The sequence below is a fragment of the Balaenoptera musculus genome, chromosome 3, assembly GCF_009873245.2.
Source record: "Balaenoptera musculus isolate JJ_BM4_2016_0621 chromosome 3, mBalMus1.pri.v3, whole genome shotgun sequence".
Lineage (NCBI taxonomy): Eukaryota > Metazoa > Chordata > Mammalia > Artiodactyla > Balaenopteridae > Balaenoptera > Balaenoptera musculus.
In genome coordinates this window covers 32,944,958-33,089,136 of record NC_045787.1, presented here as the reverse complement: position 1 = coordinate 33,089,136, position 144,179 = coordinate 32,944,958, and the positions used below count along the sequence as shown (strand labels likewise).

Below are 144,179 nucleotides of genomic sequence, written 5' to 3'. Positions count from 1 at the left end.
ATATTAACTTTTCAAATTGATAATATATCCCCTTCTCCTCCCTTTCCATGAACACATCTCAGTTCATAGATGCTTAGACATTTTTTTCACAATGATTTTTCCTTCTCTGGGACCTGCTCCCTCTGCAGATAATAATCGGTAAGAATGGGCTCTTTACAGTAATGCAATCCCCCACTTGACCATAAGTGAACTCCTGACCAAGCTGGCTACTCATATTCTCTCCTCTGGGAATTAAGAATTGGGACTGCCAATCCGTCCTTACCTTTGAGTGAATTGTAGCATATGAAGTCAGCTGTGGAATGCTGTCTTCTCCTTCATAGACTACACACAGGGGAAGCCAGTCAGTGGAGGTATGAGAATGTATATGGTAGGCAAAGAGAAGTGGAAATGTACACTGGGTTTATGGCTGCTATTGATTGTCTCATCCCATTATATGCAGTGTCCTTTAAGTAGCCATTGTTTCTGTTACTTGTAGCCCAAAGAGTCAAACTTCCCTTCTTCCAAGAGTGTGAAATAATGAAAGTGTATCCTTTGGTACCATCTCAAGACATTGATTCTTTGTTAAGGGTAACTGGCCCCTCAAAGCATCCCTTCTCTGGGAAAATGATAGATAACCAGGAGAAAAATATCTGTGTATTGAAACTCCAGGTGTTCCCCAATTTCCTGTAAAATTTGAAGTGACCCAATCTTTCTATACCTGTCTACTCTGTTGTAAAATTATTCTAGGAGACTAAGATGCTGTCACTGAGACCCAGAGTAGCAGAAATTACATAAGCCCATGACAGGACTCCTCACTGTTTGCTCCCTACATAACTTTCTTTCTAGATTGCAGTTGTTATTCAGTCAAAAATTCTTAAAAATTTAATGTTATTAAATTGAATAAAGTTTATTTCAATACTATGTTATGATTGTCTCACTAAAGGGAAGTTCTTAACCTTCATACTGAGCTAAAATATGCAGTGATAATCTCTGATCCATCAGACAATGATCAAAATAATTCTAAAGGTGTGGTGAATAGAGTAATCAAGGTTGTCTGCCCTTGGTAGATATACAATGAGGCTGAAGATATAATCTATAAGTAATATCTTAATTAAACTTAAGAAGTTGAGGCTAATAAGAAAAAATGAAATAATGCCATTTACAGCAACATGGATGGACCTAGAGATTCTCATACTAAGTGAAGTAAGCCAGACATGTGAAATCACATGATATTGTTTGTATGTAGAATATAAAAAAAGGATACAAATGAACTTATTTTAAAAACTGAATTAGATTCACAGTCATAGAAAACAAACTTATGGTTACCAAAGGGGAAGGGAGGGGAGGGATAAATTAGGAGTTTGGGATTAAAATATACACACTACTATATATAAAATAGATAACCGACAAGGACCTACTGTACAGCACAGAGAACTCTACTCAATATCTTGTAATAACCTATAATGGAAAAGAATCTGAAAAAGAATATATATATATATATATATATATATACATTTACACACACACATATATATATCTGAATCACTTTGCTGGAGTTCGCTTGAAACTAACACAACATTGTAAATCAACTATATTTCAATAAAAATTTTTTAAAAAGAAATTGAGGCTATAAAGTTAAGTACTTTTTCAGAAACTATTTTACTGGCTGAGAGAAAGACAAAAATCATAAGGCTATTCTTTCTATTTTATGTAATATAGACAGAGACTTACTCTCATACATCAAGCATCCCTAGAAACATTTGCCAAATAAAGCCAACTGTGTGAAATTTGCCCATATTGCAACTTTTAAGGGTGATGGTGGGGGGTGTCTATACTTAGATAACTAAAAATGTTATAAAATCCTTAATCACACATTGCCTTTGGGCATAATCATCAATTATATTTTTTCACTTCTGCATACAATGTATTTTCACAAGTCTAAAATGCCATCAAGAAGCACATCAATTTAATTACAGCTTTGAAGAAACAACAACAATGTATTTTTAAAACACACACTTTTTGTTGTTGTTGTTAAAGATAATAACACAGATTATCTGTACAATTACAATTACATTCTGTTTGGGGCCAAGAAGGAGTAACAGGGACTCTGTGAGACAACAAAAAAAACAGACAAACTAAATAAAACGATAGCCCTTCAGACATTGGATCCCAGGCAGGGTAGGACAGTGATTACTGAGAGAGGGAAAATAAATGAGGTGGGCCCAGTTTACAGCCGGGATAAAAATTTCTGGCCTGGGAAAGAGAGGAAAACTCAAGTGAAGACTGGCAGTCTCCCAGGGCTGAGGAAACAGAGTTGGGAATCCAGAGATATCAAGCCAGCTGGAGTTCACCGGGCCTTGTACTGATGAGGAGAGACCGGCACAGGGGGAGAGGAGTCTGAGAGGGTAACCAGCAGAGGGCCCTCCTCTAGTCTGTGGCTGAGTATTGATCAGCTCACGTATGTGAGGGAACCATCCGAGGCCAAACAAAGAACCACTAAGAGGATTGGAGGGGACAACCCACAGACCTCACACAGGCTGGATGTGTGTGTATTCCTACGAACCACAGAGGAAAAACCCAAGCACAAGATAATGAAAAAAAAAACAACACTACACCAAGGCTCTTTTTTTGTTTGTTTTGTTTTGTTTTTTGTTTTTTGAATTTTATTTATTTATTATACAGCAGATTCTTATTACTTATCTATTTTATACATATTAGTGTATATATGTCAATCCCAAACTCCCAATTCATCCCACCCCCCCACCCCCCCACCACTTTCCCCCCTTGGTGTCCATACGTTTGTTCTCTACATCTGTGTCTCTATTTCTGCCTTGCAAACCAATTCATCTGTACCATTTTTCTAGATTCCACATATATGTGTTAATATATGATATTTGCTTTTCTCTTTCTGACTTACTTCACTCTGTATGACAGTCTCTAGGTCCATCCACGTCTCTACAAATGTCCCAATTTTGTTCCCTTTTACAGCTGAGTAATATTCCATCATATATATGTACCACTTCTTCTTTATCCATTTGTCTGTCATTGGGCATATAGGTTGCTTCCATGACATGGCTATTGTAAATAGTGCTGCAATGAACATTGGGGTGCATGTGTCTTTTTGAATTATGGTTTTCTCCTGGTATATGCCCAGTAGTGGAATTGCTGGGTCCTATGGTAATCCTATTTTTAGTTCTTTATGGAACCTCCATACTGTTCTCCATAGTGGCTGTATCAATTTACATTCCCACCAACAGTGCAAGAGGGTTCCCTTTTCTCCACACCCTAACGTTTGTTGTTTGTAGATTTTCTGATGATGCCCATTCTAACCGGTCTGAGGTGACACCTTATTGTAGTTTTGATTTGCATTTCTCTAATAATTAGTGATGTTGAGCAACTTATCATGTATCTCTTGGCCATCTGTATGTCTTCTTTGGAGAAATGTCTACTTAGGTCTTCTGCCCATTTTTGGATTAGGTTGTTTGTTTCTTTAATATTGAGCTGCATGAGCTGTTTATATATTTTGGAGATTAATCCTGGTCTGTTGATTCATTTGCAAATATTTCCTCCCATTCTGAGGGTTGTCATCTCATCTTGTTTATAGTTTCTTTTGCTGTGCAAAAGCTTTTAAGTTTCATTAGCTCCCATTTGTTTATTTTTGTTTTTATTTCCATTACTCTGGGAGGTGGGTTGAAAAAGATCTTGCTGTGATTTATGTCAAAGAGTGTTCTTGTTATGTTTTCCTCTAAGAGTTTTATACTGTCCGGTCATACATTTAGGTCTCTAATCCATTTTGAGTTTATTTTTGTGTATGGTGTTAGGGAGTGTTCTAATTTCATTCTTTTACATGTAACTGTCCAGTTTTCCCAGCACCACTTATTGAAGAGACTGTCTTTTCTCCATCATATATCCTTGTCTCCTTTGTCATAGATTAGTTGACCATAGGTGCGTGGGTTACCAAGGCTGTTTATTATCACCTACTTAAAACAATTACATATTAGTCTCTGCATATAATTATGTTTCCATCCATGGTCATGCCTTTTTCCCATTCTAGAATCCCAGCCAAAGCAAGTTAACACACTCTTTTTTTTAAATCTATTTACTCATTTATTTATTTCATTCATTTATTTGACAAATATTTATTGAGTGTTCTTTTAGATACTGGGAATAACAATAAACCACAGACATTGTCTCTATCTGCATGGATTTTACAAAAGCACTTGGTTTTCCTTGTTTGTTTTCTTAAAATTTTTATTTGAGTATAATTGATTAACAATGTTGTGTTAGCTTCAGGTGTAGAGCAAAATAAATCAGTTATACATATATACATATATATATATCCACTCTTTTTTTAGATTCTTTTCCTATATAGGCCATTACAGAGTATCGAGTAGGGTTCCCTGTGCTATACAGTAGGTCCTTATCGTTATCTATTTTATATATAGTAGAACACACTCCTTTAAATATCTTATGCTTGTGCTTTCCAATAATTTAGGATGTCCATTTATAACATATAAAAGAAGACCAAGTTTGAAAGTCAACACAGAATATTTTAAAACCACCTTTAAATGATCTTAGGTATCTGTATATATATATTACCTTAACAAATGTCTTTGCAAACACACAGGTGGCCCAGACATCTAGAAAAGGCTGGCACACTATAAAATATTTTGCCTTAAGGTATGGATTAAACATCCAGCCTCTCTGCTTCAATTTGATGCTTTTAGACAGTCTGTTTATTCCCCAAGCTCTCCTCCCTTAGAACAGATTTACGCTTTACTCCATGTTTCTAAGCACAGGTGAAACTTACATCTCCCATATCCAGCCTCACTCTAGCGACTCCAGCTCAGGTAAGAGCCCTAAGCCACCTAATATCCCAGAAGGAAAGGAAGGCACACACAGGGTAGCCTGTCCTACCTTGCAGCTTCAAGAAGAACATTTGCAAAAATAGTTCTATTTTTTATTCATCTAAGCATTTATTTGTCAATATTTTAGATCCCTATAATCAGAAATATTTACTTATTTGGGAATTTGAGAAATTCCCTCTTGTATGAATAAAGCTGAAAATCCTGGGACCTAGGTCCTTAAGTTAAAAATCATCACTGTCCCAGACTTTGCTTCTGGAGCAAAGAACACGAAGAAGAGGATGTCATGGAGAATTCTCTTTGGTCGTGGCTGCAGGATTGTTTGCAACAAGATCAAAATTTCAAGGGCAGTATGCCTGCGGAGCTAGTAACAGCAATAGCATTCAGTGTCTGATGCTGTAGTGTCCTGGCCCAACTTACTGCACCTAGTGCTTTGTAGAAAAAATGTAGTTCTGGGGATGATTTAGAGTACTGATCCAGGCTGCTCTGGGCTTGGTTGTTTAGCTTGTTCATTGGTTATTTGAGATCCTCCAGCTTTTTAAAAATAAATATATTTTGACCTAAATCAGCCATTGTTAATTTCTCTAAGAGCCCACATGTAAAAACCTGACTGACTACATAACAACCAAAACACTTATGCCAGAGGTAAGAGAATGATACATAACATGAACTCAGAGTTTGAATTAAAAATTCAGAGGTCCTAGATTTGAATCAAAGCTCTACCCACTCTAACTGGGTAAATTTGAGGCAAATAATGCATCTTCTTTGAGTCTCAAGTTCTTCAGATATAAAGAAGAAGTAAAGCATAATAGCATGATTGCAGGAATTAAATAAAATAATGAAGTAGTAAACCAGTCTAGATTAAGATCTTTAAAGGCTTTACATATTAAAAATCTTTTCACATTACATTAAAATTATTTATGGGAAGATGATATTTCTCCCTACTAGATTATAAACTGTTGTATTAGCCAGCTTACGCTGCAGCTAGAAACAAACACAAAATCTCATGGCTTACAATAACAAATATTTATTTCTCTCTCTTAAGTCTGAGCATTGACTGTGCCTTGGCTGGGTTCACCAGGGTCATCTGGCTCAGGGTCAGTAATGCTCCATGTGCTCTAGTTCTGGTGTCCAGCTAGAGGGCAGTGGTTCTCTTTGAATAATGGATGATATTTAAAGCCTGTGTACTTCAGGTCAGTTCACATTCCACTGATATGCATACACAAACTGGCCCCTGTACCTGGAGAACAGGATAAACCAAAAAATGAGGGAGGCTACCCAGATTAATAGGCAGCAGGTTTAATAAGCAAGGGAACTTACATAGGAAGCTTGTTATAGGTGGCTGCAAGATGAGTCAATCTCCACATCTGTCCACAAAAATCTTAAGAGTTTATATAAAGTCTTTCACTGCATTCAGTCACATATACCATCCAGGTGGTCTCAACAACACGTTGCTCTCTCGAGGCTGTATCTTGAAAATGGCTCCCACTGTGGGACTGGTGGGCAGAATGCACATTCCAGGGACAAAAGAGGGGGTTGAGGAGCCTCTGGTTGCCTGGATCCTGCTCATAGGTTAACTAGTGATCACATCCTCTCAATGACCTCCTCCAACAACTGTCCATGCCCAACATGAATGGGACGGGGAAGTACCCTCCTTAGACAAAACGGTTGAAGGGGAAAGTGGATATTTGCTGAATAATAATACAATCTACCACAGTTACCAACAAGTAGAGACAATATCTTTAATTTTTTTATCTCAGAGTCTAGGATATGACTTGACACAAATTAAATGATTCAAGAGTATTTGCTGAGTAGAGTCATGAATTCCAGGGCCATTAATGGATAGACAACAGCTCTAAAATAGTTCTTAGAAGTCACCCAATCCTTCCAGCTAATTTTAAAGAATGGGAAGGTGAGATCCATAAATTTATGTCATATATTCAAGTTTTCAGCTAGTCTTATGTCTATGTTGGTGGTTTTTCTAACAGGGAGCATAACTTCAGGTCATCCCTCTACCCCAAGCCTGGGGTGTGAGCAGGAGTGGAAATCTTCCATTCTGGAATGTATTGTTAAATAGGGAAGAATGCTAAAAAAGCCAGATCCATATATTAAATGTCCCTGTTACCATTAACTAAGAATAATTAGTCCCTGATTAAAAGCTGCTGACCACAAGATGAAAAAGAGACCAGCTCCGTACATGTAGCTGAATAAGTGCAAATCAAGAAAATAAAAACACTATCTGAAAAAATAAGCACCCTGTGTTCATAGCAGTATTATTTACAATAGCCAAGACATGGAAGCAACCTAAGTGTCCATCAATAGATGAATGGACAAAGAAGATGTATTATATACAATGAAATATTAGTCACCCATTAAAAAAAAGAAATTTTGCAATTTGCAACACCATGAATAGACCTAGAGGGTATTATGCTAAGTGAAATAAGTCAGACAGGGAAAGACAAATACTGTATGATATCACTTATACATTGAATCTAAAAAACAACACAAACAAATGAAGCAAAATGAAAAGAGACTCACAGATTAAAAAGAACAAACAGGTGGTTGCCAGAGGAGAGAGGGGTGGGAGTTGAGTTAAATAGATTAAGGAGATTAAGAGGTACCGACCTCCAGTTATAAATAAATAAGCCATGGGGATGTAATATACAGCACAAGGAATATGGTCAATAATATTGTAATAACTTTGCATGGGGACAGATGGTTACTAGACTTATTGTGGGGACAACTTCATAATGTATGCAAATGTCAAATCACTATGTAGTACACCTGAAACTAACATATCATTGTACATCAACTATATTGCATTTGAAAAAAAGAATCAGTCGATGTGATTCACCATTTTAACAGAATAAAGAAGAGAACCATATGATTATTGCATTAGATGCAGAAAAAGCATCTAAAAACAAGTCAACATTAATTCATATTAAAAACTCTCAGAAAAATAAGAATAGAAGGTAATATCCTCAACCTTTCTGTGTTTGCACTGATTGAATGTTGGCAATACTAACCAAAATTTAGTATATAGAAGAAGATAAGATTTGGAGTGAAAAATCATTTGTTTGATTTTGAATACATCTGGTTTGAAGCGCTCTGATTTGGGGGACATCTAAGAAGAGATTCCAAGGGGACAGTTGGTTGATAGTTCTGGAGGTTATAGACAGGTATGAATAGAATGATAATGCAGGAGTCATGGCTGGCAGGAGGTTATTGAAGTGATAGTTACAGATACAGTTGCACAGAGGCTTCATAGCATGGTGTTTATGAGCATGTGCTTTGAGATCTCACTGCTTGAGTTATACCTACCCTTTAGCATTATGATTCTGGGTAAGAAATTCAACTTCTCACTTTACTTCTTTAAAATTGGGATGCTGGTATACCAACCATCATCATACATCTACTTGATGGTACACTACAAGGATGTTATGAGAATTAAGGGAATTTTATGTGTAAAATATTTAGAAAATGGCCTGGCATATATTGTACTAACTTCATAATTTTATAATTTAAAAATTTCTACAAATTTTAGTTTTTGCTGTTACTGCTGTTATTTTGAGAGAAAGAAAATAGAGGGAAAATATGGAGAGGATCTGAAACCAAGTTCTTTGATTTAGAACTTTCATATTTACAACATTGTGCATCTTTATGATAAAACTCTGCTTGTTTTTTATATGTTGAGTTCAAAAGTATCTTTTCTACAGTTTTTACTCCCCCACCATTTTAGATTGTGTTCTCTCAGGAGCAGATCCAGAGATGAGTTGAGTGCATGTAATTTACTTGGGAGGTGATCCCAAGAAACATTGGTAGGGCAGTTGGGAATGAGACGGGGAAAAGAATTAAGCCTATATCATGTGGATTATCACCCTGGTTAGCAGGGTAGACAAATGTGACTTAATTCCACCTTGGATCTCTAGGAGACAATGTGGAACACATCTCAGAATTATTCCAACTGACAGTAGAGAAAGTGAGAAATATCTTTCCATCAACTCCCCAACTGTCCAAGGTAGAGGGCTACTCTAGCAGCATTAACTTTCTGGCATTTCTGACTTGCTTTTTGCATAAGCTAAGATTTTTCCCAGGGTCAGTAAAGAGCCCTCAGGCAGAAAGTAGCAGAGAATTCATTAAGCAGGGTTTGGTGTGCAGAGATGAGCTAAAGGGATATGGCAAGTCCCCCATAGCTATTGCTACACCTACACTCCAGATAGGAAATATACTAAGTAATAAATGTTCTAATTCTAAATAATAATGGTCTAATAATAATGGCCTAATGGAAACTAGTCCTGTTTTTCCCAAAAGAGCTTTATAAATCAAAAAGAAGTTTTAAAAAATATATATAGGAACTAAATTCAAGAAATTTTACTTTGAAAGCCTAATGCATTGTTATGAAGCACTATACAAGCTTAAAAGGGCCAAGGACAAGAATTTTTTTAACATAACGGATCACCAAGCGAAGTTATTTGTAATGCCTGTAATGCTACAAAATAGGAGAAAAACAATGCACCCATAAATCGTAAGATGTGTCAACATAAAAGCCATTCCATCCATATATTTTTTAAAATGACATTTATTCTAGTTGTTTGCCTGAAGCGTGAGTAGCTTCCTATTACATCACTCGCTGACACATCGTACTCAAAGATGAGTCCTTCGTATGCTGTAGGTAAAATATGTCCCACTTTAAACAAGCCCTCTTATGGCCTTAACACTTTCATTATCTGCTGTCCTTAATAAAACCAGGCTCTCTCCTGAACTTTCCCTGGCTGTAGCTGCTACTCACCAAGTTTCCCAGAAGGTCAGAAAATAGAAGTTAGTGTTCTTCTCCCTCTCCTGAATTCCTGACCCGCTCCCTTCTTCTTCCAGATCATAACTCTTGCTCTTCTTGTAAAATTCTATCTTCTTCTGTGGATTAATTCAACCTCCAATCCCATTATTTCATTTTTAAGTTACTCCTTTTCTCACTTCCTAAGGGAAACCTCCCTGATTCTCTCTGCCCCTGCACTGTCTCCCTGTACTTCTCCTTCATTACACTGTTAGTGATTGTTATTAAAATTCCAAATGTATCTATACAAATTAACTGTCAGTACTTAAGATGGCTAAGTTCTAGAAATTTACATTTTTTAAATTTGATTTTCATGATGACTAAATTTATTCCAAGTTTTCAAATGACGAAAGTGAGGCTTGATAAGGTTAAATAATTTGCCAGTATCACACAATTAGAAAGCCTTGAACTAGTCCAGTATCAAACCCAAGTAGCATAACTCCAGAACTTGCTCTTCCACTTTACTCCTCCACTGCCTCTACAGTATTTTGGTTTTTTTCATTATTGTTTACTATTTATCTTCTTGAAAGAGTCTGAGCTTTGTGAAAGAAGGTATCATATCTACATTGCCACATAGGTAGGTTCTAGACCCATGCTTGACACAAACAGGTGTCTGATTTATATTTGCTGAATAAATGAATGAATAAACCAGTCAATATCTAATCCTGTATGGTAAAACAACTTAAGGGATGGTTAATAGGTTGGTGATGGGTCAGTAGTTTTATTTTCCTATGATAAAAATCAAGCATATTGACCAAAATGGAACCACAAAAATAAACTAGTTAGTAGTAATTTATAGCACATAATGTTTCTAGATTTTTCTTTGTAAAAGTTTCCTTTGCATGTAAATACCTCAATTTAGACTGGTTAGAAGAAGGCCAGGTTCAATTAATGAAATGCCCTTAAATAAATAAAGGTTTTTCACTTAAATGTATATTGCAATAAACCAAGTCAATAAGATTTGCTTAATGGATATTTATTTATTGGTTTATTAATTTGCTTTTCCAATAATTTTGAAAATATCAATACATATGCCCAAGATTATGCTAAGTGTTATGGAGATTATAAAAGAAAGAGAAGATCTAAACTTTGTTCTTAAGTACTTTACAATTTATTTTGACATTTGTGACAAATAATGGACAGAAAAGAAAATCTCTAATCAAGTGACATTTCATATGATGCATATTATAATGTTTTAGATATTCCGAGTGGGACTTCTTCCTGAGGCCTGGGGAAGTCAGGAGAGTTTAGAGGAAGAGGTGACTTTAGCTGAGAGAATATAGGCTTTTCATGAGTAGAGATAAGGGAATTTTGGGAGAAGGACAGGGAAGGCTAGAGAAATGAGTGACAAGTAGGGAATGAATACAACAGAAAGGCAAGTTGCTTGCCATAAAAAACGGCTTGTGACAGGAAAGAATTACAATGCTCTGTTAAAAACAACAAACTGGCTGGTGGAAGACGGTGACTGCCACGCTGAGCATTTGGACTAATGCAAGAGCTGATAGAGAGCCGTTGCGGACTAAGAGCAGGGTGATAAATGGAGGTCACTAGGAAGATCACACAAGCATTATTTTTAGCAGGATGAAGGAACAGCAGAGGCTGAAGAGAGAGAGAACAGCTAGGAGGCTACCATAGTTATTTAAACAGCTAGGAGGCTACCATAGTTATTTAAACAGTTAAGAGAGGAGGAATCCGAAGGAATAAAGAGATATGAGTCACCATGAGGGCAGAATTGAAAGAGCCTGTTGACTGACTGGACATGTGGATCTAGGGAAAGGAAGAAATAAATGGTTACATCAAAGTTGTAAGCCAAGAGAACTGGAACAATTCTGGCACCCTGTTAGATAGGGAAGAATTAGTTGTGAAATCAGATGGTGGGGAAAAAAAGGAGAATAAGAAGTTCAGATTTAGACACACTGCTCTGGAGGTGACTGAAAGCATAAACCTGGGATTTTTCAAGGCTTTTACAAACACGAGACAGAAATGTAATGGGAAATCTTGGCCAGAAATTTATTTGGAAATGAAACAAAATTTACAAATTATTATTTCAAATACATAATTTGTACAGAGATTTTTGAGGAATGACTTAATGGAAACATTCTCCTTACAAACAGGTGCTGACTATAGAGGAATTGAAATTTACCTGCTAGAACTCAGATATACCTCAAAAATGTAACTTTATTTTCTATGAGTTCTTCTTGCTTTCCTGCCCCTAATTCAATGACTAAAGAAAAATATCTTGAACTTTCCTATTAATATTATTATTTGAGCTAAATATTCAGTAGCTCAAAATGTAAACTCCCTATCAAGACTGTTTTTGCTCCCCAAACAAGCTATGGCTCCCCATAGCCCCATAGGTCTTCTATTCTACCTTCTCCATTTCAAGGTCCATCCAAATACTCATAGAGGTGGTAGGGTGGTGCCACTGATCCAGAAACTGCCATTTCACATCATGCTGGCTGCATATGATATGCTTTGTCCTAGTGAGTTACTAAGCATCCTCAACAGGTATTCATCTTCAACCAGTCTTTCCTTCTGGTCTTTTGAGGCTTTATGTTAACAACCATTATGAAATACGTGTTCCTGTCATAGCATCTAGTAAAGGCCCCTTCTGTTCTATCAGTTTTCTCAACATTTCCTTGTCACACTATCTGGTCACACAGGAGCTTATGGATACCACAAATAGGCTTCACGCAATTGAGAAAATTAGCCCTGGTCTATTCAATTCCTCTAAGAACATTGCGGCTTTTATGCTGCCAACCATATTGTCCATGACACCATTCTGAATTCAGGGCTTCCCTGAAAGATTCGTATAATCTCTTCAGAATCCAGGAAATCGGCGTTCAAGACCTGATATTTTTGGATTCCCCAAAATTTATTTGGATATGTTTTGCTGTCCCCCAGGGTCTCAGTTTTGGGAGAGAGAAAGTGTAGCCAAGATCCAGATGGTATACTGGAGCCAGCTTATACCAGCTCATGAAAGCTGACCATTATATTTTCAGGGATGTTGCCAGCCAGCTGTTAAACACAGACAACATTTTTAATTAAATTATTGAACTTACATTTAAATTAATTACATTAAGAACAAAGGTAATAAATACTCCAACTCATCATGTCCTAATAATTTTCATACATTTTTTCTAGTTTTATTAGTATTTTTCTAATAAAATAGACTTTACTAATATCTATGTCCTTGAAGTTATTTATGTGTAATGTATCTTTCCAACTCTCCACTCAGTGACTTCAGATTGGTGGCTTGAAATTGTCCATAATGTATTTACACAACAGAAATTGGCAAATACTATGGTAAACATTTACCAACATGTTTGCTCATTGCTCTTGACTCACCTCTTGCCCATTATGTCCTTGAATTCTTCATCTCTTCTCTTTCCAGTGGTCTTAGGGTTTTATTCCTTTTGCTTCATGTGTGAAAGGCCTGCCTTTGTATTCTCTTCTTTTTCTGGGTTAAAAAATGTGATGATGACAGTTATTATTTATTTAAAAAGAAAGGCAGCAGAGGACCTGGACTTTCAAAAACATTATCCTCATTGTGTGACTACTAACTTGCTTTGCAAGCCCTATCTTCATAATGAAAAAAAGGACAAATCTCAGCCAAGACTCCAAATCATTCCAAACTTCAAACTAACAGAGTTCCATTGGTAAAGATTTATTACAGCAACAAGCAGGAATAAATTGTATACTTACATTCTGAATAATTCACAATTGCAAATGTGCCTCCATATTTTACCACCTTGGCATTTTTGGTTCCTCATAACTTTCTTAGTTTCTTATGGTAGGCTAGCCGATTTGATTTAACTAGTAATTCATGAACATGACTAATTGTGTTCCCTTGGCATCTTTACCAAATAGAATCACCTTAGAACAGCAATCTCAAAGCAGTGGATTTTCTGTGTTTCTGTTTCCAAAAATGGAACAGAGAAGGTAAGAGATAGCTTCATTAGTCAACAATAATTATTTACAAAATTGGAGAAACCACAGACTAACGAATGTTACAGATTCTTCCAGCTCCTACCCTCAATCTTAGTCCAATTAAGTTCTAGACTAAATCTCTATTTTCTCACTCCGTTGATTAAATGGCCACTTTGCCAGAGAGAATTTAAAAGAACAAGCTTTTGGTAAATATATTTATGCCAAATTCTCTGATGACATGATCCCAGTTCCCTGAGTTATGCAACATTTTATAAGCCAAAGAAACAGAATAACAAAGTTTCATTCATGGGAAAATGCTAGAATTTTCCCCTGAACACAATGGCAAAGTGGAATTTCTATTATTGAGACAGTACAAAGAATCTAGTTACTTTGGAGGATATCAATATCAATACCTTGCAATTATATAGTGATTTCTACTTTATCCTTTAAAAATCTAACCCCCCCAAAATTTTTTTTACATTTAAAAAGAGAAAAAGGGAGCTTCAAGATGGCGGAAGAGTAAGATGCGGAGATCACCTTCCTCCCCACAAATACATCAGAAATACATCTACATGTGGAACAACTCCTACAGAACACCTACTGAACGCTGGCAGAAGGCCTCAGACCTCCCAAAAGGCAAGAAACTCCCCACATACCTGGGTAGGGCAAAAGAAAAAAGAAAAAACAGAGGCAAAAGAATAGGGACGGGACCCGCACCAATGGGAGGGAGCTGTGAAGGAGGAAAAGTTTCCACACAATAGGAAGCCCCTTTGCAGGCGGAGACTGCGGGTGGCGGAGGGGGGAGCTTCAGGGCCGCGGAGGAGAGCGCAGCAACAGGGGTGCGGAGGGCAGAGTGGAGAGATTCCCGCACAGAGGCTCGGCGCCGAGCAGCACTCACCAGCCCGAGAGGCTTGTCTGCTCACCCGCCGGGGCGGGCGGGGCTGGGAGCTGAGGCTCGGGCTTCGGAGGTCGGATCGCAGGGAGAGGACTGGGGTTGGCGGTGTGAACACAGCCTGAAGGGGCTAGTGCGCCACAGCTGGCCGGGAGGGAGTCCGGGAAAAAGTCTGGAGCTGCCGAAGAGGCAAGAGACTTTTTCTTGTCTCTTTGTTTCCTGGTGCGCGAGGAGAGGGGATTAAGAGCGCCGTTTAAAGGAGCTCCAGAGACGGGCGTGAGCCGTGGCTATCAGCGCGGACCCCAGAGACAGGCATGAGGCGCTAAGGCTGCTGCTGCAGCCACCAAGAAGCCTGTGTGCAAGCACAGGTCACTCTCCACACCGCCCCTCCCGGGAGCCCGTGCAGGGACAACTTCCCCAGGGGAATGCATGGCGCGCCTCAGGCTATTGCAACGTCACGCCGGCCTCTGCCGCCGCAGGCTTGCCCCGCATCCGTACCCTTCCCTCCCCGCGGCCTGAGTGAGCCAGAGCCCCCGAAGCAGCTGCTACTTTAACCCCGTCCTGCCTGAGCGAAGAACAGGCGCCCTCAGGTGACCTACACGCAGAGGCGGGTCCAAATCCAAAGCTGAACCCCGGGAGCTGTGTGAACAAAGAAGAGAAAGGGAAATCTCTCCCAGCAGCCTCAGGAGCAGCGGATTAAATCTCCACAATCAACTTGATGTACCCTGCATCTGCGGAATACCTGAACAGACAACGATTCATCCCAAACTGAGGCGGTGGACTTTGGGAGCAAAGATATATATATTTTTTTCACTTTTCCTCTTTTTATGAGTGTGTATGCTTCTGTGTGTGATTTTGTCTGTATAGCTTTGCTTTTACCATTTGTCCTAGGGTTCTGTCTGTCCTTTTTTTTTTTTTTTTTTTACTTAAAAAATATTTTTTTCTTAATAATTATTTTTTATTTTAATAACTTTATTTTGTTTTACTTTATTTTACCTTCTTTCTTTCTTTCTTTCCTTCTTTTTCTCCCTTTTATTCTGAGCCGTGTGGAGGACAGGCTCTTGGTGCTCCAGCCAGGCATCAGGGCTGTGCCTCTGAGGTGGGAGAGCCAAGTTCAGGACACTGGTCCACAAGAGACCTCCCAGCTCCACATAATATCAAATGATGAAAATCTCCCAGAGATCTCCATCTCAACACCAAGACCCAGCTCCACTCAAAAACCAGTAAGCTAAAGTGCAGGATACCCTATGCCAAACAACTAGCAAGACAGGAACACAACCTCATCCATTAGCACAGAGGCTGCCTAAAATCATAATAAGGCCACAGACACCCCAAAACACACCACCAAATGTGGACCTGCCCACCAGAAAGACAAGATCCAGCCTCATCCTCCAAAACACAGACACTACTCCCCTCCACCAGGAAGCCTACACAACCCACTGAACCAACATTAGCCACTGGGGACAGACACCAAAAACAATGGGAACTACAAACCTGCAGCCTGTGAAACGGAGACTCCAAACACAGTAAGTTAAGCAAAATGAGAAGACAGAGAAACACACAGCAGATGAAGGAGCAAGGCAAAAACCCACCAGACCTAACAAATGAACAGTAAATAGGAGTCTACCTGAAAAATAATTCAGAATAATGACAGTAAAGATGATCCAAAATCTTGGAAACAGATTGGAGGAAATACAAGAAACGTTTAACCAGGACCTAGAAGAACTAAAGAGCAAACAAACAGTGATGAACAACACAATAAATGAAATTATAAATTCTCTAGAAGGGATCAATAGCAGAATAACTGAGGCAGAAGAACGGATAAGTGACCTGGAAGATAAAATAGTGGAAATAACTACTGCAGAGCAGAATAAAGAAAAAAGAATGAAAAGAATTGAGGACAGTCTGAGAGACCTCTGGGACAACATTAAATGCACCAACATTCGAATCATAGGGGTCCCAGAAGAAGAGGAGAAAAAGAAAAGGACAGAGAAAATATTTGAAGAGATTATAGTTGAAAACTTCCCTAATATGGGAAAGGAAATATTTAATCAAGTCCAGGAAGCACAGAGAGTCCCATACAGGATAAATCCAAGGAGAAACATGCCAAGACACATATTAATCAAAGTATAAAAATTAAGTGCAAAGAACAAATATTAAAAGCAGCAAGGGAAAAACAACAATTAACACATAAGGGAATCCCCATAAGGTTAACAGCTGATCCCTAAGCAGAAACTCTGCAAGCCAGAAGGGAGTGGCAGGCCATATTTAAAGTGATGAAAGAGAAAAACCTACAACCAGGATTACTCTACCCAGCAAGAATCTCATTCAGATTTGATGGAGAAATTAAAAGCTTTACAGACAAGCAAAAACTAAGAAAATTCAGCACACCAAACCAGCTTTACAACAAATGCTAAAGGAACTTCTCTAGGCAGGAAACACAAGAGAAGGAAAAGACCTACAATAACAAACCCAAAACAATTAAGAAAATGGTAATAGGAACATACATATCGATAATTACCTTAAATGTAAATGGATTAAATGCTCCAAACAAAAGACATAGACTGGCTGAATAGATACAAAAACAAGACCCGTATATATGCTGTCTACAGGAGACCCACTTCAGACCTAGAGACACATACAGACTGAAAGTGAGGGAATGGAAAAAGATATTCCATGCAAATGGAAATCAAAAGAAAGCTGGAGTAGCAATTCTCATATCAGACAAAATAGACTTTAAAACAAAGACTATTACAAGAGACAAAGAAGGACACTACATAATGATCAAGGGATCAATCCAAGAAGAAGATAGAAAAATTGTAAATATTTATGCACCCAACATAGAAGCACCTCAATACATAAGGAAAATACTAACAGCCATAAAAGGAGAAATTGACAGTAACACAATCATAGTAGGGAACTTTAACACCCCACTTTCACCAATGGACAGATCATCCAAAATGAAAATAAATAAGGAAACACAAGCTTTAAATGATACATTAAACAAGATGGACTTAATTGATATTTGTAGGACATTCCATCCAAAAACAACAGAATACACATTCTTTTCAAGTGCTCATGGAACATTCTCCAGGATAGATCATATCTTGGGTCATAAATCAAACCTTGGGAAATTTAAGAAAATTGAAATCGTGTCAAGAATCTTTTCCGACCACAACGCTTTGACACTACATATCAATTACAGGAAAAAATCTGTAAGAAATACAAACACATGGAGCCTAAACAACGCACTACTTAATAACCAAGAGATCACTGAAGAAATCAAAGGTGAAATCAAAAAATACCTAGAAACAAATGACAATGAAAACACTACTACCCAAAACCTATGGGATGCAGCAAAAACAGTTCTAAGAGGGAAGTTTATAGCTATACAAGCCTACATTAAGAAACAAGAAACATCTCAAATAAAAAACCTAACCTTACACCTAAAGCAATTAGAGAAAGAAGAACCAAAAAAGCCCAAAGTTAGCAAAAGGAAAGAAATCATAAAGATCAGATCAGAAATAAATGAAAAAGAAATGAAGGAAACGATAGCAAAGATCAATAAAACTAAAAGCTGGTTCTTTGAAAAGATAAACAAAATTGATAAACCATTAGCCAGACTTATCAAGAAAAAAAGGGAGAAGACTCAAATCAGTAGAATTAGAAATGAAAAAGGAGAAGTAACAACTGACACTGCAGAAATACAAAGGATCATGAGAGATTACTGCAAGCAACCTTATGCCAATAAAATGGAAAACCTAGAAGAAGTGGACAAATTCTTAGAAATGCACAACCTTCCGAGACTGAACCAGGAAGAAATAGAAAATATGAACAGATCAATCACAAGCACTGAAATTGAAACTGTGATTAAAAATCTTCCAACAAACAAGAGCCCAGGAACAGATGGCTTCACAGGTGAATTCTATCAAACATTTAGAGAAAAACTAACACCTATCCTTCTCAAACTCTTCCAAAATATAGCAGAGGGAGGAACACTCCCAAACTCATTCTATGAGGCCACCATCACTCTGATACCAAAACCAGAAAAAGATGTCACAAAGAAAGAAAACTACAGGCCAATATCACTGATGAACATAAATGCAAAAATTCTCGACGAAATACTAGCAAACAGAATCCAACAGCACATTAAAAGGATCATACACTATGATCAAGTGGGATTTATCCCAGGAATGCAAGGATTCTTCAATATATGCAAATCAATCAACATGATACACCATATTAACAAATTGAAGGAGAAAAACCATATGATCATCTAATAGATGCAGAAAAAGTTTTTGACAAAATTCAACACCCATTTATGATAAAAACCCTCCAGAAAGTAGACATAGAGGGAACTTTCCTCAACATAATAAAGGTCATATATGACAAAACCACAGCCAACATCGTTCTCAATGGTGAAAAACTGAAACCATTTCCACTAATATCAGGAACAAGACAAGGTTGCCCACTCTCACTACTATTACTCAACATGGTTTTGGAAGTTTTAGCCCCAGCATTCAGAGAAGAAAAAGAAATAAAAGGAATCCAAATTGGAAAAGAAGAAGTAAAGCTGTCACTGTTTGCAGGTGACATGATACTATACATAGAGAATCCTAAAGATGCTACCTGAAAACTACTAGAGCTAATCATTGAATTTGGTAAAGTAGCAGGATGCAAAATTAATGCACAGAAATCTCTTGCATTCCTATACACTAATGATGAAAAATCTGAAAGTGAAGTTAAGAAAACACTCCCATTTACCATTGCAACAAAAAGAATAAAATGTCTAGGAATAAACCTACCTAAGGAGACAAAAGACCTGTATGCAGAAAATTATAAGACACTGATGAAAGAAATTAAAGATGATACAAATAGATGGAGAGATATACCATGTTCTTGGATTGGAAGAATCAACATTTTGAAAATGACTCTACTACCTAAAGCAATCTACAGATTCAATGCAATCCCTATCAAACTACCACTGGAATTTTTCACAGATCTAGAACAAAAATTTTCACAATTTGTATGGAAACACAAAAGACCCCGAATAGCCAAAGCAATCTTGAGAAAGAAAAACGCAGCTGGAGGAATCAGGATCCCTGACTTCAGACTATACTACAAAGCTACAGTAATCAAGACAGTATGGTAATGGCACAAAAGCAGAAATATAGATCAATCGAACAGGATAGAGAGCCCAGAGATATGCCCAGGCACATATCATCACCTTATCTTTGATAAAAGAGGCAAGAATATACAGTGGAGAAAAGACAGCCTCTTCAATAAGCGGTGCTGGGAAAACTGGACAGCTACATGTAAAAGATTCAAATTAGAACACTCCCTAACATCATACACAAAAATAAACTCAAAATGGATTAAAGACCTAAATGTAAGGCCAGACACTATCAAACTCTTAGAGGAAAACATAGGCAGAACACTGTATGACATAAATCACAGCAAGATCCTTTTTGACCCACCTTCTAGAGAAATGGAAATAAAAACAAAAATAAACAAATGGGACCTAATGAAACTTAAAAGCTTTTGCACAGCAAAGGAAAACATAAACAAGATGAAAAGACAACCCTCAGAGCAGGAGAAAATGTTTGCAAATGAACCAACTGACAAAGGATTAATCTCCAAAATATACAAGCAACTCATGCAGCTCAATATCAAAAAAACAAACAATCCAATCGAAAAATGGGCAGAAGGCCTAAACAGACTTTTCTCCAAAGAAGATATACAGATTTCCAACAAACACGTTAAAGAATGCTCAACATCATTAATCATTAGAGAAATGTAAATCAAAACTACAAGGAGATATCATCTCACACCAGTCAGAATGGCCATCATCAAAAAATCTACAAACAATAAATGCTGGAGAGGGTGTGGAGAAAAGGGAACCCTCATGCACTGTTGGTGGGAATGTAAATTGATACAGCCACTATGGAGAACAATATGGAGGTTCTTTAAAAAACTAAAAATAGAACTACCATACAACCCAGCAATCCCACTACTGGGCATATACCCTGAGAAAACCATAATTCAAAAAGAGTCATGTACCACAATGTTCATTGCAGCCCTATTTACAATAACCAGGACATGGAAGCAACCTAAGTGTCCATTGACAGATGAATGGATAAAGAAGATGTGGCATATATATACAATGAAATATTACTCAACCATAAAAAGGAACGAAACTGAGTTATTTGTAGTGAGGTGGATGGACCTAGAGACTGTCATACAGAGTGAAGTAAGTCATAAAGAGAAAAACAAATACTTTATGCTAACACATATATATGGAATCTTAAAAAAAAGAAAAGAAAATGGTCAGAAGAACCTAGGGGCAAGATGGGAATAAATATGCAGACCTACTAGAGAATGGACTTGAGGATACGGGGAGGGTGAAGGGTAAGCTGGGACAAAGTGAGAGAGTGGCATGGACATATATACACTACCAAACATAAAATAGATAGCTAGTGGGAAACAGCTGCATAGCACAGGGAGATCAGCTTGGTGCTTTGTGACCACCTAGAGGGGTGGGATAGGGAGTGTGGGAGGGAGAGAGATGCAAGAGGGAAGAGATATGGGGACATATGTATATGTATAACTGATTCACTTTGTTATAAAGCAGAAACTGACACACCATTGTAAAGCAATTATACTCTAATAAAGATGTTAAAAAAAAATTTAAAAAGAGAAGTCAGAGTCAATAAGACCTCAATGACAGTAAATATTGATGTTCAGTAAAAACCAGTTGGCATGTCTCCTTTGCATAAACAATTTTACTCATACTCAGAACATTCTGGACTAAAATTCTGAGTCAAAAATTATTTACTGTATTTTTTTCTTTTAAAAAAAATCGAAGTGTATTTGATTTACAATGTTGTGTTAATTTCTGCTGTACAGCAAAGTGATTCTATTTACTGTATTCTTTATATTTAAATAGGTATTTCTATACGGATATTTTTAAGTATGTGTCTGGTCTAATTTATTTGGTACCAACCAGGTGCTCAAAAAAAAAAAGAAAAAGAAATATTGCAAAGTTCACCTGGGAAGAATAATACTTGTGCAAGAGCTTTCCATATTGTTCACCTAGTTTTGTAAACTCTGGCTACCAAAACTTAACTCTAATGGTTGAGCAAAATCTACCCATCCAGGTATCATACATAGCAATACTTGAGGGTTTAATTTAGTCTCAGGGATTTATCAAGAAAACAGAAATATTTGTGGCAATCACTGAAGCAATATTCGATAGTGATAATACTACCATATGCATACTATAACCAAAAGAAAACAACAAATTAATTTAGTGAAAAAATTTACTAAACTGTAAATGTATACACAGGTAAGGTTCTCATATCACCTGATGATAATCCAGCATAGCTAGAAGAAAATGATCTGATCTCACCTGGATTTTGTTGTTTCTTTCACAGTGTCCTTCTTTCAGATCTTCTAAGATGGGAGAGCTCTTTTTCCTTCTCATCCCTTATTAATAAATGCAATGATTTATTTTTGCTCATGCACTTACTTAGAAGCAACTGAGTATCACATTTCTGCTGATGTGTTTGCCTCCCTCTACAGTGCACTACAAAAAGTTAATTACCTACTTTTCTGTAACAGGAATAGCTGCATCTTGTTTTAGCTCTATGCTCTTTTCTTACATTACTGCTGTATGACACCCATTCCTCTCCCATGATGTGAATATTCTATGTGTGCAGAGCTTCTCCATCTATGATGTCAGTAGAAAGAGTTACACCTTCTTTAGAGATCTGAGGTGATCATGGATCTCTCACATCCGATAGCTCAGTTACACTTTCTGTAGACCATCCACCAAGTAACAATGGTAGCAACCGTTTAAGGCATCATTGTTTAACTACTTCATATCCAATATCTTTTATGCCACAATTTCCTTGCAGATCAGTGGTTTCATTTACTTTTGACAACTATCAGAATGAGTAGTTAGAGCAGTTATCATTTCCTTATTTAAAATGAGGAAACTTAGCTCTAAAAATGTTAATTTACATTCCCAAGGTCAAATAATTGGTGACTGAGCTGGCATTAGAAGAAAATCTTTGTATAGATGAATGTTTATGACATTGTTAAATAAATTTTAAAAGTAAAGAAAATAGAAAAATGCAGATAAAAATGATATGCATAATAGAATATTAATTTAAAATATATACATACAAAGAAATAATGCTGGTAGAGAAGCACATTTTATAAATATAAAATATCTGTTATGTTCTAGGCTGTGATAGATACTATGTTTATAGAGAGGAGCAGACATGGTCCTTACCACAGTGGAACTAATAATTCAATGAAAGAGACAAATGCTAATTAAAGAAATAAAAAATAAATCTATAATAACACACTGTGAAAAGTGTTAACAAAAAAACCAAGTGCTATGAAGAGTATCTAATTGAATATAAATAAGGGCTGATTAGACTCTGAAGAAATTCATTGAGGTTGCAAGCAGAAAGATGACTAAGAATTAACCAGGTGAAAATGTTGAATGATTTAAATTTTTTTTTTTTTTACTTTTCTGACTTTCCAAATTTCTACAAAACATGAGGGTTACTTTACCAGTTAGGAACTATGCATGTGTGACTTTTGATTCTCTCTCTGGCAGAGTACTTCCCATCAGACCAAACCTCTTTAAAAAACAACTCTAAAAGCTAAAATTAAAAAGAGGGTGAATAACCAAGGCAAGAAATACTTTAGCAATCAAGAAGCCTGAGAAAAGAAAAATCCATTGTGGTAAGACAAATTCTCTGTCACTTTTCCTTTTAAAGAATCGTCTGATATATGATATGGGCCAGAGTCCTAACAAAAAGGAGATCAGAGCTTTCTGCTGTCTCATAGTCCTAGGGAGCCCAAAGTTAGTAGGACTTCTAAGATAGCCAGAACTCAAGGGATAGGCAATGATGTTGGAATATTTTAATGCACTGCTCAGTAGTAACTTATAGAACAAGCAACCAAAATTCAGTAAAGATGTAGAAGATTTGAAAGATACTATTAATAAATTTGACCTAATTGAAATAGATAAAAGACTACAAAACTTTTCATACACATTTTTCAAGTATATGTGAAACATCTACCATATGTTGGTAAATGATCATTTATTGGGTCAAAACACAAGTCTCAACAGTTCAAAGGGATGGAAATATATAAATATATTCTCAAACAACAGTGGGACTTAGCTATGTATGTGTATTCTAAAGTGTTTGGAAACTAAGTGATACACTTCTAAATTATCTATGGATTGGAGATGTAATAAAAATGGAAATTAAAAAATATTTTAACTTGAAAAACAAATGCAACTTATCAAATCTTGTAGAATAAAGCTAAATCAATGTTTAAAGGTAAATTTAAAACCTTAAATATATGTGTTAAGGGGGAAAAGACTAAAAACAAATGATATAAGTTTATTAAAACTTTAAAAAAATTAAACCCAAATGAAATGAAATGATAAAGAGCAGAAGTTGATAAAACAGAAAACAAACATGCTAAAGAGAAAATTAATAAGACCAAAAATTGGAGCTTTGAAAAGACCAATACAATTGAGAAAACTTAATCAATACTGATATTGAGAGAGAATAAATATTAATAACAAAAATGTTAATATTAGGAATAATAAAAGACGTGATTAGAGAGCCTACAGAATCTATAATTATCATACAAGCATATTTTGAACAACTTTATGCCAAAAAATAGAAGAAAAAAAGAGAAATGAACAAATTCCTAGAAAAACAAAAACATCAAAACACAAGAAATAGGTAATCTGTACACTGTAGTCCTATTTTGATTAAACAGATTTTGTCTTTTGTTAAATTCTTTACCTCTCAAAAACTTAGGTCCATATTGGATTTACTGGCAAATATTTTTAAATAACATCAACCTTAAACTCTTTCACAATATATTTTAAAAAATAACTTGTTTAATATGGCCAACATAATCTTTTTTTTAAAATTATTATTTATTTATTTATTTATTTTTGGCTGTGTTAGGTCTTCGTTTTTCTGTGCAAGGGCTTTCTCCAGTTGCAGCAAGTGGGGGCCACTCTTCATCGCGGTGCGCGGGCCTCTCACTATTGCGGCCTCTCTTGTTGTGGAGCTCAGGCTCCAGACGCGCAGGCTCAGTAGTTGTGGCTCACAGGCCTAGTTGCTCCGTGGCATGTGGGATCTCCCCAGACCAGGGCTCAAACCCATGTCCCCTGCATCGGCAGGCAGACTCTCAACCACTGTGCCACCAGGGAAGCCCCCAACATAATCTTAATACTAACACTTGACAAATACATTGTAAGAAAGGAAAATTATAGGCCAGTCTTTCTCATGAACATAGAAACAAAAATCCTAAATACATATTAGCAAATCAAATTCAGATTATTTCCGAAATGTGCTTAGTCTCAAAATGCAATGTTGGTCTGAGATTCAGAAATCAACTGGTGTTATCTCCAGATGTGATACTCTTAGACAAACCCAAAGTGAGGAATATTCCAAAATTAGCTGGGCTTTATTCCTCAAATTTGTTAATGCCACAAATGACAATAAAAATTTAGGATCTGTTCTTGTATGAAAAAAGAAAATGATAACTACATGAAACGTGATTTGGGGCTGAATTCTGTACTGGAGTGGGAAAAAAGCAATAAAGGATAATATTGAAAGAATTAACAATATTGAAATATGCATAATGTAAACTGTTCATGCCATAAACAATATCAACAATATTAGATAGAAGTACTGTATCAGTGACTAGCTTTTCTAAATTTGATAAATGTACTTGGATCAATAGTAGACTGGATACAAACTCATAGAAGCAGAGAGTAGAATGGTGGTTGCCAGGGTCTAAGTGGAAGGGTTAATGGGGAGCTATTAGTCAAAGGGTACAAAGTGTCAGTTGTGCAAGATGAATAAATCCTAAAGATCTACTATACAGCATAGCGCTTGTAGTTAACAATACTGTATAGTATACTTAAAATTTTGTTAAGAGGGTAGATCTTATGTTGTGTTCCTGTCTTTATTAATAACAATTAATAAAGAGGGTGGAAAGAAATTTTTGGAAATGATGGATATGTTTATGTATGGCATAGATTGTGGTAATTGTGTATATTTATCTCCAAACTCATCAAGTCATATACATTAAATACATAAAACTTTTTGTGTGTCAATCACACCTCAATAAAGTGGTTTAAAAAAAAAAAAACCGAGTAGACTGGTTAAATAAACTGTGAAGTTCCTACAATGGAACTTATCTTTGTTGTCTTCTATACATCTAAGCCTAGGGCAACGCTGTTTTTATTCAAATAGACTACTTCAATTTACCTGTTAGAAAAGACTGAGCCAAATGCAATCACACAAAAGTTCAATTAGGCATATTCCATGGTGTCAAGAAAAGGTGTTTTGAGATCTCTTTTCCTGAAGGGTAGGGCTACGAAAGTATCATGTCCATGCCATCTTGAAAACTTTGCTTAGTGACCTAGCACCTGGGATTGCTCATCCACCCAGCCTATTGTGTAATTTTGTCCCCCTCTGATTTCCTTTAGTATCACTCGGGAGAAGAGCAGGAAAAGAACTTTTATTCAAGTACAATATCATTCAACCATCTAGTCATTGTAAAATAATAAAATCGTCATAGTTTTGTAACTAATTCTCTGTTACTTTCTTTGTTTTCCTGCCTCATGTAACATATATCTTCCCTGTACTCAGTGGGGTGACAGTACCTGTTAATTCCTAAATGTCAGCTATAGGAGAAACCATAAAACCCAAAACATTTATTTATTACAATAGTACCCGAGGCAAGTTCAGCTTCAGGCTGAATGCAAATGTTTCCCTTACATTCTCACAAATTGTATTCTTTATATCTGTGTTCAAAACAGATCAAAAAGCTTAATTTGCAATAGAAATTCAAATGGATTTACACAGGTTAAAGTTTCTTAAGATGGGGGAGAAGGATATGGAAAGTATCTGGTTAAATGAATATGGTTAAGAGATTAAATGTATTCCCATTTAAAAGGCTACATGAATTTCTACTGAATATAGCAATTGATCATATGGACTTACCTCATCAATTTCCCTTTATAAGAGGAAAGAAATAAAATTTTGTAAATCCAAAAGGACAGGGAGAATAGAGGAGAGCTCGGTAGACATAATATTTCAACACCTTTTGGAAAACAGAAAGCAGATGGAAGAATAATACCTGACATAGAGCAGAGGAAGCTATATGCTAAAAGACACACAGAGAAGAATACTACAGAGAAGAGAGTCAGTTTTCTGCAGAACCCTGTGGAGGCAAAGGACCTGGAGGCACCAGGTTACCTCACTCAAGATAAGTAACCATCTTACTTATCTTCTCAGCAGGACACTTTAGGCTTGGAAATACAGAAGAATGGAATGAAGAACATCAGAAATACATGAAAATTATGCTTTTTCCTTTTAATTTCTTTAAAATGCGTACAATAGTTTAAATCAGTTTTCCAACCTTTTTTCCTTATTGCCCGTTAGCAGCCTATTTAAACATTTTTTCCCTTAATTATTCCCCCTGACTCCTGCAATAAAATTTTAATAGCTAAGATATATTCTATACCTGTTTATATGTTGTATGTGTATCTGAGCTTTATGTATAAAAAGAAAAATCTAAAGTTTTTTTTGTTTAATACAGTGTTCAGAATGACTAAATTTTTTTTTTAAACATCTTTATTGGAGTATAATTGCTTTACAATGGTGTGTTAGTTTCTGCTTTATAACAAAGTGAATCAGTTATACATATACATATATTCCCATATCTTTTCCCTCTTGTGTCTCCCTCCCTCCCACCCTCCCTATCCCACCCCTCTAGGTGGTCACAAAGCACCAAACTGATCTCCCTGTGCTATGCGGCTTCTTCCCACTAGCTATTGATTTTACATTTGGTAGTGTATATATGTCCATGCCACTCTCTCACTTTGCAGAATGACTAAATTTTTAAGTTACAAGTTACACTAAAAATTAAAAAGTTACTAGCATGTAACCTAACTTTATAACTGCATGATTATTGCTAAGTAAATTTTAATGTTATTTATTTAGTTCTGTAAGTTGTATAAAATAATAGCAAATTAGCAACATATATAATACACAGGAATAAGAGCTTTTGAAACTGAATTTTTGAAAAAGGTAATATAACTTAAACATTAAATTTCTTAAAAATTATTTTAGTGAACTCAACTTTTAATTTTTACTTGATATGAGAAAATAAAGAGCTGCTAGATATTTATTTGAATATTGTTGATTTTTTTTTCTTTTTAGCCCTTGACATGATAGGTTAAATAATTTTTATAGAACTGAATAAAATAAAATGCAAAAAACACTGCCCACCTGTGAATGGCTGCAAGAAAGAAGAAATTAACACATCCCCTCCCCGACGCTGGCCTTTCCAGGAGATGTTTTGCAAGACTGATAGCCCTTTTTACTTTACTTCCTCACCACCTCTCCCTCTCTGATTCTATAAAAGAAACTGGCAACCAGACCCGGATAAGATGGTTTTTTGGGGACACTAGCCCGCCATCTTCTCGGTCTGCAGGCTTTCCGAATAAAGTCATATTACTTGCCTCAAAAAAAAAAATGCAAACAATTTTTATTTAATTCTCAGAGCCCAAGTCAAGCACAAAAACACTGAGGATCAAACAATGATTCAATGGCAGCCAATAGACACAAGAAGACCACTTCTTGCAATATGCCTTGAGATAAAGCAAACAATTGAAGAAAAGAAGCAATCTACTCACCACAGTTTCTTAGCACTGATCTTGTAAACATTTTGTGTATCTTCTTTGAACTCAATGTCAACACTGTTCATGAAACCCAACAAACCCAACAAGAGAAATTAAATTCTAAGGAATAAGGTTCTGTTGGGTAAATTTTTACAATGCCATAGACTATTGTAATAGCCAAGAATTTTTCACTACCTTCACCAACAACCAATTTTCATCCTCTTGAGAACAATGTCATTCTTGTAGTGAATGCATAGTTTAAAGCAAAAATTCTAACAGTGTATTATGGAGTTTACATGAAGACTATAGTGTAAATGCCTGGGATTGGGATAAATGCAGTCATATGGGTACTAGTACTAAGAAATACAGAGATTAGAAAACAAAACGAAAAGACAAAACAGCTTGTTGGAGAGGAAAAACTTTTCTTTACCCTTCTAGGTTATTCTGACTGTTCTGAATTCAATTGACTTTAAAAAGATTAACAGGAGAAAATCAAACAAAAGCTTAATAACATGCATACATGAGAGAGATACAGGAAAACTGAGTAACTGACCAAAATGACCAAAAGCTTCACCTTAAGAATTGAAAGTCATGGGCTTGCTCTTGAGGAGCCTGTGTTGTGGTTACGGATTCACAGGTATGGATATGGGCCACATCCCTGGGAATTAGTTGTACTATAAGTTCAGGATGTCAATTCAAAGTCTTGCATGGGTCAGGCTTGTAACATGATGGAAATTAGTTAGGGGGGAGGGAAGGGTGCTCAGTAAGTAGTGACAGAGCTGTGAGGAATGAATATATATGCCTTGCCCAATTTTTGACCCAACAAAACATGTCTGGCTGAATTTATCAAGTCCATTAATGTCCAACCTTTAGGGAATAGAGTGTTCATTATAGGAAAGTGGTTCCCATGGGATCTGGATGTTTTTATGGCCAAATTCTGTTTTTGTAAATAAAGTTTTATTCGAATACACACACACAAAACCTTCACCTTAAATAACATCTTCAGCTAAAGACAAAAATGGGTATTGAGGGCTTTCCTGGTGGTGCAGTGGTTAAGAGTCCGCCTGCCAATGCAGGGGACACGGGTTCGGACCCTGGTCTGGTAAGATCCCACATGCCGCGGAGCAACTAAGCCCATGTGCTACAACTACTGAGCCTGCGCTCTAGGGCCACAAGCCGCAACTCCTGAGCCCACAAGCCACAACTACTGAAGCCCGTGTGCCCTAGAGCCCTGCTCCGCAACAAGAGAAGCCACCGCAATGAGAAGCCCACACACCACAACAAAGAGTAGCGCCCACTCGCCACAACTAGAGAAAGCCCGCGCACAGCAACGAAGACCCAATGCAGCCAAAAATAAATAAATAAATTTATTTTTTTTAAAATGGATATTGAGGGTAGTGGTTTGGAACTTCAAAGGGGAGGAAAGCAATTCACATGAGGAAGGAAAAGCAAATGTTTGGCTAAAAAAAAATGTTTGCTTGGCCATGAAGAGATAATGGCACATTGAGTAGACTCTGCTCTCTAGGCCCTGCAGGGTCTGCCCACCACACCTAGCCCATAGTCTTTCCAGATATATCTAGTGATAGCTCTATTCTGGGAACAGGCCCTTTATCTAAAATTCTTTAGGCAATGAAAGGGAAGGTAACAAGAAAAACTTCCCGAATCTTCTGTTTCTTAAAAATAATCAACTTAAATTAATCCTCTTGCCAAAGAGACACATTTTGGGGTGGCAAATTATGCTCCTCTATAGTGCCGATTTCTTAGCGAAGTTTCACAGTCCAGGAGCTGAGTTAATAGATTGCTCCATCTCACTGAACCAGTTTCATAGTCCTGACAATAGGTTAGTCCAGTTAAATTCATTTCAGGAGGAGGTGATGCTGGTGGGCTCTCAAAGTTATGCCTACAAGATACAGGAATCAGATATTTAATAACAGACATTTCTATGGAGACCAAAAAAACAAAAAACAAAACCCCACAGATGTTAATATTCAGAGGAAATTATAAACCAGTTTCTTAGCCTAGGGGGCAGGAAGTCAAGAAGATTTCTAGATGTCAGTGTCAAAGTATCTTCTGCAGTTAGAAATGTCTCTGATGATGTCATTGAATGTTGAGATAAATTTTCTAAGTGGCTTACACAACAGGCATGAAGATTGTCTAAACATGGGCTATTGCGGTTGTCCCTCTTAAGTTTATATCAAGTTGTTCAGCTTTAGTCTGCAGGGCTTCAGGAAAAGGGCGGCTTTAGTTCTCAATGATTCAAAGCCAAAATCAGGGAAAAAACTGAAAATGTAAGTTTAGAGAGTTGTAGCCAAATATTTGAGGAAACTAGAAGAATTCAGGATCCAGTCCAGTTTACAGGTGGAAAAAAAAAAACTTAAAAATAAGTAACAGGACTAGAATCTAAGGTCCACAAGAGTGTGTTATAGTTTATATTGAAACATATTTTTTCTCTCTAAAATCACCTCATTTCTATCAAAGATAGCCAAAATAAGACTGATTTGTTTGAAAAACAAGTTTAGTTTCGTTAAACTTGGCCTTATTTACATTAAGTCCAGCAATTATAGCAATTGACCATATAGGCTCTCTTAAGTCTGTTTTTCTGAAACTTTTCATAAGGAATCTCCAGACTGAATTTTTAATAGCCTTTCAAGCTAAGAAGCCAAGGTAAATATTTCCCATCAGACTTAGCCTCTGATACCTATAAATTTGGGTGAATTCTTCCCTTCTTAAGATCCCCAAAATATCTTGAGGTTCTTATGTCCGACAGGAAGTGACCTTCATACTCACCTGGTGAGGCTTCTGGGAGCCCTGTAAGTAAGGTACCAGGCTCTTTTTCCAAGGGGTTTTATGGCTTCATAAAGTTAATCTTAGTTCCTTAAAGGTGTTTGGTTATATCTGATTCTAAGCACATTCTCAAATATGACATTCCAGTCAAAGTTTTGGTAATATAACGAATGTTTCCAATTGTGTCCTATTACAAGGAGAACAGATTTTTTAGTGAACATATGTAAATAACTATATTGCCATGAAAATCAGAACGCTTACTAAGAGTCTCCAAATTCTGGAGGGATCAGATAAGAAGAAAAAGATAAATGCTTCAATTCTGCTTACAAAAGTATAATTTACCAAATTGCTGAAATCTTAGTTAGCTTGAGAGGAAAAGTTTATTTGTAAGTGGAACAAATATTAAAATACCAGTAATACTTCAGACAAAAAGTCATAAAAATCATAATCATATTCATCAGTTCATTCAGTCCTATGTAATTAATTCTTGTTAATTTTGACCTTTTGTTAGCAGTTTTATGAAGCCATCAGGTTTTCCATTAGAGTTTTATAATTAATTACTCAGGTTAATGGTATGATCTGAAAGTTATCAGAAACCTTTCTATGAATCTTCTTGAAAATGAAGAATTTTTGCAAAAGCATCAGAGTAAAATAACTGTCTATAAATGACAAAAGACATAAAATGGCATGATTAAATATCTGATAAATTATAATGCAATTGATAAATAAATTTGGTTATTTCTGTGACACATAATATTTAAGATAACTGAAATTACGACATAAAATTTTACCAGGACACATCAGATTTTTAGGAATTTCCTATAATTTTTAGAACACATATTAATAGCATTTACCAATAAAATATAACCTAAGACGGCTTATCGTCACTTATTTGACAATGTTTCCCATATAATTCTACATGCCAAATAAGTGTAGTTAACGTCTCTCTCAGATTTTTCAGGGGCCCTCTGAAGAATCCCAAAGTTAGCTAGAGGTCAAAAGGACTTCATTTAGAATTTGTTGGGAGAAGTTTGTCAAAGATATCAAAAGGTTTTAAAACACTTAGTTAAATAAGATCATAGGTCTCTGTGAAACAATACTTAGTTACCCACTTAAAGTGACAATAAAAGATTTCAAAAGCAAATACAGAAAGTTACAACAAATTATTACTTAAAGGGTAAAGAAACTTTTACAAACTGTTCTCAAAAGCAGATCGGTTGTTCAAGAAAACCATCCTCTAACCAGAGAAAGAAAACCAAATTCTAGTTTTATGCCAGTTTACTTTTAATATTAAAATTCATTCACTTAATAAATAAATGAATAAAATTTATTTACTCAATTAAATTCAATCTAATCTTAGGCAGTACTGACCACACACAAAACTCTTTTCTCTGGGTTCCTTTTCTATAAAACTTCTTTTTTACATTCAGATTTCCTCCTATGTTCTCTCTCTCTCTCTCTCTCTTTCCCTTTCTCTCTCTCTTACATCTGTTTAGGAAAAAATTACTTCCTTTTTCCTGAACAAAATGCAGTTCCATTCTTTCTACTTTTTAAAAAATTTCCTTGCATACAAAGATGTTTTTTCCTTACTAATTTTAGTAGTTTTAATTACATATGTTAATTATAATTCTTAACCTTTAGACACCTTAATTTCTAGTGAAAACTAAGAAGTAAGCAATTGTGACTGTTATACAAGTATTTTTTGACTGACAAACTTATGACTACACTTCATAATTTCTAGAAAACATGTCCTCACAGCATAATTTTTTTTCAATGTGGTACAACATATTTACTAAAAGACCCAAATATCTTTAGCTTTTCTGTAATAAGAAAACAAAAGTAGGTAAACATAGACTGGTTTAACAATAAATGTTTCAGAATTATTATTCAGCTATAATTATCTTATTTGGAAATAATCTAGACATTCAATGAATTCCTATCATTTAAGTTAACTTAGCAAATCTCTAAAGTTTTAAGTTACCAAAAAGTATTGGAAGATATTTTTAAGTCTTATCTCACTCACCTCTATCTAAATCCCTTTTTCTCAACAATTTTGTTTAAAGTACTCATGAAAACTTCATGAAACATTAGACAAAGTCAGCCATCATGCCAAACTATTTTTCTTGCTGACAAATTTTGTAACAGATAACATGAATTTATTTGACTTTTTGTAAACCGAGATAAAATAAAAGTTTTATATTTAGTGCTGATAACTCTAAAGACATGCCTGTTTTAATTAAACTGATAACCTTAAACTTGTGTTTATTTACTAAAGATTAATCCTAGATCATGTGAACTTGAAAAATATTTGGATTATTTTCTATTATATTTTTGAGAATTTTTAGATAAGCACTTGTTTGCTTTAACCAATTAAATAGAGCTCTTTTTATCAATTAATTGTGACGATACTATCCAAAAGTGAAAAAAAAAAAAATCTATAATGTCTTTGTGGAGAAGACGTCTAAAATCTGTATTTGCCCTTGACAAACAATCTTAATTAAAGAGTCCGTAAATTAGATTTGGGTGAGGGAGACTTCCCAGCAGTTTGTACTTTGAAAAAAGCCTCTTTTCTGGGACTTCGCTGGTGGCGCAGTGGTTAAGAATCCGCCTGCCAGTGTAGGGTACACGGGTTCAAGCCCTGGTCTAGGAAGATCCCACGTGCTGCGGAGCAACTAACCCCATGAGCCACAACTACTGAGCCTGTGCTCTAGAGCCCGTGAGCTGCAACTACTGGAGCCCGTGAGCTGCAACTACTGGAGCCCGTGCTCTGCAACAAGAGAAGCCACTGCAATGAGAAACCCCCGCATCACAACGAAGAGTAGCCGCTGCTTGCCAAAACTAGGGAAAGCCCGTGCACAGCAACGAAGACCCAACGCAGCCAAAAACAAATAAGATATTATTTTAAAGCCTCTTTTCTTTTTTTAAAATTTTTTTCCTTTGCTTTCAGGTTCTACCAATTGAATTAACTGGGCTCAGTCTCAGGTGATTGTGGGTTATGTTTACATTTCTGATTTTGTAGAGGTTTGCATGACAAAGACTGTTGCTTCTGTTAGCCCTTGAATACTGGCCATCAGCTTCCATTTCACATTGTGTGGGCTCAGGCTATTGGCCCCCGTTAGCATGTTCAGTTAACATTGCCCAAAGAACAGGTTTACATGCCCTGTTTTGCAACACTAGGCAGAGGAAAGTTTCCCCAGTGAGACACAATGTCTATTCCACAATACAATCTGGTGAAACAAATGTAAACACTTTACATAAAGCCCATTCAAATACACCAGTTTTCCTACAAACTTTTACCTCTATTTCATCAACTCTTATACTTCTAACCATAGCCTCCACTAGGACCTCATCAATAAGTCTTGGTCTTGCAGTTCTGGGTAGGGGAAGCACTCCTGGCCAGATATATCATACATTTCCAGAAAACACTCAGGCAATTTTGACATAACCTCTTCAAATAACATTGCTCAAACTTTCCAACATTTACAATCCTGTCAAGCTTTGCACTTTTACATTTTCTCAATCTAATTGTAGCCCAAGTCAGGGTCCTACCAGTGGGTTTTGGTACCACAGCTTGTGGGGTTCTCACTTCAAGGAGTCTCAGAAACTTCTCTCCATCTCCCAGTCGTTTTTTCCATTTCTATGTAATATGCTTTGGGTACCCAGTGAGGCATCGAGCCAAGGGACCCTGGTCTTTTTGTCAATTTTTAATGTGATTAATTGGCTTAACTGTTGCCCCAAGTGATTATCGATCAGGTTTCTCATTGTAATTTTTTGTCTTCTGGCTTTTTAAATTTCTGCAAACTGAAGTAAATAGAGTGTAATTGTTGGGGGCCATTTAATAATGGGGGAACTGCAGGGGGTCCTTTGGCCCACTCAACTGTAGGTAGTGCTGAATTAAAAACTTTGTTTTAACCCCATCAATGTCTGTTTTATTTGTCCCATTTCTTAATAAGCATCTAAAGATTTCCACCCTGCTGGGACAAGTCCTGTGACTCTTCCCTTTCCGATTCCTCTTTGTTCCTCTTTCAATATCTGCTTTATTTACCTCATTTCTTAATAACCCTTTAAAGTTTTCTACCTTGTTGGGAAGAGTCCCTTGACTTTCCTCTTGGTTTCTTCCCATTCCATTGTTAATAAACCTAATGTTTTTACTAGTGTCTATAAGACCCGTGAGGGGAAGCCGAAACACCAAATTTGATAAGGCTTCCCAAACCATTTTTTAAGGAAGTTCTTAAGGTTAGCCATTATATTTCCTTGTATCCACATTTTAACTTGGTCTTTCCATAGGTACCAATAAAACAGCTATTTAAAATAAGAACTCTCTAAAAATTTACAAATTTAGAAGTTTTTCCAGTTTAAAAGACCCATCAACTGGCCATTGATGGGTAGGATCTCAATATTGACTCAAATCAGTAAGTCTTTTATGACTTAACCATGGATGCAGGAGGCATCCCCACAAGAGAGTTCAAAATATGCAGACCTCACAAAATCAAGAAAGCTCACTCTCAAAGACAGTCTAGGATAGCAAAGTCCTTTGTTGTATAAGCAGTAAGAAGTGCCAGCACTAAGAAAGCAGTGAAGGTTGAGACTACAAATGTCCCTTATGAACTGGGACCCCCTATGACAAACTCCCCTGAGAGTTGGCAGAGCCAGACAAAGAATGCCAGTTGCAAGCCCAGGTTGTTACCTGTGCTTCTGACCAACTAGCCATAGTTGCTTGGAATCCCAGTCTATTTGACTGACCACCAAATGCACACTGGTACATGCACCTTCCAGATGGTGGAGACCAAAAAGAATATTCTCACTGGTCATAAGGCCAAGCACTCAAGACACAGCAAAAGATAAAAGGAAAACCTAATCAGAACAAAGGTTTTCCTCCTTATGACAAATGACACAGAGAAAAGAGAGACAAAGCAAAACAGTGATATCTCTGGGAAGAAAAGGATCACCAAAGGTCGCTAAGTCCAAGGAAATAACTCCACAAATATTTTCTCCTGCTAATCTAATTTTAGAAAGAGAAAAGGCTCATTTCCAAAAGACCCTGAAGGCAGAGATCCAGGAGGTTGACTGACATGGTAAGAATTCTTACCTTCTGCTGACTTTTGTCGGTTGTTCCAGGATCGATTAGCTGCAGCGGCCTCAGGGTGAGTAGCGTCCAGCCACTGAAGTTGAATGCCGCCAGTTATGCTGTCAGAGAGGAGGAAATTTTCCTTTACCTTTCTAGTTTCTCTGTCTAAATTCTTTTAGGCTGCTAAAGGGAAAGTTAAAAAAAAACTTCCTGAATCTTCGATTGCTTAAGAATAATCAGCCTAAATTAATTCTTGTGCCAAAGAGACACATTTTGGGGTGGCAAATTTTGCTGCCTTACAAGTTCTAGTTTGAAAGTGACTGGTACTGGAGAGAAGACTGAAAACATGGGAAATGGTGAAGTACTGGCTTTGGTTTGCTGTCTTAAAACTTTTCTATTTTTTTTAACTATATAAATAGATCACTTTAATAAAATAAAGAAGATATTTTAATAAAATATTAAAACCAAACTTTCAAGAATGCTTATTAGATCATTGGTCTTTTAAAAAAAAATCTAGTTTATCAAAGGAACTCTGTTCTAATTACACTCAAAACATTAGTAAGTCTGTTTAAGGAAAAGAAACATAACAGGGACTTCCCTGGTGGCGCAGTGGTTAAGAATCCGCCTGCCAATGCAGGGGACACGGGTTCGAGCCCTGGTCTGGGAAGATCCCACATGCCGCCAAGCAACTAAGCCCGTGTGTCACAACTACAGAGCCTGCGCTCTAGAGCCTGCGAGCCACAACTACTGAGCCCACGTGCCATAGCTACTGAAGCCTGCGTGCCTAGAGCCCATGCTCCACATCAAGAGAAGCCACCGCAGTGAGAAGCCTGTGCACCACAACAAAGAGTAGCTCCCGCTCACCGCAGCTAGAGAAAGCCCACGCACAGCAACGAAGACCCAACACAGCCGAAAATAAATAAATAAATAAATAAGCATAACAGAATGATTTGGAGTGGCCATGGGAATACTGTAAGATAATAATGAACAAAGTAAAACAAGTTCTACCAAAGAACAGACAACCCCTAATTCCTTTTTCACCATATATTTGTTGCATTAACTTGGCTAATTGCTAAAGTACACATAGCCTTAGATTCTCCTTTATTAATAATACTTTACCTGCATAAAGATGAGGGCTGTACAAATGGCTAACATGTACATGAAATGGTGCTCAACATCACTAAGCATAAGGAAAGTGCCAATCAAAACCACAATGAGATATTACCACACACTAATCAGAATGACTTATCATCAAAAAGATGAGATAAATGTTGACAAGTATGTCGAGAAAGGGAACTCTTGTGCACAGTTGGTGGGAATGTAAATTGGTGCAGCCATTACGGAAAACAGTACAGAGGTTCCTCAAAAATTTAAAAATAGAACTTACCGTCTGATCCAGCAATCTCATGTCTGGGTTTATATCCAAAGGAAATTAAAACAGGATATCAAAAAAATACCTATACTCCCATGTTCACTGCAGTTTTATTTACAATAGCCGAGATATGGAAACAACCTGTGTCCATCAATGGATGAATGGACAAAGACAACATGGTGTATATATATAATGGAATATTATTTAGCCATGAGAAAGAAGGAAATCCCATCATTTGCACACATGGATGACCCTTGAAGGAAGGCATTATGCAAATGAAATAAGCCAGACAAAGAGAGACAGATACTGTATAGTATCTCTTATATGTGGACTGTTTAAAAAAAAAAGTCAAACTCTTAGAAACAGAGAGTAGAAAAGTGGTTGCTAGGAGCTGGGGGTGTGGGGAAATTAGGGAGAGGTCAGTAAAAGGGTACAAACTTTCAGCTGTAAGATGAATAAGGCCTGAGGATGTGGTCTAAAACATGGTGACTATAGTTGATAACACTGTATTATATGATTATAATTGAAATTTGCTAAGAGAGTAGAACTTAAATGTTCTTACCAAAAAAGAAAAAAAGAAATATATGAGGTGGTGGATGTGTTAATTCACTAGATGGTGAGAATCTTTTTTTTTTTTAAGGTCAGTGCTGACCATTCACAGAAATAGTGAAGCCAATGCAATGGTCTTTTGACTCTTTTTTTTTTTTTTTAATTGAAGTATAGTTGATTTACAACATTGTGTTACTTTCAGGTGTACAGCAAAGTGATTCAGCTACATATATATTTTCAGATTCTTTTCCATTATAGGTTATTATAAGATAGTGAATATAGTTCCCTGTGTCATGTAAATAGTAAATCCTTGTTGCTTATCTATTTTATGTGTATTAGTTTGTATCTGTTAACCCCGTATTTCTAATTTATCCTTCCCCCCTTTCCCCTTTGATAACTATGAGTTTATTTTCTATGTCTGTGAGTCTGTTTCTGTTTTGTATATAGATTCATGTGTATTATTTTTTAGATTCCACATATAAGTGATATCATATAATATTTGTCTTTCTCTGACTTACTTCACTTAGTATGATATTCTCTAGGTCTATCCATGTTGCTACAAATAATATTTTATTCTTTTTTATGGCTGAGTAATATTCCATCATATATATATATCTATATATATCACATTTTCTTAAACCAATCATCTGTTGATGGACACTTGGGTTACTTCCATGCCTTGGCTATTGTAAATGGGGCTGCTATGAACATTGCGGTTCATGTATGGTGGGAATCCTTTTACAATGTGTGCTTATATCATCAAATCCCCACAATATACACTTAAAATATCTTACAGTTTTGTCAATTATATCTCAATAAAGCTGGAGAAAAAAAAAAAGAGGGCTGTCACAGTGAAGCTTTCAACACCTTTTCTAGCTTGAAGAAACACCCACTTTTTATCTGTCTCCCTCCATTCTACTTACTAAACCCTTATTCATCTAATACGTCTCAGCTCAAATGTTCATCCTCCATCCTTTCCTGGCCTCCAAATCTAAATTCCGTACCCTTTATACTTTCTCATAGCACACTATCATTTTTATGGCACTTTTCATATTTCATTGTATACTTTTAAAGTTATTACTTAAAAAAATTATATACTTTAAGTTGTTATATACTTTGTGTGTGTGCGTTTATTTTTTTTTAATATCAGTTTTGCCTAGTATACTATAAGTAAGCACATGAGAGCAATATCTGTTTTAGTTACAATCATATTCAGGGTTGAGCCCATTCCCTAACATATAGGTGGCACTCCAGGAATATTTCCAAAATGAACCTGGAAACAGGCTTTTTAAAATACTTCCAAATTGCGAATGGGTTTGGAAATAATTTGACTTCCTTATCAACCCTCTTAAAACCAAATTTTGATAGACTGGTAAGAAAAAGTGGCTTTTTATTGAGTCATAGAATAAACACAGCTAAATAATCAGTTTCACTTTCTCAAGTGTTTAAGAAACTTCCTTGTCTTTGTATCACATAGTATCCCATGTCAGAAGAAGTTGAGTTTTTTTATCACTGTAAGACTGTCTTTTGTCATTACCTATTAAAAAAAATACAAGTATTCATCAGAGTTTAGTTATTTTAAAAAGTGACCTCCTGTAGTGCAAACCCCGACAGTTGTGGGGTTTTTTTTGTTCATTTTTTCTTTCTTTTTTGTAATGCAGGTGCCTGACTGAAGCTTTGATTGCCAAGGCATCCACTGCAAAAGTCGTCCACTTCAAAGACAGCTATCTTGAATAAACACATTGCCAGTCACATGACTAGATAAAGAGGCAGGTCACCTTCCCCACTGAGCTGCCTTTGTTTTGGGCCACTGTTTTTCCCTCCCCAAACTTTAAATTCCCACTCTTATGTTTTAAATTCACCAATAAAGAGTGAGCCAGGGAAACCTTAGGCCCCTACCCTTGACCCCAATAAAAGAAGAACCCCAGGTGCTTGGTCACTCACTCTTGCACTCTCTCTCTACCCGAGACCTCACTGTGCGGCTCCAGGTGTGGTGCTGTGAGATTTCCAGTTTCTGTAAGTAATAAAGCTTTATTTTTTCAAAGTTTCCTGATGGTTATTGCTGAAGGGCATCTTTCAGTCATAATAAGATCCACAAGGCTGGTCCAGCCACAGCATTGGTAATTGGACTCAGACACACAACATCTCCCTAAACACTTCAATTCATTCCATTTCTTTCATTTTCCTCTCTTCTTTGGCCACAGACCTAGTGATATGTAGAAGGGCAATCAGGAACTGCCGTCTTCCACTGCTGGGGTAAAACGCTGTATGTGTCCTGTTAATGGCCTTGTTAGACTTCCAAGCTTTTGATTAAAACAACTTCTCCCTTAAAGATCTTGAAGAAAATTGATATTTATTTGTGTGATCCGAATCGCAAAGAGAGGATGTGCTCTGTCTCTCATTGCCTTTTATCTTAGGCTGTTGTTAAAAATTGGAAATGTTTATACATGCCCCAGCACAATATTTCTTCCTTTGCCTCGCAGCCTCAAACTTAGACAAGTGATCCCAATGATCTCTTACCTGGACTTATTTCTTTCTTTGTTCCATGCTTCAGCTATTGCCCTATGCCCAGAGGATCACATCGATGTTACCATTAGCTTTTCAGTAATTTTCCACAGCGTCAGTGTTCAGAATAAAAATATTCCCTCAAAGCGCTTTGCAAGAACTATCTCAAGGACCTCATGTCTTTCTTCGTTATTATTGCCTTAATCATTAGCTACTCACAACCCTGAAGATAAACAGTGTTCAATACAGCCCACTCAGCTCTCTCAACAGCCATACCCGAATTTTGGATGGCCTTTCTTTCTTAGCCTCTTCCCTTCCACGTTGTCGGTTGAGCCTAGATGGCTCTACCTGAAGGAAGCTATCCAATTTCTAGCTTCCTCTTTCCACGCTGCCCTAGGAAATAGAGTAAATCATTTTTAGTAAATATTTAACGGATGTATTAATTTCTACAATGCTGGTGGTTGTAGAAAGCAGGCAATATGCACCATTGACTTAATTGTGGTCAGGGCTCAGGGCTGACATCAACTGGGATACATGGCTTGGATGAACGGGACAGGGTTCATTCTGATTGTGCAGTGTACATCATATAGTTGTTCAAATATCTTTTTTGAAATTGCTGGAAATTGCAATTGTTTGAAAATCACAAAATTTATCTTAGTTAAGGATCACTTGTTTGTAAGTAACAAAAATATGTTCAAAGTATCATAAGCAAAAAAATATATAATTTATTGAAAGGAAGAGGCGTACTTTATGGAATGCAAGGGAAGGAAGTGCTGAGCCTCATGACAGACAACATTTACACTCCCTGGGCTCACTTTTTCAAGTTCCCACTTCATTCTTCTTACTCTCTGCATCTCTGCAGAAACACATTCTTGCTTCTATTTGCATATGACTTAAGTAAGTTTCCCATTATATCTAACTAGAGTTTCTGAGTCTCAATCCCCAGCCTTGGTACGTGAAATCCAATTGACTCATGCCCAATCCTAGCCCATCAGCTGTGTCTAAGAGGCAGAATTATGAGACCTGCAGCCAACTCAGTAGGGCCCAGAGAATTTGATATTCTGAGATAAGAATGGACAGATTTTCTCCAAGTAAGCATAGGAGTAGGAGAAAATAGTGGCAGAGAGAATGACCTGCATTTTTTGAAGTTACAATATTTTAATAAATATTAAATAAATGCTTCTAAAAAGCTATATAATTTGCATATATATTTTGGGTTTTTTCTCTATCTTCTGCATAATAGATTGCAAATTTCATGAAGGCAGGATATTTTTTTCTGATTTGTTCACTGTTCAAGTGCCTAGAATAATGCCTTGCAGTAAATTTTTGCTGAATGAGTGAATAAAAGGCTTTAGATAACAATAATAGTGGTAATTATAGTGTATATGACTTAAAGACAAGAGAAAAAGTGAATGCATGTGCAAGGGAGATTATGATTTCTGTGACAGGTTTCTTATAATTTTCCGTACTCCTCATATTCCTTTTTTTCTAACCAACTATCATTTTCCTTCAACTAAAATTCTTGAAAGAATTAACCAAACTTATTCATCTTTTTAAGTCTCAACATAATGTCTGGCGTATAACAGGTGCCCAGTGAATATTTATGGATTGACTGGAATAAGTGAATAGATAATATTACTCTTATGGTACTTTGAAAAGTATCTTGCAAGCCATAAAATGGTACTCAAATATTAGATTGTTATTTTCGTCATAGTGGAGCTTTAGGAAAATGCTGTAGATTGAATGTTTGTGTCCCCACAAAATTCATATGTTGAAACCTAATCCCCAATGTGATGGTATTTGTAGGTGGAGCCTTTGGGAGGGGCTTAGGTCATAAGAATAGAGCCATCACGAATGGGATTAGTGCCTTTATGAGAGATCTCAGAGAGCTCTCTTGCCCTTTCTACTATGTGAGGTTATAGAGAGAAGACGGCGACCTATGAACCAGGAAGTGGGCTCTCATCAGACACTCAGTCTGCCGGCACCTTGATTTTGGACTTCCCTCCAGGATTGTGAGGAATAAATTTCGGTTGTTGATAAGTTACCCAGCCCATGGTTTTTTTGTTTCAGCAGCCCAAACTGAATAAGACAGAAAATTATCTTGGTAACAGTGGTGAAGATGCATGGGACAACTAGAGGTCAAGAAGAAAACTAGGAAGCTGACCCAAAAGCTTAGGCAAGACCTGCTTGATCTCAATCAGCTTTTTTTGTTGCCCTTTTCCAGAAGGCCCTGCATTGAAATCTAATCCAGGTTTCTCTATAATCCTAGAAGGGGCAAAAGCTTGCAGAGGTTTGAGTTGTTTTATCTTAAAATACATATCTATTACATAGATATCTATATGTTAAACCAGTTTTTTTTTATTCTTTTTCATATTCTTTTCCATTATGGTTTATTACAAGATATAGAATATAGCTCCCTGGGCTATGCAAGAGGACCTTGTTTTTTATCTATTCTATATATAAAAGTTTGTATCTGCTAATCCCAAACTCCCAATCCAACCCTCCCCCACCCCTTGGCAACAACAAGTCTGTTAAACCAGTTTTAGATTAGAAGCCTAACTAGTATTTCATTTTTTTTTTTTTTTACATTCCAAAGAATCACCAAAGGTTTTATTCAATTTAGTATCATCATTATGCATCACTCAATAATTCAGCATGTAAATAAAAACAATTCTTGGAGCACTTTGCTGCAGGAAAGATTGTTGCTTCTTATGCCAAAAGAGTGAGAACATACATGGTGAATTTTAGTTAAGGGCATGTATCTAAAGGCATAATGTAAAATTCAACAATCTTCTTGCAAACTCATTGTGTACAGACAACTTAACTCAATTAAGAATTAACTTCTATGTTAATCAATTACAAAGATGAATATTATTCAGGTCCCATCATTAAGGAGCTTTGAATATATTGTATGGAGTAAGAGAGACTAGGAGATAACATACAAATAATCATAATACCTGGCAATATCTGATGAGTTTCATATAAGAGGTTACAAAAAAGGATGAAGGAATCATATAGCACCTGATCTTAAGGGCAAAAATGTCTATAAAATGTAGAAACGTTTAAGAAGGAAACATATTTGGAATGGCCTTAGAAGAACAGATGCACAATACACTAATATTTCAGAATTTGGAATTGAGGAAAAAAAGTTTCAAGAAAGAAATACAATGGTAGGAGAAACTGTACCCCATTTTGAAGGAACAGCAAGTTATCCAATATAGCTGGATGATGGAGAATACGAATGAAAGGAGAGAAAATAAGTCTACAGAGGTAATGTAGGATCAAATTGCTCAAAGCTTTAAAAGTTAGGTATTAGAACAGTCTTTTGAAAAGAGCAACATTGAGATTTTGAGTCGTGTTTTGCCACTGGGAGGTGAGCTATAGAATGACTAACCTGTCAGAGAGTAGTTCAGAAGGAATTAGAGGAAGAGTCCTAAGGCTCAGAGACCAGTTAAGCCACTGATGCGATCTTCAAGGTATGAGTTCATTGTTTCTCGAGGTGGAACTGTAGCTGTAGACATGGTGAAGAGGTGGAAAAGATGGGAAATGCATAGATAAGAGACACTTCAGAGGTAACAGTTACAGAATTTAGCATCTAGTAGAATAGAGGAAGTGGGGGAGATAGAATGTCAATGTCACCATTGTGGTAAGATGTTCTATTTGGATACTATTAGTGAACGAATATTAGAATACAGAGATTGGTGGACAAGATGCAATCAACACAAAGGTGATAGGTAATGACATGGAAGCAGATAAAACGCCTTATGAAAGAAAAGAGGCTGAGGATATAATTCCAGGTGGGAGTAGAAAGAGAATCATAAAGAGAGGAAAAAGAGAAATTTCCTGAGAAAAAGATGTATTGTACCATGTCCAGGAGCCAATAGAGGATTCAGAAGTGGTCATTCAGTTTGGCAGTTAGGGGGTTACTGATGGGCATTGAGAGAATAGTTCTTTAGGCTGGTTGTACTTATAACCCAAATTGCAAGTAGTGAAGTTAATAAGGAGTAGATGGTAAGAAATTAGATGTAGTTAATTTAGACTATTCTAATAATTTTAGTAGCAAAGGAAAAGAGAAAAAGATCGTGGCAGCCTGAGGTCCAAAGCCAACTTCTATTTTCTCCATCTGAGACTTTTGATCTATGATTCCCCGAGTGAAATAATTTAATTTGCAATTTCACTTTATCGATGCACACATTGACTGACAAAGTACACTCTAAAGGACTTGTGAAATAGACGGGGTCATTAGTCTTGGCTCTAATGAGAAATTATAGTATTTTTGCTATAATGATAAGTTGGCATGTGACTATTTAGCATATGAAAAAGCCTTCAGAGAATCAGCAGCTTTCCACTGATCGTTATCTTACGTTTGGGGTTATTTTCGTGGCTGAAAATACCATTTGGATGTGAATCTGTCATCATTAGGACAGGCATAAAGATTTTTAACAGAATTCTCCTTCTGGAAAAATGATAATTGCTCCATGTTAACTTTCCATGTCCTGGCTCCTCCTCCTGTGGGTCCTTCCCACACCCTTCTCTTCCTTTACAATTAAAGCCTTTTCTACCGATCAGTCTACCTTTAAGCTCACTAGCAAATTCCTACATTATGAAAATATGGAGCATCTTGTACGAAAAGGTATTCCATGTCACCAGCCAACATTTTAGAAAGTCTGCCATTGCTTAAACAGCTCTGGCAACCTTCATAGTATGTTTTGTTTCTCAGCAGCATGCATCCAAATATTGTTTACAGAGCACTCATATTCTCACCCAGAGGCAGACCTGAACACAGTTGTACACAAGCATTCAGTTCCTAGCTCTGAAACAATCATCCATTTATCAGACCCAAGTAAGACTACTTCTGCTTCCCAAAGCCATCTGGATATTGTGGTTGTATTGATCAGACCAGAAATCTCTCCCTTTGGGGCTGTAGGGTTCACTTTTTCTGTAAAGGGCCAGATAGTAAATATTTTTGGCTTTGCATGCTGTATAGTCTCTGTTAGAACTACTCAACCCTTCTGTTGAAGTGCAAAACCAGCCATAGACAATGACTAATTCTGTGACTTTATTCCAATAAAACTTTATTTACAAAACAGGCATCAGGCTAGATTAGCCTCACTGACTGTAGTTTGCCAATCCCTACCCTAGAAAAGGATCCTGAGTGGGATGTGTCATATAACCATTCATGAGGACCCAAGATGGAGAAGCCAAATACATCATTTGTATGTATTTGGATGCTAGATTCTAATCTAGCATCAAAAGATGCTAGATTCTCCTTTGATGCCAGGGCAGTTCTGGGTCACAGACATTTGCACTCCCTCTCAAGAATTCCTCTATACTGCCTTCAGCTGTTTCCACCTGTTTTTCCTGTGCCATGACACACACCTTTTCACTTCTCTATCTTTCTCACAGCCCACGTTAATTAACAACCCTATTTAGCCTCATCCTATTGGCTCCTGACTCTTGCCTCTCCAGGGTCTGACTTTTAGCATTTTCCCTTAACTCCGAACACCATAACCTGAGGGAAAATGTCTTTAAATTTTAGGGACTCAGAGAACCAACTAGAAGAAGTACACACACTTAAAGGATATATTTTCTTGCTCAGTCCTAAAATATTTTCTCTCATCTTTATTGTCTCAGATACTCATGGGTGAAATTGCTACACCAGCCCCAAGTGTCTTCAACACAGGTCTGCAGCGCACCACTCTTCCTTCCTAGCTGAAATTTTCAATCTTTAAAGTCTCAGTACAGTATAGGAGAAAGAAAACAGACCTGTATTCTCGGTCTGACTTGCTTTGGTCTTGGGTAAGTTACTACCATGCATGTTAAAGCATGTTATCTTGGAGTACTGCCTCCCTGCTCTGCTTCTACGAATCTTTATACCCACTGAAATAATCACTCCCCGCCACTTGGTGAAAGTTTAATTTTGCTGAAGAATATTTGCTTTAGCCATTTTCCATATTAAGGATATAATTAGTATTTTTAAAGGAGTTTTCTACTGTTTTGAAAAAAAGTTTGAAAAACATTTATTTTACAAATAAGGAAACAGTTTCAATGAAGTAAAGTGACTTGTGGAAAGTCACCTAGCTGGTTATTGCAGAATCAAGAGTAAAATATGTCTCCACATTCTCAATCCCTAGTTTTCTTTTTTCCTTTTTTCTATTGCACTATTTTGTTTCACTTCACCTTAGCATAATTACCCATATTAGCAAATCTCAAGGTATACTGTGAACCTTTCATAGAATCATAATTGTCATTAGATGTAAAGAGCCCATTTGACCATTGCTATTTTAAGTCTTTCCAGATTAAATATTTTATTTGGTTTTGCTGGGATACAGAAATAATTTTTTCTGTAATAAAGTTGTATCTAGTAATCTTACTAAATTCATTTGTTAATTCTAATATGTATCTGTAACTCTTTTTGGATTTTCTATGTACACAATCATTCTGTCTGTAAGTAATACCATTTTCTTTACTTTCTTTTCAGTGTAATACCTTTTTTTTCCTTTCTTGTTGCACTGGATAAGATCTCCAGTACAGTATTGAATAAAAGTGGTGATAACGGGCATCTCTGTTCTGGCCTTAGGAAGAAAAGCTTCAATATTTTCCCACTAACTATGATATTAACTACAAGTGTTTTGGGTTTTGTTTCATTTACTTTATTCTACCTTATACCATTTATAAAAATACAGTGTAACTATAGAGAACTAAAGAGGATTTCTGAAATATAGAACTATAGGATTAACTGAAGAAAATTTAGGACTATATCTGTGACTTTAGATTTCTTAAACAAAATGATTTCTTAAGCAAAAGAAAAACAATCCAAAGCAAAAATTATTAGGGAAAAATAGACAAATTAAATTACATTAAAATTAAGATTCTCTCATCAATCAAAGATACCGTAGATAAAACTAACACCCAGGTGACAGACTGAGAGAAGAGAGATCTGTAAAATCCAAATCTTACAAGACACTAATATCTAGAATGTACGGGGCACACCTGAAAATCAGGCAACAAAAGCATAAAGGAGCTCAATAGGAAAATAATCAGAGAATATGAATTGTTAATTCACAGATAGAAAGCCATAATGTCTGGTGAGAATGGGATACTGAAGTTCACTACTGATCAGAGACATGCTACTTAAACAAACCTGAGATACCACTTTACATGCATCAGAGGTAATATCAGTAGGTTGGCTAACAAAACATGCTAGTAAGAAGTCCACATAGGCTGCTGGTAAGTGTGTAAACGTGTATAGTTTTTCTGAAGAGCAACCTGGAAGTCTTTAGGAATTTTCTCACAGGTTCACAAGGAAAGAGCAAATTGTGTTTATAACTGCAGAGAGTTGAAGCCAACAAAAATACCTGCTAAAAGAGTGGATAAATAAAATGTAGTTGATACAATGAATGTCTGTGTTCCATTAGATTTACACTGAATAAGGCTCAGAAGCATAATGTTGAATGAAGAAAGTAAGAAATCAAATAAAACTTTTAGCAAAATACCATTTGTGTAAATTACAAAAATACACATGGAAAATGATACTTTGTATTTTTAGGATATAAGCGCATATATCTAAATAATCATATGTAAGGACAAACATGAAATACACTAACACATAACTAATCTGGGAAAAGAAATGAAACAAGATCATGGGGGAAAATAGTGAAATAAAGTAAAAGGTCTTGCACAGACCAATGACGATATGGTTCTATAAACTGTGGAATGTGATAAATTCTGTGCATTTAAATCTTTTTAAAAATATATGCTGTCACAAAATTATATATCATGTTTTATATTTTATATATATATATATATATACACATTCCTTTGAATGTGTATACTTACACAGAGAGACACATACACATACGTATTATATGACTGGAAGTATTTACTCCAAATATTAATAGTGGTTTTGACTGTTTATAAAAAATGATTTTACTTTTCCTCTTCATACTTTTCCACATTTTCTAAATCTTTCTCAATAAATATTATATAATCAGAAAAAATCTATATTTTTTAAATTAAATGGACAAATTCCTAAAGGGGAAGGCAATTTTAAACAATTTATTCTTTTTTTAAAAAAATATTTTATTTATTTATTTATTTACTTATGGCTGTGTTGGGTCTTCGTTTCTGTGCGAGGGCTTTCTCCAGTTGCGGCAAGCGGGGGCCACTCCTCATCGCGGTGCGCGGGCCTCTCACCATCGCGGCCTCTCTTGTTGCGGAGCACAGGCTCCAACGCGCAGGCTCAGTAGGTGTGGCTCACGGGCCCAGTTGCTCCGCGGCATGTGGGATCTTCCCAGCCCAGGGCTCGAACCCGCGTCCCCTGCATTGGCAGGCAGATTCTCAACCACTGCGCCACCAGGGAAGCCCTAAACAATTTATTCTAAAAGGTTTTCGAAATGAAGTCAGAAACTTTTCAGTAGCAATACCTATTACAATATTCCTTGAATGGGAAAAATCATTGAAAAATCAGGACCCTGTGCAATATCTCACTCTGAAGAGTTGCAGGGTTACAGCTGATTGAAGTGATCACTTGCAAAGTCCAGAGTTTCTAGGGAATGTTTATTTTAACAGCACTCTAGGTGTTGTTAGATCTCTGGGACATGACCTTGTGTTAGTTAGCAATGGGGAAAAAAGACTTGTTTGGATTGTCTTATAAACCCTTTTCACTGTGAGTACCTATTGTTTCCTTAGCCATTGCAGATTAGTTCCCTGGATACCACAAACTCTGTTTAAGGTGAGTGACATAATGATCTCCTTTGTATTCTTAATATTTCAAAATCATAGATCATGTTTCTAACAGACTTACCCTTTCATGCATGAAAAAACATAAGAGCTTACAGCCATTTGTCTTTCTTTGAATATAAGATATAACTATTTTGCTTAATCCTCAAAAGAACCAAAATATTTATATTTCTTAAAGAAGTGTCCTTCCAGAGAGCTGTCTTGGTGAAATCAAGTTTTTCTATGAGCTAAGCTACAGTTAAAAGTAAAACAAACATACCCTTTAGCCAAAGACTAGTCATGTGCCAGAGTTCCCCAGCCTGCCCTAGCAGTGGTAAATATAATTTCTTGAGCTTCCAGGGCATGTGTGGAAGGAAAAAATAAGAAATAAGAGATTCAAGACATTTACAAGAAGATGGAAAGGAAGAACCTGCAGTTGGGGGCAAACTAGAGCATCCTCTGAACCTGTCGGGTAAGATGTGCTGAACTGCCTTAGGGACAAATCATTCATGTAAGTCAAGGATGTGGGAAGGTGACAGGTCAGAATAAAATGGATTTCATCCTGTGCTAGAATTCTCCAAATGCTCATAAAAGCCATCTTCAATGGTTCAATGGGATCACTAATTTTTAGAGTTCAAGAGGGGATGACAATTATGAGAAAACTGCAGAACTGCTGCTCTTCTACTATGTTACTGCAGTGGAAGATTTTTCATAACTATCTTCCTCTATTCACTGAACATTCTTTTTGTTCCATGTTTATAAGAAAATTGTATGGTAATGGGTGTAATGCCTGCATGAAATTTTAGATATCTTCAAAATGCCTAGAGATGTTGAAAATTAATAAATAAGGAAGCATTTGATATTAGATGCTGGGCTATGCTAATAAAAAAATAAGAGAAATAATTCTTTTTATTTGAATGAAAATTATCATTTTAACATAAAACAATTTTTCCTTATAACAATAAAATGTTATAAAAAGAGAAGCTACCAATTAGCTCTTTTATTAGCATCTCCACAAATAAGAAGCTTTGGCATTACCATCTTCATTTTAGCATTTTCCAAATTGTCTCAGAATACTATAGCCAAAGAAGAGATCAGAATATTTTACATGAGTTCTGTTCTTGCAGTTTTTGATTATAATTGGAATAAAATCCCCCTATATTTTTCAAGCTTTTGGAAGTTAAAACAGATAGCGTCTGCTGAGAATTGAGAACTGGTAATCTCTTGTAATTCAACTTCTACCTATTGTTTTCAAGCTGATTCCAAAAAATACTTTAAGAATTTGTTTTCTCTACAATTGAATTATTCTGGAAAATATCTATCTGTTCAAAATTTAATAAGAAAAACAAACAACAACAAAAACCCCTCTTTTAAGTTTCCTTGCTGAAGCAGTTCCTATATGAGAAGATCCCAATTTGGGGGTGGGGGGATGGGATGGTGGTCTGTCTAGTGATTAACAGGGAAACTTCACATTGTTTAGGAGCCTCAGCTCCCAAGGGCCCTGAAGGTAGTTGAAAACCATTCAATCTCAACTTGGGTCCGATGTATAGGGTATAGGACTCATACTATGTATTTGGTCTGATCACAGCCTAATTTCTGGACACTCTTGTCCCAAAGTCTATGGTTCTGTGCTGCTGAAGAAAACCAGAAAAGGTGAGTTACATACCAGTGAAATAAAATTGACAGGCAAGTGCAGTGGTCTTTAAAGGAGCCTCTCTTTTTTATGATTGAAATAGCTTAGGGCCGTAGCAGCTTATCTATGAGTTGGATAAAAAAGCTTGGATAAAAATCATGGGGAGCATCTTCAGTTTCTCTCTACCCTCCCCAGACAATGATAATGAATTCTATTTCTTTTTATCTCATTCAATGGATACTCAAATGTGTGTCAATTCCACTTTAAATTGAAGAGTATATTCAGCCATATGTCAGTGGATTTAGTTGCTTTTATTCTAGCATTTTTCTCTGAGCTTGTAGGACAGTTTAAAAATGCTTACTGACTTACATACTAAGTTAAGTAAGTCAGAAAGAGAAAGACAAATACCCTATGGTATCACTTATATGTGGAATCTAAAATATGATACAAATGAACTTACTTACAAAACAGAAACAGACTTACAGACATAGAAAACAAACTTATGGTTACCCAAGGAGAAAAAGGGTAGGTGAGGGATAAATTAGGAATTTGAGATTAGCAGATACAAACTACTATATATAAAGTAGATAAACAACAAGGTCATACTGTATAGCTCAGGGAACTATACTCAATATCCTGTAATAAACCATAATGGAAAAGAATCTGAAAAAGAGTAAATATATATATATATATATTCAGTTATGTATATATAACTGAATCACTTTGCTGTATGCCAGAAACTAACACAACATTGTAGTTCAACTATACTTCAATTAAAAATTTTTTAAAAATTTAAATGCTTACCGATTTATTATGAAGAAATGCTCTAACTTCTGAGCATAATGGAGAAAAAAATTTTTTTTAGAGAAACAATTCTTATATCCGATCTCAAACTCTTGGCTTGAATGAAGATGTATAAAATGAGGAGACATTTTTTTAACTGAAGTATCCTTTCATCCAAATAAAAAAACATAAAGTAACATTAAAATATAATTTTAACTCATCCTCTGAGACTTTTGAGGGAGCCATATTTCAGTAGGGCAATTTGGCAAAATCTATCAATATTTTAAAATTCATATCATTTGACTGAGCCATTCTACTGCTAGGAATATTTGTTGGTCCCAGGATATACTACAAAAGTATGCTAAGATATAATATAAAGATGCTTATTGCATTATGTATGTATAGTAAATGTCTACAGTTAGAATAATGGTTAAATTCAGTGTAATACATCTATACCGTATAAAACTATGCAGTCATTAAAAATAATGAAGTAGATAGGACTTCCCTGGTGGCACAGTGGTTAAAAATATGCCTGCCAATGCAGGGTACATGGGTTCAATCCCTGGTCCAGGAAGATTCCCACATGCCATGGAGCAACTAAGCCCCTGCGCCACAACTACTGAGCCTGTGCTCTAGAGCCTGTGAGCCAGCACTACTGAGCCCATGTGCCACAACTACTGAGCCCACACACCGCAACTACTGAAGCCCGTGCACTCTAGGGCCCACATGCTGCAAATACTGAGCCTGTGTGCTGCAACTACTGAAGCTCAAGTGCTGCAGCTACTGAAGCCCGTGCGCCTAGAGCCCGTGCTCCACAACAAGAGAAACCACCGCAATGAGAAGACCATGCACTGCAACAAAGAGTAGCCCCTGTTTGCCGCAACTAGAGAAAGCCCAAGTGCAGCAACAAAGACCCAATGCAGCCAAATAAATAAATAAAAATTTTTTTAAAAAAATGAAGTAGATTATTAAAAAAAAAAAAAAATGAAGTAGATCTATTAATATGGAAATATCTTTAAAGCATATTGTGAAGTGAAAAACAAAGTACAGAGTAATATACATCATACTTCTTTTTTGTGTATATATTTAAAGAACATGCATACATGTATATGTGTAAGGGGATGTGTGGAAGAATTTTCCCTCCATTTGCTACCTATAAAAAGAGAAAACTGATTATGTGTAGGAAGAGGTTCTGGCTATAGGTAGAAGAGACCTCAGGTGTTACATTTTTCTTTCTGTTCTTTTTAAAATTTTCAAATGCAGGCATATATTATATGTATTTTTTAAATGTCAGCAGAATTTTTCTGGTTGGTTATATAATAAATCATCTTGATTTTCTTCTTCATGAATTTCTATATATTTTAGAACACAATAACTATTATCAAATAAATAAGAGTCAGACTAACTTAATATATTATGGTGTTCTAAAAATAAATTTGAATCTCAAGAGATCTCGTTTTTTATTTCAATCAACTATTACAACAAACTAGAAATAAACCAGTTATGCTATTGCTGAAACAATGGGTGACAACTGAACAGACAAGTTCATTTCTAGTCTATGAAATATCCTTAATCTGGCAGAAATTTTGAGAATAATATTACAGAAGTGGCTGTAATTATGGACTTAAATTACATTATTCAGATTTCATCAAAACCCATTTCTAAACTGTTTACTAGACTCAATTCTACAACATTTATTCATTACATGGTATGCTTGGTCTCATTCTTCTAAATGCTGAAATGAACAAAACAGACAAAAAAGATCAACTGTCATGGTGTTCATATTCTAGTGAAGAAGGAGAAAGGAAAGAGGAGATATTTATTTAAGTTACATAGTAATTTATATATTAGGAAGGTATGAATAACAGAGAAAAATAAAGCAGTGAAGGAAGATAGGAAACACTGGTGGGAAATTGTAATTTCAAAAAAGATGGTCAGGGATCTGATTTTATTTGTAAGATGAAAAGTAACTAAAGCCATATTTCTAAATCATGTTAAACATGAATAGTCTTATTTAACATCAAAACATATTTTCAATTTTCACATGATTCTTGCTGTAATTTGAGGAGCCCATAATTTTGAAAAATTCATGACCGATAGCTACAATTAAATTTGAAACACTCAAGTGTTACTACTCTTTTGAAAAACTAATATTTATTGAGTGATGATTCTATACCAAGGATTGTTCTAAGCACTTTACATGAATTTTCTTCTTACTGAATCCTAACAAAAGTCTTGTGAAGAAGGTAAAAGTGTTATTCCTATTTTATGGATAATAAAACTGAGACAGAGAAATTAGGTGAATGGCATTTTATTAATATTTCTTTAAATGGAAGTTACTATACTAATTACAGCAGCATTTTCTGTACATATTTAACCATGTTGTGTGTTCTGTTAGAGATACAAAAATCAAAATGGCAATATTGGGAGGGCAGATAATGGTTTTGCAATTTCCATCCAATAACACACAGATCCTCAAGGCTCCACAGCACATGAGGAACCACTGGTCCAAGTTTTCTCTGGCATTCAGCCACATCTGAATAAACCCTCTTGTGTTCTGGATAGTGGAGTTCCAAGCATCTAGATGCTCCAGGAACACTAGTTAGCGTTATTAGAAATTCAATGAAGGAATGCATTTCATCCAAGAAGGAGGAGTCTTGGGCTGTTACTTGTCACGTAGTCTCCACCTTTGTTCTTGCTTAAGCCTCAGTCTCATCATCCATAAAATGAGGGAGTTTAATCTGAAGGTTTCAAAGATCCGTTCCAGCTCTAACTTCTATGACTCTAAAAGTAGAGATAGTTGGGCAGTGAACTCTCTTTAACAAGCTTCCAAGGTGCCAGAAAAATAAATAGAGCTTCAAAAAGAAGGGTTCCAAAGTCCTTCCCCAGGCCCCGAAAAGTATGAAAAACGGAAAGGTAGTACTAGGTAGTACTTGAGAGCACTGTCCACACACAATAAGCAGTTATTCTGAAAAGTATAAGATTATATAAAAATTTCCATTTAGGAATGAAATGAGATACAAATATATACTACATAGTTTGTCTTGTAGCCTATCACCAACAGTTCAGAGAAACTTACTAGTACTGGGGTTTGTAATTATGGGAATGTCCACCCTAAAAATCTTTAGAAATAACATTTATACTCATAAGCATGTGAATTTACGGGTGTTACTTTGCCTTAAGGAAGGCAAGATGTTTTCTAAGATCATATTTGAGGTTGTCACTGAGAATGACCTGTAAAGTTTTACCTCACAGATGTTTGGTATGTTTTCTATCATTTCTTTTCAGGGTCTGGAGGCTCTCCAGGCATGGCCAGACACTCCGTCTTATATTTCATCCTGCTGAGTGCTCTGATTGACAAGGGCCAAGCCTGTTTCTGTGATCATTACCCATGGACTCAGTGGTCCAGCTGCTCCAAAACCTGCAATTCTGGAACCCAGACCAGACAGAGGTGGGTGTGGACTTTGTAGCTTTTCTCTGTGCCCTGTGAAACCTCAAGGACAGAGTTAGCAAAATCAAAAGTGCCACACTAAGCGATGGGAAAAAAAATATATCTAAAAGTATAATTTTTGCAGAGTATAATCCGCAAATTTTTTTTTTTTAATTTTGAAAAGAATTCATGAATTTGGATGGAATTTGAGGTCTTCTCCACATAAGGTTGAAATGGAGTCTACTTTTGTTCTCCATAAAAACTGAGGTGTTTCAAAGAAGTTTAATTAAGAATCTGTGCAATATTTTCAGTTGACTAACTTACTTAGAATCACTACTCAGGCTTTTTTTCAATCAGCACATAACTCTGCTTGCCTACAGTTAGAGAGTTAATTATAGAGAATTTTCTACTCATTCAACTGAGTCTAACAGGACCTCAATTGAGGAGCACTGCTAGCTATTAGCTTGATTGTTGTCATGGACCAGAAGGCAAGAAACTGTGTTTACTTGATAACATTTAATAATTCAGCCTTTTCATCAATTCAGACTACACATCCCCCACAGTTTCTTTAAATCTGTTAGATATTTCTATTCCGTGAAGATGCACACATGACTTGGAGGAAAAAGGCATATATTTAATGTGTTTTAACTGTTACAGCACTTTTTTTGAGATCTATTTTAGAAAACTATTTTTACATATGTCGTGTGTCATTAAATCACCAACTGACTGTTCCAATAAACCATCCACGAAGGGTGTAAGAACAGATTTGTTTATAATACTTCTCTACTCAAGAGTCCCTCAGTAGCTCTCTACTGCCTACCAAATAAAGTACCACAATATATTCCATCCCTCTCAATTATGCACTTCTCAGGTCCGTCCCACAAGTTCCTTCATGGACGTGTCATACTCCTCCACCTCTAATCTTTGCACATGATCTTCCTTCTGAATGCCCTTCACTTTCTTGCCTGGGAAATTCACATGAATTTTTCAAAATGTATCTCTCATGTCACTTTCTCCTTTAATCTTTGGGCCCACGGCACTCTGGCTCTATCTCAATCATTGTATTTATCACCCTGTGTTGTCATCTTTTAAGCAATTTGCAGAAACTTTCTTCTTCCTTTTCTTTCCCTTTCAGTCCCTTCCAGGAACTCAGTCAGGGCCAGCTTCATGGACGTGTGACCTGTGCAGTCACACAGGACCGCACACTGAGAAGGGCTCTGTGCTTGGCTTAATGCTCTGCAGTCATTTTCTTGAAATTATTAATAAGCTTTGAACGTGAGGCCCCCCCGTTTCCATTTTGCACAGGGCCCAACAAATTATGGACCCAGTGCTGAGTTCCAGTAAGTGGTAAGAATTGCACATATGCCACACTGCTTGATTTTCCATGAAAACCTTCTTTCCTTGTATTCACTATAATTGAGTCAATGATCTTTTTCTTATGGAGCTGGAGCCACAATTAATACACTCATTCTAAGCAGCTTTTTCCTCACTGTTACAGACAAATCGTTGTGAATCAGTACTATCTGGAAAACTTTTGCGACCAGCTTTGCACCAAGCGGGAGACCAGAGAATGTAACTGGCAAACTTGTCCTATCAATTGCCTCCTGGGAGATTATGGACCGTGGTCAGACTGTGACCCTTGTGTTGAAAAACAGGTAGGTGACATGTGGGTATATTCAGGAAATCGGAATCACAGTAAAGTTCTCAAATTCCCTGACAGACTCAACAGTCATAGAAATGCTGGATTTCTCCAATATTTGAAAATAAACTGTCCCAGCTTCCACTGAAGGAAAATTCCATTTAGCAACATTCTGGGGGGAGGGAGGATTCATTTTGCATGGTTTATCGTCATGTGAACACCAAAAAAATGTTCTTCCCCCCAGAATTGGTATTGCAGTTGCCCAGCTCTGAATTCCACTGCCTGTGCCCTCTGAGAGCTCACAAAGCAAAAACAAGTGCTAAAAAATGGGGATTTCAGTCCAAGGTTTAAAGTAAGACAGAAATGAGGGGCATTAATTAAAATGACTCCTTGCCTTTCCTCTAATTTCCCTCTCCCCATGGGAAAGTCCCTCTATTTGTTTATTGTTCCCAGCTGCAATATTTACCCATCGCAAGCTCATTCCTGTAAGGACACTGGCCCATGTGAACCCCAGTCAGGTCAGGGGCTAAGCATTCAGACATTAGGGAAGTAAAAAGAACTCATTATTGGAGCACCCACTCTCTGAGAGAAGTTGTTCTAGTCCCTTTACGTACATCACCTTATTCAAACTTCACATCACATTGTTTTTCTACCCATTTTATAGATGAGGAAGTTACAGCTCATTAGGGGTTAAGTAATTTGCCCAATAATACACCACTAGAAGACTTCATTTCGAACTTGGATTTTTCTGACTTCAAAGTCAGTACTTTTTAATCCTGTCCTATTTCTTTCCTTCTCTGACTCTTTGTTTTACTACTGCCTGTTTAAAATCTTTTAAAGTGTGGAGAATGTGTCAGCCCTGGTTTCCATGGTGACTTCCTCGTGCAAAAGAGCCCCCAAATCCTTTCACATTTATCACGTCACACTATCTTTGAGGAATAAAAGAGCTACTGTTATTACCTGGAAGATTTATTGCACTCAGGACATGCTCAGTAAATATGTGTGCATTTGATTTCTATTCAATTTAGAATCATATGATTTCGGAGTTAGAACTCTTAAGAAATCTTTTATCCCAGTTCCTCATTTTACTGGTTGGAAAAGTGAGATCCAAAAGGTATTGACTTCCCTAAGGACACACAATAATAGAAATGGAAAAAGTCATTATTTAATTCAGCAAACGCCACTATAGGAAAAATCACTACTGTGATTGAGAAGCCCAGTTTTCTTAGATAGTTTTTGGCTTTGACCCAGCCTCAGTTACTCACCTTTCTCTCCTTTTCTTTCAGTTTAAAGTTAGGTCCATCTTGCGCCCCAGTCAGTTTGGAGGACAACCCTGTACTGAGCCCCTCATGACCTTTCAACCATGCATCCCATCTAAGCTCTGCAAAATTGAAGATGTTGACTGCAAGAATAAGTTCCACTGTGACAGTGGTAATGTACTTTTGGAAAATGTTCAGTCTTCATTAAAAATGACTAAATAAATTTATTCCAATTGACTCCCAGTGAAAGTCATGATAGAGAAGTCCCAGCATATTTTAAGCCTGTGGGGACAGGGGTGTTATGCTCCCAATTACATGCTATTCATGTGTAAAATTACAGCTTTCAAGCTATAATCATCTTGACCACTTACTTGATTCATGTGCTCATCAAGTACCACTCCCAGGTTCCGACACTGTGATACAGCAGTAGGAAGAGAATGAGGAGGAGGAAACGGAGGAAGAGGCAGATACTTTTAAAAATCGGCTATTAATAAGCACAAATCTAGAATCAGAATAAGCAATTGAAAAGGAGTGACAGATTTTTAAAATTTTAATATAGTTTATTAAGATAAGAATATTAAAGCTAAGATAGTATGTCAAGGGGATGACTAGAGATGATGTGACAGATTTTCTGGTGTGGTCCATTGAACGACTCCAAAGGTAATTGGCAGAAGAGGAAGTTGAAAATGATTTAAATGGTGGCAACGTTCCCTTCAAGTCCAATTCTCATTCAGATTTGTAAATTTTGATATTTAAGTATCATTAGATTATAATCAAATTTTGAATATACCGCTTAATCTATGTATTCTCTTGCTAATTAATGGCTCTCCAAAGCTCAACACTTTGAACAGTCTAGATGAGATTTCTACACATTTTTTCAGGAAAGGTCCAGATGGTAAATATTTTAGGCTTTGCTGGCCATACGGTCTATGCAGCAGCTATTCAGCTCTGGCATCCTAGCATCAAAGCTGCCATAGACAGTAGCTAAACAATTGAGCATGGCTGTGTTCCAATAGAATTTTATTTACAAGAACAAGTGGCAGGTCAGTTTTCGTCCATGGGCCATAGTTCACTGATTTCTTATATAAATAGTCAATTTAAAGTTAAAATTAGAGTTCAGATGACTAAAATCCCATCATTTCTGTGTACTCTGAGATACACTGAAAAGTATTTAGAACTAAATAGCAGATTTCAAATTCCTATAAAAAATTGACCCCAGACTTGGGTCTAATGTTTCTCTCTTCTTACTCCTTGCTTCCTGCCTTCAGCTTTGCCAATCTTTTCTGAATGTCAGGCAGGAATGCTGGTGCCAGGGTTTTCCCTCTGTGCCTCATCCCCCAAACCTGAGATGTGAGGGTGGGACCTGGGTAGAGAGATAGACATTATGCCTACAAAAATAAGGTCATGTCACATATTGACAAAAGAGGGAATATAAGAAAAATCTTGATGGCAATGGCTCAGGGGAATGCAGACCTTAGCATTATAACCAGAATATTAAGATAAAAATTTAGAACTGAAGCACAGCTATTTGAACCTTGAAGGGTAGTTTTTAGAACAGATTACCAGGAAGAACTCTTTTATTCAACAGACGATAAATCTATGAAATTTATTACAAAAGAGCTTTGTTTAGGCCAAAAATATCCACAAGTTTGAGAAGGCTTTAGATACATCCATGAGCTAACAATTCATAATGAGGGATTTCAGGAAAGTTAGTGGTATAGGCACAACTGATCTCTAGTTCATCAGCAATATGTCAATAACTAGTGATATAAACTGAACTGTTGAAATACATCTGTAATGGTTGGTAAGCAGCTGCTACCCTGAGGTCTCTTAGTGACCTCTGCCCTACTGTCCAGATCCCTTCACCAAGAATCCCTAGATCTTCCCAGGATCCAACCACTAACTAGCTAATCCCTGGCACAAATATGGTTGGAATCCATTCTGATTGAGTGGTGCCATGGCCTATTGGTTGTTAAATATTCCACTGAAGATGATATACCACTGTGCTCTCCTAAAAACATCCACTAATGCCACTCTGAAAGGGAATAAAATGTTGAATGGACCATTATTTGTCTGACTCAGTATACTCAGAATGATGTTTGGCTCAATTAACAACAACATCAAAAAATGTCTATCTTTCCTTTCCTCTCTCATGATTGCATCTTCAGAGTCCCCCAAGACTAAATATATTACTTTAATGTATACATGGATCTATGAGAAGTACCCATGAGGATAATCCCCATGCACTATGCCAACTCCTCTCTCAAAGTTGTAACTTTAAGCATAAAGATGAGAATTTGCAACTAGTTATAAAAATACCATTGTAGTAACACAAATCAGTTCAAGTAAATAGGAAAATCATGTACAATTCAAATGACTACATAGTTCCAGGTGTAAAGATATATATGCATGTGCTGGCTAAAGCATGCTGACTTCTACAAATTCTGTACTATCCGAACTTCCCTTCATTTTTCCCATTACTTCTTTGGTATAGGATATATTTATGGCTTACAATCTCTCTCCCCTTGTGCTTCCTATTCCATTGTGTTTCCAACGCCTGGAATCATTCTCAGCTGTGTCCCATCACAGACCTATATCACTCCTGTCACCCATTCCTAAACATCACTGAAGAGAATTCCTCTTGCTTTCATCCCTACCCTTGCTAATAAATCCTCTCTAATATCCCCGGAAGTACCAAATGAATAGAATTCCTAACATATCTGGTACCCTGATCACAAACCTAGGTTAATGAGAACAGTACCTTACATGTGTATCCCTACCTCCACCTGATAAAATGGGATATTTTTTAATGTAACTGTATCAAAAATTTGCTTTTGTTCAAATTTGTGAGTGCTAGGTTCAAAACTTTTAAAAACTGTAATATTTGTCCTTTCTTTTTCTTTAGGAAAAGCCTCTCTATTGCATACTAAATTACCCATTCTGCTCTGCCCTAAGAAAAGCAAACAGGAAAACTAGAGATGTGCTGTTTTAAAAACAGAGCGTCTTTCAGGTTATATCTTGGGAATGACAGGAATTCAATTCCCTCTGTATTTTCAGTCTTGTATGTTTATGATGCTCAGAACTATAATAATGGTCTCGATACAAGATTTTGAATAATCAAAGGAGGACTTAATTACTTTCATTACATTCTACCTTCTTACTGAATGTTATTAACCAAAAAACTAAGTACTTTCTAGGGAACTCCCTATTAGTACAAAAATTTAATTCAACAGAATACCCAATTTCCCCAAGCATTTCAGTTAGTCCAAATAGTCATGCATAGCTGTAGTGAGAGGTTGATCACAATTTAAAATAGGCAAGCAGATAATCCTGAGTAAAACATTTAATCATTGTCAGTGAGACCTGTACGTAATGGTACAGATGCCAGCATCCTTGACTATAGGCAAGAGGCTGAGGGGCAGGAGAAGGGGTATCTGTAATTGTACATAAAGCATTTCAATTTCAGTAATATATAGGCACGTACTGATTCCTAGGATCCTTATGAAATTCATCAAGTTTAAAAAGGAAGGGAATTGTCTGGGTACATGGAGTTGGTACTATTTTCTAAATTCACTCAAACTGCTACCTAATACTGTAGTACCTAGGCATTTAATTTGTCCAAAAAAAAATTAGATATAGTAAATTATATGCAGTGAAACAATTAACAGTAATCATAAACAGTGAATATCTAGATTAAAATATGTAGTAATTATGTATAGTAAAATACACAGATAGTAAGTGTGCAATTTGATTTTGACAAATATATACACCCATGTAAACAGCCTCCAATCAAGGTACAGAAAATCTCCATAAACCCAAAATATTCCTTCTTTCCTCTTTCCAGTTAATCCCTCTCCTTGTAGTTGAACATCAGATAAAGGATTCAAATGGCATGACTCTTCTGTGTCGGGCTTATTTCACCCAACATAAAATTTCAGACATTCATCCATGTTGTTATGTGTACCAATAGATGTGTGTGTGTGAAATTATAGTTTTTTTGAAAAAAACAGTGACTTTGAGTCTGTTATCCTGAATCAAAAAAAAAAAAAATTCTGAGCCTATTGTTAATTTTCTCCTACAGAACATGATATCTGCCGCAAGCTCACTGTAATGGTAATGGGATTCCAGAATTATTTCTCTTATTTAAGACAATGAGCTCAATAGTGACTAAATAATTATATCTTGACTCTTGTAATCCTAAAAAATAAGGGAAAACATCAGTTTGTCATTCCATTTCCATATTTCCTAAATTTTTATCAAAAATAATGAAAACTTGCCCTCAACCTTCCCTTGAAATTTAAAGTATTCATGTTTCAAATCAGCAAATACTTTCTTAAATGACCATTTGTTGTCAATGTTGTTGTTTCTTGACTAGGTCGCTGCATTGCCAGCAAGTTGGAATGCAATGGAGAAAATGATTGTGGAGACAATTCAGATGAAAGGAATTGTGGGAGAAAAAAATCAGTATGCTCACGGCAGTATAATCCCATCCCTAGTGTACAGCTGATGGGCACTGGGTATGTACCATCTTTTTATCATTTGGGAAGTAGGACCATCTCAGAACTAATGAGTTGGAAGCAACAATGAGACCCACCATTGTCTACATTCCTCATTAACCTCTTACTCCTCTCACCAGCCCTGTCCCTGACACTAGGCTACCATGCTCAAGTAGCACGTGGCCATAATCCTCATTCCTAAGGAATAAAAGAATTTAGCATTTTCATATTTAGTTCGTAGTAGACAGTGCTGTGAGTACTTCATAAACGTAGTTTGTTTTAATTCTTATATAGCCTTCTGACAGCTCTGGAGGGGATCAGGGCAAACTGGTGGGAGGCCAGCCAAGCTGAGAGGTACCAGGGTGGATTCCCGGGACTATATCTTGAAAGGATGAGGACCCACTCAGAAATGTGCAGTCTCCACATCTGTGTGTTGGAAGACTACAAACTGATTTGAGGTTAGGTCCTAAAATTTCCTAATTAGAGTTGATTTCAATGAGAGTGCTTCAACAGCATCTTCTTATCAATGTGCAGAAATTGTTTCCTTCTTCTCCATTCCCTGGAAGAAAACCTCAGCCAAAAACTCCTACTGACAATGGGAAAAAGAGTATCAAAAAGTATGCTTGTGAGTGTATTGAAAGTGAAAACACTAAAGAAGCAAAACCATTCTTCAAGCATGAGAGGCAAGCCCTGAACCAATAGTGGAGACAGAGCCAGAAGGAAAGGAGTCAGGCAAACACAGAAAAAACAGGGTGATAAGAAAACAATGATGTGAAAAGGTAGGGGAGTAAGAGGAGATGTGCACATGGCGAGGGTGTCCAAAACTTCCTCTTACATGGACTATGTGAGGTATGGATAGGTCAGTACAGTTTAAAGGCAGAAGGTCAGACCTGCATTACCATCTGGTACTACTTGTCCAACTTACAAACCAGGAAAATGAGCCTCAGTGAGATTAAATAACCTGTCCAAGTTTAACAGCTAGTAAATGGAGGAACAGGATTCAAATCCAGACTCCAAGACCTGGGTTATTTCTACCATTTCATTCTGATTTGGGACAATATCCACCTTAGAGATGGGAACATAATGGAAGAAACCTTGGTGGGCCATGCAACCCTCCTCCTGATCTTTAAATAGTGCTCAGAAATTCTAATGTTCCTATTTTAGGTCATGAGGACATTGGAGGTTTGTCAAGGGATTCTAAATTCATTAGACTGAGACAGTGTCTGAGAAAACTTGAGGAAATACAAGAAAAATTGAAAACAAGAGCTAAGCCTTAGTTGGAAGCATAAGAAAAACCAGTAATCTCTTCTACTCTCCTTTTCTCATGGTAAAGAATTCTTCTTTCAATTTTTGCCCGGAAAGCAAATAGTTTTCTATAAACTTTTATTGCTTTGTAGTGGGTTTTTTTTGTCTTTACTTGTACGGCCAGACTTGCATAAAATGAAACCTTGAGGCACCAAAGACAAAGAACAGAAATTGCAAATACAACCTCATTTGATTAGAAGAAAAACTAGAAGCTATTGAACCAAACTCAAGGACAGCAGTACAATGGAACAGCCATTAGTCTGGAAATAAGGGGAGCCGTGTTCTAGACCTACTTCTGCATTAATTCATTAGATCGTGACCAAGTAATTGGACATCTCTGGGCTGTAGTTTCCTCATCTGTATGTTGGATGACTACAAACTGATTTGAGGTTCTGTCCTAAGAACTCCTAATTAGAGTTGATTTCATCGAGAATGTTTCAACAGCATCTTATCAGGGTACAGAAATGGTTTCTTTTTTTCCTTTCTTTGGGAGAAAAACTCAGCCAAAAACTCCCACTGATAATCACATTTTCTAACGTTCTGATTGATTAGGGGTGACATTACAAACTTGCCTCTTGTTCAGTTGGTCTAGACTCTAGAGTTACAGCTGGGGAGGACCACATGCTCTGTGTACTTTGGCAGAAGGACCACGTGGGCCCCTGCCAACCAGAGCTGTTGTCCCAAGAATTCTCAGAAATGAGCAAAACCTACTGGCTCAGGGACAGCCAGTCCTCTCCTCGCCTCCCCAGGGATTGAGAGTTTTGAGAGCTGCTTACTGGAATCTCTCTAACCTCCTGGCCTTAGAATCTCTGCCTCCCTCCAACACATTTCTACCCAAAAAAAGAAATTTCCGGGGTGGCTGCCCTTCTTTTTAAATGGCATCTCTCCAAGAAAGAATTTAATAAGACATACCAACATTGCTGCTTTGTCAACATCAGTCACAAGGTCTGAAATCTGAAGCAAGAATCAGGCGACAGTAGTATGCTGTTTGTTTTTTCTCAGGCTCAGCCAAAGTACAAACGCGTACACATACACACACACACACACACGTATAATACATGAACACACATACATATTTATGTATCTGTATATATGAAAATTTTAATTAAATTCAAAAAGTTACAAAATATAACATTAAAGCCAAATTAGATAAAACACTTTAGAAACCTAAAATATTAAAAGCCACGATGTATTTGAAACACCAAAATATTTAAAGTCAACTTAAATGCCACAGAGGGGAGGAGAAAGAATAGAGCTCAAAATTGCTGCAGAGTTGGCTTCACTCCTAAAAGTTTCCTCACACGTGCCCTGACAGAGTCACCTCCACAAAAATCCTATCTTCAGGCTCTCTGCCAGCAGCTGCTACCTTCATAGATTCCTCATGACCTGGGAACCATTTTTCTCAAGCCCTTTCTTGTTTGTGACAAATTTATAGTACATGGTATAAGGCAGTTAAAGGTAAACAATTCTTTTTTCCTCATTGATCCGTCTTAACTCAGAAAATGAAAGAGTCTTAAATACGTGTGTTTGTCATGCTAATTTAAGCACTCTGGAAAGTTCTTTCCAGACCAGCTCCTCTTACTTCCTCTCTCAAATACCCATTGATACAAATTCAAATATGGGTGAGAATTTGACTAAGAGTTACAAGTCACAGAACCCACAGGAATCTCTTTTTTTTTTTTAAAACAGCTTTATTGAGATCTGATTCACATATGGGTCCTCCAGCTGTGTACCTCATTTATTCTCACACTACTGCCACACTCACAACACTTCTGATGCCAGATGTGGGGTAGGTTTCCCCCCACCAAGCAATTCTCTGTGTCACCAGCCGGGAGCCCTACAGTTTAACTGAATTTTGACACAATCTACTTAGAGATAGTGTCAGATCCCATAGGTTAAGGGCTCAGTCCTGCAAAACTGCCCCTGCCCCCCTACAATTGCAATTTCAGGTTCTCACCTGTGCCTCTGACACATCGAAGATTTCCAAGAACTCATCCTTGGGTTTGATTAATTTGCAAGAGCTGCTCACAGAAATCAGTAAAATAACTTACTTATATCTACCAGTTTACTATAAAAGGATATGATAAAGGATACAGATGAACATCCTTTTGGGAGAGATGGGTAGGGCAAGGATGTGGGAAGGGGAATGAGCTTCCATGCCCTGGTTAGGTACCACTCCCCCACACCTCCATATGCTCACCAACCCAGAAGCTCTCTGAACCCCATACTTTGGGGATTTTTATGGCGGCTTCGTTACATACGTGTGATAGATCATTACTCCTATTTCTAGCCTCTTTCCCCTCTCTGAAGAATGGAGGGTAGGGCAAAAAATTCCAAGCCTTGAATCATGGCATGATCTTTCTGGTGGCCAGCCCCCATCCAGGAGCCCACCAAGAGTCACCTCACTGGAACAAAAGACACTGCTGTCACACAAGAAATTCCAAGGGATTTAGGAGCTCTGTGTCAAAACCTGGGGTCAAAGAACAAATATAGAACAAAAGATGCTGTCAGTGTTCTCATCATTCAGGAAATTACAAGGGTTTTGAGAGCTCTGGTCCAGGAAATGGGGGGTAGAGACCAGTATATATATTTTCTATTATCTCATCTTATGTAATCCAGCATTATCAGAAATCTTTTTTTCACAGCTACAGTTTAAAAATATTTATTGTGTTTTACATTAGGGGAAGAATTTCTAAATATAAAGCAATGGAAGAAATTAAAAGACAAAAATGTATTTGAATGTCCTTCCAACAATATTTACAAGTTTTTACAATGTATACATCATCATGATAAAATTAATGAAGAAGATGAAAAATAAAAGAGTTTTTAAGAAAGGGGGAAAGAAGTAACATACAACTTTTATGTTTATATAACAGCATTATCAAATTTTTGACACAAAACTTTTTTTTCACAGAATACATATTAATATCTATAAGAACTTGGAAAACAATTCGCATTCTGGAAAAGTTTTCATCTACCACAAAACAATTTCTTAAATACTTGATTTGTACTAAGCTAATTAATCTCTCCATGCTTCAATTTCCTCATTTGTAAAATGGGTATAATAATTATATCTATATCACATGGTTATCATAAATATTAAGTAAATATAATATTAATATTAAATACAGATCAAACAGTACTAGACTTATAGTAAATATTATGTAAGCATTTGGTAAACAAATTTTAAATATCATTATAGTTATTAATAAAAACAATAATATGATTACAATTCTATTAAAATATTATTATTACTATTTCATTATTAGCTCTCTATAAGAATTCTTTTACTGTATCATACTGAAGGAAGTGAACCCAGATTGGCATTAATTATGTAATAATTTATTTCATAATCTACTTCCAAAGTTTGTACTTGTTCTGTAACTCATGAAATAATTATAAACTCAAATTTTATGTCATGATGTCAGCCTAGAACAATTAAATAAGTGGAATAGGGAGAACCTGACAGAGCCAGAGGGGCTGAGTTTGGCTTCCAGCCCTTTTTGGGTACCTCACCATAAACTACAAAAAAATGGGCTTTCCTTCAAGCCATTTGTCATGAGTCAAAAATGTCTAAGAGAAGAATTTCTTTCATATACAGTAAATTTTAAAGATTGCTCTACATCTATTGAATTCTTAAAAATTACTTTGTTTTTAGGTTTCACTTTCTGGCAGGAGAGTCCAGAGGAGAAGTCCTCGATAACTCTTTCACTGGAGGAATATGTAAAACTGTCAAAAGCAGTAGAGCAAGTAACCCATACCGTTTCCCGGCCAATCTGGAAAATGTCAACTTCGAGGTACGACAGCTTATCATGGGGCACCCCAAACGCCAATGGTGATTATAAGCTAAATTTCCAATGAAAAATGGGTCATGAAGGAAGGGACAGAATAAAAAGGTAATGAACATTTTTCATCACCTTTTATGTGTTGGTGTTTAATCCTTCCACAACCCAGTGAGGTCAGCGTTATTATCATCAATTTACAGATGGAAAATAGGGAAACTAATTTGTCCAAAGTTAAACAGCTAGTAAGTAGTGGATTAGAGATTTAAGCACAACTTTTCCAAATTCCAGAGTCCATGCTTTCTCCCGTGAACAAATAGCTGTAACATGTCCCCACTCAGATAAATGACTTGGTTTATTCAGAATTTTCTTCTACCATAGTTAGTTCTCTCAGATAACCACAAAATTTAGACATAACAGAGTGCCTGGCTTCTAAAAAAAAAAAAATTAAGATGAATTTAAGTATAACGTGGGTAGTTCTGCTTACTTTCCACCCCATTTTATTAGTTGGTTTGGTTTTCTGTTTGTTTTCCTGAGAGGTAACAAGCAGCATACTATATATTCTCAGAATCTAGCCCAGTGCCTTACACATGACAAGTACTCCATACTTGCTGAACTAAACAATTTGTTTCTTTTAATTTATGATAAAAGAAACAGGAAAGACATGACTTTAACGGCTACATCCATGCATACAAATTTGACATACTAGAGAGAATTTCAGAAAATCTAATGATTTCTGAGACCACTTTACAGATGCTATGCATTCAGCAAAATTCATTCAATCCCTTCAAAAAAAAAAAAACTTTTATATTCATATAAATACAGGCATTTTCCAATTTGACAAACTCAATTTAAAAACCATCTAATATATGTTAATGGGTGTGGGGAAATGTCCTTGGGGTCCAACTGCCAAATTCAAACACCTTTGGGGAGACTTACCCTGAGAAGTCCCGTCTCTGCCTGGAGGTAGATGCGACAAGAGTAACATGTGACTCTGACCAGGTAGAGAGAATACTCACTATCTCCCCACAGATCCAGAAGATGTTAACCCCAGAGGGTCCACCACTACCAAGGGAGGTAGAAAAGGTCTTGCTGGTATGCTGAATAGGAACTCAGAAGAGACCTTTTTCCAAAGAAAAAATGACATCAAAAAGTCTGTCAATGATGGAAGATGTATTCTATTCTTAAGATGTATTGAGTAGGCTTTGTAGACAGAGCTAAAACCCAAACATTTACATATAATATCATTATGTTGGAGGATGCTTTCTAACTCCGAAACAACCAATCCATAAGCTTACTTTCAAAACACAATAATTTCCAAAGAAACATACTGCCTATATTCTCTGCAAGCATCCCTTTTATACAGTTTTACAATTAACAAATGTTAAGCTCAGCACAAGAGAGCAAATACGGGCTTAGGTAACACTTTACACTTATATGATACCTAGGGTTTTCAAAGTACTCGCATATGTTGTTTTACTCAAGTGCCATAACAACCTTCCCAGAAAGAGAAATTTATTTTATGTTCATCTTACTTACAGGAGATTTAGGATCATTGAAGTTAGAAACTTTCTCAGAGTAATGCAGCAAGTAAATGGCACAGTGGAATTAGAACTGCTGGCTCCTGGCTCCAAGTCCAGGGCTGCCTGTGCCAGATGAGACGTTGATAGTAATATCAAGAGAGATATTAACGACTCTGCAATGAGTGCCAGGTCCGAGTACCTTTCCTAAACTATCATTTAAAAGGTATCACCTGTGAAGTTCACCAATGGTGTGCCAGAGCCAGCTCTTCCAGCTTAAAAAAGCCAACTGTTAAATTTTCAGGATTTTTGCAAGCTGATTATTAAACACAGCCATTATTAAATATTAAATATATAACCTGACAATTAAATAAAGATATTAAAAACGCAGGTGATAATTACTCAAAATGTATCACTTCTCAATTACTTTGCCACATTTGACCATTCTCTATGCGCTTGAGGTTGCTTACATCTATTGTATCTTAAAAATACTATATAATAATTTGCAGGACACAACACTTAACCATCAAAGCCAACTGTCAGTCTTTGCTAAACGTTATAAACCATTAATTGTCCCACCAAAAAATATTAATAATTTGCTACTGTGCATCTCTTCCCAAGTTTGAATTCAGGGGCATCATATAGGTAGCTTGAAATCAGCTATAGTAGGAATATTTATGCCACAAGAAAAGGCAAACGCTGTAGTAAATCACAGATTTTTTTTCCCTCTCAGAGAATTGGTTGTTAAACATTTACCAGCAGAATGTTGGATCCACCCATATAATTTAGTAACCCAAGCGTGCATGGCAAGTTACATCAGGAAATACAGCCTGAAAAATCCTCATTCAGAAGAAAGTAGACTCATTTCGTTATCCATGTAGTTCTGAAACTTGCCCAACCTTAAGAAGCTGCCTGAGCTAACCTCTAACTATACGTCATTGAACTTTAGATAATATTCAATTGCTGAGGAAGGTCTTGGTGATATTTCTTCAAACAAAGATTTGGAAAAGACCAGACCCAAGGTCACAGCTATTGGTTTACTTTCCACTGATCTCTTTATTACTTTGTTCATACCGTTAACAGGCAGCTGTGCAAATCTAAGCTATTCCTTACTGAAAACAGTAGAGGAAGAGAAATTCAGCAGGCATCTGACTTCCTTTCTTCTACAGTATCGGAGCTTATTGAGACAGATGAAATCATGGGCTGGCTGGCACACAAAGATTAGAGGGGGCTCCTGAAAGGAAGGCAATTGGGCAGCAAGTCAGAACGGAAGACCATAGGAAGAATTCTGCCCCTCAGGGATCTTCCAAACGCTAAATACAGAGCTAAAGACCATAAGATACAGAGCTAAAGACCATAAGATCCCTGCACCAGTCCCCAGAGTTGTATCAGTGTCTCAGGAATCCTCCTCTCGTTTCTTTGGAGCTGCTGCTCGCTACCAGGTGTACGCTAAAGCACTTGCTGTCACCAGCAAACTACAGTTTGCAGTTACCACTAGACTTTTGATTCTTACCAATATACTGACCTACCTAGACAAGGTCTCTTGCTATATCCCAAAGCCTCAAGCCTTCGTAGATCTGCAATGCCCCCAAAGCCTCCCTAAATCCCTTGTGAAATTCACAACTTCAGGTTCTGTCTCTAACCCTCACACCACAGAAACTAGGTGTCCCTCTGTCCCCTCCATTCCCCAAGTCTCTCTTAACTCTCTTCTGCCCCTCCCTACAAACCCAGCTCCTTTCTTCAAACACAAAAGTGAAAGTGTCAGCACATATCGAGCCCCAGGAGGTCATCAGCCCACAAGATCCACAGGTAGTCAGGATGGGCTAGGAATAAGATGTAAAATGAGGATTAAACCTTTTCCCCAGAGTTTGCTTAACATCTCTTCCTGGGAAAAGCTAGGAAGATGGAGCTAATCAGAGCCCACCAGCTGTTCCTTACACCTCAGGAAAAGAACTCGTCTTCCTCCTTTCAAATGTTGTCTTGGCTTTCCATATTCCCATTCATGAAACAGCATTCCCATCCATTCATTCATTCATTCTCTCTCTCTCTCTCTCTCTTTCTCTCTCTCCCACACACACACACATACACATTTACTTGGTCAAAAACTTCTGTTGACTTACCTCCTAAATATCTTTCAAATCCACCACTTTCTCTCTACCCAACCACCATTCCCCTATGCCTGGCCATTCTCCTGAATCACTTGGCTGATTGCAACAGTTTTTTAAACTGCTCTCCTTGCCTCTACTTATTTATCTGTAGTTAACATGATCTTTGCAAAACAAATGTGATGACAAACATTCTCAATTTTTCAATCACTCAAATAATATTTTTAAAGAACTTATCAGATGCAAAATCTTGTATTTAGAAGTCAACTCGGATGCTTTAGCAGGGCATACAAGGCCAGGCCCCAGTTTCCCAGTTCAATCTAATTTTTCAGCACTGCTCATCTATAAAACTGCCTTCCCACCAAGCCAATATAGGTGGTCAGATTTTCTCTGAGCTTCTGCCCAGGATACCCAATGCCCCTACCTTACGTGCAAATATTGTTTTCTTTAGGCTGACACATCTTTTCTTGTGTGAGAGTTAATTTATAAAATAAAATATTTGTAGTCTGAGTTTTTTTAGGCAAATGGTAAAGAAATGTCAACAACTACATTTAAATATGGTTGTACTGCTTTGTTGTTAACAGATGAGCTTCATTTGTGGACATTTTAAATGCTAACTAGCAGGCACTGCAATGTCTCAAAGGAACACTGAACTTTTGACTGTATTTTACTGTTGAGCAAGATTCTTTTGCAGCTGGGTTATTTCTTCTCTTGACTAATTGTGCGAGCTATTTAATTGTGACAGGTGGTTTGCCTCACAGTGCACTTTAATATTGAATATTTTAAAACAAGAGATTTTTCCATTGCAAACCAGACAAGCATTTTTTTTATTGGAATATAGTTGATTTATAATGTTGTGTTAGTTTCAGATGTACAGACAAGCATTTTTAACATAAAGAAGTACGCTTCGATCAATTTACTTTGCAACTTTAAAAAATTTGTCCATTGTTCTCTTCTTACCAGCAAAACCATAGCAAGGATTTACCTTGGACTTGGCAAATACCTGCTCCACTCATAATTCAAGTCCCACTGGCTGTTTTTTTTCTTCTTCCCAGACCCAGTCAGGTGAAAACTGATAACCACCCACCCTGCAAAACCAATGGATTATTTGATTATTTGTCCTCTGTCTTGCAGACTTGGCCAGTGGAGTGCTAATGCCCAACCTATGAATAAGACTAAAGGGTTGGTGATGGAGCCTGAGCAGGGTAGGATAGGATCTGCCCTCCCCTTTTCTAGGCCTCACTTTTCGGAAAGATACCTTCCATTAGCTTGCAAATGGCATCAAGTTCACAGGCAGACTAAAAATAACTCTCTATTCTTATCACCTCACTAAATCTCAGTTATGGAGTCATTTCCTTGATAGAGGTTTCCCTGGTATTGCCTCTCTGAGTTTTATAGTTATTTGTGACGCTCCCCTTGGCAACACAACACTACCCACATTGAATTAAGTATCTGTGATTATCTTTCTTCCTCAATAAACTTTGACTCCCTGAAGACAGGGAATAACACTATACCTCGTTCTCTAGCAAGATGGGTCCTCAACAAACCATTTACTGAATGCATAAATGAATGAATGATCATTGCATTAAGTGTTCACGAGTAACTCCAGTATTTCCTAAATTACGTCTTACTTCATATGGATTTTTCTCCAGGTACAAACTGAAGAAGATGATTTGGAAACAGGTTTCTACGAGGATTTAATTTCTCTTGAAGTTAATAAAGATCAACAAGGTTTAGCTTTCGGCCAAGAGAAGAGCTCTTTTCATGTACCAATTTTTTATTCCTCAAAGAGAAGGCAAAGCAGCACCCGTAATTCTGCCTTCAAACAAGCCATTCAAGCCTCCTACAAAAAGGTAAAGAAATGGTTCCTGTTCTTTTTATCCTTTCCTGAAAATTAACACCAATTCCAGCAATCATGCAAGGAGAAAGAGAGAGTTTTTAATATCAAATGAATAGGATTTCTAACACAGATTTAAACAGACTTACTTTTTTGTGGTTATATCCCACTTCAAAAGTTATAGAGATAATATGTATAACAATGCTTCTTTTTGCGTGCATTTGGCTATGTTTATGGTTGTGTTCTCTTTAACTTTTTTCTCATTATTTTAGGTGTATTTCTTATAAATCACATGCCACAAAATGTTCCTTTTTAAATGTGATCTGACAGTCTAGAGTCTTTGCTAGAGAAATTCAGCCAACTTATATTTAGTATCTCCCCTGAAATATTTGATCGTATTTCTTCCATCTTTAATTTTTCATACTCAACTTTGTTGCTGGTTTCCTATTTCTTTACTTTTGTTTTTTCCAGCCATATTTCTGTTTACTCCTTTTTGTCCTTTTGGTTATTTTGGAAGTTCTACTAAACGTTTAAATTCTGCTGGTAGTTACCTTTCTCTAGTTAACAAGCATAATTAAACATATGTTTTTCTTTTATCACTTGAAGTAATATCTGTAGCCTCCCAAAGGATGTTTTATTTACCTATTCCCCACATCCCATTCCAAAGATCTCCTTGAAAACATATTTGCTTGTCTTTCCCAACACTATCATCACAGGGCTCCAAAACCTCAGTTTTATTGAGGTAGTTCAAAATCTTTGTATTTCAAGTTATTCCTAGGATTCCTAGGGATTGTTTTGTATTCATTTATATATTATATATGTTCATTTGTAATTTATTCAGGTTCTTGTCTTCCCAATTAACAATTCCTCACATAACACTTATAAATTCCAAGTTCATAATCTGTATTTTATATTTGCATTATATTTTATATATGTATTTCTATATATGTGTGTATATGTATGTGTGTGTGTATATATATATATATATATATATATATATATATATATATCCATCCCATATACTCATTACTGTTTCCTCTTCTTTCATCTTCCCTTTCTTGAGATCCTGTTCTCATTCAATAACCATATTTTTAGTATTTTCTTCAGGGAGGATACATGCAAAATATATACCCTAAATCCTTATGAATCTACAAATGCCTACCTTTTCACTGAGCAATAAAGATAAAGAACATCATGGCTGGATAAAGGAATCTTGGAACATTGTCTTCTTTTCTTCAGAGTTGGTGGATGTTATTCCACTATCTTCTAATTTCTATTGTTACATAGGAAAAATAACATGTAAGTTGATCTTTCTTTTGTTTTCTCTCTGGAAATTTACAATTTTTTTATACTCTAAGTATTGGACTTTTTCCACTAATCTTGCCAGAAACTAATGGAACTCTTTCAGTATATAAAAATGCATCTTCATCCATTAATTTTTCCTCATCTGTTCCTGTTTCTTTTATTATTTGCTTGTAAAATCTCCTAGATATGTATTCCAACTCTTAAATGATTTAGGGGATAGACATTTTCTATTAGACACTTACAAGTGTCTTTTAAAATGGTATCTGTTCCTCATTACAACCACCACTCTAAGTAGGATTTGTTCTTTTGAAAGAGACGAATGGGGAGACTGAGCCATGAATCACAGAACCTGAGGGGAGAGGTGAAAATAATAGACAGAGGTACCAACACCAGAACCAATGGCACCAACACTGGAGGGAACCATTTTATGGCTCCTCCTGTTTTTACCATAGTGCCCCTCATATTTTTTTATTTATTAATCCATTCATACATTTATGTAAATATAAGAACTTATAGCACTATACAGATAATCTCTCCAAGCATTTCATTTGTCTTCAAAAGAACCCTAAAAGGTAATAGTGGATTTTTTTTTTTTTGCTTTATTTTTATTTTTTAAATTGAAGTATAGTTGATTTACAATATTGTGTTAGTTTCAGGTGTACGGCAAAGTGATTCAGTTATACATATATATATATATATATATGTATATACACATATACACATGTATATATTCTTTTTCGGATTCTTTTCCATTATAGGTTACTACAACATATTGAATATAGTTCCTTGTGCTGTATGGTAGGACCTTGTTGGTTATCTATTTTATTTATAGTAGTGTGTATCTCTTAATCACAAACTCCTAATTTATCCCCCCCCCCCACCTTTCCCCTTTGGCAACCATAAGTTTGTTTTTGAAGTCTGTGAATCTGTTTCTGTTTTGTAAATAAGTTCATTTGTACTGTTGTTTTTTTAAGATTCTGCATATAAGCAACATCATATGACATTTGGCTTTTTCTGACTTACTTCTGTCTGACATACTTCACTTAGTATGATAATTTCTAGGTCCATCCATGTTGCTGGATAATAATTTTTTAATGTACTGTTGAGTCCAGTTGTGTCACTGGTGAAGTCAACTTGATACCAGTGTTCTTTGAATGGGAGACTGATCACTGTTTTGCTGAAATCCAAATGTACCACATCCATAGCAGAGGTTCAACCTCCAAGTGGAGGAATGCAGGACTTAGTTCCTGGCCTCTTCTCTCTAGCTGTCTCAGGCCCTTGGAGATGCCATCCAGACTCATGGCTTCAAATACTATCTACATGTTGATGAAGTCAAAATTTATGTTTCCAGCACTGTCAGTTGAACTCTATTCCAAGTGCTTGTTCAACATTTCAACTTGGATTTTAATAAGCAACTCAAAGACAGCATGTCCAAAACTGGGCTCTTGATATTTCTCCCTGCTGTAACTTGTCCCTTTCCCAGTCTTCTCCATCTTGGGAAAGGCAATTCTAACTGTGCAAGTGGCTGTGAGTAAAGACCTTGAGGACATGATTGATTCCTTTCTTTTCTTCACATCCCTATATACAATCGATCAGCAAATCCTACTGGCTCTGCCTTAAAAATACATCCAAATTCTGACCATGTTCCATCACCTCCACAGCTACCATCCATGACTCAAGGCACTATGGCCTGGATAATGCCAATAGATATCCAAGGGGTCTTCTTCCTTCATCTTACTGTCTTTCAGTCTATTTTCAACAGAGCAGCCAGAGTGATACCAACTGGATACTGGCTATAAATCATACCATTCTGCTGCTCAAACCCTCAAACATTAAAAGCTTAAGTCTGTCCATTGACCTACAAGACCCCTCATTATTTTTCTGCCTTCATCCCCCATTATTCTCCCCTGTCCTCATTCAGTTCAGCTTATAATGCCTCCTCACTGCTCCTCAAACACAGGCTGGTCACATCCTTACCCCAGGACCTTTGCACAAGCTGTTCCATCTACAAGCTTTCCCCTGAGATTTATGCTTGCCTTCCTTTCATTTTTTTTTTTTTTAACTGGAGTATAGTTGGTTTACGCTGCTGTGTCAGTTTCTGCTGTATAGCAAAGTGAATCAGCCATACGTATACATATATCCCCTCTTTTTTGGATTTCCTTCCCATTTAGGTCACACAGAGCACCAAAAAGAGTTTCCTGTGCTATACAGTAGGTTCCCATTAGTTATCTATTTTATGCGTAGTAGTGTATATATGTCAATTCCAATCTCCCAATTCATCTCACCCCCTCGGTATCCATACCTTTGCTCTCTACGTCTCTGTCTCTATTACTGCTTTGCAAATAAGATCATCAATACCATTTTTCTAGATTCCACAAATATGCATTAATATGCCATATTTGTTTTCTCTTTCTGACTTACTTCACTCTATATGACAGTCTCTGGGTCCATCCACATCTCTACAAATGACCCAATTTCATTCCCTTTTATGACTGAGTAATATTCCATTGTATATACATACCACATCTTCTTTATCCATTGCTCTGTTGATGGACATTTAGGTTGCTTCCATGACCTGGCTATTGTAAATAGTGCTGCAATGAACACTGTGGTGCATGTGTCTTTTTGAATTATGGTTTTCTCTGGGTATATGCCCAGTAGTGGGATTGCTGGGTCATATGGTAGTTCTATTTTTAGTTGTTTAAGGAACGATACTGTTCTCCACAGTGGCTATATCAATTTACATTCCCACCAACAGTGTAAGAGGGCTCCCTTTTCTCCACACCCTCTCCTACATTTACTGTTTGTAGGTATTTTTGATGATGGCCATTCTGACTGGCATGAGATGATACCTCCTTGTAGTTTTGATTTTCATTTCTCTAATGATTAGTGATGTTGAGCAACTTATCATGTATCTCTTGGCCATCTGTATGTCTTCTTTGGAGAAATGTCTATTTAGGTCTTCTGCCGATTTTTTGATTGGATTGTTTGTTTTTTTGATATTGAGCTGCATGAGCTTTTTCTATACATTGGAGATTAATCCCTTGTCAGTTGCTTCATTTGCAAATATTGTCTCCCATTCTGAGGGGTGTCTTTTCATCTTGCTTATGGTTTCCTTTGCTGTGCAAAAGATTTTAACTTTCATTAGGTCTCATTAGTTTATGTTTGTTTTTTATTTTCATTACTCTAGGAGGTGGGTCACAAAAGATCTTACTGTGATTTATGTCAAAAAGTGCTCTGCCTATTTTTCCTCTAAGAGTTTTACAGTGTCTGGCCTTACAACTAGGTCTTTAATCCATTTTGAGTTTATTTTTGTGTATGGTGTTGCATTCTTTTACATGTAGCTGTCCAGTTTTCCCAGCACCTCTTATTGAAGAGACTGTCTTTTCTCCATTGTATATTCTTGCCTCCTTTGTCATAGATTGGGTGACCATAGGTGGTGGGTTCCACTGATCTATATTTCTGATTTTGTGCCAGTACCATACTGTCTTGATTACAGTAGCTTTTTAGTATAGTCTGAAGTCAGGGAGTCTGATTCCTCCAGCTCCGTTTTTCTTTCTCAAGATTGCTTTGGCTATTCAGGGTTTTTTGTGTATCCAAACAAATAATAAAATTTTATGTTCTACTTCTGTGAAAAATGCCATTGGTAATTTGATAGGGATTGCACTGAACCTGTAGATTGCTTTGGGTAGTATAGTCATTTTCACAGCATTGATTCTTCCAATCCAAGAACATGGTATACCTCTCCATCTGTTTGTATCATCTTTAATTTCTTCCATCAGTGTCTTACAGTTTTCTGCATACAGGTCTTTTGCCTCCTTAGGTAGGTTTATTCCTAGGTATTTTATTCTTTTTGTTGCAGTGGTAAATGGGAGTGTTTCCTTAATTTCTCTTTCTGATATTTTGTTGTTAGTGTATAGGAATGCAAGGCATTACTGTGTATTAATTTTGTATCCTGCAACTTTACTAAATTCATTGATTAGCTCTAGTAGTTTTCTGGTGGCATCTTTAGCATTCTCTATGTATACTATCATGTCATCTGCAAACAGTGACTGTTTTACTTCTTCTTTTCCAATTTGTATTCCTTTTATTTCTTTTTCTTCTCTGATTGGTGTGGCTAGGACTTCCAGAACTATGTTGAATAATAGTGACAAGAGTGGACACCCTTGTTTGTTCCTGACCTTAGTGGAAATGCTTTCAGTTTTTCACCGTTGAGAATGATGTTTGCTGTGGGTTTGTTGTATATGGCCTTTATTATGTTGAGGTAGTTTCCCTCTATGCTCACTTTCTGGAGAGTTTTTATCATAAATGGGTGTTGAATTTTGTCAAAAGCTTTTTCTGCGTCTACTGAGATGATCATATGGTTTTTATTCTTCAATTTGTTAATATGGTGTATCACATTGATTTGATTTGCATATATTGAAGAATCCTTGCATCCCTGGGATAAACCCCACTTGATCATGGTGCATGATCCTTTTAATGTGTTGTTGGATTCTGTTTGCTAGCATTTTGTTGAGGATTTTTGCATCTATGTTCATCAGTGATATTGGCCTGTAATTTTCTTTTTTGTGACATCTTTGTCTGGTTTTGGTATCAGGGTGATGGCAGCCTTATAGAATGAGCTTGGGAGTGTTCTTCCCTCTGTGACTTTTTGGAAGAGTTTGAGAAGGATGCGTGTAAGCTCTTCTCTAAAAGTTTAATAGAATTTGCCTGTGAAGCCATCTGGTCCTGGACCTTTATTTGTTGGAAGATTTAATCACAGTTTCAATTTCATTACCTGTGATTGGTCTATTCATCTTTTCTATTTCTTCCTGGTTCAGTCTTGGAAGGCTGTAATTTTCTAAGAACTTGTCCATTTCTTCCATGTTGTCCATTTTATTGGCATATAGTTGCTTGTAGTAGTTTCTTATGATGTTTTGTATTTCTGCGGTGTCAGTTGTAACTTCTCCTTTTTCATTTCTAATTTTATTGATTTGAGTCCTCTCCCTTTTTTTCTTGATGAGTCTGGCTAAAGACAATTTTGTTTGTCTTCTCAAAGAAGCAGCTTTTAGTTTTATTGATCTTTGCTATTGTTTTCTTTGTTTCCATTTCATTTATTTCTGCTCTGATCTTTATGATTTCTTTCCTTATACTAACCTTAGGGGTTTTTGTTGTTGTTCTTCTTCTTCTTCTTCTTTCCTTAGTTGCTTTAGGTGTAAGGTTAGGTTGTTTATTTGAGATATTTCTTGTTTCTTGAGATAAGATTGTATTGCTATAAACTTCCCTCTTAGAACTGCTTTTCCTGCATCCCATAGGTTTTGGATCATTGTGTTTTCGTTGTCATTTGTCTCTAGGTATTCTTTGATTTGCTCTTTGATTTCTTCAGTGATCTCTTTGCTATTTAGTAACGTATTGTTTAGCTTCCATGTGTTTGTGTTTTTTACAGTTTTTTCTGTAATTTATTTTAATTTCGTAGTGTTGTGGTTGGAAAAGATGCTTGTTATGATTTCAATTTTCTTAAATTTATTGAGGCTTGATTTGTGACCCAAGATATGATGTATCCTGGAGAATGTTCCATGTTCACTTGAGAAGAAAGTTTATACTTTTGTTTTTGGATGGAATGTCCTGTAAATATAAATTAAGTCCATCTGCACTAATGTGTCATTTAAAGCTTGTGTTTCCTTATTAATTTTCTGTCTGGATGATCTGTCCATTGTTGAAAGTGGGGTATTAAAGTCCCCTACTATGAATGTGTTACTGTCAGTTTCCCCTTTTATGGCTGTTAGCATTTGCTTTATGTATTGAGGTGCTCCTAAGTTAGGTGCATAAATATTTACAATTGTTATACCTTCTTCTTGTATTGATCCCTTGATCATTATGTAGTGTCCTTCCTTGTCTCTTTTAACATTCTTTATTTTAATGTCCATTTTATCTAATATGAGTATGGTTACTCCAGCTTTCTTTTGATTTCCATTTGCATGGAATATCTTTTTCCATCCTCTCACTTTCAGTCTGTATGTGTCCCTAGGTCTGAAGTGAGTCTCTTGTAGAGAGCATATATATGGGTCTTGTTTTTGTATCCATTCAGCCAGTCTGTGTCTTTTTGTTGGAGCATTTAATCCATTTACATTCAAGGTAATTATTGATATGTATGTTCCTATTACCATTTTCTTAATTGTTTTGGGTTTGTTTTTGTGGATCTTTTTCTTCTCTTGTGTTTTCCACCTAGAGAAGTTCCTTTAACATTTATTGTAAAGCTGGTTTGGTGGTGCTGAATTCTCATAGCTTTTGCTTGTCTGTAAAGCTTTTGATTTCTGTCAAATCTGAATGAGATCTTTGCTAGGTAGAGTAATCTTGATTGTAAGTTTTTCCTTTTCATCACTTTAAATATATCCTGCCATTCACATCTGGCCTGCAGAGTTTCTGCTGAAAAATCTGCTGATAATCTTCTGGAGATTCTCTTGTATGTTATCTGTTGCTTTTCCATTGCTGCTCTTAATATTTTTTTTCTTTGTATTTAATTTTTGTTAATTTGATTAATATGTATCTAGGCATTTTTCTTCTTGGGTTTATCCTGTATGGGACTTTCTGCACTTCCTGGACTTGGGTGACTATGTCCTCTCCCATGTTAGGGAAGTTTTCAACTATAATCTCTTCAAATATTTTCTCAGACCCTTATCTTTCTCTTCTTCTGGAACCCCTATAATTCGAATGTTGGTGCATTTAATGTTGTCCCAGAGACCTCTGAGACTCTCCTCATTTCTTTTCATTCTTTTTTCTTTATTCTGCTCTGCAGCAGTGAATTTCACCATTCTGTCTTCCAGCTCACTTGCCCATCTTCTGCCTCAGTTATTCTTCTACTGATTACTCTAATGTATTTTTCATTTCTGTTATTGTGTTCTTCATCACTGATTGTTCTTTAGTTCTTCTAGGTCTTTGTTAAACATTTCTTGTATCTTCTCAATCCATGCCTCCATTCTATTTCCGAGATCTTGCATCATATTTACTATCATTACTCTGAATTCTTTTTTAGGTAGATTGCCTATTTCCTCTTCATTTATTTGGTCTTGTGAGTTTTTACCTTGCTCCTTTGTCTGCAACATATTTCTCTGTCATTTCATTTTGTCTAATGTACTGTGTTTGTGGTCTCCTTTCGGTAGGCTACAGTGTTGTAGTTCCTCTTGCTTCTGTTGTCTGCTCCCTGGTGGGTGAAGTTGGTCCAGGTGCTTGTGTAGGTTTCCTGGTGGGAGGGACTGGTGCCTGTGCTCTGGTGGATGGACCTTAGTCTTTTCCTTCTGATGAACTGGACCACATCAGTTGGTGTGTTTTGGGGTTTCTGTGAGCTTAGTACAACTTTTGGCAGCCTGTCCACTGATGGATGAGGTTGTGTTCCTGTCCTGCTGGTTGTTTGGTGTGAGGTGTCCAGCACTGGAGCCTGCATGCAGTTGGGCGGAGCTGGGTCTTGGTGTCAAGATGGATATCTCCAGGACAGCACACACCGATTAATATTTCCTGGGCCTGGGAGTTCTCTGGTGGTCCAGCATCCTGGACTTGGCACTCCCACCCTGGATGCCTAGGCCTGACCCCTGGCGGGGAACCAAGAGCCCACAAGCTGCACAGCGTGGCCAGAGAAAAAAGGAAAAGAAAACAAACAGATAAACAGAACCCAATACAAAAGACAAAAACAAAAACAAACAGCAAAACAACACAAAAAAAGGAAAAAAGAAAACAGACAGTCAAAACCCAAGACAAATGATAAAAACAAAACCAAATAAAAACAAAGAAATGACAAAAAAACAAAGAAAACAAAAAAACAGGAGAATAAACAAAACAGCTCAAAAATGAAAACAATCAAAGACTAATTTAACAAAAGCAAAAAATAAAAAACTAAACAAAAACAGAAAGCAAACTAAATAAAAGGCAAAGAAACCATAAAACAAACACACAAAATGACAAAAAACAAAAAAAAGAACAAAAACAAGGAAAAAAACCACAAAACAACAAAAAAGTAAAGTAAAAATAGAAAATTTTTAAAAATATTAAAAAATAAAATATAAGACATAAAAACAACAAAAACTGAACAAAATGAAACAAACAAAAAACAATAATAGTGATAAGAATATTTTCCTGGGGCCTCTGCTGTCAATGTCCTTGCTCCCACAGTGAGCCACAGCCAAAATCCACCTCCCCAGGAGGCCCTCCAATACCTTTAGGTAGGTCTCGACCCTCTGTGGGCTCTGTAGGGACAGCTCAGACTCTAACCTGTCCCAGCTTCCGTGTGTACTTGCCCTCAAAGTCCACTGCTGTTAAAGCTAGACAGGTTTCTGTTGTGGGAACACTCATTGTCTATTCAGGTATTCCACAGATGCGGGATTTACCAAGCTGATCATGGGAATTTAATCCACGGCTTGTACAGCTGCATGGAGTGATTTCCTCCTCCTTAGTCACACCACCACTGAGGCTCAGCTTTGGTTTTGGACCCACCTCTGCATGTGTGCCCCCCTCCGACATCTGTTCCCTGCCAAGGCAAGAGAGGGCAAAAGCCACACTTGATTGGAGCACACTTACTCACTCAGGCCAGGGAGGGGTATGGCAGCCACAACTGAGGTGTGTGTGAAGTGTCCGTGGCAGCAGAGACCAACAGGCAGTTGCAACAGACTGGGATGCACTCACTCTGGTGGGAGTCCCTCCCAGTGCCGCAGAGGCAGGGGCTGGCATGTGGAGGCAGTGGCGGCCCTGCCCCTTGAGCACCACTCAACAGTGGCACCTCAGTTCCTAGGCAGACCACACTTCCTCTAGGGGCATTCCTGGCCTCAGAGCCCCTCACTCCCATCCCCTGTTGTATCTGTGCAGCCAACAGTGGTCCTTTCCCCAGATATGCTCTCTTAACCCCACACTTTAGCACTCATCCCCGGCCAGCACTGGCAGATTCCCATCTCAGGCAGGGGCACCCAGGGCTGATTCCCGAGGAGGCTTTGGCACGGGCAGGGCTCAGGAACCTGGAGCCTATGCAGGCAGAGGAGGCCTTGGATTGAGGGGCAGGTGAGCCTGCTCAGATGGGTGCTCCTCCCAGTGCCCACGGAGGCCAAAACTGTTGGGTGGGGAAGGATGTTGCAATGGCGGCCCCAGCCCTTGTGTGCCACTCAACAATGACTTCTTGCTTGCATGGTGTCCCAGACTTCTGTAAATTTTCCCGGTTGTGGAGCTCCTTACTCCTGTCCCTTCAGACTGTCTTTTCACAGCCAACAGCTGTCCCCTGCCTGGGTCCATGCTCCAAACCCCACTTTCCAGCACCCAGCCCCCCTCTGCACCAGGAGACACACGACTCGGTCTGGGACATGCAGAGCTGTGTTGTAGACCATGTGCACAGTTCTTACTTTGTCCTGCCTTCCACAGATGGTCTGCTGCATTCCCCTTCGATCCTCTGAAGGTCCCTTTCTGTCCCAGCTGATTTCCCCACCATGAGGGGGTTTTACTGAGTGCAGGAACCTCTCCTCACCTTTGGCTTCCCACCAGGGGTACTGGTCCCTTTTTTGATTCCTCTTTTCTTTTTTTCTTTCTTTTGTCTTACCCAGTCGTGAGGGGATTTTTCTTGTCCTTTTAGGTGTCCAAAGTCTTCCGCTAACATTCAGCAGGTGCTCTGTGAGAATTCTTCCATTTGTAGATGTATTCTTTTTTTTTTTTTATTGGGATGTAGTTGCTTTACAATGTTGTGTTAGTTTCTGCTGTACAATGAAGTGAATCAAATATATGTATACATATATCCCCTCCCTCTTGATGTACTTCTGAGGAGAGACGAATTCAGCATCCTCTTATTCTGCCATCTTGACTCCTTCCCCTCAGTAGTAGATGTTTTTTTTTTTTTTTTTTTTTTTTTTTTTAATTTTATTTATTTATTTTTGGCTGTGTTGGGTCTTCGTTTCTGTGTGAGGGCTTTCTCTAGTTGCGGCGAGCGGGGGCCACTCTTCATCGCCGTGCACTGGCCTCTCACTGTCGTGGCCTCTCCCGTTGCGGAGTACAGGCTCAGTAGGTGTGGCTCACGGGCCCAGTTGCTCCGCGGCATGTGGGATCTTCCCAGTCCAGGGCTCGAACCCATGTCCCCTGCATTGGCAGGCAGATTCTCAACCACTGCGCCACCAGGGAAGCCCCAGTAGTAGATGTTTTTAACACCATTTTGCAGATGAGTAAATTGAAGTCCATATATTTATTTTTAATTCAACAGAATTATCAAATAGCTACCATGTGTCAGGCACTACACTAAAGTCCAAGAAGTCAAGTCACTCCCATGATCTTACTATGAGTAAATGCCAGAGTTGGGAATTAAAATCAATTGTCTAATTTTTTCTAATTGCCCACTATTCACATCTACCACATTATATTTCAAGCTACTTGCTTATTCATTCATTCCTTTATTCATCATTTCACCAAACTCTGGAAAGAGTATAGCTCTGGTGATATGAGCATGTTGAAAAAGAATAAAATAAATTCCTTTTATAACACAGATTGTTAGTTTACTTTTGAATGGACTCTGGGTCATACTGTTCCCCTCACACTTACCAAATTATATTCTTAAGACAAGTTAGTGTCAGAATTACCAGGAGGTAAAAAGACACCTCCCCAGACCCTTCTTTTAATTTATTGATTCAGCATGTCTGGGATTGGGCATGTGAGTCTGGCTTTTTTTCAATAAGTCCCCCAGCTTGCTCTGAAGCAAATCTATTATTTATATATATATATATATACCAGTCTCAAAATTAAGGTTTGCGTCACAGAATTGGTTTATAAATGTTTCAAACATGCTAGAGAACACTTGTAAAACCCTTATCTGTAGGTAAACAGCTGTTATTTTATCTCTAATAGTCTGCCCCGAAGTGGAAACATTTCAGGCTATTCACAGTATCAGGTTCAAACATATGAAACTGCTGATATTCAACCATTTTTGACTTACAAGATTGTCAACTTTGTGTGGTTCAACCCAATATCTTTGATTAGATCTGAGCAGAATAAGGATATCTCAGGTTAAATAGAAAATGCTACTGCAACCTCTCTTAATCTTCAAATAGAGAAAATAATGTCCCACAAACTTGAAAATCAATCCAAGTCCTTAAGTGGAGTTTAATGCTTTATTTCTCTTGTCACTAAAAGATCTGACTAAACATTTGTTCGGCAGATAGTCTGTTTCAAGTCAAAATACCAGTTATCTCAGCAAGATTCAGTGCTTTTTTGAATTTCTTTACAAAATTGAACCAACAAAAAGATGGTTAAAATAAAGCAAGCTCTCACAGAATGTTGAAATAGACCACACATGGTTAATAACATACTGTCACATAATTTTTTAGTCCAGAATAGCCAGTTCTAGCCATCATGCACTGACAAGTGGGGCACCATGGAGGTGCTTGTGCTATGTCGAGTTACCAAAATTTCACTTGTATTTTCCACAATTTCATTTTTTAAAGCAGCCTGGAAATTTTTAACAACCCATTTCAATGTGCATATCCAAACAGGCACATTTCAGATATTCAGGAAGTAAGTGTGCTTCTTTCTAAAAGCACAATGTCCCTCTACCTTTCCAAAGCCACACCTCCATGACAAAATTCAAGTATTAAACTTAGAATTAATGGACTCTTAAAATGTAAGCTCCATAAAGACCTGAATTTTTTCTTCCTTGTTCACATCTATGTCCACTGCATATGAGATAGCTGAGAAATAAATGTATTGAAGGTAAGGAGATAGGAAAGAGTAAGGGAAGGGAGAGAAGGAGGGAGGAAGAGAGAGGAAAAGAGAGAGAGAGGTGGATAAATATTGACTCTTCCTCAAGCGTTGTGGGGTTTTTCTTCTTTTGTGTTAACAGTCATTTTGTGCCACAATTATAGCACACAGAAAGATAGCTGTTTAATAATTTACAGCTATAATAATTTAATTAATAAATTTAACAATTTAACTAATAAAGACCTGTGGCTAAAATATGCCCCTCTCTCTTTTTATTACTTAAACATTACAATTTGCTAAAATTGAGAAATCAGTTACAGTATATAAATTAAAAAAAAAAAAAAACAGTATACGTGGGTACACACATAAAACAGTGGCTATGGAGAAGGACAATATAATGGAATGAAATTTGGGGCATAATACCAATCACCTAATCCTAAATTAACTTGACATAACAAAAGACAATTAAAGAAAAATGAACCTCCAAACAAATATTTCTGTTTACGGATGGAGGAGAGAGAATACAAATAATTTTGTTTAACTTTACTCCCTACGTAATTCTAAGTCATAACATTTTGGAGTTGAAAGTGGTGTGAAATGCCACAGATGAAGGCTGTGCAGCAGGTGACATTTCCCAGACAACTGAGGCCCAGAGAATTGACCTGCTTTTCCCGAGTCTATGACAGAGCTATGACTTGAATCTCATTGTGTAACTTCCAGTTGAAAATTTACACAATCTTTGTTCAATTATTTGCATTATCTAGGCTTTCTAAATAATAACACGGTAGGGGTGCACCCACAATTGACCATCAAGAAAGAAAGATTTACTTTTTGATACTTGATCTCTTTTTGGTAGAGAGCACATGCCTCAGTCACACAGTTTACATGACTGAGGTCATCTTAATCTGTTTACCATTTTGAACATCTGAGGAAAAGGTACTGGAAAAAATAAAATGAAAATTATCATTTTGTCTGTGGGAACATGCAATGGAGAGTTAACAATTGTTGTAATGCTGTGGTTAGAATGAAGCTGATGAAAAACATTTAATGCTTGATCCCTCAAGCTTTCATTACCTTTAATAATCTTTTTCTTTTTTTTAATCCTTTCTCCTCTTCCATTTAGGATTCCAGTTTTATTAGGATCTATAAAGTGATAAAAGTCTTAAATTTCACAATGAAAACTAAAGATCTGCAGCTTTCTGATGTCTTTTTGAAAGCACTTAACCATCTGCCTCTAGAATACAACTCCGCTTTATACAGCCGGATATTTGATGACTTCGGGACTCACTATTTCACCTCTGGCTCCCTGGGAGGCGTGTATGATCTCCTCTATCAGTTCAGCAAGGAAGAACTAAAGAACTCAGGTTCGCTTTCTTCAACCTTCATTTTTAACTGATAAGATAGTGTGCAATACATTTTTCTCTTTCTCTATCCTTTTAGTTCTTCTTTATTGACTTTATTTTGACCCTGCTTTATTTCCAAAATGATATGAAGAAAAACCAAAAAGTACACATTCAAGGAAATAAAATAAAAATATAAAATTCAGACAAAAAGAAGAAGGAAAAATAAATAGGCTTCACCTCTTTGGGCATCAGATTTGACCCAGAATTTCCTGACATTTAAGAACATCATAAGCTGCTCAGTAGTGGTAAACTAAAGAGAGATGCATGCCATCACCTCAAGGAAAACAAAATTTGTCTTGGAACTAAACTCTAAAAGATAATTTACTTATAGCAATTTTATAGGAGATAATAATTTTATAAAACTGTAATTACAACAAATCCACTGGCAGTCTTTTATCTTTCTTTCTTTCTTTTCTTTTTTTTTTTTCTTGGCCGTGGAGCTTGTGGGATCTTAGTTCCCCAACTAGGGATTGAACCCAGTCCCTCAATAGTGAAAGCGCGAAGTCCTAGCCACTGGACTAATTCTTTTTCTTTTAATGATTTTAACTGAAAGTCAAGAGCAAAGGATGAAAAGCAATTAAGGGCTTGACAAGGGACTAAGTTAATATGGGCCAGATATGTACCTATTGGTGACAAAACTTGAAACCAGATGGGCAGCACTTTCATTTGAGGAAAGGTTGCAATTTTATATCTTGGGATATAATCAGTGATATTTTTCTGCTTACATATAAAATAACAATATAAACTTGGTTTAAAAAATAAATCTTGGTTTCTTATTACCCTAGATTGCCAATATTAATTACTATTACTTAAGTACCTTTGTATAAATTTTTCAGGCTCCTGTGTGAAATGACACAGCGTCCTTGTGATGCTTCTATCTTGAGAACATGGCTAGGAAATTGTATAATAACCAGAACCCAACTGACAGATTCCCCTAAATAAATCAGAATTCTTGATCATTTAACTTTTATACAAAAGAAATTAAGAATTTATTTTAAAAGACACCAAGCCAACTCTGAGGTCAATAGAGTTTCAATCCTTCTGTTCTTATATCTCATTATGGCAAATAGTAATGTTTAATGGGGCTTCCCTGAGTCCTTCTAAACCTTAATTGATCAGATGTCCATCATTATCTGCTTTTTAAGAGAGGAGATGTAATAAATGTCTTTGAGAAAGATTTTCAGTAAGAAGGTCTTCAAAATTTTTTGCCTTACAGAGTTACTGAAATCCAAAAGACTTATGCTGTGATGGGCTTTCCACACTGCCTGCCTCTTATGTTTCCTTACAGTTATCCTTTCCACTGGAGCAATGTTTGCTTGATGAATTTCATCAACATTTATGCTGAGCAAAAATCGTTCGGGGAAGTCTCTGGCCCTTGACTCGGTTTCATCTCACCCTTGGGATAAAATTATTCTGGTCACTGCTGCTGTAGCCGAGAATAATTTCTCACTTGATAAGCTATACTCATCATGCATTCACAGCAAAGCCTCTAAAGGCTTAGAGTTCAGGTCAGTTAAAGAACTATGTGAATCTTTAATCAACCATCCAGCATTTTAATAGTTGAAGCCCCATAACAAAAATGAAGAGTGATGAGCTATACCTTCTTCCTGAAATATTCTCACCTTCGATTTTTTTCTCTTTAAATAAAAATAGAGACTTCAGTCACAGAGGCACACATAATAAGAGAAAGAAAGGGAGTTTGAGATATGATATAAAACTGGAAATATATAACCATACACACCTATGTACACATACACACACTATATATATACATAGGATTTATAGTATGTGTATATATATTTATATTTAATATATTAAATAAGATATATATCCTTATATTCGATATTTTTATATGTAATATATATTCTTATAGTCATTAAATATGTGCATATCCATGCATATATATACTTCTCTGAGTCACAATAATAATATTGGAGCTCAATTTTAACTGTGGTTAAGATGAAGCTCACTCAGACAGAAACAAATCTCAATAAAATGGAATTCTCCGGTGGGTGTGCTTACCTGTTTTTGCCCACTCTTCAGATGAATACATATTCTGGCCTCCTCCCTTTTGCCTCTTTTAGTCCTTCTCCCCTTACTTCTCAATAATGTAGAGTTAGAGTTTAGGCTTAGTTTTTATTTGCTTTATTCAATAAGAATTATTTGCTTTATTCAATAAGAATTATATCCCTTGTCATTAATTTTTTTTAAATGACTTGAATACTTCATAGTACTTTCTCTAGTGCAAGAAGAATAAAACAAAATTAAATTGCTTTTTATTTGCATCCCTTGATTTATTCCTCTACTGCACAGTGTCCCATAGTCAATTTAAAACCTTGAATAAAAGTTGGCATTGCTTCAGCGTGCAAGGTAAAAAGAATTTCAGGAATACAGACAGAACATTAAACAATTAAAATATCATGTTATACAAGATGGTAATTTTAAAGTCCTTTGACTGGGAAGTTATTTTCTGCTCTGAATTAGAGGAGAAAAACTATACACCCCACTATTTATCAGCATGACATTTTTGGTTGACACTGTTGACCTTTGCCCAGTCAGAGTAGCTGAGGACATTTCTGAAATACTCATCCCTGTGTCACATCAGAGGGACACTCAGGCTTGAGAGGGCAAGTGCTTCAGCATCAAGAAACTCCTGTGTCAGTGTGGATATGGGTGAGGCACAAGCTATAGGACATCTTGTGAAGAAGAAAAGGCCGGCACAGAAATTCACTGATAAAGCCTTGATATTTTGATCACTGCATGACCAACACCATGACTCATAAGAGAGATTCATCATTCAAATCTTTAAGCCTTCTCCTATAACCCTCAGCAAATGTAATTAACTAACTTTATAGTTAATTAATTATGTTATAATTAGTAAATTGGTCACATACAATTTACTTTTCACTTATAAATCATAGAAACCTAATGAAAGGATGAGTTGTGCACCACAGATGTATTAAATTCCTCACGTGGCCTAAACATTTGCCTGACCCACTTATAAGAACAATACTACCAGAAGAGAAATGAGTCGTGTTTATTCAGTCTGACCAAAAGAGCTGTCAAACCAAGAATTCTTTACTCCCAACCTGTAATACATTTCTTTGAATGGGTCAAACTGTTGAAAAAACTGTGAAGTAGGAAGCCCCATCCCCATCTACTCAGCCTCATTCCTCGGTGATCTGCGCCCTCAGGTTTAAATTTCAGCATCATACTCACATGACGCATCCAGCTCTGAAAACATTCTTCCCTGCCTCTTGTAACCTGCAACCCTAAGAATCAGTATCTAATAAACTACTTTGCTTTAAGGTACTAAAGAACTCACATAACACCTCTATCTCTCATGAGCTTGTATTTTTCAAGGCAATTTTTAACTAAACATCAAAAAAACTGGATTCTAATTTAGGTGTTTTGGGTACCAGGTCAGGTGACTTGGGAAGCTGTTTAAAAAAAAAAAAAAAGGAAACTTTTATTCTCCTCAAATCACCCCAGATAGGCAGTACCACGTTAGCCTCCAAACAGCCAGACCTATTTCTCTGTGCTCTGTCCCACTTAGTCCCTGATATCCCCATCAGTTTTGAAGTCATTAAGAATAATGGCTAGCATTGGGGTGGGAAAGACTGATTCAGATACCAAAATCTTTAACAAATGATGCTTCGAAGTTTGTTAAAAGATAAGAACAATGAAGACCAAAGGAATTAGAATTGGATGTCCTGAGCTTCAGAGCATCAAGACTTTTACAAGAGTTATAAAACTGTGGAGTGTCATCCTATGAAAGCAGCACTGGGAAACTAGGAAGATATCAAGCCCAGCTCCAACTCCTAAAGAGGCTGGGAATGAGGCAGCATCAACCTCCCTCGGAGACAGCGGTGGAAATATATCAAGTATAGGCTTGAATTAAGATGAGGAGAAAGAGCGAACAGTCATCGAGGACATAAAAGAAGAGTTCATGAGTCAGGAAGTCAGAATTTCTGAGAGTAAAATGAAAGGGTTTTGGAGGTAGAGGTGGAGTGAGCAGCTAAGTCAGGGAGAGGAAGCATAGCCAAGTATGAGAATGAGTGTTCCGGGAAGGAGAGGTGACCAATGAGATTTACATTTTAGGTGGTGAACGGGAGAAGAAGTGAAATGGATTCAGTTCTCACAGAATCAGCTGTGGCCCCAAAAGAAGGCCTGACAGCAGGGCACCAAACAGAGCATGTGTTCATCTCTTGACTTGTGGGGCTATACAAGGGCAGTGGCCAGCAGGACGGGAAAGCTTAGAGATTTATTGTGTGTAGGCAACATGGAGACGCCAACATGATCCCCATGGGGGAGACGGCAAGGACTCATATATACCTCTTCTCTTCAGCATGTCCCAGGGCTTGTGAAGGACTGCCTCTGTAGTAAAAGCCATTAATCATTTGAGCTCACGGGAACTGGAGGAGTTGTGTGCTGATATGGAGTACCTGTAGCTCCCCAAGTGCCCAGAGCCTCATGTTCCTCTTCCCTGAATTCTCCATGGTACACTCTCAGGGTTTTTTGCTTGTATTCCATTTCCTAGGTTTAACGAAGGCAGAAGCCCAAAATTGCATCCGGGTTGAAACAAAGAAACGTTTCCTTTTTTTTAAGAAAACAAAAGTGGAATACCGGTGCACCACTAACAAGCTGTCCGAGAAATATGGAGGTAACAGTGCTTTCTCTTAGCAACTTACCCAGTGCGTCCTGACTGGCAGTAATTTAAATACCATATTGCACATGACTGTGACTATACTATTTTTCACTTTTCATTAGTTTCATTTGTTTGTCTCAGAGCCTATGTGTGGTGGGGGAAGGGAGCAAATCAAATATTAGTACTACTTAAAAGGGGACATGGTTAAGATTTTCTTTATCTCCTATTTAGTTTGTTTAACTGAATGCACATTTATTGATTCTTCCTCTCGGCCAAACTCAGTATTAAGCATTGTGAAGTACAGATGGGCATGAACTAGGTCTTCCAATCAAGGAACTTACAAAGTAAGGATACATATAGACAACCATTAAAAATACAGAAGATGTGGTACATATATACAATGGGATACTACTCAGCCATAAAAAAGAATGAAATAATGCCATTTGCATCAGTATGGATGGACCTAGAGATTATTATACTAAGTGGAGTAAGTCAGACAAAGACAAATACCATATGATATCACTCTTATGTGGAATCTAAAATATGATGCAAGTGAACTTATTACAAAACAGAAACAGACTCATAGACATATTATAGAAAACAAACTTATGGTTATCAAATGAGAAGGGGGGGTAGGGATAAATTAGGAGTTTCAGATTAGAAGATACAAACTACTATATATAAAATAGGTAAACAAGGTCTTACTGTATAGCACAGGGAACTATACTCAGTATCTTGTAATAAATCATAAAGGAAAAGAATATGAAAAAGAATTATATATATGTGTGTGTATATATATCCATATATATGAAAAACTGACTCACTCTGCTGTACACCAGAAACTAACACAACATTGTGAATCAAATATACTTCAATAAAAAAAAAAAAAGACAAATAAGTTGTAAGAGAAGTACATTAAAAAGGCTCAGGCAACAAAGCCAGAAACCTGAGTGCTGTCTTTGATTTCTCCCTCCCTCTTTCTAGCCTCTACATCCAATAAGTAGTCATTCCTCCTCCTTAATATTTCTCCCAGTTCTCCCAGCTCTTCATTTCCATAGACATGCCTTCCATTCATCATTTCCAACCTGGATTACCACAGAGGCCTCCCAACTTGTTCCCTTGCCTCTGGTCTTGCCTTCTTCCAATCTATTCTACACATTTTCTGTTAGAGGAATATTCTCCAAGGCAAATCTTATCATGAAACACTCATGCCTTAAACTTGTCATGGTTTCACATAACATTGAAGATAAGTTCCTGCCTCTCTCTCTGCCTAGCTAAACTTTATGTAGTCTCCTAAATAAGTCATGCTCTCTCCTGTGCCTTGCCATTATAAATAACTCCTTCCTCTGTGTAAAATTTTCTTATTCCCTTACTCTTCCTGACTGATTACTACTTCTGCTCAGAACAAAGGAAATCAGAATCACAAAAACTCCCAAAATATGAAGTTTATATTGTCATGGGAGGACAGCCAAGGAACAGATAATAATATCATATTTATTATAATAATAAATAGGTAGTTTTAAATATCAGAGCCTATCAATGGTCTACATGTGGATGCCCATGTTGAGCATAAGCAAAATGAGAGCTGATCTGACAACTACACATTTGTATTATACTCCCCCAAAAAAAGAACAGTATGCAAAGCAATCAACCTAGTAATATAAACCAAAGAATGTACAGATTCTATACCAGTTTGTCTTGCAATAGAATAATTTAATAAGAATGTGAATTCAGTAAATCAAAAGCTCAGAGATGAAAACATTAAATATAAGAATTAATTGAAAAGGAAGATTTCAAAGCTAAGGTACAAAGACAACAAATATTGAAGAGTATCGCCATTATAGTTATAAATAGACACTGCAAGTTCAAAATATAATTGTCTGAAGATAAAATTAATAAAGAAAAGATCTAAAGTAATTCATAATGAAAAAATCCAGATATTAACAATTATTAAAGAATATCTAATGGAAATGGAATGACAAATATAATTCAATAGATGGGAATTAGTGTTCCTGAAATAGACAGCCCAAGAAATGAAACAGAAAAACTATTTTTTAAAATATATATAAATAAATAAATATACATACATATGTATATAAAGTCCCTGAAATAAAGGAAGAAATTTGTCTTATTTGTATCAGAAATATTGTTCAAATATACAATTTCAAGACAAATTCTTGTTAATTAACTAAATACAAAGATTTTTTAAATGAATTCAAGTATCCTAGCTGAAAGAACAAGTTCCCTACAGAATAACAACAAAATCTGGCTGGCGTCAGACTTCTTCTTGACAAAATGGAAAGCTACAAGATGATAAAGGAATGTCCACAAATTTCTAAAAGAGAACAGAAAATGTGTTCATATGTAGAGGTAACAGAAAGACATCTCAAAACATGAGAGAATTCTGGAAATATTTATTCTTGAATACTTACTGAAAAAAAACTACTCGACTATAAAATCCATCCAACATAGAGATGAGAAAATGTGAAATATGAATTCTAGTTTTCAGCTTGTTGGGACACTGCAAAATCAGAGACTATTGCAATAGTCTCCAAACTGGTTAATCAACTATCAATCCTGCCCAGCTGACACATTGCTAATATTCCTGAATTGTGTCAATTCCCCAACCCAAGTTTTTAGTGCCTGGCTTTTAGCAGATTCTCAACTAATGCTTATTAATCACAAGGACAATTTGCCTAAAAACAAAGACACATTTATGTTGTTTTCTAAAAGCAAAGCACACTTGAGAACATAGATTTGGATGGACTGGTTCAAGATGGCAGAGTAGAAGGACGTGTGCTCACTCCCTCTTGCGAGAGCACAGGAATCAAAACTAACTGCTGAAAAATCATTGATAGGAAGACACTGGAACTCACCAAAATGACACCCCACATCCAACACAAAGGAGAAGCCACAGTGAAACAGTAAGAGGGGTGCAATCACAATACAATCAAATCCCATAACCACTGGGTGGGTGACTCACAAACTGGAGAACAATTATACCACAGAAGTCCACCCACTACAGTGAAGGCTCTGAACCCTATGTCAGGCTTCCCAACCTGGGGGTCTGGCAACAGGAGGAGGAATTTCCAGAGAATCAGACTTTGAAGGCTAGCAGGATTTGATTGCAGCACTTCAACAGGACCGGGAGAAACAGAGACTCCACTCTTGGAAGACACACACAAAGTAGTGTGCACATCAGGACCGAGGGGAAAGGAGCAGTGACCCCATAGGAGACTGAACCAGACCCACTTGCTAGTCTTGGAGGGTCGCCTGCAGAGGTGGGGGGGCAGCTGTGGCTCACCATGGGGACAAGGACACAGGCAGCAGAAGTTCTGGGAAGTATTCCTTGGTGTGAGCCCTCCCAGAGTCCACCATTAGCCCCACCAAAGAACCTCTAGGCTCCAGTGCTTGGTTGCCTCAGGCCAAACAACCAACAGGGAGGGAACTCAGTCCCACCCAACAGCAGACAAGCAGATTAAAGTTTTACTGAGCTCTGCCCACCAGAGCAACACCCAGCTCTACCCACCACCAGCGCCTCCCATTAGGAAGCTTGCACAAGCCTCTTAGATAGCCTCATTCAACAGAGGGCAGACAGCAGAAGCAAGAAGAACTACAATCCTGCAGCCTGTGGAACAAAAACCACATGGACAGAAAGATAGACAAAATGAAAGGGTAGGTGCTTCCCTGGTGGCACAGTGGTTAAGAATCCACCTGCCATGATATACTTAAAGTGATGAAAGGGAAGAAACTACAATCAAGGTTACTCTACCCAGCAAGGATCTCATTCAGATTCGATGGAGAAATCAAAAGTTTTACAGACAAGCAAAAGCTAAGAGAATTCAGCACCACCAAACCAGCTCTACAACAAATGCTAAAGGAATTTTTCTAAGTGGGAAACACAAGAGAAAAAAAGGACCTACAAAAACAAACCCCCCAAAAATTAAGAAAATGGCAATAGGAACATACATATCAATAATTACCTTAAACATGAATGGATTAAATGCTCTAACCAAAAGACACTGGCTTGCTGAATGGTTACAAAAGCAAGACCCATATATATGCTGTCTACAAGAGACCCACTTCAGACCTAGGGACACATAGAGACAGAAAGGGAGGGGATGGAAAAAGATATTCCATGCAAACGGAAATCAAAAGAAAGCTGGAGTAGCAATACTCATATCAGATAAAATAGACTTTAAAATAAAGAATATTACAAGAAGCAAGGAAGGACACTATGTAATGATCAATGGATCAACCCAAGAAGACAATATAACAATTATAAATATATATGTACCCAACATAGGAGCACCTCAATACATAAGGTAACTGCTAACAGCTATAAAAGAGGAAATCGACAGTAACACAATAATAGTGGGGGACTTTAACACCTCACTTACACCAAAGGACAGATCATCCAAACAGAAAATTAATAAGGAAACACAAGCTTTAAATGACACACTAGACCAGATAGATTTAATTGATACTTATAGGACATTCCACCCCAAAACAGCAGATTACACTTTCTTCTCAAGTGTGCATGGAACATTCTCCAGGATAGATCACATCTTGGGTCACAAATCAAGCCTCAGTAAATTTAAGAAAATTGAAATCATATCAAGCATCTTTTCTGACCACAAGGCTATGAGATTAGAAATCAATTACAGGGAAAAAAATGTAAAAAGCACAAACTTATGAAGACTAAACAATATGCTACTAAATAACCAAGAGATCACTGAAGAAATCAAAGAGGAAATCAAAAAGTACCTAGAGACAAAAGAAAATGAAAACACGACGATCCAAAACCTATGGGATGCAGCAAAAGCAGTTCTAAGAGGGAAGTTTATAGCTATACAAGCCTACCTCAAGAAACAAGAAAAATCTCAAATAAACAATCTAACGTTACACCTAAAGGAACCAGAGAAAGAAGAACAAACAAAACCCAAAGTTAGCATAAGGAAAGAAATCATAAAGATCAGAGCAGAAATAAATGAAATAGAAATGAAGAAAACAATACCAAAATCAATAAAACTAAAAGCTGGTTCTCTGAAAGGATAAACTAAATTGATAAACCATTAGCCAGGCTCATCAAGAAAAAGAGGGAGAGTACTCAAATCAATAAAATTAGAAATGAAAAAGGAGAAGTTACAACAGACACCGCAGAAATACAAAGCATCCTAAGAGACTACTACAAGCAACTCTATGCCAATAAATTGGACAACCTGGAAGAAATGGACAAATTCTTAGAAAGGTATAACCTTCCAAGACTGAACCAGGAAGAAATAGAAAATATGAACAGACTAATCACAAAAAATGAAACTGAAACTGTGATTTAAAACTTCCCAACAAAAAAAGTCCAGGACCAGATGGCTTCACAGGTGAATTCTATCAAACATTTAGAGAAGAGCTACCACCCATCCTTCTCAAACTCTTCCAAAAAATTGCAAAGGAAGGAACACTCCCAAACTCACTCTATGAAGTCACCATCACCCTGATACCAAAACCAGACAAAGATACTACAAAAAAAGAAAATTACAGACCAATATCACTGATGAATATAGATGCAAAAATCCTCAACAAAATACTAGCAAACAGAATCCAACAACACATTAAAAGGATCATACACCATGATCAAATGGGATTTATCCCAGGGATGTATGGATTCTTCAATATACGCCAATCAATCAATGTGATACACCATATTAACAAATTGAAGAATAAAAACCATATGATCATCTCAGTAGATGCAGAAAAAGCTTTTGACAAAATTCAACACCTGTTTATGATAAAAACTCTCCAGAAAGTGAGCATAGAGGGAAACTACCTCAACATAATAAAGGCCATATACAACAAACCCACAGCAAACATCATTCTCAACGGTGAAAAACTGAAAGCATTTCCACTAAGGTCAGGAACAAACAAGGGTTTCCATTCTTCCCACTATTATTCAACATAGTTTTGGAAGTCTTAGCCACAGCAATCAGAGAAGAAAAAGAAATAAAAGGAATACAAATTGGAAAAGAAGAAGTAAAACAGTCACTGTTTGCAGATGACATGATAGTATACATAGAGAATGCTAAAGATGCCACCAGAAAACTACTAGAGCTAATCAATGAATTTAGTAAAGCTGCAGGATACAAAATTAATACACAGTAATCCCTTGCATTCCTATGCACTAACAACGAAAGATCAGAAAGAGAAATTAAGGAAACACTCCCATTTACCATTGCAACAAAAATAATAATGTACCTAGGAATAAACCTACCTAAGGAGGCAAAAGACCTGTGTGCAGAAAACTATAAGACACTGATGAAAGAAATTAAAGATGACACAAACAGATGGAGAGATATACCATGTTCTTGGATTGGAAGAATCAATACCGTGAAAATGACTATACTACCCAAAGCAATCTACAGTTTCAGTGCAATCCCTATCAAATTACCAATGGCATTTTTCACAGAATTAGAACATAAAATTTTACTATTTGTATGGAAACAGAAAAAACCCTGAATAGCCAAAGCAATCTTGAGAAAGAAAAACGGAGCTGGAGGAATCAGACTCCCTGACTTCAGACTATACTAAAAAGCTACTGTAATCAAGACAGTATGGTACTAGCACAAAAACAGAAATATAGATCAGTGGAGCCCACCACCTATGGTCACCCAATCTATGACAAAGGAGGCAAGAATATACAGTGGAGAAAAGACAGTCTCTTCAATAAGAGGTGCTGGGAAAACTGGACAGCTACATGTAAAAGAATACAACACCATACACAAAAATAAACTCAAAATGGATTAAAGACCTAAATGTAAGACCAGACGCTATAAAACTCTTAGAGGAAGACATAGGAAGAACACTTTTTGACATAAATCACAGCAAGATGTTTTGTGACCCACCTCCTAGAATAATGGAAATAAAACCCAAAATAAACAAATGGAACCTAATGAAACTTAAAAGCTTTGGCAAAGCAAAGGAAATGACAAACCAGATGAAAAGACAACCCTCAGAATAGGAGAAAATATTTGCAAACGAATCAATGGACAAAAGATTAATCTCCAAAATACATAAACAGCTCATGCAGCTCAATATTTAAAAAACAACCCAATTAAAATATGAGCAGAAGACCTAAATAGACATTTCTCCAAAGAAGACATACAGTTTGCCAAGAGGCACATGAAAAGATGCTTAACATCACAAATTATTAGAGAAAGGCAAATCAAAACTACAAAGAGGTATCACCTCACACCGGTTAGAATGGGCATCGTCAGAAAATGTACAAACAAATGCTGGAGAGGGTGTGGAGAAAAGGGAACCCTCTTGCACTGTTGGTGGGAATGTAAATTGATACAGCCACTATGGAGAACAGTATGGAGGTTCCTTAAAAAACTGAAAATAGGATTACCATATGACCCAGCAATCCCACTACTGGGCATACACCCAGAGAAAACCATAATTCAAAAAGACACATTCACCCCAGTGTTCATTGCAGCACTGTTTACAATAGCCAGCTCATGGAAACAACATAAATGCCCTTCGACAGACGAATGGATAAAGAAGAAATGGTACATATATACAATGGAATATTACTCAGCCATAAAAAGAACGAAATTGGGGCTTTTGCAGAGATGTGAATGGACCTAGAGACTGTCATAGAGAGTGAAGTAAGTCAGAAAGAGAAATACAAATATCGTATATTAATGCATATATGTGGAATCTAGAAAAATGGTACAGATGAACCAGTGTGTAAGGCAGAAATAGAGACACAGATGTAGAGAACAAACGTATGGACACCAGGGGGGAAAGCACTGGGGGGGATGAATTGGGAGATTGGGATTGACATATATACACTAATATGTATCAAATAGGTAACTAATAAAAACCTGCTGTATAAAAAAAAGAAAAAGAAGAAAAAGAACTTAGATTTGTCTATTTCTAACCCTGAGCTACTTTGATTAAATCATTTGACTCCAAACTTTTATAATCTGTAATGGTACCATTAAATTTTTTTGAGGATATATCCTTAATATATGTATACTTACTAACAAATGTTTGTAAATATATTATTCTAAAAATACATTATGGACAAAAATATATACAAGTGTAGAAAATAGAAAATATCAAAAGATAATCTATATGAAATAAACAGAATTTTTCCTTGTCTTGCTCATATCATAATGATAATACTTCATAAAATTCCTTAAAATTTTTGATATGTTTTGAGAGTGCCTTGCTGTCAATCTCATGTTGTGATTGATGAGAAGCTTGTGGAAGAAATAGAAGTGTCTGTTCTTCCTTCTATTAGTTGTTTTCCTTATGTTTACACTGTTGGTATCATCTTCAGTCTGCATTTTCTTTCTGGAATCCTTTTAAGCAATTTATTCACTTGTAAGTATTCTGTTTGAAGTAGCTAAAAGAATAGTAAGTAGACTTAACTAGTTCTTTCTTCAGGGTCCCATGCTTATCATATATAGCTCTTATCAGTGTCAATCCATTTATGACATATATCAATCTGCATGTCAGAGTCACTGTCAATAGGTATATGATATATTGGCAAATAATAATTTCTCCCTTATTTTATATGAAAATTAAATGCAAAAAAACTCTAAAAATTTCTTCTTATACCCCTCTTAAGCAGCTCACTTTGAAAAGAACCATAATTTTTTCATAGAGAGAGTATTTCACCCGTTGTTCTAATCATCCTAGACTCTCTTACTGTAGAATTTCTAAACAGTTAGGGGCATGGCTGATCCTTACTGACACTCCAGAATAGACACCAGATTAATGCCATTAACTATTACCCATATCACTAGCTTCTTTTCCATTTGATTTTATTTCTCACTATATTTTCTTATTACTCAGTTTCTACCCATATTAAAGACACCATTAGTTAAGAGGAATTGTTTTGAAAATTTATATGAAAGATCTGTGCTGTATAGAGTAAACGCCATTACCTCTAAAGCAACACTGTGCCAACTTTTAACTTGAGGTTTAATTTTTTTTTTTTTTTTTTTTGGTTAGTTGTACTTTTACTCCTGTCTTTAAGCTTAAAGTTATTCTATCAACATTTTTCTGTAATTGTAGTCAGTTATGGCATGGCAGTCAACTGATTGGGTACCAGAAACCATGTGGTTTATGTTATTCCGGGGGCCCAAGACATATGCCCATATAAGTCAAAAGTGGGAGGCTTGACATCAAAGAGCAGGAGACAGAGTCCTCAGGCCTTGGGCTACATCTGCATCCCAGCCCCCCTCCTCCCCCTTAGTATCCATGTGTTCCAGGCCAAATTACTTCTGGCTTCAAAGTCCATGTTTTTAACACCTACTGCTCTGGATTGTTATGCGAATTACATAAATAATGAGTGCAGAGTGCCTGGCATACACGTGTTGCTTAATAAATGGTAGCTGTTGGCACTATTATTATCATTTCTATTATTAAACTCCCTATAGAGACAAGAGGTGTGTTCCCTTGCTTTTCACTTAGTTTACTTAATGGAGCTACATGACTCTACCATCTGCTTCTTTCTCCTGTGCAAATAAGCTTTACTTTCAAGTTTGAATTTGCAATAAAATTAAACGAGTAATTTTCTTGAAATACCTTGCAGGTTCGTTTATGCAGGGATCAGAGAAATCCATATCCCTGGTTCAAGGCGGGAGGAGTGAGTATGCAGCGGCTTTGGCGTGGGAGAAAGGGAGCTCTGGTCCAGAAGAGAAGACATTTTCTGAGTGGTTAGAATCAGTGAAGGAAAATCCTACTGTGATTGACTTTAAGGTAAGATTGAAAAGCATTATGGGTAAGAGCTAAAGCAGTTCTCTGGCAGCCCAAACTGTACATCACACAATTCCTTTTCCATTTTCTTCTCAGATGATAAAAGAAATGTCTTCCTTTAGTGTGCATGCACAACATACCTTTTTAAAAAACATTAAATTACACATCTCTTGTTTTTGCTGTTCAAACAAGCATTCTGTAGTACAGCATTTAGAATTCCCAGCACACATTAAATACCAGAAGAGGGAGTTTAGTTCCTGAAACTGCCTAAACTTACCTGGAGTAGTGTTCTACTTCCCGTGCATGTAATAAATTTGATTTCTGTATTTTTCTTGCAATTCTTTATTTGATGAGCCCTCCTAAATCTTCATTTATAGCTCTGTGGGATAAATGGGATTTTAGACACATTTGATTTTCTGTTTCTATCACCATTGATTAAATTTACTAGTCTTATATTTGTTGTAATTACATTAAAGGGTGATTTTTATTAGGTATGAAATACTTTGTCCACAAATCATTCATATGCTACTTTGAGCCAGTTTTGCCTAAAACATAAGCACATTTTAAAAAGCCCCTTAAGGAGCTATTCTGCTCATTTCATTTAAATGAAAATAAAGGAGTTCAATCATCGTGAAGGTAGAATGATTTACATGTAACATGAAGATACTTGGAGCTCTACAGGTTATCGTAGGAAAATGAGGTCCAGTTGCCCATCTGGGCACTTGTGAGTCATACACTGCACTAGAGGGTCATTCCTCTGAGGTTTTAAAATGTTAATTAAAATGAGCCCTGGAAGACCTAAATAGACATTTCTCCAAAGAAGATATACAGATTGCCAACAAACACATGAAAGAATGCTCAACATCACTAAGCATTAGAGAAATGCAAATCAAAACTACAATGAGGTATCACCTCACACTGGTCAGAATGGCCATCATCAAAAAATCTACAAACAATAAATGCTGGAGAGGGTGTGGAGAAAAGGGAACCCTCTTGCACTGTTGGTGGGAATGTAAATTGATATAGCCACTATGAAGAACAGTATAGAGGGTCCTTAAAAAACTAAAAATAGAACTCCCATACAACCCAGCAATCCCACTACTGGGCATATACCCTGCGAAACCCATAATTCAAAAAGAGTCATGTACCACAATGTTCATTGCAGCACTATTTACAATAGCCAGGACATGGAAGCAACCTAAGTGTCCATCAACAGATGAATAGATAAAGAAGATGTGGCATACATATACAATGGAATATTACTCAGCCATAAAAAGAAATGAAATTGAGTTATTTGTAGTGAGGTGGATGGACCTAGAGTCTGTCATACAGAGTGAAGTAAGTCAGAAAGAGAAAAACAAATACCATATGCTAACACATATATATGGAATTAAAACAAAAAAAAAAAGGTTCTAAAGAACCTAGAGGCAGGACAGGGATAAAGACACAGACGAAGAGAATGGACTAGAGGCAGGACAGGGATAAAGACACAGACGAAGAGAATGGACTTGAGGACACGGGGAGGGGGAAGGGTAAGCTGGGACAAAGTGAGAGAGTGGCATGGACATATATACACTACCAAATGTAAAATAGATAGCTAGTGGGAAGCAGCCGCATAGCACAGGGAGATCAGCTTGGTGCTTTGTGACCACCTAGAGGGGTGGGATAGGGAGGGTGGGACTGAGGGAGATGCAAGAGGGAACAGATATGGGGATATATGTATATGTATAGCTGATTCACTTTGTTATAAAGCAGAAGCTAACACACCATTGTAAAGCAATTATACTCCAATAAAGATGTTTTAAAAAAAAATGAGCCCTGATTTTGTGTTAGCTCCATATTTGTTACTGTAATTCTTCTATTGATCCTACCAGCAAGTTCATTTCTCTATTTTGTCTCTCCACATTTTCTCATCTGGTTCCACCAAAAGCCAGTAGCACTGTCCCTGGAAAAACAAAGAACACTGAAAGCCTCTCTTCACCCTTTCCAGATTTTTCTCCTTGAGTCAAACTTGATGAGCCTTCAGCAAAGCATTCCTGAGCCGCCTAACTCTTGGTCACTTTTCTCAGTACTTTGATGCATGCATTTGATGCTTAATAAACAAGTCGATGTAAATCCAAGTAAGCGACACCTCATGTGAGGCTTCCTCCATAGTAGAATTCCAGGGAAAGTAAGCTCCAGATACTTTACACCTGCCATGCTTTAGGGACAACAGAAGCCAGCTAACCTTGCAGATAGCTACTCTACCCACTGTAGAAGGGAAAGAAGCTCCCCCGCCCTCATGGGGAGGGCTTTTCTCCACTAGTCCAATCAACAGATATACCATATTCTACAACAATCCCTTTGAAGTGTGGGATTTTCCAGATCTTGCCTCTCATTCCACGGGAATTGGGCAATGATGGCAACCTCTGCCAAAGAGATGTGACTCTGACTGGACTTCCTCTCTCCCATCTGCTCTTAGCTTGCTCCCATCACAGACCTGGTAAGAAATATCCCCTGTGCAGTGACAAGACGGAACAACCTCAGGAGAGCTTATCAAGAATATGCAGCCAAGTTTGACCCCTGCCAATGTGCTCGATGCCCTAATAATGGCCACCCCACGCTCTCAGGGACTGAATGTCTGTGCGTGTGCCAAAGTGGCACCTACGGTGAGAACTGTGAGAGGCGCTCTCCGGATTACAAATCTAGTAAGTGTCAGTAACTTGCTATGAGGTAGGAAGCTTTCCCCTCCCAAAGGTATTGTAGGTTGGTCAATGAAAACAACAAAACAAAACAAAACTTCTCTGCATAAGAGAACTGCATAAGCAACTTCCACCTTATGCAAACTCACAAGGAGAATAGGTCTGGAGAAAGTTAGACTCAAAGGTCAAACAGTCCTGGTGTGAATCTCAGCTGTAACCTACCAGCTATGTGACCTTGGGAAAGTCGCCTAACCTCTCTATGCCTCAATCTGTTCATCCATAAAATGGGGATAATGCCACTATATACCCAAAGATTATATATGTGTGTATATATATATATATATATATATATATATATATATATATATATATATATATATATATATATATATATAAATATACAGCACAATGCCTATAACATAAAATAAATAAAATAATAAAACACACTATAAAGTAAAATATGTGATGCTCTTGTTATAAACCTCTTGTGCATTATAATGTAGAATGAGAGTGGCTTGTAATAAGGGATAAATTAAGACACAACCAAAGTTTTCATACAGGACCAAGCAATGTTCATGGTTACCTCTAACCCTCCTTAGAAAGAGGATATGTCATGGGAGTAAGAATATAGTCTATTACCTTTAAAAATGTAATTTTATATATATTCTATTTGGAAGAAGTTCATATGTATGCATGTATTTATGAATATATGTATGTGTGTGATATGTTGCTGATAGTTGAAAACAATTCATAGTTGTTGCCATTTTATTCAGGCTGTGGGAACAGGAAAGGGAAATCAGGTGATATGTCAGGCCCTTTGCGCAGATAATTTCTTTTAATCCTCACAATAACCCTACGATATTCCGCAAAGGCTCCCACAGCTAAACTGTGAGGAAGCCCAGCTGACCTGGCTTCAAAGTCCCAATTCTCCCAGAGGCACCATGATCGGTGGGTGGGTCTTCCTGTGTTCCAGATGCTGTAGACGGGAACTGGGGCTGCTGGTCTTCCTGGAGCACGTGTGATGCTACTTACAAGAGATCGAGAACCCGAGAATGCAACCACCCTGCCCCCCAGCAAGGAGGGAAAAGCTGTGAGGGGGAGAGGCGGCAAGAGGAGCACTGCACATTTTCCATAATGCAGAACGAGTAAGGATGGATATGGGGAGAGAGCGGGGCATCTCCCCCGACACCGCTACTAAACTAGCCAGTTAAGATATTTATTTTCTTACTGCTAAGTAAAGAAATGATTAGAATTTTACCTATTCCAACACAACATATCAGTGAGGTGTTAGATCAGCTGCTACCCTTTTTCCTCTCTGTTTTCTCTCTTTTTTAAATGTATTATATACATATATATATATATACACACATATATAATGTGTACATACGCGTGCATATATGTATATACATAAACATGTAACTGTGTGTGTATATATATACACATATTTATTGTCTTATATACACGTTTATTTTTCCCTTTTAGTGGACAACCATGCATCAGTGATGATGAGGAAGTGAAAGAAATAGACCTCCCTGAATTAGAATCAGATTCAGGGTGTCCTCAACCAGTCCCTCCAGAAAATGCATTTATCCGGGTAAGCATCCTGACCTTTACTTTAGGTTTGGAATCCAAAAAAATAGAACTTAAGAAACATGCACTTTCTTTTATTTAGAGTTATTTTTTTCTTAGTTTAATAACCTGTTGACTTAAAAAGTAAAAAAGGAATATTTAGAAAGTCTCCATCGCTTTTCCCTGTGAATTCCCTGGAGGTGTCCTCATAGCTGGTTGTTAGACCAAACTAACACACACACTATTGTGTGCCTTGGCACTACGAACTCATATGGCGGTACATTTATGTGAGCGGAGAATGGTTTGGATGACTTCTGTAGGAATCTGCAACTAAGATCTGACTGTTTATTTCTGAATCTGAGCCAACTAACCCCCTATCTAAGGCACGTTATCAGAGAAACAAACTAGTCTTGACTGTAACATAGGAGGTGTTGAGTCTGTAATGGCTTTTTAGGTTAAAACCTATAGAATTCTTAAGCAGTCAGTACAGTTTTAATACCTTTTAATTTTATCTTTTTTCATTAAATCACTATATGTTTCTATGATTAAAAACAACTAAATACTTTTTGTTTGACAGTTCTGTGGCTTTAGATATAAACTTTCAGGAGATAAATAATATTTAAAATTGATCACAGGAGGCATGTGTCCTAATCAATTTTACCTTTTTTAAAAAAAGTTTACCTTTCTTAAACCCAGTAAAGCCTTTAATTTGTTTCCAACTGTATCATATTTATGATCAAAAATCAATAACCCTCGATTCTCCAGGGCCAGCAAATAAATATCCATGGAGCATAGTCTGGGCTAGTGTATCTTCCCTGTTCATTCATCTTCTGTTCATGTATAAGGTACCAGGCCTAAAGGTGTGAGGGGGAGGAAATATTTTGGAGGGGGAGTAATGTCAATTAGTCTTTACTCTAGAACCAGAGATTCTCATACTCCAGATGCACTAGAGGCTAGTCTTGAGCAGGGCCCAGAAACTTCCATAACTAACAAGATCCCTGGTAATACTGATGCTGCTAGGTCAGAAGTCACACTTTGGGAACAAATCCTTTAGAATAAGAGTTAGCAAACTATGGCCCACAGACCAAATCTGGCCTGCCCTCTGTATTCTTTTCTTTTCTTTTTTTAATGAAATTTATTGGAACACAACCACATTCCTTTGTTTACATAATGACCATAGCTGTTTTGTGCAACTGTGACACAAGGTGACAGACACTGCCTGACCTGCAATTGATGATCAAGGCCCTTTATAGAAAAAGTTTTCCAGTCCCTGCCCTACAACAGTATCCTCAGAATTACATTTTGTCAGATCCAGATACCTAAATAATTTTTAATCCTTTTGTGCCAGCTGCTTAAATAAAGTATTAAAATGATTGACATTCTAATTTTAAAAACACACAAAGGGTTTAAACAGTGATTCATTCTTCTAATGACTCTTTACAAAATTAGATTGTATGTTTCCATTTCCATGAATAAGTTCACTCCTTGTTTTAATTTGCTCTTTATTAAAGGCCTAATTCCTACCTGATGATAGTTTTTGCTCAAAAGTAATACAATTTTAACTTTTCCTAATAAGTACCTTCTAGATTCCTAGTAGCAAAATGCCCCTATATGGAGTCAAACAGAGGCAGGTATGCCTCATTCCAGGCTAGAGCAATCATGTCATTGCACGTGAAGATATCTTTTTAGTGACCAAGACACAAGTCCTCATTGGCAAGTGACAGTGACTTTGGGTAAGGGTCCTTGTTTAGTCAGTCTAGCAGATATGTCGGACAAAGCTTGATGGTTGCAACATACACTTATACGTTATAGCTTCATAAAAGAAATGGAAGCAGAAGTTTATGACAATAATTTATTTCAGGATGAATGTGCAGGAAAAATGTGCAGCCTTTGAATAAAACATCTAGATCATTCATACTAGTCACCATGCCATTTCCCTTGGAAACACAGCCATACCCATAATAACCAAAGATGGAATGCTCTTTTTTGTATTCAGGAAATTAATCATCTTCTAGGAGAAAAGTTGAATCACGTGGCCAAGTAATAACAGATGTTGACGATTGAGCCTTCACCTCCCTCAAAATTCCCAACTTCGATTCTCAGAGAATAATTTCCTAGTCAATTCTTTGTACTTGTCTCCCACTCAGTAAGGAAAGAGTTACATTGCTTTTACATTACTGTCTTCCTAAGAAGGAGAGTGTTTTGCATTTTTTCCAGCAAAGAGTTATTAAGCCCCGTATAAAGGTTTGTGAGGGGAGACCTGGTAATAGAAGTGCCACTCAAGTGTAGGGGCGGGGATGATAAATGTGATAAACATAAATTAGAGCTCTGTACAAGTTTCCCCCCAAAACTGAAAGGATGGTACACCCGATGAAGCTGGGGAAATGAAAGAGATTTTCCACAGAGGAAGTTCTATTTGAGTTGGGTCTTGAGAGAATGGAAGAGAGAAGATGTTGAGGATAGAGCGAACAGCCAGGTAAAGACAGGGAGGCATGAAAGAGAGTATTATGTGCAAAGAATAGCAGATGGCTTTGTTTTGCTAGAGCATAGGTTCTATGGGAGGAAATGGCAAGAGGTGAGGATGGGAAAGTGGGTTAAATCTCATATTCCAAGCTAAGAATATAAAACCCATCTTAACTTTAAAATCTTTCAGTGAACCCCAAATGCCAGGAGTTGTACTTTAATTACACATTAACTGGGAAAGCATATGATGACCAATAGGTTATTAGTAACACTTTCAAATGATTTGTAGTCAATGTGTTACCATAGCATCTGCATATATTTTCTGCGTATGCAGGATACATTTTTTATTCCATTTATAGCCACTACAGGATACATATATAGTTTTCTTTTTCTTGCAATAGTAAGCCATCTCATCTACAGAGGGGAGCAAGTTATTAATTAAAATAAATATATATATTCTAATCAATTTAAGCAGCAATATGGAAGACGGATTAGAAGAGGGACCAATTAGATAGTTGTCCTGGTAAGAGACAATACATGCTGTGAGCAAAGACAATGATGACGGCAAAGGAAAGGAGAGAATTTTGAGAGATATTTAGAAGTAGAAATTGAGTAGACTCTGAGTAGATACAGGATTGAAGGAACAGAAAGAATCCAGGAGGACCCCAAGGTGTTTGAAGGTATTATTCATAACTTAGTAATGTGCTGATTTCTGTTTTAATTCTAGAATGAAAAGAAACTGTACTCCGTTGGGGAAGAAGTGGAAATCATATGCCTTACTGGTTTCAAACCTGTTGGATACCAGTACTTCAGCTGCTTACCAGACAGAACCTGGAGGCGAGGAGATGTGGAATGCCGACGTGAGAACTGGGCAGGCCTTCCACATGACTCCTCTAGAGAATGGATGTGCCCCAAATAAATAGAGCAAAGTCACACCCTTAGATTAGTACACTTTAATATTTTTTAGTGACTCTGGTGAAAAGGTTTAGTAAGGCAGAAAGTAGGATTCATCTGCTCAAATTAGATTTCAAACTATCTTCATAGTTTAGTTTTCCTGCCCCTGCGTATTAGCAGGACCATGAGGCATGTGTTTGAGAAGAAATCTGGGAAGTCTGCTAACTGCATCTAACCACAGGCATCTGCCTCGCCCGGTGTACAAAGAGATGTGAAATAATGAGTCCCAGGAAGCTGATACTTACACTCTTTTTGTATCAGAGATGGGATTTTTTGTGAAATGCAATTTTCTCCTTGGAGCACACCCAAATCCTTTGCCCAAAGAGAGAGGAGGAGTTTGCAGGCTCCCCACATACCCGTGCTTCAGGAAAGTCAAAATGTGATTCACACAAGGCTCAGATGGGGACTCCAAAGAGTTATTCTGGAACATCATGACACAGAGTTGAGACCAGTGTCAATTAGAACATCCTGTCTCTGTGTCACCCACAATATGGTGACTTGCTTTTGGGAAAACTCACTGGGGAGGAGAGTGGAAAAGATTATTTCTTGAAAAGGTCCCAATGATGTAATGAAAGTTAGGAGTATCTGAAGCCAGTTCCTTAGCAAGTTCTTCAGTTAATGGAACTAAAGACAGTTTCCCAGTTTCTCAACTGGGATCCTCAACCCCCAGTTTTTCTCATCAAAAGGCAGCATTAAAGCTGAACCAATGCGGTAAATCACATTAAAATCACTTCTTGGATTGCACAAAATCTGCCTGTATCCATTGAGTATTCTGCTCCACCAAATACATCTGAAATATTTCTCTCTCTGCAGGGACAGAGTGCCTCAAGCCAGTGGTGCAGGAAGTACTGACACTGTCACCATTTCAGACATTATATAAAATTGGTGAATCCATTGAGCTAACCTGCCCCAGAGGCTTTGTTGTTGCTGGGCCATCAAGGTACACATGCAGTGGGGATTCCTGGACACCTCCCATTTCAAGCTCACTCGCCTGTGAAAAAGGTGAGTAGCTGCTCAGGATACTGGGGTCTGCTAAGGTGGTGTCCTTTGTGGTTGGTCGTGTAGCATCTACAGAGGAGCTATTTCTTAAGAAGATTCCACTGACGGGCTGGGTTGTATTTCACCCCATGTCGATGATGAGGTCAGGCAGCACATAAGCAACTATTGGTCAAGTAGATATCTTCCATTCTTAGACAGTGAGGTCAGTTTTCTTTTCCAATTTAATACTTCACTATTTTGAGGGAGTGCAAGTGCTCTCATATGAAAAAATCAGAATTGATGTTTAACTGAAAATTTAGTTCAAGTGGAGAGCCATAGAAAAGTAGTCCACACTACTTTTTAATTAAACATTTTATTTTAACTTAGAACATAGAAATGCACAAATATTCACCAATTTTCTGACATAGGACCAACCTCTTAGTTCCTAAAGGGTCTCCTGATTTGAGTTCCAAGATTTCTTTCTCGAATAAAACAAATACATAATTCATCATCTATGTTATCTCATATCAGTTTCTCTAAGACAGTGGGTTTTTTAACTCCAAGTGGGGCACTTCTTTAAGAAACACCTCTACTTAAGTCCCATCCCCTGGTTCTGATGCCATTGAGCTGGGAGGACCCAATATTTCGTGTTTGTATAAAATCTCTCTGAGTTAATCCAGATACAGACAAAGTTGAGAATCATCTCTCTTTTGAAGAGAGCTGAAAGCTTAAAGGCAACTTTTGCAGCAAATTTGACTACAAAATGCTTTTATTTTTCCTTAATCTTTTATAGTAGTCTCATCCACATTAATTCAAAGCAAAATTTTTGCAAACCACTTTCAATTATTCAGCATTTTCACCTTAGTTTTTATAAAAACAACTCTTTTTCCTCCTTTATCAGTTGATATGTTTAATCAACTTACACAATTACAATAGTAAATGGCATAGACTTGGAAACAAACCAAACTGACTCTTGGTAAGTGTATAGCTGGACTGGTGAGGGCAGAAGTGTGAAGCTGTGGCAGAGAGGAGCCTGTAAAGCTTGCCGTTCAGTGTTAGACAGGCAGCTGGCATGGAGCAGCTGAACACCCTGGTTAGTCTGGCCTGTTGGTTACTTGGAGGACAGTTAAGGGAGCTTCTACTAATTCATACCTTCCAAAGTTCTCAACATGCTTTTTCAAGTAATGTCTCATTTTTAATCAGAGAATCCTTGATGATCTTTCTGAGCTCAGATATGATTGAGCCTATTTTGTCAATGAAAAACCAGGGCTTCCCTGGTGGCGCACTGGTTGAGAGCCTGCCTGCCAATGCAGAGGACACGGGTTCGAGCCCTGGTCTGGGAAGATCCCACATGCCGCGGAGCAACTAGGCCCCTGAGCCACAACTACTGAGCCTGCGCGTCTGGAGCCTGTGCTCCGCAACAAGAGAGGTCGCGAGAGTGAGAGGCCAGCGCACCGCGATGAAGAGTGGTCCCCGCTTGCCGCAACTCGAGAAAGCCCTCACACAGAAACGAAGACCCAACACAGCCATAAATAAATAAAATTTAAAAAAAAAAAAACCAAAGGCACAGAGAGGCTAAATTAGACCCAAAGTCAGACAGTTTGGGTCAAACAAGAACTGTGCAGCAGCTCTGATAATTCCTCAAGCTCTCTGCCATCTTGCCTTCTTTATCCTCTTCTGGGCTTTTACCATGTGTGAAGGAAAAGGGGAAACTTAACCGATTATATAACCTTAAAACTATTGATAGAGACACCACATGGAAATTTGTGAGAACTTCAGGTTAGTATTGTGGCTTGGTTTCACTCGACTCCTGATCATATATGTCAGAGGTATGAATGCATTTGGGGACCACAGAGTTTAGAGAGTTAAGATCCTCTGGGCATCTTAGGTAGCATCCTCCTCTTTATAAAAAATGACAGCATATGTACACACACACACACACACACATACGCAAATGCATGCATGTCTCCGTGTTTGGAAAAGAAATTAAAATTATAATCCAAACTGGGAGATAATGAAATGTTCTACATCGAGATAAAGGAAAGTAATATCCCATCTCATATACTTTCTCTCAACAACGTTGGCAGGAAGACCAATGAAGGGAGTCACAGAAAAAGAAAGAAAATCATCAATAAAACTGAACACTCTTTTCTGTCAATGTGGAAGGAGCTGTGTGATAAACAGGCTTCAGGTCATTGGTTGGCCAGGAAGACTTTTAATTCTTTCAACGTGAAAAAGAATTTTGCTTCCTGAAGAAATGAGATGCTGCACACCTCCACTGTTAGTTTTTTCCCTTCCTCTAAGAAATCAACACCTCCGGAAGATCCCCTTGCCCTCAGCACTTAAAAATCGCAATGTTCTCATTTCTGTGTTACTCACAAACTGTGCAGGCCAGGCAGCATGGGCAGCTGAGGGCCAGTTTGGGCTTCCACCTGACGCTTAGTGAGGGAGCAGAGTCCTTGCAGGTGATCATTGATAATGTCAAATCGGTAGGGAGGGAACAATGCTCTGTGCCCTTGAAAGTTGATGCTCTTTGGAAACAATGTATAGCTTAGGGTTCTTCCTTGACCTAAGCGTGGATTTATTTACAAAAGCCAAAGAGGCATAGCCACACAGAAACCAAAAAAAAACGAGCCCATGTCAATGGAAATCTTAGTATCTGAGACCTTACCAGCAGCTATAGGTCTCCATGTTCATGAAAGTTCTGAGCCAAATTTCACCAGATGGAATGAGGGTCCTAACAGAGGGTAATAATAGGGAATGGAAATGCATAGCAGCAAAGAAGAAAACCTACCAATTTTCTAAATCTTTATTTTTGCCTCTAACATAAACCTCCTTCCCTACCAAACCTCCTGCCTGATATACCTGCCTACAGCCCTCCTTTGACAATTACTTTCTTCCAGAGGCCACTGTGGTTCTGCGGATGCCTGGTTAATCAGATCCAGTCCAGGGACTAGACTGTGTTTCATACAGGAGGCTCAGGATGTCAGCTCCAGGTTTAATTCAACCAGTCTAAAGCTTCTCTGGATGAGCCTGAACATAAGCAAAGATAACCAAGATTTCCCCTTCCGTATAATATATTCAAGTGTTCTTCCTTCTACTTTAATCTCCCTTCCTCTCATACACACTGTTCAATTGCTCATCTTAGGTCAAGCATCATTTCCTTATAGATCTTCCTTATATTTCTCAGTTGGATTTTTTTGGTGATATGATCTCCTGGAACTGTATTTCTTTAAAATACCTATCTCTGCCTTTAATTATAAACCCATCACTATGATTGTTTGATTAATGTCTGTTTTCCCACTATTAGGGGACTACTGCTGTTTTCATTCCTTTTTTTTTTTTTTCCACATAACATCCTAATATCTAGAATACCATGCAGGGGTAAATAGCTACATTTGGGAGCTGCATTTCTTCATTGATTATTCTTATAAGAAAAATCTGACTTTCAAGCCATTATCCCCCCAAACCCATTCACACAATTGTTGTCACTGACATCCATATTGCTAAACAGAATAGGTAATATTTTGGTCCTCATCTGCCTTGCCCTCTCAGCAGCATTCAACAGTGTTGACCTTCTTCTGCACATTCGTTCTTTCCCTGGCTTCCAAGACACAACGCTGTCTGGTTTAGCTTCTACCTCTCTGGCTGCTGCCCTCTATTTTTGTCAGGCTCCTGCCTTTGCATGGACTTTAAATGTTGGAGTTCCTCAAGGCTCAGATCTGTCCCCTCACCTCATGCTACACTCTCCTGCTGGGGAATCTCACCCATACCCATAGCATCAATGATTCCCCCATAGGCTAATAACAAATTTAAATCTTTATCACAGACTTCTCCACTGAGTTTTAGACTTGAATATTCAAATTCCTATGTGTCTATTTTGTTTGGCTGTCTTAAAGAGACTATAAATTCAACATATGCAGAGAGGAATTCTTGAGTCATCACCATAGCTTCCCTACAACTAACATCTTCTAGTATTTTCTATTTCAGTTAAGGCACCAATATCTATTCTCTTATGCAAACTATAAACCTAAGAATTATACTTGACAGTTCTCATAACGTACCCACAATATGCAATATCATCCATTTTATGTGCTTAAAATGTCTCAAGTTCATCCACTTCTCTCCATTTCTACCTCTAGCACTTTGGTCCAAATTACCATTCTCTTTCACCCAAACTACTATAATAACCTCATAAATTGTCTACGCCCTTGACCACCATGCCTCTCCAAATTCATTCTCCACAGAGAAGCCAAAATTAATTTCTTTTCCAAATCCAGACCTGATTTTGTCACACCACCCCCTGCTAAAACCTATCAAAGACTTGCCACTGCTTATAAAATAAGACAAAAATCCTTTGAAAGCCCTTTATGACCCTACACAGTCTGCCACACAGCCATCTCTCTGGCTGTACCTTTTCCATGCCCTTGTTTCCCTGGCTTTCTTACAGTTCCAAGAAAGTCACACATTATCTCTCTTTTGAGCACGTTTATGCCTGCTATTGCCTTCGCTTCAAACACACTCCCTTTTCTCTTCCCATTTTACCATTCATAACCTTCCTGGCTACATCAATTTTCTTGATTATATGCTTTCTCTTTAATAGCACTAATAACAGCAGCAATTCTATGTGTACAGTGTGGTTTTTTGATTAATGTCTGTCTGCTCCACAAGACTAGAAGCTCTGAGAGCATGGGATCTGGGTCAAATTTTTCTCAACCCACTATCCCCAGAACCTATGGCACTGCTGGGAAATCATAGTCGCTCAATAAATGTTTGAAAAACAAATGAGCAAAAATTTCACCAATTCCATTTTCTTTAGTTCTCTGAACTTAGTAGCAGTTCTAGGTTGGAAAACAACAGCTCCTATAGCTAGAAAGGACCTTTCCGATGGACTATTTCATGACAACATATTTGGACAAGCCAAAATGAATGCTCTAACTCCAAAAGATAAATGAGAACATTTCACCACTGCCTTTTCTCCTAAATTCAAACTTATCACTTGAAATCCATGCTGTGCATTGTTCTTATCTTCATTTTCTTTTGTTTCAGATACCTTGGCACGCTTAAAAGGTCACTGTCAACCAGGACAAAAACAGTTGGGATCTGAATGCGTTTGCATGTCTCCAGAAGAAGACTGTGGGTAAGAGATACCCTATGGACTCTGTTTAGAAACGGAAAACCAGTCTAGTGTAACCAACTTAATGGAGGAGCTGGGTTTCTTGAACCATGAACACAAAGCATATTAATTCTTCATATAACCGATACCCCCTGTGCTCTGTTGAATTCCTCATTCCCCACTTGGTAGAAAGCTTTCTTAATTGTCTCTCACCCTTGTCCACTAAGTTTGCATGGCTTTTGTTACTAAAATAGTCTCATTCTGCGGGCGCGAGATGCAGCTATCAGCGCAGACTCCAGAGACGGGCATAAAGCGCTAAGGCTGCTACTGCAGCCACCAAGAATCCTATGTGCAAGCACAGGTCACCATCCACACTTCCCGCCCTGGGAGCCTGTGCAGCCCACCACTGCCAGGGTCCCATGATCGAGGGACAACTTTCCCGGGAGAACACAAGGTGCACCTTGTGCTAGTGCAACATCATGCCAGCCTCTGCCACCACAGGCTCACCCCTCATTCTGTACCCCTCCGTCGCCCCAGCCTGAGTGAGCCAGAGCCCCATAATCAGCCACTCTTTAACCCCCTCCTGTCTGGGTGAAGAACAGATGCCAGAAGGCAACCTACATGAAGAGGCAGGGCCAAATCCAAAGCTGAACCCCAGGAGCTGTGCAAACAAACAAGAGAAAGGGAAATTACTTCCAGCAGCCTCAGGAGAAGCGGATTAAATCTCCACAATCAACTTGATGTACCCTGTATCTATGGAATACCTGAATAGACAAGGAATCATCCCAAAATTGAGGAGGTGGACTTTGGGACCAACTGTAGACATGGGGATTGCTGTATGTGACTGACTAGTTTCTGATTTTTATGTTTATCTTAGTATAATTTTTAGTACTTGTTATCATTGGTGGATTTGTTTATCAGTTTGGTTGCTCCCTGCTTTTTTTTTATTACTTTTTTTATTTTAATAATATTTTTTAATTTAAAAACCTTTTTTATATTATTTTATTTTATTTTTTTCTTTATTTCCTTTCTTTCTCACTTTTCTTCTGAGCCATGTGGCTGACAGGGTCTTGCTGCTCCAGCTGGGGGTCAGGCCTGAGCCTCGGAGGTGGGAGAGTCGAGTTCAGGACATTGGACCACCAGACACCTCCCAGCACCATGTAATATCAATAGGCAAGAGCTCTCCCAGAGACCTCCATCTCAATCCTAAGACCCAGCTCCACCCAACGGCCAGCAAGCTCCAGTGTTGGACACCTCATGCCAAACAACTAGCAAGACAGGAACACAACCCCACCCATTAGCAGAGAGGCTGCCTAAAATCATACTAAGTTCACAGACACAGTAAAACACACTGCCAGAAGCAGCCCTGCCCACCAGAAAGACAAGATCCAGCCTCATCCACCAGAACACAGGCACCAGTCCCCTCCACCAGGAAGCCTACACAACCCACTGAATCAACCTCACCCACTGATGGCAGACACCAAAAAGAACAGGAACTACAAACCTGCAGCCTGGGAAAAGGAGACCCCAAACACAGTAAGTTAAACAAAATAAGAAGACAGAGAAATATGCAGCAGATGAAGGAGCAAGATAAAAACCCACCAGACTAAACAAATGAAGAGGACATAGACAGTCTACCTGAAAAAGAATTCAGAGTAATAATAGTAAAGATGATCCAAAATCTTGGAAATATAATGGAGAAAATACAAAACATTTAACAAAGACCTAGAAAAATTAAAGAGCAAACAAACAATGATGAACAACACAATAAATGAAATTAAAAATACTCTAAAAGGGATCAATAGCAGAATAACTGAGATTAACAAACGGATAAGTGACCTGGAAGATAAAATAGTGGAAATAACTACCACAGAGCAGAATAAAGAAAAAAGAATGAAAAGAACTGAGGACAGTCTCAGAGACCTCTGGGAAAACAATAAATGCACCAACATTTGAATTATAGGTGTCCCAGAAGAGGAAGAGAAAAAGAAAGAGCCTAAGAAAGTATTTGAAGAGATTATAGTTGAAAACTTCCCTAACATGGGAAAGGAAATAAAGTCCAGGAAGTGCAGAGAGTCCCATACAGGATAAATCCAAGGAGAAACACACCAGGACACATATTAACAAACTATCGAAAATTAAATACAAAGAAAAAATAATAAAAGCAGCAAAGGAAAAACAACAAATAACATACAAGGGTATCCCCATAAGATTAAGAGCTGATCTTTCAGCAGAAACTCTGCAAGCCAGAAGTGGCAGGACATATTTAAAGTGATGAAAGGGAAAAACCTACAACCAAGATTACTCTACCACGCAAGGATCTCATTCAGATTCAATGGAGAAATTAAAACCTTTATAGACAAGCAAAAGCTAAGAGAATTCAGCACCACCAAACCAGCTTTACAACAAATGCTAAAGGAACTTCTCGGGGCAGTAAACACAAGAGAAGGAAAAGACCTACAATAACAAACCCAAAACAATTAAGAAAATGGTAATAGGAACATACATATCGATAATTACCTTAAATGTAAATGGATTAAATGCTCCAACCAAAAGACATAGATTGGCTGAATGGATACAAAAACAAGACCCATATATATGCTGTCTACAGGAGACCCACTTCAGATCTCTGGACACATACAGACAAAGTGAGGGGATGGAAAAAGATATTCCATGCAAGTGGAAATCAAAAGAAAGCTGGAGTACCAATTCTCATACCACACAAAATAGACTTTAAAATAAAGACTATTACAAGAGACAAAGAAGGACACTACATAATGATCAAGGGATCACTCCAAGAAGAAGATATAACAATTGTAAATATTTATGCACCCAACAGAGGAACACCTCAATACATAAGGCAATGCTAACAGCCATAAAAGGGGAAATCGACAGTAACACAATCATAGTAGGGGACTTTAACACCCCACTTTGACCAATGGACAGATGATCCAAAATGAAAATAAATAAGGAAACACAAGCTTTCAATGACACATTAAACAAAATGCACTTAATTGATATTTATAGGGTATTCCTTCCAAAAACAATAGAATACACTTTCTTCTCAAGTGCTTATGGAACATTCTCCAGGATAGACCATACCTTGGGTCACAAATCATGCCTTGGTAAATTTAAGAAAATTAAAATCATATCAAGTATCTTTTCGAGCCACAATGCTATGAGACTAGATATCAATTACAAGAAAAAAACTGCAAAAAATACAAACACATGGAGGCTACACAATACACTACTAAATAACCAAGAGATCACTGAAGAAATCAAAGAGGAAATCAAAAAATACTTAGAACAAATGCGTTGAAACATGACGACCCAAAACCTATGGGATGCAGCGAAAGCAGTTCTAAGAGGGAAGTTTATAGCAGTACAATCCTACCTCAAGAAACAAGAAACAACTCAATTAAACAACATAACCTTACACCTAAAGCAATTAGAGAAAGAAGAACAAAAAAACCCAAAGTTAGCAGAAGGAAAGAAATCATAAAGATGACATCAGAAATAAATGAAAGAGAAATGAAGGAAACAATAGCAAAGATCAATAAAACTAAAAGCCGGTTATTTGAGAAGATAAACAAAAGTGATAAACCATTAGTCAGACTCATCAAGAAAAAAAGGGAGGAGACTCAAGTCAAAAGAATTAGAAATGAAAAAGGAGATGTAACAACTGACACTGCAGAAATACAAAGGATCATGAGAGATTACAACAAGCAGCTCTATGCCTGTAAAATGGGCAACCTGGAAGAAATGGACAAATTCTTAGAAAAGCACAACGTTCCAAAACTGAACAAGGAAGAAATAGAAAATATAAACAGACCAATCACAAGTGCTGAAACTGAAACTATGATTAAAAATCTTCCAACAAACAAAAGCCCAGGACCAGATGGCTTCACAGGTAAATTCTATCAAACATTTACAGAAGAGCTAACACTTATCCTTCTTAAACTCGTCCAAAATATAGCAGAGGGAGGAACATTCCCAAATTCATTCTACAAGGCCACCATCACCCTGATACCAAAACCAGACAAAGATGTCACAACAAAAGAAAACTACAGGCCAATATCACTGATGAACATAAATGCAAAAGTCCTCAAAAAAGTACTAGCAAACAGAATCCAACAGCACATTAAAAGGATCATACTCCATGATCAAGTGGGGTTTATCCCAGGAATGCAAGGATTCTTCAATATATGCAAATTAGTCAATGTGATACACCATATTAACAAATTGAAAGATAAAAACCACATGATAATCTTAATAAATGCAGAAAAGCTTTCAACAAAATTCAACACCCATTTATGATAAAAAACCCTACAGAAAGTAGGCATAGAGGGAACTTACCTCAACATAAAAAAGGTCATATATGACAAATCCATAGCCAATATTGTTCTCAATCATGAAAAACTGAAACTATTTCCTCTAAGATCAGGAACAAGTCAAGGCTGCTCACTCTCACTGCTATTATTCAACATAGTTTTGGACGTTTTAGCCACAGCAATCAGAGAAGAAAAAGAAATAAAAGGAATCCAAATCAGAAAAGAAGAAGCAAAACTGTCACTGTTTGCAGATGAAATGATACTATACATAGAGAATCCTAAAGATGCCACCAGAAAACTACTAGAGCTAATCAATGAATTTGGTAAAGTAGCAGGATACAAAATTAATGCACAGAAATCTCTTGCATTCCTATACACTAATGATGAAAAATCTGAAAGAGAAATTATGGAAACACTCCCATTTACCATTGCAACAAAAAGAATAAAATACCTAGGAATAAACCTACCTAAGGAGACAAAACATCTGTATGCAGAAAACTATAAGACACTGATGAAAGAAATTAAGGATGATACAAACATATGGAGAGATATACCATGTTCTTGGCTTGGAAGAATCAACATTGTGAAAATGACTATACTACCCAAAGCAATCTACAGATTCAATGCAATCCCTATCAAACTACCAATGGCATTTTTCACAGAACTAGAACAAAAAATTTCACAGTTTGTATGAAAACACAAAAGACCTCGAATAGACAAAGCAACCTTGAGAAAGAAAAACGGAGCTGGAGGAATCAGACTCCCTGACTTCAGACTATACTACAAAGTTACAGTAATCAAGAGAGTATAGTACTGGCACAAAAACAGAAATATAGATCAATGGAACAGAATAGAAAGCCCAGAGATAAACCCACACACATATGGTCACCTTATCTTTGGTAAAGGAGGCAAGAATATACAGTGGAGAAAAGAGAGTCTCTTCAATAAGTGGTGCTGGGAAAACTGGACAGCTACATGTAAAAGAATGAAATTAGAACACTCTCTAACACCATACACAAAAATAAACTCAAAATGGATTAAAGACCTAAATGTAAGGCCAGACACTATAAAACTCTTAGAGGAAAACATAGGCAGAACACTCTATGACATAAATCACGGCAAGATCCTTTTTGACCCACCTCCTAGAGAAATGGAAATAAAAACAAAAATAAACAAACGGGACCTAATGAAACTTCAAAGCTTTTGCACAGCAAAGGAAACCATAAACAAGATGAAAAGACAACCATCAGAATTGGAGAAAATATTTGCAAATGAAGCAACTGACAAAGGATTAATCTCCAGAATTTTCAAGCATCTCATGCAGCTCAATATCAAAAAAACAAAGAAACCAATCCAAAAATGGGCAGAAGACCTAAATAGACATTTCTCCAAAGAAGATATACAGATTGCCAATAAGCACATGAAAGATGCTCAACATCACTGATCATCAGAGAAATGCAAATCAAAACTGCAATGAGGCATTACCTCACACGGGTCAGAATGGTCATCATCAAGAAATCTACAAACAATAAATGCTGGAGAGGGTGTGGAGAAAAGGGAACCATCCTGCACTCTTGGTGGGAATGTAAATTGATACAGCCACTATGGAGAACAGTATAGAGGGTCCTAGAAAAGCTAAAAATAGAACTACCATATGACCCAGCAATACCACTGCTGAGCATATACCCTGAGAAAACCACAGTTCAAAAAGAGTCATGTACCACAATGTTCATTGCAGCTCTATTTACAATAGCCAGGACAAGGAAGCAACCTAAGTGTCCATCAACAGATGAATGGATAAAGAAGATGTGGCACATATATACAATGGAATGTTGCTCAGCCATAAAAAGAAATGAAATTGAGTTATTTGTAGTGAGGTGGATGGACGTCGAGTCTGTCATACAGAGTGAAGTAAGTCAGAAAGAGAAAAATTCCTCATACTAACACATATATATGGAATCTAAAAAAAAGAAAAAAAAAGGTTCTGAAGAACCTAGGGACAGAACAGGAATAAAGACACAGACGTAGAGAATGTACTTGAGGACATGGGGAAGGGGAAGGGGAAGCTGGGACGAAGTGAGAGAGTGGTATGGACATATATACACTACCAAACGTAAAATAGATAGCTAGTGGGAAGCAGCTGCATAGCCCAGGGAGATCAGCTTGGTGCTTTGTGACCATCTAGAAGGGTGGGATAGGGAGGGTGAGAGGGAGACGCAAGAGGGAGGGGATATGGGGATATACGTATACGTATAGCTGATTCACTCTGTTATACGGCGGAAACTAACACAACATTGTAACGCAATTATACGCCAATAAGGATGTTTTAAAAAAGAATAGTCTCATTCTGATGATAAAGACTCATTCCTGTCCAGTTTAAAATCAGACTCATGTATATCAAAGGCTTTCTCTTCTCCCTAAATATAGGGCTAGTTTGTGCCTCCAAAAGTTTGGAGTAGAGAAAGAGGTGTGCGCATGGACTTCACACACACACACACACACACACACACACACACACACACACATCCCTTTGTGAGATTATTCTTTCATGTGGTGGCAGAGAGCTTGAAGAAAAATGATATATCCTTATATGGCTGCCACGACTCTCTGCTGTTATAACTGTCTTTTTTTACATGAACTAACCCTGGCATGTCGAGGGTGCTTATTAATTTAAGAGCTACTTTCAGGGGAATTTAATCCGAAATAACATTAGCTTAAGGTAAAGTTTTGTTTCTATCTCACAAAATAAATGCAGGAGAAGGCAGTCTAGGGATGGTCTGGTGATTCTCTCATTTCAGATAGGACTGGTGCTCCTTCCTGCTTTCTGTTCTGCCATTCATTTTTTTAAATCTAATATTCATAATTTATTTTTTATTGAAGTATAACTGATACTTTACTTATTTATTTATTTTTATCAAAGTAAAGTTTTCTCTTCTGACATTCTTAAATTTATTTCATGATCCAAGACTTCCCTGCTGGAGTACAAAGGAAGGAAGACCAGAAATGGAAACAGTCTCTCTTTTTAATGAGAGTTCCTGGGAAACTTATCATGGCGTCCATCTCATTACCCTTCTCTTATTCACATGGCCCCGTGGACCTGCAAGGGAGGCTATGAAATGCAGTTCTTTGGCTAGAAGCAAAAGTGTTTTTGAACAAAATTAGAGTTAAATGACTGAGGAAGAGAATGAATGATGGAGTAGGAAGCCAACAGACTGTGCTTTTTTTTACTTTGAAATATATATTTTAAACAATGCAGACTGTTCTAAGGCAATTTTCATTTTTAAAACCGTGTGTCCATAATTGTTACTTTTAAATTTTTCTTCTATTTCTTTGCACCAACTTTTTTTTTTTCACTTTTAACACTGATTCGCTCTCACATTCCTCTGAGCTACAAGTGAACAAACACTTGTAGGGACACATTAATTTGTTTGTTTATTTATTTATGAGAACACTACAGGGTCTTTTTCTGTAACATTCCACTGATAGAATTCAACCCAAAGATGGCTCTATCTACCCTCCTCAGTATTAACCACAAGTGGTCCACTTTGTATGAGCTTCTTGCAGCTGGGGTCCCCTCACCCAGCAGATGGCCTTCTAGGGAGTACTTAAAATGTTCCCATTGTCCATTTAAGCCAGAGGAAACTTCTATCTTTATCTTTGCAATACCCAACCATGAGAATACAGACTGTCCTCTGGAACTGTCTGAATTTCAGCTCAGTCCTACCTCTCTAGCCCCTTTCTATACTCCTCAGTCCTCTTTTATATGGCATTGAAGATGTTTGTGAGAGTAGCTGGCCCTACAGCTTAAGTTTTCAGAAAGTGGCCTTTTGTTCTCAGCTATGGGCTTCAGTTCCTGGAAACAATTTTACACACTGGTGCACTGATTGTTAACTCTAAAGTTGACATTAGAGAAGAAACTTATATTTGGAATAATCAAGGTGTTCTTGTCCTCTCAGCAAGAGAAGGACTATGGCTAACCTTTTGTTAGCAGGAGCCATCCATTTACTTAGATTTAGCAAGTTACCCAGGGATTAATTGACTTAAAAGCTCATGCTCTTAACCACAATACAAATACACTTACAAAGCTATATAATTATATATGACTCTTGTATTACAATTAATAACTGTTAAAAAAGTGTTCAGAGGACGTACAGGCTACCATCAGCTAGGTCGATCAGGATTAGCTTCAAAATATAGCCAGGAATTGATCTGGATGCAGATAGGCAGAGAGGAGAGACAATGCAACATTGATTGAGTAGGGCTTGGCATGGTAGCAAAGGAACAATAATCTTATTAGTTTAGAAAATTGTCAATTTTTCAGATGATAAAGAGGGATTAAGGAGGATGGAAAAATGATTCTAGAAAGAAAAGTTGATTGGATCAAAATATGGAAGATTTTGATCATCAGAATTTAATAATTCAGACTTTAATTTGAAGGCAATTGGGAGTAGTACCATGCTTAAAATGAAATTTTAGAAAGAGGAATCCCAGAGCATGCCAGACAAAATGAGAGTCTAAAAGGAGAGAAATTGGGGGAAAGAATAACTGGGTGGTAAGTTAACATATGAGTTGGCTACACGCCATCTCTTCTTTTCTATTCTTCATATATAAATGCTTGCTTTCCTCTCTTGGACAGCTTTTATTCAGAAGATATCTGTGTGCTTGATACAAGCTCCAGTCATCACTTTACTTCAACCGCTTGTAAGTTTTTGGCCGAGAAATGTTTGAACAATCAGCAATTCCATTTTCTACACGTTGGTTCATGCCAAGAAGGTCCACAGCTAGAATGGGGTCTTGAAAGGACAAAACTTTCATCCAGTAGCACAAAGAAAGAATCCTGTGGCTATGACACCTGCTACGACTGGGAAAAATGTTCAGGTAAGCTCCAACAGTGACCCATACTAGAAAAGCTCTCACTTAACCTTCATCTCAGCTAATATATCTTACTTGCATTTATACATTCTTTCTTTAAAATAACCTTTCCTTAATCAAAAATAATTCTTTTCATTGTAAAAAAAAATTTATGAATTGATTGAAATAGAAGGGAAAAGTAGAACCCAACCCACCCACACTTTTGGTGTAAATCTCTCCAATCTTTTTCTGCACATACATAATCAGTCCCACCCTTAGACCCCAGTAAGAAGAACACCCATCCTGATCTATGCTTTAGGTACCCTTCTTCCCCATCCCCAGCTTTGGAGGGCCTTTATCAAAATTGTCTAAGTTTCCTCTGGCAGTTGGAACCAGCTGAGGCCAGCATAGGTAGAGTGCCCTGAGCCTGGACGTGGATACCAATTACCAGAAGCATTTGCCTCAAATTTTTTGAAGTCCTCTTGCAGTGCCTGGAATCAGCCCAGGCTGGCAGGGTTATATAGGCAGGATGTCTTGAGCCCACACATAGTCCCTCATGGGCCCAGGCCCTGTTTCTTCCTTGTGGGACATTCTCCTACCCTCTACTGCTTCTCTCCCCCACCAGGCATGGGGTCAACCAGATGCTCCAAGGAGCTCTGGGACTCCACCTATAGAGTCATCCCTCGCTCACAGCTAGACCTCATTCCCAGAGAGCAGCCTGGTGAGCCACTGGCCAGCAAGGTAGTCTTTCTCCAAATTGCTTGAGATCAGACAGCTAGTATGTTGCTGACACTAATTTGGAGTGACTTTAATCATTTATATAAAGAGGCACCCCATTAAAAAAATGTCCCTGGGGCCTCACACACCTCAGGGGTGGCATTGATTATGTTACAAGATTTTTAAAAAATAGGATCATATACTACATCTTATTTTATATATTGTTCTTTTTCACTAAATATATCATGAAACTATTTCCATGTCATCATATGTTATTCTGCCACATAATTTTCTTTTTCTTAATTTAATTTTAATTATTTTTTTATACAGCAAGTTCTTATTAGTGATCCATTTCATACATATTAGTGTATATAAGTCAATCCCAATCTCCCAATTCATCACATCATCACCACCACCACCCCCCCACCGCTTTCCCCCCTTGGTGTCCATACGTTTGGTCACTACATCTGTGTCTCAATTTCTGCCCTGCAAACCGGTTCATCTGTACCATTTTTCTAGGTTCCACATATATGCGTTAACATACGACATTTGTTTTTCTTTTTCTGACTTACTTCACTCTGTATGACAGTCTCTAGATTCATCCATGTCTCTACAAATAACCCAATTTCATTCCTTTTTATGGCTCAGTAATATTCCATTGTATATATGTACCACTTGTCTTTATACATTCGTCTGTCGATGGACATTTAGGTTGCTTCCATGACCTGGCTATTGTAAACAGTGCTGCAATGAACATTGGGGTGCATGTGTCTTTTTGAATTATGGTTTTCTCTGGGTATATGCCCAGTAGTGGGATTGCTGGGTCATATGGTAATTCTGTTTTTAGTTTTTTAAGGAACCTCCATACTGTTCTCCATAATGGCTGTAATTTACATTCCCACCAACAGTGCAAGAGGGTTCCCTTTTCTCCACACCCTCTCCAGCATTTATTGTTTGTAGATTTTCTGACGGTGCCCATTCTAACTGGTGCGAGGTGATACCTCATTGTAGTTTTGATTTGCATTTCTCTAATAATTAGTGATGCTGAGCAGCTTTTCATGTGCTTCTTGGCCATCTGCAGGTCTTCTTCGCAGAAATGTCTATTTAGCTCTTTTGCCCATTTTTGGATTGTGTTGTTTGTTTTTTTAATATTGAGCTGCATGAGCTGTTTATATATTTTGGAGATTAATCCTTTGTCCGTTGATTCATTTGCAAATATTTTCTCCCATTCTGAGGGTTGTCGTTTCATCTTGTTTGTAGTTTGCTTTGCAAAACTTTTAAGTTTCATTAGGTCCCATTTATTTTTCTTTTTATTCCATTACTCTAGGAGGTGGATCAAAAAAGATCTTGCGGTGATTTATGTCAAAGAGTGTTCTGCTTATGTTTTCATCTAAGAGTTTTATAGTGTCTGGCCTTACACTTAGGTTTTAATCCATTTTGAGTTTATTTTTGTGTATGGTGTTAGGGAATGTTCTAATTTTATTCTTTTACATGTAGCTGTCCAGTTTTCCCAGCACCATTTATTGAAGAGGCTGTCCTTACTCCATTGTATATCCTTGCCTCCTTTTTCATAGATTAGTTGACCATAGGTGTGTGGGTTTATTTCTGGACTTTCTATCCTGCTCCATTGATCTATATTTCTGTTTTTGTGACAGCACCATATTGTCTTGATTACTGTAGCTTTGTAGTATAGTCTGAAGTCAGGAAATCTCATTCCTCCAGATTTTCCCTCAAGATTGCTTTGGTTATTCAGGGTCTTTTGTGTCTCCATACAAATTTTAAGATATTTTTTTTCTAGTTCTGTAAAAAATGCCATTGGTAATTTGATAGGGATTGCATTGAATCTGTAGATTGCTTTGGGTAGTATAGTCATTTTCACAATATTGATTCTTCCAATCCAAGAACATGGTATATCTCTCCATCTGTTTGTATCATCTTTAATTTCTTTCATCAGTGTCTTATAGTTTTCTGTATACAGGTGTTTTGTCTTGCTAGGTAGATTTATTCCTAGGTATTTTATTCTTTTTGTTGCAATGGTAAATGGAAGTGTTTCCTTAATTTCTCTTTCAGATTTTTCATCATTAGTGTATAGGAATGTAAGAGACTTCTGTGCATTAATTTTGTATCCTGCGACTTTACCAGACTCATTGATTAGCTCTAGAAGTTTTCTGGTGGCATCTTTAGGATTCTCTATGTATACTATCATGTCATATGCAAACAGTGACAGTGTTACTTCTTTTTTTACAATTTGGATTCATTGTATTTCTTTTTCTTCTCTGATTGCCGTGCCTAAGACTTCCAAAATTATTTTGAATAATAGTGGCAACACTGGACATCCTTGTCTTGTTCCTGACCTTAGAGGAAATGCTTTCAGTTTTTCACCATTGAGAATGACATTTCCTGTGGGTTTGTCATATATAGCCTTTATTATGTTCAGGTAGGTTCCCTCTATGCCCACTTTCTGGAGAGTTTTTATCATAAATTGATGTTGAATTTTGTCATTAGCTTTTTCTGCATCTATTGAGATGATCATATGGTTTTTATTCTTCAGTTTTTTACTATGGTGTATCACAGTGGTTGATTTCTGTATATTGAAGAATCCTTGCATCCCTTGGATAAATCCCACTTGAATGGTGTTTGATCCTTTTAATGTGTTGTCGGATCCTGTGTGCTAGTATTTTGTTGAGGATTTTTGCATCTATATTCATCAGTGATATTGGTCTGTAATTTTCTTTTTTTCTACTACCTGTGTCTGGTTTTGGTATCAGGGTGATGGTGGCCTCATAGAATGAGTTTGGGAGTGTTCCTTCTTCCGCAATTTTTTGGAAGAGTTTGAGAAGGATGGGTGTTAGCTCTTCTCTAAATGTTTCATAGAATTCACCTGTGAAGCCATCTGGTCCTGGACTTTTGTTTGTTGGAAGATTTTTAATCACAGTTTCAATTTCATTACTTGTGATTGTCTGTTCATATTTTCTATTTCTTCCTGGTTAAGGCTTCAAAGGTTATATTTTCTAAGAATTTGTCCATTTCTTCCAGGTTGTCCACTTTATTGGCATAGAGTTGCTTGTAATAGTCTCTTCGGATGCTTTGTATTTCTGCTGTGTCTGTTGTAACTTCTCTTTTGTCATTTCTAATTTTACTGATTTGAGTCCTCTCCCTCTTTTTCTTGATGAGTCTGGCTAATGGCTTATCAATTTTGTTTATCTTCTCAAAGAACCAGCTTTTAGTTTTTTGATCTTTGCTATTGTTTCCTTTGTTTCTATTTCATTTATTTCTGCTCTGATCTTTATGATTTCTTTCCTTCTGCTAACTTTGTGTTATGTTTGTTCTTCTTTCTCTAGTTCCTTTAGGTATAAGGTTAGATTATTTATTTGAGATTTCTCTTGTTTCTTGAGGTAGGCTTGTATTGCTATAAACTTCCCTCTTAGAACTGTTTTTGCTGCATCCCATAGGTTTTGGATCATTGTGTTCTCATTGTCATTTGTCTCTAGGTATTTTTGGATTTCCTCTTTGATTTCTTCAGTGATCTCTTGGTTATTTAGTAACGTATTGTTCAGCCTCCGTGTGTTTGTGTTTTTTACGTTTTTTTCCCTGTAATTGATTTCTAATCTCATAGCATTGTGGTCAGAAAAGATGCTTGATATGATTTCAATTTTCTTAAATTTACTGAGGCTTGATTTGTGACCCAAGATGTGATCTATCCTGGAGAATGTTCCATGCACACTTGAGAAGAAAGTGTAATCGGCTTTTTTTGGGTGGAATGTCCTATAAATATCAATTAAATCTATCTGGTCTATTGTGTCATTAAAAGCTTGTGTTTTCTTATTAATTTTCTGTTTGGATGATCTGTCCATTGGTGTAAGTAAGGTGTTAAAGTCCCCCACAATTATTGTGTTACTGTTGATTTCCTCTTTTATAGCTGTTAGCAATTGCCTTATGTGTTGAGGTGTTCCTATGTTGGGTGCATATATATTTTAAATTGTTATATCTTCTTCTTGAATTGATCCCTTGATCATTATGTAGTGTCCTTCCTTGTCTCTTGTAATATTCTTTATTTTAAAGTCTATTTTATCTGATAGGAGTATTGCTACTCCAGCTTTCTTTTGATTTCCATTTTCATGGAATATCTTTTTCCATCCCCTCACTTTCACTCTGTATGTGTCCCTAGGTCTGAAGTGGGTCTCTTGTAGACAGCATATATATGGGTCTTGTGTTTGTATCCATTCAGCGAGCCTGTGTCTTTTGGTTGGAGCATTTAATCCATTCACGTTTAAGGTAAATATCGATATGTACGTTCCTATGATCATTTTCTTAATTGTTTTGGGTTTGTGTTTGTAGGTCTGTTCTTCTCTTGTGTTTCCCACTTAGACAAGTTCCTCTAGCATTTGTTGTAGACCTGGTTTGGTGGTGCTGAATTCTCTTAGCTTTTGCTTGTCTGTAAAGCTTTTGATTTCTCAATCAAATCTGAATGAGATCCTTGCTGGGTAGAGTAATGTTGGTTGTAGGTTCTTCCCTTTCATCACTTTAAGTATATCATGCCAGTCCCTTCTGGCTTGCAGAGTTTCTGCTGAGAAATCAGCTGTTAACCTTATGGGAGTTTCCTTGTATGTTATTTGTCATTTTTCCCTTGCTGCTTTCAATAATTTTTCTTTGTCTTTAATTTTTGTCAATTTGATTACTATGTGTCTCGGCATGTTACTCCTTGGGTTTATGCTGTATGGACTCTCTGCACTTCGTGGACTTGGGTGGCTAGTTCCTTTCCCAAGTTAGGGAAGTTTTCAACTATTATCTCTTCAAATATTTTCTCGGTTCCTTTCTCTCTCTCTTCTCCATCTGGGACCCTATAATGTGAATATTGTTGCGTTTAATGTTGCCCCAGAAGTCTCTTAGGCTGTCTTCATTTCTTTTCATTCTTTTTTTTATTCTGTTCCGCAGCTGTGAATCCCACCATTCTGTCTTCCAGGTCACTTACCCATTCTTCTGCCTCAGTTATTCTGCTATTGATTCCTTCTAGTGTAGTTTTCATTTCAGTTATTGTATTGTTCATCTGTTTTTGTTTGTTCTTTAATTCTTCTAGGTCTTTGTTAAACATTTCTTGCATCTTCTCGATCTTTGCCTCCATTCTTTTTCCGAGGTCCTGGATCATCTTCACTATCATCATTCTGAATTCTTTTTCTGGAAGGTTGTCTATCTCCACTTCATTTAGTTGTTTTTCTGGGGTTTTATCTTATTCTTTCATCTGGTACATAGCCCTCTGCCTTTTCATCTTGTCTATCTTTCTGTGAATGTGGTTTTTGTTCCACAAGCCTCAGGATTGTAGTTCTTCTTGCTTCTGCTGTCTGCCCTCTGGTGGATGAGGCTATCTAAGAGGCTTGTGCAAGAGTCCTGATGGGAGGGACTGTAGATGGGTAGAGCTCGCTGTTGCTCTGTTTGGCAGAGCTCAGTAAAACTTTAATCCGCTTGTATGCTGATGGGTTGGGCTGGGTTCCCTCCCTGTTAGTTGTTTGGCCTAAGGTAACCCAACACTGCAGCCTACCCGGGCTCTTTGTTGGTGCTAATGGTGGACTCTGGGAGGGCTCATGCCAAGGAGTACTTCCCAGAATTCCTGCTGCCAGTGTCCTTGTCCTTACGGTGAGACACAGCCACCCTCCGCCTCTGCAGGAGACCCTCCAACACTAGCAGGTAGGTCTGCTTCAGTTTCCTATGGAGTCACTGCTCCTTCTTCTGCGTCCCAATGTGCACATTACTTTGTGTGTGTCCTCCAAAAGTGGAGTCTCTGTTTCCCCCAGTCCTGTCAAAGTCCTGAAATCAAATCCTGCTAGCCTTCAAAGTCTGATTCTCTAGGAGTTCCTCCTCCTTTCCTAGGTTGGAAAGACTGACATGGGGCTCAGAACCTTCAGTCCAGTGGGTGGATTTCTGTGGTATAAGTATTCTCCAGTTTGTGAGTCACCCACCAGCAGTTATGGGATTTGATTTTATTGTGATTGTGCCCCTCCTACCATCTCATTGTGGCTTCTCCTTTTGTCTTTGGATATGGGGTATCTTTTTTGGTGAGTTCCAGTGTCTTCCTGTCGAAGATTGTTCAGCAGTTAGTTGTGATTCCAGTGCTCTCACAAGAGGGAGTGAGAGCACGTCCTTCTACTTCACCATCTTGAACAAATCTGTAACTGGTGTCTTTCCACATAATGTTCAATGTCTGCAAAAGCCTATATGGACATTCTGTGATTTATTTAATCAATCTTCTGTTAGTCCTTCAGATTTTTCCCAAGGTTTTGCTATTATAAGCAATGCTATAATAGACAAGTCTATCACAGATAGATCTATACTCTAAGACCATTTCCTTAGACTATACCTTAGAAAATGGAATTTCTAGATAAATATTATTTTAAAATATAAAGTCTTTCTTGGTACAATGTATCAACTTGCTTTCCAGAAACGTTTTTATCATATTATATTCATATTGACAATGAGTGATAAAGACTGCCTTCCACACCCTCACCAAAACTTGGAGCTGTTATCCCTTTATAGCTCTGCCTATTTGATACTTAAGAGGTAACATTACCTTTCCACTTTCTGTAAGTGTATTGCCTATTGGCATTTCATTTGTGAATTGCTTAGAAGCAGAAACTTCACAGCAGTACATTTGCTCTAAGATGAAATTGGAACCCGAAATGGTTCAACTAAGCTTCATATAATACATAAATACGGGTTGAAGATTAGTATTTAACAGAACTCAAATAGGCAGCTAGATTTCCCTTATGGCACATCTTCAAAAAATCATCTGAAATCGTGGCATAAAGTAAGCAATGGAAACTTATTGAATTGCTAACATCCAACTTTTGCCAAAACCACGTTACTTCTCAAAAACAAAGACAAAAACCTTATTATTACCCTTAGCTTCTCTTTAACTTTTCAACCCAATATTCTTCAACTCAGTCCTTGAAAAGGGGAGAGACCTTATAACCCACATCCAGGTTCTTCCTGATCCACTTAAAACTGATTATCAAGACCCAGCTCCCTTGACAGGTGGTGGGATTGAATCCATGACAGAGGGTCACCATGGGTGGAACAGTCAGCAGGCCATCTGATGGTGGCAAATCAGCAGATCAGTGTCTGGGGCTTCTGACCTTCATGCCGTATCGAAACAATGCAATTTCACATAAGAGACTGCAAACTAGGGCCGGATACGTACAGTGCCCAACTCTAATCATTTTTAAATCATCATGTAGGTAAACATTACTATTCATTTTTTTGCTGCCTGACCAACACCATTACCCAACTGACATCTCTCTCAGAGAAAATAATTTGCAGTAGACAAGAGTTGAAAATACTATGCAACTACGTATTTATTTAAATAATGTAATTAAAATATAACTTTTTCTCTAAAAATTATAATGTACAAACATTATTGTCAAAAATATATACAGAAAATAAAAGGGATTTGGACAGCAGGGAGGATAAATGGTTCCTGTCTGTACCACAATAGGTAGCGCAGGTATTTGGGGATGTGTTTAGTGTTAGCATCTGTTTTCCTTACTTATCATGGAGAAAGAACTTCATGGAACTCTTCTATTGCAAAGAGTTTCTTTATTTTTTTCCTTTCCTTTCCCCACAAATTATTCTTTCCAAACCTGTCTAACAATATGTGGCTTATGATTTAGTCAAAATCTATCTTTACTATTAGCCCTTTGCTGTACGTATATCTAAATACCACAATTCCTAGAAATCTGTTTGCCTTTAATAAAGAGGGCTTCCCTGGTGGCACAGTGGTTGAGAGTCTGCTTGCCAATGCAGGGGACACGGTTCGAGCCCTGGTCTGGGAAGATCCCACATGCCGCGGAGCGACTAGGCCCGTGAGCCACAACTACTGAGCCTGCGCGTCTGGAGCCTGTGCTCCACAACAAGAGAGGCCGCAATAGTGAGAGGCCCGCGCACCGCGATGAGGAGTGGGCCCCGCTCGCCACAAATGGAGAAAGCCCTCACACAGAAATGAAGACCCAACACAGCCATAAATAAATAAATAAATAAATAAATTTATTTAAAAAAAAAAAAAAGAACATAAAGAGAGCAACACTCAGCTCTACCCACCACCAGTCCCTCCCATCAGGAAACCTGCACAAGCCTCTTAGATAGCCTCATCCACCAGAGGGCAGACAGCAGAAGCAAGAAGAACAAGAATCTTGCAGCCTGTGGAACAAAAACCACATTCGCAGAAAGATAGACAAGATGAAAAGGCAGAGGGCTATGTACCAGAAGAAGGAACAAGATAAAACCCCAGAAAAACAACTAAATGAAGTGGAGATAGGCAACCTTCCAGAAAAAGAATTCAGAATAATGATAGTGAAGATGATCCAGGACCTCGGAAAAAAGAATGGAGGCAAAGATCGAGAAGATGCAAGAAATGTTTAACAAAGACCTAGAAGAATTAAAGAACAAACAAAAACAGATGAACAATACAATAACTGAAATGAAAACTACACTAGAAGGAATCAATAACAGAATAACTGAGGCAGAAGAACGGATAAATGACCTGGAAGACAGAATGGTGGAATTCACTGTTGCAGAACAAAATAAAGAAAAAAGAATGAAAAGAAATGAAGACAGCCTAAGAGACTTCTGGGACAACATTAAACACAACAACATTCGCATTATATGGGTCCCAGAAGGAGAAGAGAAAGAGAAAGGACCAGAGAAAATATTTGAAGAGATAATAGTTGAAAACTTCCCTAACTTGGGAAAGGAACTAGCCACCCAAGTCCATGAAGCACAGAGAGTCCCATACAGGATAAACCCAAGGAGAAACACACTGAGACACATAGTAATCAAATTGACAAAAATTAAAGACAAAGAAAAATTATTGAAAGCAGCAAGGGAAAAACGACAAATAACATACAAGGAAACTCCCATAAGGTTAACAGCTGATTTCTCAGCAGAAACTCTACAAGCCAGAAGGGACTGGCATGATATACTGAAAGTGATGAAAGGGAAGAACCTACAACCAACATTACTCTACCTGGCAAGGATCTCATTCAGATTTGATTGAGAAATCAAAAGCTTTACAGACAAGCAAAAGCTAAGAGAATTCAGCACCACCAAACTAGTTCTACAACAAACGCTAAAGGAACTTCTCTAAGTGGGAAACACAAGAGAAGAACAGACCTACAAACACAAACCCAAAACAATTAAGAAAATGGTCATAGGAACATACATATCGATATTTACCTTAAATGTGAATGGATTAAACGCTCCAACCAAAAGACACAGGCTCGCTGAATGGATACAAACACAAGACCCATATATATGCTCTCTACAAGAGACCCACTTCAGACCTAAGGACACATACAGAGTGAAAGTGAGGGGATGGAAAAAGATATTCCATGAAAATGGAAATCAAAAGAAAGCTGGAGTAGCAATACTCCTATCAGATAAAATAGAATTTAAAATAAAGAATGTTACAAGAGACAAGAAAGGACACTACATAATGATCAAGGGGTCAATTCAAGAAGAAGATATAACAATTATAAATATATATGCACCCAACACAGGAGCACCTCAGTACATAAGGCAACTGCTAACAGCTGTAAAAGAGGAAATCGACAGTAACACAATAATTGTGGGGGACTTTAACACCTCACTTACACCAATGGACAGATCATCCTAAATGAAAATAAATAAGGAAACACAAGCTTTAAATGACACAATAGACCAGATAGATTTAATTGATATTTATAGGACATTCCATCCAAAAACAGCAGATTACACTTTCTTCTCAAGTGCGCATGGAACATTCTCCAGGATAGATCACATCTTCGGTCACAAATCAAGCCTCAGTAAATTTAAGAAAATTAAAATCATATCAAGCATCTTTTCTGACCACAACGCTATGATATTAGAAATCAATTACAGGGAAAAAAACGTAAAAAACACAAACACACGGAGGCTGAACAATACGTTACTAAATAACCAAGAGATCACTGAAGAAATCAAAGAGGAAATCAAAAAATACCTAGAGACAAATGACAATGAGAACACAATGATCCAAAACCTATGGGATGCAGCAAAAACAGTTCTAAGAGGGAAGTTTATAGCTATACAAGCCTGCCTCAAGAAACTAGAGAAATCTCAAATAAATAATCTAACCTTACACCTAAAGGAACTAGAGAAAGAAGAACAAACATAACCCAAAGTTAGCAGAAGGAAAGAAATCATAAAGATCAGAGCAGAAATAAATGAAATAGAAACAAAAGAAACAATAGCAAAGATCAATAAAACTAAAAGCTGGTTCTTTGAGAAGATAAACAAAATTGATAAACCACTAGCCAGACTCATTAAGAAGAAGAGGGAGAGGACTGAAATCAATAAAATTAGAAACGAAAAAGGAGAAGTTACAACAGACACAGCAGAAATACAAAGCATCCTAAGAGACTACTACAAGCAACTCTATGCCAATAAAATGGACAATCTGGAAGAAATGGACAAATTCTTAGAAAGGTATAACCTTCCAAGATTGAACCAGGAAGAAATAGAAAATATGACCAGACCAATCACAGTAATGAAATTGAAACTGTGGTTAAAAATCTTCCAACAAACAAAAGTCCAGGACCAGATGACTTCACAGGTGGATTCTATCAAACATTAAGAGAAGAGCTAACACCCATCTTTCTCAAACTCTTCCAAAAAATTGCAGAAGAAGGAACACTCCCAAACTCATTCTATGAGCCACCATCACCCTGATACCAAAACCAGACAAAGATACTACAAAAAAAGAAAATTACAGACCAATATCACTGATGAATATAGATGCAAAAATCCTCAACAAAATACTAGCAAACAGAATCCAACAACACATTAAAAGTATCATACACCATGATCAAGTGGGATTTATCTGAGAGATGCAAGGATTCTTCAATATATGCAAATCAATCAATGTGATACACCATAGTAACAAATTGAAGAATAAAAACCACATGATCATCTCAATAGATGTAGAAAAAGCTAACGACAAAATTCAACACCAATTTATGATAAAAACTCTCCAGAAAGTGGGCATAGAGGAAACCTACCTCAACATAATAAAGGCCATATACGACAAACCCTCAGCAAACATCATTCTCAATGGTGAAAAACTGAAAACATTTCCTCTAAGATCAGGAACAAGACAAGGTTGTCCACTCTCACCACTATTATTCAACATAGGTTTGGAAGTCCTAGCCTTGGCAGTCAGAGAAGAAAAAGATATAAAAGGAATACAAATTGGAAAAGAACAAGTAAAACTGTCACTGTTTGCAGATGACATGATACTATACATAGAGAATGCTAAGGATGCCACCAGAAAACTACTAGAGCTAATCAATGAATTTGGTAATGTTGAAGGATACAAAATTAATGCACAGAAATCTCTTGCATTCCTATACACTAATGATGAAAAATCTGAAAGAGAATTTAAGGAAACAGTCCCATTTACCATTGCAACAAAAAGAATAAAACACCTAGGAATAAACCTACCTAGGGAGACAAAACACCTGTATGCAGAAAACTATAAGACACTGATGAAAGAAATTAAGGATGATACAAACAGATGGAGAGATATACCATGTTCTTGGATTGGAAGAATCAATATTGTGAAAATGCCTATACTATCCAAAGCAATCTACAGATTCAATGCAATCCCTATCAAATTACCAATGGCATTTTTTACAGAACTAGAAAAAAAAATCTTAACCTTTGTATGGAGACACAAAAGAGCCCGAATAGCCAAAGCAGTCTTGAGGGAAAAAAACGGAGCTGGGGGAATCAGACTCCCTGACTTCAGACTATACTACAAAGCTACAGTAATCAAGACAATATGGTACTGGCACAAAAACAGAAACATAGATCAATGGAAAAAGATAGAAAGCCCAGAGGTAAACCCACGAACCTATGGTCAACTAATCTATGACAAAGGAGGCAAGGATATACAATGGAGAAAAGACAGTCTCTTCAATAAGTGGTGCTGGGAAAACTGGACTGCTGCGTGTAAAAGAATGAAATTAGAACACTCCCTAACACCATACACAAAAATAAACTCAAAATGGATTAAAGACCTAAATGTAAGACCAGACAGTATAAAACTCTTAGAGGAAAACATAGGAAGAACACTCTTTGACATAAATCACAGCAAGATCTTTTTTGATCCACCTCCTAGAGTAATGGAAAGAAAAACAAAAATAAACAAATGGGACCTAATGAAACTTCAAAGCTTTTGCACAGCGAAGGAAACCATAAACAAGAAAAAGACAACCCTCAGAATAGGAGAAAATATTTGTAGACGAATCAATGGACAAAGGATTAATCTCCAAAATATATAAATAGCTCATGCAGCTCAATATTAAAAAAACGGACAACCCAATCCAAAAATGGGCAGAAGATCTAAATAGACATTTCTCCAAAGAAGACATACAGATGGCCAAGAAGCACATGAAAAGCTGCTCAACATCAATAATTATTAGAGAAATGCAAATCAAAACTACAGTGAGGTATCACCTCACACCAGTTAGAATGGGCTTCATCAGAAAATCTACAAACAACAAATGCTGGAAAGGGTGTGGAGAAAAGGGAACCCTCTTGCACTGTTGGTGGGAATGTAAATTGATACAGCTATTATGGAGAACAGTATGGAGGTTCCTTGAAAAACTAAAAATAGAATTACCATATGATTCAGCAATCCCACTCCTGGGCATATACCCAGAGAAAACCACAATTCAAAAAGACACATGCACCCCAATATTCATTGCGGCACTATTTACAATAGCCAGGTCATGGAAGCAACCTAAATGCCCATCGATAGACAAATGGATAAAGAAGAAGTGGTACATATATACAGTGGAATATTACTCAGCCATAAAAAGGAACGAAATTGGGTCATTTGTTGAGACGTGGATGGATCTAGAGACTGTCATACAGAGTGAAGTAAGTCAGAAAGAGAAAAACAAATATCATATAATAACGCATATATGTGGAACCTAGAAATATGGTACAGATGAACTGGTTTGCAGGGCGGAAATTGAGACATAGATGTAGAGAACAAACGTATGGACACCAAGGGGGGAAAGCGGTGGGGGGGGGAGGGGGTGGTGTGATGAACTGGGCTATTGGGGTTGACATGTATACACTGATATGTATAAAATTGATGACTAATTAGAACCTCCTGTATAAAAAAAATAGAAAAACCTATTTATTAGGTTTATAGACATGTGTGCAATTTTTAAAAAAACAAAAAACACTACTGTTACCTTGAAAAAAAAAAAGAACATAAAAAGTTTGAATACTTACCAATACTGGTCAAGTTAGCAGAATGTCTTGGGGCAGTCCTACTAAAACATGAACGTTTCTTAATAAGAGATTTAAGTCATTTAAAATATCCTTTGATCCTACACACAGTTAGAAAACTGAAAGCCTTTTTCCCCCTAAAGATATGGTCTGCCTGTGCCAGCCTTCTTAGTTGGTGAGCAAAAGTCAGTGTCACAGAGATTTCTGTTCCTGTAGCACTACAGAACAGCGTCAAGGTACAAACCACAGCATTTATAAAGAGAGGAACCTGAAAATGTATTTTATACCCAACCCACTCATGGCAAGTTGGGATATTACTAATCTTGAGTTGAATTGAATGTTACCTTGATTAAATTGTGTTCTTGATTACATTGTGTACTTTGTTGCTCTTTTCCTTCTCCATCAAAAATGAAATGAGAAAAAGTTTAAAATGGAACTTCAAAGTAACATGAAGTTCACTTTGCAAAACTTAGAACACAGAAGCCTTCCCAAGGAGCCTATTTTTATAGCTATGAAATGTTTTATCTAAATTTCAAAAATATCCAGCATCAACCAACAGGAGGGGAAAATGTATTCAATAAACATCCATTTAGTATCCAATATGCCAAAGTCACTGTACACCATAAGGTGAGAGGTGTGATGATAAAGGAGCTTTGTACCCTCAAATTGTTCAGTTTGGGGAGTTAATTTTCACAGTTTTTCCAAATAATTACATGAATAACTTTAATACAAGACAGTATGTGACAAGAGCGGTAAGAGAGATAAATACCTTCTGGCCAGGAAGGGTTTCATAAGGATGGAAACATGAATTAGTGGAGGTGGCAGGAAGGGCCTTTTCATGCTAATAATCTGAAAATCATCTTGCTAAGAGTATTTAAGCTATAACCATACTACAAGAGTGGTGACCATGGCCTTTCCACAAGCCTGGGGAACTGACCTCCTCTCTAGAGGTAGAAGTCTCCTGTCCTTCACCAAACCCTATAGTTTCCAACAACAAACAAGACTCTCCCCAACTAGAATTTCTCTAGCTGGTTGGCAAAGGCATAAAAGGGAAATTCACGCCTTTTCATGAACTATTTCCTACTGAGGACAGGAAGCTTATACGCTTAATGATCATCTCCCCATTCCTTTCCCTATTTTCTCCCATCAGTTGAGACACATGGGAAAGAACTGATACCTGCCTCAAAGAGACTACAGCCTGATTCTCAGGCTGACTCAGATCTTTTGGCCACATAAATTATCACAGATCCACCAAATACATTTCTTTTTGAATACTTATACCTGCACCCTCAAATTCAGAATTGAAATCAATTGATGAAGCAGAATTAATTGAGCATCTTGTTAACAACTGAATGGGATAAACAGATGGAGGAACCATAGTTACTGCTCTCTAACAAAGCACTTATAACTGTCTTGGGAGAAAGACATATGGAAAGCTAACTAACAAGAAAATATAAAAACATCAGAGGTAGTGCTGACAAATTTACACCATTAAAGTTTATTTAAAGGAAACATCAGTGGGGGTACGTGGCTATAAAATGCTTCATGAAAGAGGTGAGGCTTGTAGACATCGGACATGTGGGGAACTGGAATAAGCACATCAATCCGGCAAAAGAAGGGGCTAGTGTGGGCAAAGGACAAAACCTGGAACACCTTCAGGGTCTTGCTTGGGAAAGAGAGAGGGAGTCACTCTACCTGGGATGGAGAAAGCAGAAAAGATAATGTTGCGAAGGGATGTTGAGACCATCTGTGGAGGACCTTGAACTTTGACTAAAACATGAGTGTATATAAATGAGCCTATATCCATTTACTTAAAACTGATTTAATATGCTTGGCTTTGGTAAGTTTACCCCTAAATGATCATTTTAAAACTCTTTCATGAACACAAGATTTATATGAATTATGAAGTGTTAGGGTGGTTTTGAAACCAGGCCTTATAAAAGTATCACCCAATTTAACTGCTTATTAAAAATCCAGATTCCTAGTCATAACCCAGGAATATTCTAGAAAGAAATTAAAAATGTGACACAGAGTTATGTTAAAAGAGTTCAGGCTTGCGAGTCATTCATGATTTAAAATATGCCTCTACCACTTACTAATTGTGGGATCATGGGCAAATCACTTAACCTCTCTGAGCCGAGTTTCTTCATCTGTAGAATTAGTATAATGCCATATAGTTCTTATGTTTATTGTGAGAATTAAATGAAATAAAGCACACAAAGCACTTGGCATAGTGTGTGGTTTCATGGTGCAGGCTCAATAAATGATACCTTATATAAGTGTTCCCAGGTGGTGCCAATGAGAAAAGAACATGAAGGACAGACTGAAGACATTGTGGAAATGGATTGATTGGATGTGGGCAGTGAGTGAAAGGGAGGTGTCAGAGGTAGCCCAGCTCTTGCATCTTACTGACTTACCAGTGCCCTCTCCTCTCTTATTCCCAGATCACTCCATTCAGCCACAGTTGGGTCATTGCCTTTGTTCCAGCATTCTCACTCATTGCCACCAAAGTGCTCACTGCTCTGGGGACAAGTTAGGTAAAATCAAACCCTAAAGCACTATGGTGAGTCACACTGTCTCTCTCATTGCAGCTGCCACCTCCAAGTGTGTCTGCCTATTGCCCTCCCAGTGTTTCAAGAGTGGAAACCAGCTCTTCTGCGTCAAAATGGGATCATCAATGAGCGGGAGAACAGTGAACATCTGTGAAGTAGGAGCTGTCAGGTGTGCCAACAGGAAAGTGGAAATACTGCATCCTGGGAGGTGTTAGACCTAACACAGTTACTGACAAAAAGATTTACTGCCCCAAAATAATCCCTACAAAAGGACACTCTTGAACCAACAGCAGACTGTCATATCCAGGAGTTACCAACATAAATCCTTTTGTGTTCGTTTCACATTATTGTTCTCCCTGCCTCCCGTGTCTTCTCCCCTGTCCAGTTCCCATCCATGATGCTCTGTAGCATACCCCTAGGTAATAACTTCCACATCAATCTAATAAATTCTTCTGTTCATGTTGCACTAAAATGATGGGACTTCTGAGGACCTTATGAAGCCTGTGGTATTAAGCATCCTGACAAGTAGAAATCAGAACAAAAACTGTAATTTTCTTCAATGAATCAATAAGCATAGAAATCTACAACAACTTGTATAACACATTCTTGAAACCCAACCTTCATGCATTCACTCAACAAATAATTGTGAATGTCTACAATGTTCCCAGTACTGTTTAAGGTGCTGGGGAATCAGCAGTGACTAAAACATACAAAAGCCCTTGCCTTCAGAAAGCTCACATTCATGTGGAGGAAGACATACAGAACATAAAATAAGCATATAAAATATATAGTACGTTTGATGGTGATAATTGCTATGGAGAAGATAATGCAGCGAAAGGTGAGTCCCATCCTTAATCCTCGTCTTACACAAGGAGATATTCTATAGTTAATAAGCATCACAGTAAGGATGATTGGACTCAAGTGGAAGTTGCCTTGTTTAAAGTAGTTAATAAACTTCTGGGGTTTTCTCCTTAGGAGACTCTCTTTGCCTCAGCTAAAGTGCATTAGAAAGCTTTTAAGCTAAAGTGTGTGATGGATGGAAAATCATAAGAGAATTTCAAAGGAATAATTTTTAAGGTAAGGCATATCTTTCATATTAGGCCATACCATGTAGACACCCACTTCTTAGAGTATCATTTTGAATTGGGGAAGAGAAACATCTTTGGAACAGCAGTTCTCAAACATGAGTGCGCATTGGAATCACTTGGAGTACTTGTTAATACAGATGCCTGCGACCTACCCCCAGTTTCTGGTTCAATAGTTCTGGGGTGGGGCCTGAGAATCTGTATTTCTAACAACTTTCCATGTGGGACTGCTCATGATGATCAGGGGTGTCGCATTTTGAGACCCCTTAGCCTAGAAATGGAGTCATCAAACGGCTAATACAACTACTAAAATAATGATCTCAAAACTTTAGCCAGCCAATCTCCAAGCAGGTGAGTGGAAGCAGATTCCCTTCCTCTAAAACTCACTGGGATGCCCACCTAATGGAAGGGGTCTATGAGTCACAGCCATCTGGCAGCACCCTCTTTAGGCCTTATACATTAAATCTCACTCCTCCATCTCATTAATCATAAGAGCTTGGCAAAAATATAAAACATCTTGGAATATCAAAGGCTAAGTATGAGGAAAGGAAAAACCAAGAAAGAGAGAACACATTTTCCTGGTATGACGGCAACTGAGTGGGAATTGATCTTTGCCCAGGAGTCAGTGACGCATCATTTCCCCAGTCATGCCACCCTACACCCTTCTCACTACAAATATGGTGCAGGCCACTCTTGTAAGCTTCGCGCCCTCAGCACTCCCAAGATGCCAAAGTGAGGGCAAAGTTTAGGCATTAAATATTCCCACATTCAAAGGAGAACCACCACCAACTGAGTCAAGACACTTTGCTCAGAACTGACGACTCTCACAGCAGCTCCACACCTTTCTGGGCTGTACAGCAGAACTAGGGGTGGGAGGGGAGCCATAGGGATCTACAGGCACAGGAAGGCAGTGTTCATAGAAAGAGTCCTGTTATCTCCCTCAAGTCCTTTTCTTCTCCTTGGTGAGGAGGAGGAGGATGCTGTAAGTATCCACTGAAGCCAGGCAACCAAAGCCTTGAAAGAATCATTTGTTAGGGCACCTACATCCAGGATATACAGTGCTGCCCTCGATGGCTGGAGGCTGTGGAATCTTAGAGCTGCCACTGGTGAGCAGGTTGCTGGAGGAGTTTCTGGGAGGCATGGATTCACACCGGGAGAGTTCTCTCTTACAGGAGCACAAGACCACTTCCTGCCTAGGGCGTGCTGAAGGCAGGATGCTGACAGAGTGGTCTGCACCGTTTCCATAGTGACAAGGGAGTGCTGTGGCATGACTGGGAAAAAGATGGGTGCAGCCCTTTCTCCATCTCAGTCCCAGGGTGTAAGGAAAGAATGGAGAAATTTGGTGGTTCCCATGGCTCCCTAGGAAGGAGCAGAGAGAAGAGGAAAAGCAGGTGCTCTGAGGCCACCTTGCATCTTGGACACGAACCTATGGAAAGCACCAAATGGAGACTTAGCTGCCTCTCTCACAGGAAGTTCTGGGGGACAGTGTTGGTAGGAGAAAAGCAAACACCACCCCAAGGAAACACAGGGGCCACCAATAACATAGAACCAGATTTATTGAGAACAAGGCCAAAGGGGACACCCCATCACTGACTCCTGCCATCTCTCTGAGTCCACTTCCTTCCAACACCAGACCCAGCAGATGCAGGGGACAAGGTGTCCTAGAATGAGGCATGCCTCTCCATCACTTCTATGAGGGGTAGGAAATTTGCGAGAACAATCCGCATCCCTCCCCTACC

The 144,179-nt window shown here is 37.4% G+C and overlaps 1 protein-coding gene across 3 annotated transcripts; it reads left to right on the top strand.

Moving 5' to 3' along the window:
- The first annotated feature begins 49,148 nt into the window (after nt 1-49,148).
- Nucleotides 49,149-141,919, top strand: C6 (complement C6). Of its 3 annotated transcripts, XM_036846911.1 has the most exons (19): nt 49,538-49,709; nt 50,826-50,890; nt 54,942-55,104; nt 56,582-56,738; nt 58,009-58,153; nt 62,357-62,498; nt 67,441-67,579; nt 72,842-73,042; nt 87,143-87,383; nt 91,963-92,085; nt 101,672-101,838; nt 104,297-104,522; nt 105,490-105,661; nt 105,999-106,110; nt 109,276-109,408; nt 110,316-110,504; nt 115,530-115,620; nt 124,564-124,805; nt 141,395-141,827. In XM_036846911.1, the coding sequence occupies exons 3-19, from the start codon at nt 54,962-54,964 to the stop codon at nt 141,568-141,570; spliced, it is 2,799 nt and encodes a 932-aa protein (XP_036702806.1). In that variant the 5' UTR covers nt 49,538-49,709; nt 50,826-50,890; nt 54,942-54,961; the 3' UTR covers nt 141,571-141,827. The 3 variants fall into 3 exon arrangements, with proteins under 3 accessions (XP_036702805.1, XP_036702806.1, XP_036702804.1); XM_036846910.1 differs by lacking the exons at nt 49,538-49,709; nt 50,826-50,890 and adding an exon at nt 49,149-49,250 and having other exon boundaries at nt 141,395-141,919; XM_036846909.1 differs by lacking the exon at nt 50,826-50,890.
- Nucleotides 141,920-144,179: the final 2,260 nt, after the last annotated feature.

Excerpts from the sequence above, each read along its gene's own strand:
- C6 (XM_036846910.1), top strand. The coding sequence starts at position 54,962 with ATGGCCAGACACTCCGTCTTATATTTCATCCTGCTGAGTGCTCTGATT. Across the intron at positions 56,739-58,008 it reads ACCCTTGTGTTGAAAAACAG|TTTAAAGTTAGGTCCATCTT; the intron begins GTAGGTGACATG and ends CTTTTCTTTCAG. Across the intron at positions 73,043-87,142 it reads TTCAAGCCTCCTACAAAAAG|GATTCCAGTTTTATTAGGAT; the intron begins GTAAAGAAATGG and ends TCTTCCATTTAG.